The 143614-nt window shown below is 39.9% G+C and overlaps 5 protein-coding genes and 1 long non-coding RNA gene across 9 annotated transcripts; 3 read left to right on the forward strand and 3 right to left on the reverse strand.

Moving 5' to 3' along the window:
• The first annotated feature begins 28944 nt into the window (after positions 1-28944).
• Positions 28945-104030, forward strand: LOC112569799 (FMRFamide receptor-like). 3 transcript variants are annotated; one of them, XM_025247727.1, is made up of 5 exons: positions 28945-29966; positions 61380-61471; positions 91068-91272; positions 97214-97919; positions 98594-104030. In XM_025247727.1, exons 4-5 carry the CDS (start codon positions 97685-97687, stop codon positions 99583-99585), a joined length of 1227 nt encoding a protein of 408 aa, XP_025103512.1. In that variant the 5' UTR covers positions 28945-29966; positions 61380-61471; positions 91068-91272; positions 97214-97684; the 3' UTR covers positions 99586-104030. The 3 variants fall into 3 exon arrangements, with proteins under 3 accessions (XP_025103512.1, XP_025103523.1, XP_025103534.1); XM_025247738.1 differs by lacking the exon at positions 28945-29966 and adding an exon at positions 60415-60687; XM_025247749.1 differs by lacking the exons at positions 28945-29966; positions 61380-61471 and adding an exon at positions 62019-62901.
• Positions 104031-106863: 2833 nt separating this feature from the next.
• On the reverse strand, positions 106864-110155 carry LOC112560360 (CDGSH iron-sulfur domain-containing protein 2 homolog B-like). The gene is made up of 3 exons (XM_025232185.1): positions 110001-110155; positions 108532-108740; positions 106864-108391 (listed from the first exon to the last, which is right to left on the reverse strand). The coding sequence occupies exons 1-3, from the start codon at positions 110095-110097 to the stop codon at positions 108290-108292; spliced, it is 408 nt and encodes a 135-aa protein (XP_025087970.1). The 5' UTR covers positions 110098-110155; the 3' UTR covers positions 106864-108289.
• On the forward strand, positions 110113-111081 carry LOC112560371. Its single transcript, XR_003098513.1, has 2 exons — positions 110113-110249; positions 110529-111081. It is a non-coding gene; the product is annotated as an uncharacterized LOC112560371 (long non-coding RNA).
• A 401-nt stretch (positions 111082-111482) lies between these two features.
• LOC112560342 lies at positions 111483-119673 on the reverse strand. 2 transcript variants are annotated; one of them, XM_025232152.1, is made up of 11 exons: positions 119346-119673; positions 118768-118930; positions 118000-118066; positions 117548-117692; positions 116866-116989; positions 115983-116159; positions 113860-113963; positions 113285-113427; positions 112648-112700; positions 112246-112317; positions 111483-112152 (listed from the first exon to the last, which is right to left on the reverse strand). In XM_025232152.1, exons 1-11 carry the CDS (start codon positions 119453-119455, stop codon positions 111961-111963), a joined length of 1350 nt encoding a protein of 449 aa, XP_025087937.1. In that variant the 5' UTR covers positions 119456-119673; the 3' UTR covers positions 111483-111960. The 2 variants fall into 2 exon arrangements, with proteins under 2 accessions (XP_025087937.1, XP_025087945.1); XM_025232160.1 differs by lacking the exon at positions 112246-112317.
• A 137-nt stretch (positions 119674-119810) lies between these two features.
• On the forward strand, positions 119811-122926 carry LOC112560354 (enkurin domain-containing protein 1-like). The gene is made up of 6 exons (XM_025232174.1): positions 119811-119970; positions 120158-120318; positions 120662-120808; positions 121025-121185; positions 121694-121830; positions 122076-122926. The coding sequence occupies exons 2-6, from the start codon at positions 120166-120168 to the stop codon at positions 122234-122236; spliced, it is 759 nt and encodes a 252-aa protein (XP_025087959.1). The 5' UTR covers positions 119811-119970; positions 120158-120165; the 3' UTR covers positions 122237-122926.
• A 209-nt stretch (positions 122927-123135) lies between these two features.
• Positions 123136-133466, reverse strand: LOC112571588 (ATP-binding cassette sub-family G member 2-like; the record flags this gene model as incomplete). The annotated part of the gene is given in 19 exon segments (XM_025250727.1): positions 123136-123771; positions 124275-124339; positions 124567-124656; positions 124917-125071; positions 125413-125537; positions 125834-125923; positions 126051-126136; positions 127073-127138; positions 127627-127683; positions 127686-127734; positions 128042-128102; positions 129148-129180; positions 129662-129760; positions 130431-130582; positions 130967-131124; positions 131524-131676; positions 131837-131951; positions 132301-132360; positions 133231-133466. Coding segments are annotated over 19 exon segments (2001 nt in total), but the record flags the coding sequence as incomplete, so codon positions are not given.
• Positions 133467-143614: the final 10148 nt, after the last annotated feature.

Here is a 143614-nt window from a genome sequence, read left to right on the forward strand (position 1 = left end):
ACATACATGCATACACATGATTCAGCATCTTTTTTGAACATTTATCCACGACTTTCCAGGGTGTTTTTTTTTTTTTTTCTTTTTTTTTTTTGGTAAATCTTGATATTTGGTATTTTGCTGCGGGTTGTCACCGCAAGTAATGTAGCGAAATTTGACGATTTATTCTAACCCCGGACTTGGCTGGCGGCGAATTATACACGCGCTCATGTCTGCCCAGGGTGCTGATTGCTTGTTTGACTCGTGTCTGGCGCTGTATCTCCATGACCAGACGTCGCGGTGGGAGGAGGAGGAGGAGGTGAGGGTTGGGGTGGGGTAGGGGCGAGATGAGACGGGGTAGCAAGTCTGCGCCATAGTCCGGACAGACAAACTCCAGATTCTCTTCCAAGCGCACGGACGTCAGTCGAGGAGGTCAGCTCCCAAAGCCGATGTGATGTCGCTCATGTCGTCGCAACTTTTTTCCAGATCGAAGACGCGAGATCTGACGTGGCATGCTCGGGACCCTGTTACGAGGCTTGCGAGCTTTTAGCGAGGCCATCAGCAGCCGAGCGGTTATTGCGGGGTGTGTTAATAGCCACCCGATCCAGCGTGAAAGTAAAGACTGGTTATTAGCATCTTGTTTACATGTCGGGGGCGAGATGTGAAAGACATTTAGAATACTTAAGACAAAGGGGGATGGGTGAAAAAGGGGGAGAAGGGTCTGAGAAAAATGGAGAGAGTGGAAGTATTGACGAGTGTACAATTCAGTACAAGGGAGTAAAAATTGTGATTTAAAAACATGCAAAATATGGGGTAAGTGGGGTGGGAGAGAAAGACATACACAAGCAAGAAGATTCACATAAAAATTCATGCACCAAAAATACAAAATAAAATTAAAGCAAAAAAACAAACAAACAAAAAAAAAAAAAAACACAAAAACAAACAAACAAAAAAAAAAACAAGGCAAAAACACAGTTCTAGCACGCAGTGCCCGATCATAAGCAGAAGGAAACAAACTAAAGCTAAAGACACTGCTGACAGTTGCTGAAAGAGAGAAAAGACAAACTAAAATTGAATGCGCGTGGGCGTGAGGGCGAGAACGGTTTCAGCGCTGAGGGAATGAGGTAGAGAGAGAGAAAAAGGAAGGAAATAACTATTATTTTTGGGTTCTCCTAACCTTGGGAGGTCACAGGAGAAACGATGATGATTTTCTCTCAGTCTCTCAGCCAACTTTCCCGAGAGCCCGGCATTGTCAAAGTTCGCCGAGGGTCAGGCACTGTCCATTCATCGATGATCCGTTCCTCTCTCTTCTTCTTCACCCCTTGACTTCTCTCTTTTCTTCTTCCTGGCAACGTGCCCTGTGCCAAGGATGGTCTTCGCATGACCCCCGTGTGACATCTGCGAGGTTTGATATCCGAAAAAAACGAAGCATCTTCTTGGTGTGATTTCACCATCCCATCCCATGTCATATTGCTTCTGTTTTGCAGAATTTCATCCTGTGATCCTAGTGATGGTGTTCCAGTATCAGGACACACATTTTAGGTAGGTTATTATATCTGCCGAGCTGTTTTTATGATATTAGTCTTCGATCACTAAAAGAACACGAATGGATTTGAATGCCTTCATCCATAAAAAAGGTCAACGAGTGCAGTACCACTTGGTTTTCATGAGTTATGGATGTCGGTGCAGCATGTTGCAGTGCTGCAATACTTTGGGGTCAAACAAATTATTTTTTTTTTTTGCAGAGAAAGGAAGAACTGCTCATTATTCATTTTTGAGATGTTGAGATGATCATATGTTGCCGCATGCGCCAACTGGCCTGTCAGTGCGGCTGTCGCCCCTCGTGTCCTGAAAGCGTTCCTGGCTGTGAAGGTGCAATTTTCTCACCTGGTGTCGCCGTGTAACACGAGCTCTGTGGACTTTGTCACGTCATGCAAGCTGTTACTCGCGCGTGGATGGTCGTGGACACTGTCAGAGGTCAAGGCGAATTACGACAATGTTCTTCAAGGTGGGCATTGCAGACACTGGAAGACAAGCCTGATGACAGGGAATGCTCATCGGCGCTGGTATGAAGAGACAACAACGAAACAACCGACCGACCGACCGACAGATAATTGGATGCGCAAGGAGCCCACCTCACTGAGCTCAGTGAGCTTTCAATGGCTCAGGTAGAAAAGGATGAAATGCCTGACATGACTGGTCAGATGCTGAAATCAAACAAAGATTCACATTTGTTTCTCTCTCTGATTTAAGAAATGGGTGTTTGAACTGTGTTTTGTGAATTGTACTCACTGAATTAAAAAAAGCTTCACAACTGTCGGGAAGCACCCATTGCTGCATGCTCTCACCTGGACGGCGGTCTAGCGGCAGATAAACGCAAGGCCCGCTGGGACAGAGGTCACAACCTCTCATTCTGAAGCTGCATAATAAGTATTAACCACGGCATTAAAAAGTTACCGGTATACAGTCTCCTCTATTGCCCCTCCCCATTCCTCCCCATTTTCTCCTCCTCCTCCTCCTCCTCATCATCATCAGCAGCTCTTTTCATACCTTAGTTCTACTGCCGAATAATCGCTTTCCTTTTTGAATCCAAAGCTTTAAAAATAATTTGTAGAAGCCCGTATCTCCGACGCAGTAAAACGTAAGCGAGGCTTTTAAACATCCTACACTGACATGTCTGATTAGCTCCCTTTGATTAGAGCCCAATAGCAGGGTCTGTGTATCCTGTCAGAATGCGATCTTTCAGTGGATTACAGTAGACGGGTAGCCTAACCACGAGATTTCTGTATAAATATAAACGACCACTGGGTTCTGACAGACACTTTATGTACTGTTTTATTTGAACCAGATCGTCGGGTTTATCACTTGCCTCCCTTTGCGGCGTTTTATAAGGGATTCGCAAATAAACCTTGGCCCGAAAATCTACAGTGATAAAACAAGTAAAGATATACGATATACGATAACTTTGCTATTTCAGACTGTGGTGCAACTTTTTCTATTATCCTAGAATTTTCACAGTTTTTCGTTTACATTTTTTCTGATTTTTTTCCACTTTTCATAGTCTATAAGCGTCTTCTTCATCCTCAATTATTTTTCAAAACGTAAACAACTCAGCCAGGTTTTGAACTTTTGCTTAGTCAGTTATAAGTGCAACACAGTGCTATCCGTTACAACACGGTGTCTTTTATAACCCTCCAGACATTTAACAACCTCAGATGCACAAAGAAATGAAGACAGATAAGACCGGGCGGACGTGTTGAAAATCAGAAAGTTCTAAAGAAAAGATTTACAGTTTCCGTCTCTTAAAACCCAAGTACACTTTTTTTAAATGTCTGAAAAATGCAGTTCTTCTATGTTATCAAGTTCAAACACCATGGCATCCAGGTTGCAGTAAAGAAATAAAATTCTACAAGAGGACAAGTTATCACTTGAGGGATTATGCCAAAAGACCTAACGAAACCTGTCTCCCCATCCCCTATAAGCCTCTGAAGCGGAGGATTACGCCTGACATGAAATGCATGACGATAGAGTGTTGACCCTCGGGGATGTCAGGACCTGCAGCTTGTCCCTCATTCATGAACTGCACTCACTCTTACTAAAACTAAGAAGCCGAGAAGCAGCAGAAGCGAAGAACATCAAGTACAAGAACTAAAAAAAAAAAAAAAAAAAAAAAAGGAAGAAGTTGTCGTGCCTGGAATGGTGATGCTTTATGTTATCGTAGAAAGTTAAGACAGAGCAAGAGAAACACAGGTGCGCATGCGTGTGAAGGATATCCTGAGAGAACTCTCTGATATCAGCCACGATTTATGAAGGGTGTGAAAAGGTCTCAAGAAGAGCATCTAGTGCTAAATCGGTTTTAATGGCGCTTTAAGGTTGGACCTTGCTGTCTACTGCAATCTTCTGTAGGACAGTCTACTCTAGTTGAACCTAATGCTTGTAGGTGAAGCAGGAAAAACAAAAAATGAGCAAAACTGAGCAGGGTTTGAACCCCACAGGGCTGTGCTAGAGGATTACTTCTGTCAAGTCTCTGAAAGGAAACATTTCAAGTCGATGACATCCAGTGTCAGATTATACAGATAAAGACGGTTTTAGTAGGAAAATAAGAAAGAAAGTAACAAACAAACAAACAAACAAACAAACAAACAAACAAACAAACAAACAAACACAAAGAGCAAGAATAAAATACTATCACACTATCAAACACATTTTGATACCTCACACTTTCAAAAAATAAACCACCACCAACAACAAAACCATCATACGATTACATACAAAAGGGAACGATCACACTCTCCAGCATAGCATGATCATACACTCAAACATTAATGCCTATGCGATCACATTCACAAACGCATTAGAAGAAAACGTGCACAGCACAGATCCAAACATATTCACATACTTAAGCCACAGCTGTGACAAGAAAATAGAGACTTGTATTTTTGTTTAGATCATTTTATTTAAACAACTGTTGCCACTAGTAGGATCGAAGTTGGTTTTGCGATGGCTTAGAACACCTGTCACCGCGACTGTAAGACTCGGATGTCCTGGTTTCGGATTTCGGCTTCGATACTCCTCTCTCTGTGTGTGGCACCCTGATCACAGGCTGACAGTCGGTGGCTTTCTCCGAGTTCTATGGTTTTCCCCTCTCTATTTGTTTATTTGTGATTGCGTGAAAATAGTATAAGAATAATAATAACGACGACGACGACGACGAACGATGAATATAATAATAATAATAATAATAATAATAATAATAATAATAATAATAATAATAATAATAATAATAATAATAATAATAATAATAGCAGAGAATATGTTTAGTCCTATTTCCCGTCACCAGCTTTACATACAAGCACGCAGGCGCATGAAGACAGGAGGACTTCATACAACAATTTTCTAGATGTGTTTTCAAAACTTCTTTCATGTACGAAAGAAGCATGCACACGACGCACGCACACACAGGATTAAGAAAAGAAGAGAGAGAGAGAGAAGAAACAAGATACACAGAGCAAAACGATATTAAAGAGTGTTCAGTGTTCACTATTCCTTATGATTTAATAAGCAATTAATATTGAAATCCCCAGATTTAAATATTTTGGGCTTTTTTTGTTTGTACAGGCAGAAGAGCTCGTTGCAAAATATGAATTGATGTATAGAAAAAATGTTTCAAACTCATAAGGCTAATAATACAGTTTGGGATATGAAGCATGATGTATGTGAGAACAAGGTACTTCATTAAGAAAGAAGAGGTGATGGACCGTAGAATCCTTCTCGTCCATGTCTGACTTTCCATCTGTCGTGTTCTGTATGTCACGGGTCCCGAAAATCCCTTTTCAGTCTTTGTCAGTCGGACACTGTGTGTAGCCGCCCTGTAGTTAGCTCCACGGAAATTGGTCGAGCTGTACCCTCATCATCTCGTGGGACGGTTTCTGATAATGATAGCCTCCCCTGCACGTCCTCTGATGTGACGAGAGACGAGGAGCAGACAAGATGATGAGTTATCCACCTGCGTGCATGCGTGCGTGCGTGCGCGTGTGTGCGCGTGTGTTTGAGTGTGTGCACAGGTTGTATGCAGTAATGTCCTCACTTAATCCCTACTTGACACCTGTTTATAACTTTGGAAAAAAGATGTTTGCTCTGTCGTTCCCCATGTTGCCCTAGGACAACCCCTTAACCCTCGCTTCATGACTACTGCCCCTGTTTAGGGCGTCATAAAGTTGGACAGACAAAAATAAACCCCAGTCGATTCTCGCGTACTCCCACTGTTTATGTGTTTTTACGTCTGTCTTCCGGGTGTTGTCCGGGTACTCCGGTTTTCCCCCGCTTGTGTTAGTAATGTTATTGTGATTAGAAACATACTGTAGCAAGTTTAACTCTTGTTGAAATGTGTATCTATAAGCCTTCGGTAAAATGTATATCCTTATATGTTATTTCGCTTAAATTTCCATTTTGTGAAAAGCTATCGACATTAGGTGAGGCTGAGTGTAAAGCTCTGTATCTATATATATAGATGAGTGTCTATGTATGTTTTAACACGCATGATGTATTCTGCCTGTGTGTCAAGAAGTGCGTGAATGCGTGTGTATATGGTTTTTGTTTTGAAGGACGGAAGAATCTACAAGGCTTATAAGGATATTATTATCAGCCAAAGACCATATGTATACTACATATATATATATAGGAACTCGCACGAACACAAACTGCGAGCGTTCGTATACATACACAAACAGTGGGTGGAGAGGAAGGGAAGACTACGAGAGAGAAAGAGAAAGAAAAACTTTTTTCTCACAGTAACGTGCTCTAGAAAGACTCTGAGCGCAATATTTGGAACACATAAATTTCGACAGGACGACAACATCTGTGCCTTAGTCATCCTAGCAATGTCTGATCCAGAAAAATCGAATGGTGTAGTTGTCTGGGCCTATTTTTCGTGGCAAGTAATTACGAAATGGCAGAAATGCAGTAAAGTGTTCATTCCCGACAGCTGGGTCGACTGGGAGAAAATTCCCTCACAACCCGGGTATAGAACCCGCGGGTCCCTTCGGGCGTAAAATGTCGATGTCCACGAATTAAAAAAGCTTCAGAAAGAGCTTACCTGGTGATGGAGCTCTACACAGGACTGAGAACCATAGAATGTCGACCCACCTGCAGCAGGGTTACAAGGGGTCTCGAACTTGCCCCTTGATGGCTATTGTCATAACTTTTGTCAACATTTCCTGCCGCCAGGTTGATGGAGGCTGCCGCAGGTCTCCAGCCTCCCTCACAGGTCTAATTAAGATAGCCAGTAATGTACAGATTAAGAGCTGCTTAACTGGCAACTTGCAGACATTAAGTTTTGTTATTCCTGATTTTAAGCCCTTTTAGTGCCATCGTCCTCGCATTAAGCGGGTATGATGGAGGATTTTCTTAGTCAGAGAAGCAATCTGCTGCCATGGTAATGGCGGTATTACGAGGAATCCAATACCCGACTGGTGTGAAGGTGGCCTTTCATCTTGACAACAATAGTCAACACTTCATTTACTGCAAGATTAATGTTATACAGCAATCGTTAAATCTATAACCAGAAATCGAAAGACAGTTAAGATTTGATGGAGATGGATGGAGAGAGAGAGGAGACCGATAAACTTGAACTGAAAGATACAGATTTAAAAATAATTTTTAAATTTGCAGCAATAAATGAAATACTAGGAAATAAGATTGAGCTGAAATCTTTACTAAAAACTTCGCAAAAAGGAAAGAAACTGATAGAACACGCTTCTCAAAAATATGTTTTCAGAACTAATTCGTTTTACATGACATTGACCTTTGGCTGCCATGACTTTTTATTTTTGTTAGGGGGAACGCTCGGTCAAACTGGTGTAAAGGTCGTGTATAATACAACTTTTTTTCCAAAAGAAACATCTTAACAAATCTCGCCACATGAGGACGATCTAGATAAAAGGCACATGGACCTGATGTTCTTCTTCAGAGGTTCAGATGTGTGTACGAGGGTGTAGGTGTGAGCAAAAATAATAATTCTGTCTTGGATTGCTTTTTCAGTATTGTAGAACCGCTGTGGACATTATCCAGTTATAAAACAGCTTTAAATAGAAAATGTATACACATCGTATACACGGGTGTACTTAAAAGTGTAGTGCATGCCAGCATACCAACCCACGCTCAGAACCTCCATACCCACTTATATACTATCACCGTCCCTCCCATCACAAACCTAGGAAGTATCATGGACTGTAATAGAGTATAATTATATAAATAGGCAGTGATGTAGAGCGTGAGTGAGCATGCGCAACCGATGACTAGAGAATAGATGTAGACTAAATATAAAGAAACACAGAAGCAGGAACACACATGTAAAAAACGCTCATACGTACATAATATCGCGCGGAAAACCTCGTTCACGTTCACATCGATGTGTGGCGAGAAAAGAGAAAGAAAAAAGAAACCTTTCCGGTTTCTGCTTCGGCGCTGATTCCGAACCCGCTGAAATTACCCCGTAAAGAAAGTTAGCAAGTCATGGTTGACTTTGCGAGAGATAATGAGTGGTCCACCGTGGACAGAGGAGGCTTGACAAGGGCCGAGGCCAGTGTTCGAAAGGTAATCAAACGTCCAGAAAAGCGGTTTGCCCCGACGCTAATTTCAATCATTCCGCCAGAAGACCTTCCGAGGTGACGCCCCGGCTTCCCACCTCATCGACTGGCCGTCCAGTCTGCCGGACGCTGGTCTTGTTCATCTGCAACTTCCGGGTCAGTAGGTCGCCCACTGGCCTGGTCACAGAGAACGCTATAGGCTCTGTTTCTGATCTACTGAACCACAAAAATAATACCTGTCTTTTCCCCCTTCACTTCCTCTTTCTTTCTCTCTTGCGTGTTCTCTTTCTCTACATTACAACCTGATGCGGAAAAAATCTCAGTTTAACGATTGCTGTTTGTCATTCACCGTGACTGAGATGTAATAAAACTAGTATAAAATAGAATGCAGGCAATAAGGACAAATCGTTGCTTGATTGCACTTGAGAAATAATTCAGTTCAGCTCCTTGACCTGTGAGGTCATGTTGGGAGTTCTTCAGATGACGATGCCCGATACTCCATACGACTCCGACGACAATAATGATGATGATGATCTTGCGATGACAATTATAAAAGTAAGCAGCTCCAGAACCTTACCTAGGATATGCGCAAGATAAAGGCGGGAAAGTGGTTTCAAGTGGAGCAAATATTGAACATGGAGTGAAGGAAAACGTTCGGGGAAAACAGTTAAAATGCGTTAAGAAAATAATTAATTCGCCTCACACGGGGAGGGGGAAGAAAAAAAGAACATGGCATGCCCCACACAAAAAGGTAAAAAAAAGAGGGTAATGAGGGAAATAAAGTTCAGAAGCCGGAGATGATTAATGCGTCTTTTCGTGCGAGGAGTCTGTACCGCCAGCTTGAGCAGAGGAAACAAGTGGGCTAGAGAGAGGAGTGAGAGAGGGAATCAGAGGAGGGTAATTATCACTAATTTTTTTGCCTAGAAACCAGGACATGGAATTCAGAGCTCACGGAAATGAAGACATACGCAGAGGACGCAGTCAAGATACTAAATAAATGAAGATTTCTATTATTCTGTAACCACTTAGTAAAAATTTCCTGGTCAGGTGTCCGACATTTTTTCTGCGTCCAGAAAGTGTTATCAGTTTAGACTGCGGCTCATGCCCTGTTCTGAGAAGGGAAACAGTTTTGTAGAGAACAGCTTTTTACGTGTTGCGAATGTTGCTGTATTTAAAACATTGTCGTTGTATTTTATTTTCAATTAACTTTTTCTTATCACGTTGACGTCTTGATAAAGATCCCTGTACTCGAGGCCTGGAGTAGGGAATAGATATTTTAGAATGTCCCGAACGACCACCTAAGCAGCTTGCCAAGCTCCATCAACAATGAGGTCTACAGTAAACAGAAACACAATGTTAGTGATGTAAACAAAGTCCTCATACAGTCTGACACACAACTGCTAATTAGTGCAATTGGAACAGAATGCAAATGACTTATTATCTGAAATTATCGAAAATATAGAAAGAAAGGCCAGCGAAGCCCCCTACTGGAAGCAAGGAGAGATAAAGAGACGAGAGAAAGGTGTAATTACAGACAGCGGGAAATGACTGAATATTTCAGTCACGTGTGCAGCTACGTTAATGTAGCCTTGGAAATGTCGTTGACAAATGGAAACAAATGGCCTATGACAGTTCAGAATGAAAGAAAATACATGCTGATGTTTTTGTGCAGCGTATCGTGTTTCAGGAAGAGGAGCGTCCTGTGCACATTGATGAAAGGTAAACATGTTCACCTCCTGCTGCACGACGCTACGTGAAGATACGTCTAAGCTTTACGTCTGACGTACCTCACGTGACACCTTACGTCTGACGTACCTCACGTGACACCCTACGTCTGACGTACCTCACGTGACACCTTACGTCTGACGTACCTCACGTGACACACCTTACGTCCGACGTGCCTCACGTGAAACATTGAAAAATGTTTACTTACAGACAGCCACCGATTGACAATCAACTCCTCTGCACTTCATTTTCTTTATTCTCTTGTTTGTTTGCTTGTTCAAAGACTCCGTTTTTTTTTTCTTTCTCCTTTATCTCACTTCTTACTATTGTCCATTCCTTGTTCTCAAGCGCAAAAACACCCTCCCACACACGCACGAAAGACACGAACATAAAACTCGCACGCACTGGACCGTTTTAATTTTTCCGCTCCGTTTTCTGTCTGCGTTTTATCTCGATGGCTAACTGGCGGAGTATTAAAGACCAAACGATTCAGTCTTTTGCAGCGGCCCTTTAACAACAATCTGTAGGGAACACAATCCCCCCCCAACAGCCGATGGTAAGCAAGGGAGGTGAAGGGGGAGGTAGGAAGAGAACTTCATGGTGTGCTAACACTTCCCGAAGTTTTTCGAGTCATAAAACTTCTAATAAAATTTGCATTTATTTTCAGTCCTCTAAAAAAAAAAAGTACCAAAGTCCCGCAACATTGTAAAGAAGAAAGATGATAAAAATGAACACAATGCTCGCTGGAAGAGACAGGACAGGAATAAATCTGCCAGAGGCTTAATTGCGATGCCACGCTTTCAACGGAGCGGAGGCAGTCAGTGCGGCCGGCACGGCGCCCCCCAGAGGCCCGGCGATGAGGCGTGGGCCCTGTCGTTGCGATGGTAAATAGTTAATTAGAGAGCCCGGGTAGGCGAGACCCAACTGCGCAACATGGTCAGCAAGTCAACACACTGCGGTATTTTCGAGCTGATTTTCTTCTTGCCTTTCTTCGTTGTTGTTGTTGTAGTTGTTATTGTTGTGATCAATGATGATAACGACAATTGCGATGATGATGGTGATGATAAAAAAAAAAAAAAGAATAAGAACGCAAATGACAAGAAGAACAAGAAAAGCAAGAGGAACGTGTTGAAATTTAACTTTAATGTCTCATGAGAAAAAATTAATGTACGTATTTTACTGTTAGGTATTAACAAGGGAAAGTTAAAAAAAGAAAAGGATGGAAAAAAACGAAGAAATAGTCCAAGTAGTACACAATATTTCAGTGATTATATACTAATCACTAAATAACATTTAACTTTGAAAACCCCGACAAATTCGAGCAAACTTTCACTAACAACATTAGGGAAAACCCGAGAGGAACACCACTAAACAAAAACACAAAAAACAAACAAAAAACAACAAAGCAAGAATAACAAAAAAGAAAAAAAAAGAAAAGAAACCAAAGAAACATTTAAGATGAAATAAAAAAAAAACTAAAAATACTCAAAAAACAAAACCAAGAACAAGAAAACATAAGAACAAAAAGAACAAGATTAAGAAGGAAAACAAGAACAAGGAGAAAAACAACAACAAAACAGAAGATTGAGCGATGGTGTGGCTAAAGAAAGCTGCTGCCGGAAATCAGGATTTTGTTGGTAGTGTGTGGAATTAGAATTACTCCCGCCTCGCCTCGCTTCGCAAACCTTAGTGGGCAGCTCGCTCGCCTTCGATCCTCCAGGGTCGATTGGTCTGCGTGGGAGACGGGGATGCCGAGCCTCTCTCCTAATATTCCCCCACACCACCACCGCCACCGCCAGCATCACCACCACCAACACCAACACCACACCACCTCCTCTCCTCAAACCAGGGCCAAGAGGCGGTGCACACAACTCACTCACCCACCTTGCCAGCTCCGTTCATTTTATCCACCTTGTGCCGATTCAACTTTTCTTTCAAGCTTTGGATGCATCCTTCTGTCGATCCGTCATTTACAAATGGTCGGAGTCCCAGGACGCTGTGATCAGGTTGTAGGAGACAACCCCTGCCAGCACTCTTGCCCGCCATTTCCAGTGATGGCTTCTAATGTTTATCTACGTGGCGGTTAACTACAAACACACAAGAACTGGACCGGCAGGCTAAGAATTATTTCATTATTTAAACATTGCTAGTTGTGATTATGTTAGATTTGTGGTGTGTGAGAGAGAGAAAGGGAGAGTGCCCACGTGTGTGCATGCATTTTATGTATTCAAGCGCTGCAGGGGTAACTTGCCCTAATCCTGAAAACGGTGTAAAATGACGAACCACCCATCACGCCCAGGTCACGACAGAGTTATGAGTTACAGAAATAACATGAATTTCGTAAATAAACATTTAGAATATGCTTCCATTCTATAATTAACTATGTTTGTCAGTTTGGTTTGCTCTACAGAATTTTAAAATCAAAGAGACTTCAAAGTAATTAGAAGAAATAACTGACTCACAACACATATGCCACGCTGATTACCTATACACACACAGATATGATATTTGCTGCTGCTTTCATTGCCAACCTTTGATCTCTCACTTTATTTGCTTACTCAATCATGAAGTTATTGTAGCAAATTAAAGAAACACCTGTACTTCATGTCCCTCCCTTAGATAATGCTAGGCAACAGGAGAACGAAGTTTCGAGTGAAGCCACCACGTGACTACGCTCCTCCACCAACACCTTCATTCACTTCCTCTTTCACTTCTCTTTCTCTCTCATCGGTTCCCTCTACGTACCCCGCTGTTCACATGTCTTATATCGGGTAGAGGTAGGTCGCAATTTTATTAGTTTTTCCATTGAAATCCATCCGTGTCGTGACAGCAATCTTATGTTGGTACACTTACAATGATGTAGACTGTGTCACACACAATTAACCTTCTATCGAAACTAATCAACATACGACACGTTTTGATATTAATTAAACCACTTTATGGACATTTTACACCTCGTATCTAACGACTGTACACTCATTAATGACAGCAGATTGGTCACAACGGCTGCTTTTATATTCATTGCTGTCATCTATATTTCATTGTCTTTTTGTTATCTAGATTTTCCTCAGGCTTAATGTGTCGAGCTTCTGGCGTTTCCGTTACTAGATATTCCTTTTGCAGCACTCATCCACATCTAACCGAGGTCAACAGCAACAAGGTCGAGGACGATAAAAGTTTTTATTTCATTAGGTCCTTTGAAGTTTCTTGTCTCTCTTCGTCTTGTTTATTCCCAGAAAATTTGTTAGTTAAGTTGTAGATGAAGTGGCGTATGCATTATAATTTTTGTTCTGTTTCAATTTTTTCAACCTGTCCATCTTTAAATATGTTACCTTGTAATGAAAATTAGCATCCAAATATATTTTCGAGTTCATCTTGTCTTTTAGTCAATCTTGCCTGCTTGCTTTTAATACAATACCTGACTTCTTTTTGTTGTTTTTTCTCTTTCTCTGTTTGACACACAAACACACACACACTTTCAATCTCTCCCACAAACAACCGACGGTGGCTCCCTCTATGTCACGTAACCAGTTCAAGGTTGCTCTGACCTAACAGATCGACAGAAGTTTTCTCTGCAAACATGTTCGTGATCTGTTTTCCTCAAAAATTCAGCTAAGATTTTGAAAAAAATCGCTCAACTTCTTTATAGCTGACCTTCTGCTCTTTGTCATCGGAGAAGATCGAACTTGACATCACCGGACAAAGACGAGTTATGGCCCGTGCATGTCTAAAAATAACAAACAGTTTGCTAGAGCAGCAGAGAACCCCTTGCTGACCTCTTGACCTGCAGTAAAATGTTTCTGACGGCAAAATCTCAGAGTGACCTCGTCTGCACATTGACAAACGAACAGACTAAACAACTTTATTGTTATTGGAGAAATTCATGATCAAGCATGAATAAATGAAAAAAAGTTAATGTTCAAAATTCTGCACTTTGCAAGATATCATGATGATGATGATCATCATCATCATCAGCATCAGCATCAGCATCAGCATCAGCAGCAGCAGCAGCAAATGTCCAGGTGATGTCCTCCCATCCGTTGCGGTCCGACTACATGTCCAGCAGCCATGCCTATAGAGACTTTGCAGGGTCCTGCCCATCTCCAGTTTCCAGCATCAAGAAGCAGATTGTGTAGGTACACTGTCACCAGAACATGACCTGCCGTTGCCAGTTCAGTTAGGGCACGTTCAGTCAAGCCTTCTAAGTTTCTCTCGCAGAAAAGGCAGCGGAAAGGTCGCAGAGAAAGAGATGCTTGACTCCGTGCCGATCGAAATGTCGTTCAGGTTTTCTCACCATGTGATACTCTTCCACCGATGTCCAACCACCATCGATCCTCGAGTAGATGCAATGACTGATAACAGACTTTTGGCATGCGATCTCTGTAAGTCACCCAAAGCACGTGCAATATCAGCTTGATCTTGGTGCAGCGGCAGGGATGCTCGAAGTTATTTTGAGAAGCATTTTGTAAAGCCGGGCCATAAACGGTTGCAAATGAAGAAGAATACAGAGAGAAAGAGAGAGGGGAAGAAGAATCGTTAACATGGGAATGAAAAGTGAGGAAATTAAACTCGTGAACAAAAAAAAATTGGAAAACAGAAAAAAGACGCTGATGGCAAAGATAAAGACACAACGAATAAATAAAGAAATGAAGTAACGAAAGGAATTTTAAAAATTGGGGAAAAGAAAAGAAAATCAATTCATCATATTGACAACAAAATTCAGAAATTTACCATTAAGAAAACGATTCAATTCTCCAAAACAAGGCAAAACATCGCTGAATTGAAACATCGTGGATGAATTATGAAAACTGGTTCAGCATGCCAGCTATCTCAGCACTCACTCACAAGTCTCGGCGGAAGTGAACCCCAGCGGCTAACCCGTAGCCGTTGTCAGAGTGAGGCAAGTAATCTCTGTGACGTATGAGATCACAGCATCATTGCGGCAAATCACCTCCCGGGATTAACTTGCCAGGGCAAACCACGTCACGCCAGTCGCGAGACAATGCGAGAGCACGTATTTATCTCGCGATACGACACGAGAAGTCGTCCACGAGGAAGCTGTCACGCCAAATATCGTGACTCGTGATCTGCGTATTGTTTGTCTTGCGTGTAATCCTTCTCGTCCTCTTAATACGGTTGGCATGTCTGGACTCCCAGAAATTACATGTAGCCTGTAGAAATAAACCTACATGTTGTGTGTTTACTCCGAGAAGGAGTTATACCAAGCAGACCGTAGTTAAGTATTGTCTAGAATTCTAGATAATTCCAGAGTTTAGTAAATATATCTTCTTTTGGAATGATGAGTTTATAAACGACATAATATAGTGAACGCATTAATAGCAAAATTCATATTTATTTATTTTATTTAGATCGTTACATCAGTTAATAGATAAACAAAATCTCTAAAAATAGTTCATTACTGACATAACAGTTAGAACGCTTTTAAAAATTTCATATCGCACTTTCAGAAACTCGTCGACTACCTTAGACATTTCGACGAATACACAATGTTGTTATAATTCGAGCTGACGAACATACCTTCCACTCTCCTCCACACTCACAGTTCCACACGGAACCTCATCCACGTCGCCGTCACCGTGACCTTTGACCCTCATTAAGGCCGTCAAAGGGGAGGAAGACAACTAAGGTATAATAACTGATGGTGGAGACGAAAGACAAAGGAGAGACTTTGTCAGCAGCGATGGGAGATGGGAAGATAGTAAAAATGACTTGTCATACAATATTCTTTGATGTAAAGTTTCTATCTGTCATTTCTCCTTTAGAAAAAAAAATTATCTTGAATTTTGTCAGTGATCATTTCGAAGCGAATGCCTTCACGGCACAATTTAAAATTGTTTTTCATGTCTCTGTTGTTTTAAACACTTCTCGTTTTCCTTTTGTATGTGTTTTATCCCTGTGATGAAGCTCAATTTATTTATTTTGCTTCGACTGAAAATAGTTTTGTTTTATTCTGACAGTTTTGACGTATCTGGTATGCCGTAGAACCTGTTGACCTCGGCGGAAAATATTCTTACAAGTAGAGTATTTTTAACTGGCCGAAGTTCTTGCTAAGAAAGTTTTAATAGCTCTTTGTATTCAGAGATCCCAGGCCATCACATGTAAACTGACCAGAACAAATCTGCAGGCGACAAGCAATCCGTTTTTGTAGCATTAATCACTCAAAACAACATATCCAGCATCAGGATTTATTTCTCCGTTCCGCACTCCAGGACCCCTGAAATTAATTAAAGTCTGTCACGTGGCTGCCTTGCTGAAATTTCAGTTGGAGGAGGACATTTCTGTTCCGTGAGGTGAGACTGGAACTCCCACTCTGAGGTGTGTGGTTTCCTCAAGACAGGATAATGCTTCTGATTTCATCGATGAAGCTGCTGGACCAGGTTGACCTGGTGTATATGATCGCTGCGTTGACCTGCGTGAGCCCAAGGAATAATAAAAAAATTAGGAAACAAACAAAGGTATAAAAATATTTCAGCGATTAAAGAGTGGTCTGTGAGGTTTCTAATAAATAAATCATAAGAAAGTCAGCATCTCAGGTTACAGATTTACACTTCTTTACAAGCAATCTAAAGCTGTCAGACGAAGGAAAGGAGGAATGAGAATTCCGACAGCTGACAGAGGGTCAAAAGTCACGACCTAGAAGTACAGTTCGTTGTATTGAACTGCGTACACTGTTTGCAATAACATATGAAGTCTAAATGATGATGAAGAGGAGGAGGAGAACGACGACGACGATGACGACAATCAGAAAGGAAGTGCTTGGTTGAGGAATAGAAGGCAGAGTTTAGTGGATTATGAAAGATATTTGTTATAGCGTTATTACATATTATAACACTTTAAAGTTGAGACATTTTCCTCGGCCAATGATTTAATGTGGTTCGACTTTGAATAAGAGACATAACGATAAAACGCTATGGCTTGTTGGTTAAGAGAGATGGTCATCAGACGTCTATAAAATTTTCGTGTTACTACTATTAATAATAAAAGTATGATTTATAGAGCGCATAATCACGCTCAAGAAAAAGCAAGCTCTCAGCGCTTAAAACAAATATGAGACATGGGCAGAATACGAAGAACTAAACGAGAAACAACTACGCAAACAAGCTTTAAAAAAAGAGAGAAAACACAAAGAGGAAACAAGGAAAAAACAAGAAGGATGGAGAGTGCCATAAAACTGCAGAGGAAGACGAAGAGGCAGACAATTCAACTGACTGTAATCACAACCATTGACAGCTATGTTGATTGGTGTAAAGAATAATACTTTACCTATCCATCAGACTGTTCGTATGTCTGGACGAATATTTGCCTGACAGATGCTATTTTATATTTAAAAAAACGTGGATAGACTCTTTCATGTCAGGCTTAGTCCACTTTTTAGTATGGAAGCAAGCTGTTGCCATGATTCCAAAGGTAGAACTCACTAAGTGGCAGCTGCTGAAGGTGGCACCAGTGAAATTCGCGGACACAGAGAACGATTGCAAAGGTAACTGCAGTTGACAGGCGCAGAGAGATGGGATTCCGGCCTCGGTGGTCGCCTGCAGCACGCCGCGTGACGTAGTGGGAACGTAGCTATGCGTGCATCACGGGCAATCTACGTGCCTTCGCTGCTTAGACTTTTAGCCGCTTGTTCTGCTGCAAATACACGAGACCCATTGTCAACAGTTTAGTTTTTGTAACTGTAGAAGGATTTATTATGCAGACGTATGCAGATACGTGCGTATGCAAGCTTGACTTATGTGGCGGTGTTTGTGCGTCCGGGTCAGGACATAGTGCGTGTAAAAATGTCCAGGCAAAGTGCGTGTAAAAATGTCAGGACATAGTGCGTGTAAAAATGACCGGGCATAGTGCGTGTAAAAATGTCCGGGCATAGTGCGTGTAAAAATGACCGGGCAAAGTGCGTGTAAAAATGACCGGGCAAAGTGCGTGTAAAAATGTCCGGGCATAGTGCGTGTACAAATGACCGGGCATAGTGCGTGTAAAAATGACCGGGCATAGTGCGTGTAAATGACCGGGCATAGTGCGTGTAAAAATGTCCGGGCATAGTGCGTGTAAAAATGACCGGGCATAGTGCGTGTAAAAATGTCCGGGCATAGTGCGTGTAAAAATGACCGGGCATAGTGCGTGTAAGAAATGACTGGGCATAGTGCGTGTAAAAATGTCCGAGTCCGGGCATAGTGCGTGTAAAAATGACCGGGCATAGTGCGTGTAAAAATGTCCGGGCATAGTGCGTGTAAAAATGACCGGGCATAAAGCGTGTACAAATGACCGGGCATAGTGCGTGTAAGAATGTGGGCATAGTGCGTGTAAAAATGTCCGAGTCCGGGCATAGTGCGTGTAAAAATGTCCGGGCATAGTGCGTGTAAAAATGTCCGGGCATAGTGCGTGTAAAAATGTCGGGCATAGTGCGTGTAAAAATGTCCGGGCATAGTGCGTGTAAAAATGTCCGGGCATAGTGCGTGTAAAAATGTCCGGGCATAGTGCGTGTAAAAATGTCCGGGCAAAGTGCGTGTAAAAATGTCCGGGCATAGTGCGTGTAAAAATGTCCGGGCATAGTGCGTGTAAAAATGTCCGGGCATAGTGCGTGTAAAAATGTCCGGGCAAAGTGCGTGTAAAAATGTCCGGGCATAGTGCGTGTAAAAATGTCCGGGCATAGTGCGTGTAAAAATGTCCGGGCATAGTGCGTGTAAAAATGTCCGGGCATAGTGCGTGTAAAAATGTCCGGGCATAGTGCGTGTAAAAATGTCCGGGCATAGTGCGTGTAAAAATGTCCGGGCATAGTGCGTGTAAAAATGACCGGGCATAGTGCGTGTAAAAATGTCCGGGCATAGTGCGTGTAAAAATGTCCGGGCATAGTGCGTGTAAAAATGTCCGGGCATAGTGCGTGTAAAAATGTCCGGGCATAGTGCGTGTAAAAATGTCCGGGCATAGTGCGTGTAAAAATGTCCGGGCATAGTGCGTGTAAAAATGTCCGGGCATAGTGCGTGTAAAAATGTCCGGGCATAGTGCGTGTAAAAATGTCCGGGCATAGTGCGTGTAAAAATGTCCGGGCATAGTGCGTGTAAAAAATGTCCGGGCATAGTGCGTGTAAAAATGTCCGGGCATAGTGCGTGTAAAAATGTCCGGGCATAGTGCGTGTAAAAATGTCCGGGCATAGTGCGTGTAAAAATGTCCGGGCATAGTGCGTGTAAAAATGTCCGGGCATAGTGCGTGTAAAAATGTCCGGGCAAAGTGCGTGTAAAAATGTCCGGGCATAGTGCGTGTAAAAATGTCCGGGCATAGTGCGTGTAAAAATGTCCGGGCATAGTGCGTGTAAAAATGTCCGGGCATAGTGCGTGTAAAAATGTCCGGCATAGTGCGTGTAAAAATGTCCGGGCATAGTGCGTGTAAAAATGTCCGGGCATAGTGCGTGTAAAAATGTCCGGGCATAGTGCGTGTAAAAATGTCCGGGCATAGTGCGTGTAAAAATGTCCGGGCATAGTGCGTGTAAAAATGTCCGGGCATAGTGCGTGTAAAAATGTCCGGGCATAGTGCGTGTAAAAATGTCCGGGCATAGTGCGTGTAAAAATGTCCGGGCATAGTGCGTGTAAAAATGTCCGGGCATAGTGCGTGTAAAAATGTCCGGGCATAGTGCGTGTAAAAATGTCCGGGCATAGTGCGTGTAAAAATGTCCGGGCATAGTGCGTGTAAAAATGTCCGGGCATAGTGCGTGTAAAAATGTCCGGGCATAGTGCGTGTAAAAATGACCGGGCAAAGTGCGTGTAAAAATGTCCGGGCATAGTGCGTGTAAAAATGTCCGGGCATAGTGCGTGTAAAAATGTCCGGGCATAGTGCGTGTAAAAATGTCCGGGCATAGTGCGTGTAAAAATGTCCGGGCAAAGTGCGTGTAAAAATGTCCGGGCATAGTGCGTGTAAAAATGTCCGGGCATAGTGCGTGTAAAAATGTCCGGGCATAGTGCGTGTAAAAATGACCGGGCATAGTGCGTGTAAAAATGTCCGGGCATAGTGCGTGTAAAAATGTCCGGGCATAGTGCGTGTAAAAATGTCCGGGCATAGTGCGTGTAAAAATGTCCGGGCATAGTGCGTGTAAAAATGACCGGGCATAGTGCGTGTAAAAATGTCCGGGCATAGTGCGTGTAAAAATGTCCGGGCATAGTGCGTGTAAAAATGTCCGGGCATAGTGCGTGTAAAAATGTCCGGGCATAGTGCGTGTAAAAATGTCCGGGCATAGTGCGTGTAAAAATGTCCGGGCATAGTGCGTGTAAAAATGTCCGGGCATAGTGCGTGTAAAAATGTCCGGGCAAAGTGCGTGTAAAAATGTCCGGGCATAGTGCGTGTAAAAATGTCCGGGCATAGTGCGTGTAAAATGTCCGGGCAAAGTGCGTGTAAAAATGTCCGGGCATAGTGCGTGTAAAAATGACCGGGCATAGTGCGTGTAAAAATGTCCGGGCATAGTGCGTGTAAAAATGTCCGGGCATAGTGCGTGTAAAAATGTCCGGGCATAGTGCGTGTAAAAATGTCCGGGCATAGTGCGTGTAAAAATGGGGCATAGTGCGTGTAAAAATGTCCGGGCATAGTGCGTGTAAAAATGTCCGGGCATAGTGCGTGTAAAAATGACCGGTCATAGTGCGTGTAAAAATGTCCGGGCAAAGTGTGTGCTTTGACGGAACATATTGACAGACACAATAGGTCCCCACCATTTTGCAGATCTTTGATTTGGAGTTATTTGCTCTTAAAAATTTGTTTGTGTTCGTGCTGCATTTCTCTTAATGTTCTAAACTTAACACAAATAGAAGAAACACCTTTTGACAACCGTAGAATTATTTAAAAGTCAAAGTCTCACTTTGCTGTCATTTCTTGTCGTTTGTCTGCCAGTAGAGACAGAAAGAAAACTGATACAGTTGATCTATTTCACACACTCATAAATTATTCAGCTTACGTTTGTGGGGGAGACTAAAGATTATCTTTGTATTTTTTTCATGGTTTCGTTATCGACAAACTTCATGGACCGGCGACCTTTGATAAGCTGTTGTCGTTTTCCAACGAGCGATCAGATTTAAAGACTAACGACAGCGTTCTTCTGCTTGAATCCTTGTAAAGACTTATATTGCCCACCTCATGCTGCGCCTGTACCAGTATTTTAGCTCAGAGAGGATGACGGGAAGGAATAATGGCAAAGTTAAACGTTATTTTTTACGTCATCTCCGTTCTTACGGCGTTTTATTTAGGCGCAGTTGTGTGTACGCTGGGTGCGACTGGTGCATGTGTGAGTAGTGGGAGGAAGGGCGCATTTATGAAGCAACTAGGAATTAAGGCAGAACCCACTGTATCCAAACTCCACATTTATTGCTCCGGAGACAAGAACCTAGCCCTTGAATTACCCGGGATTTACAAACGATTTACCTTCTATTTTTGAATATATATCGTATCTAGAAGAGACTGGGGATTTAGGCAATGTGATCAGTAGGGTGTCACTTTCGGGATGATTTAGTTCCCCGCTGCCGGAGAGAGATTATCTCTCCTTCCAACCTTATCTCTCTCCACCCCCACAAGGCTAGTTTGGCTTCTTTATGTCACAGTCAGTTTCCATTTATTTTTTTTTTACCTCCCTTCTTCTACCCTTGCGGGTATTGTCGTGTATTCTTCAGCTCGACTGCCCGAACCAGAACAATCCTATCCCATCCACACATTACTAGGTATGAGTTTGATAGACGTTCACAAATGCTTCCATACGTAGGCAGACAGGCAGGCACACTAATTAATCAGCTTGATAACAATCGTTTGGTTAGATCACACACGACTACTTACAGTTCCGGATATTAAACTGTTGAATAGTTAATCAAGACCTGACAGCCCACAACGACGTGAGAGCCATCAGTCCAAAGATAAACACATCCGTACTTTGAGCCAATCATCTCCAGCAGTCCACAGATAAACACATCCGTTCTTACAGCAAAACATCTTGCACGCCTGGTACAGATCAGTCGCATTACAATGTTGATATAAGTTATACGCAGTGTATTTTAATGTTGACGTAAGCTCCAATGATTTATTCCCCCGACACCCCGGTCCCTTCATCCGTCGACGCGGCGTAGTAAGATGCAGCGCGTAAAACAATTTTCGTGTTCAATAGCTGCCGACCGCCTCATCCTGTTCGTGTAATTAAATTTCTCGCTAAAAGGGGAACTACTGTTGTTATTATTGTTATTACTATTATTGGTAGTCGTACTGTTTATATAAGGTGGTAGTTGTAGTGCGGCCACGGCATTGTTGTTGTCGCTGCTTTTGCCGATGTTATTGTAGTGTTTAATATCGTCCTATATATTTATACAGGGAACTGGTTCTCCACTATCTCCTGGTTCATCAACCGTGTAGGTTGAACTAGGCTGGAGGATATCAGCTGAATATGGGACAACTAGGGTTTGGTGCTCGCGTACTTACGGGTGTAAAAGGGGTGTGTGTGTGGTTTAACAGTTACAGAGACTTATATGTCCCCATCATTTTGAAAATATTCTTAAATTGAAATTTACTTGCTCTAAAAATTTAAAGCTACAACCTGATTGATGTTCCAGAAGAAAACCTAACCCAGACGCAACACCTTTTGAAAACCGAGGAATAGATTAAAAGTAAACGCCGCTTTTGCTGAAATTTCTTCTAGTCTGCTAGTCGAGACAGAGCAAGAAAACTAATTTTCATTTTATTTATTCCACACACTCGTCTGCGCTCATAACGTATAATTTGGTTTATATTTGTGGGAAGACTAAAGGTTTCTTAGTATATTTCATTGTTTGATTATCGAAAAAATTCATCAACCGCTGAACCTTTGACAAGGACGGAGGAAGGAGATATTATCGATGCAACTGTACTTCGGTACCCGTAACAAAACGAGCAAATAAAAGAATGCAGTGGTCTGCGTGGTTAAAGACACTTTCACGTTACTCTACCCCACTGATTTATATATTTTTCCCAGGGGTAAAGCAATATCCGAGGAGTCTATACGCCACTTTGTAACTACGGAACCAAAACGCTTGTCTTTAATTCACCCGGGACGACGACTAACCTCGTCTTCATAATGATACGGTTCCTAGCAGAAACTGGGGAGTAAAGAAATGCGATCAACAAGGTGTGACTTACGTGAAGATTTAGCTGTCCTCTGTGGCAGCAAGCTTATCTTCTCCTTTCAATCCTGCCGCAAGCTGGGCTTCGATCTGCCACAGTCAGCTTCCATTCTTTTATCCCTCCTCCTACCCTTGGGGCAACTCCACCGTCGCGTATTCCTGAACTCGTCTGCCCCAACCAAAACAATTCGATCCGGTCGTATCGTGTATGGATGGATATAAGTTTGGTTACCATTTATAGAATGTGCCGTAAACATTCAGGCATAAAATAAATCAGCTTGTGAGATGACTAACAACAAGAATCGCTTGCCACATCATTAACATTTATCTATCATCAACGTTGCGTATGCGTTCTCTGCGCCACTTACAGTCGCAGTACTTTGTTGATGAAAGTTGTTTGCAACGTGTTTCCATTTTTAAGCAATCTAGATTATTTTTTCCTATCACTGCTGTCCGCTACCCTTTTGCGATAGGTTATGAGACTTTGCTTGTAATAGTCAACCGAACGCGGAAACCTGAAATCCATTAATTTAATATCGCGAAAAAAGGATATTTCTGTATTTGTTTTAATTATTAATATTTATCCGAGTGATATTGTTATTTTGCTGGTGGTGGTACTGTGGAAACGGTGGGGAAGGCGATGTCGTGTTATTGTCGCTGTTTCTGTGGTGTTTATCGTCGTCCTGATGTGTGTGTGTGTGTGTGCGTGTGTTTGTTTTTTTTTTCATTTTTCATCTGCTACCTGCTGGTTCATCAACCGGGCGTACAGGCCTCACGAGAATGCAGATGCAGCTTTGCACGTTCACCTGTTTATGGGACGAGGCAGTGTAAGTGCACGCACACCTACAGAGGTTAATGTGTGTGCGTGTGTGCGTGTGTGTGTATGTGTGTGTGTGCGGGCGAGCGCTCAAGCGTGTCTCGTATCGCTTGAATGCGTCAGCAGTCGCGCCAAGCGCAGTTTGTCGACTTTCCTGTCTACAAGTTCATCTTTGTGCATCGTAGCGGCAAGCTCAAGGCTTCTTATTTAGGGGAAAAAAAAGAACTGGGATAGTCCCATCATTGCAAAAAAAGAAACAAAATTTCTCTTTCTCTCTCTCTCTATCGCCTTTAAAAGGAAAAGAAAAAAAAAAGAGAAATATCAAATCTTACGTACACTGGCATTTTAAGCGTCTAGTACGGGCCAGGTCCCATTAATGTTTACCATGTATCATACATAAAACTTCTTGTCTCACCCTTTTTTTTTTTTTGAACTCTAAACTTCATGTGCGCTTTTATTAAAGAACACATAAAACGACCGAATATACAATCTATCCCTGGGTGCCACATCGACCCCGACACGCATCGTTTTGTTTGAAAACAACGCACTGCCCCGTTTCCCCATTCCAGGCAATAAACATCAGGTAAATACAAGTTGAGATCTGAAACATATCATGGCACTACTTACTGTTGTCTTACTTAAAGAACTAGTGAGTAAAAACTGTTTTTGTAATAGTTGTGCAAAGGTTAGTGCAAGATACTATTCCTTCTCATATTCGGTTCTCGAGATCCAAATGAAAAAATCTTCACACACAAGCACACACACACAACACACACACACAAACAAAGAGCAAGCAATCTCGTGATGCCTTGTTCACATATATTCCCCACTGTCCCCCAGGCTAACGGCTTCGCGACGTAACGGTAACCATACACCTTCCTGGTTTGTGTTGTTGACCTCTGTCTGTGCGTGATGATAATGATGATGATGTTTGTAGGCAGTTATTTAAAAAATGGAATCCAGAGATTTGGGAAAACATTATATTGCGTTGAAACGGATCCAATGAACATTTTGCACTCTAGTCGTTTAATGTAAGCGGAGTAAAATGATAAGAGACGGAAATCTCTGCTGGGGACTGGCGTGAGTAACCGCAGGCGACACTCAGGTGATTGTAAAAAGCAATAATGCATAACTGCGAACGTGAATATTATCTAACTGTCTGTAAGGATATTTATTCCGCAAACACCGCTTTCTCTATGGTGTTCACACTTACTTGTGTATCTCTCTGCAAAAGCGCTTTAGTCCACCTGTAACCACGAACACAAATGTACAGAAAATCTCTTAGTAGAGAAAGAATACTAACATTCATAAGTATATATCCATTCATATACATGTACATTCTGGTTATACACAAATACTTATATAGAGATAACGGGACGCGTGGGTATATACATACATACGTCACACACGTGTGTAGATATGTACACGCTTTACATGTATATACATAAATGTATCTAACAAACAATGCATAAATAACATGAATACACGTAGATGCAAAAAGGCAATAGTGGACATTTATACTTATACACAGGTACTTTCACTTGTGCATGGTGGTAAAAATGAAAAAGGAAGGGGGACATCAGAGAGAGAGAGACAGGGAGAGAGGCTCACGCGACCTCTTATCATCTGGCTGCAGGCAGACATTATTTTTATCTATTCACCCCTTGAGGGTTATGGAGAAATTAAAATACGCACAATTATCCGTTCACCCTTACAATTTCCTCATATAAAACTTGATTCAATGTACACAGAGCTTAAACAAAAGTATTTTGTCAGCGCTGCTTTGTTCACATCAGTATTAGAATCGTGCAGTATGGTTTTAGGCCTACATAAAAAAATGAAGTGAACACATTGTCAGCAGCGACAGCGACTTTCATAATCAGCTTCAGCTACAGCTGTTTCCTTTTCTCCCAGCGAAACGTGTTCACACTTCGGACTCTTGACTTCTAGTTCTCAGCACTCACTCAAACTCACTCACTTACTCAAACTCACTCACTCACTCACTCACTCACTCACTCACTCACTCACTCACTCACTCACTCACTCACTCACTCACTCACTCACTCACTCACTCACTCAAACCAGTGCGAAACATGACAGAAACGAAGTTTGCCTTGTTGTAAGGTGAAAAAAAGACAAAACAAACCCTGGCCAAAACATTAAACTTCATAATGCCTTTCCTATCGACCACTTGGAGAATATTATGTTAATATATTTTAGTAACACGATATCTTCATGGTTCACCTGATTTTTTCCTTATATCCCGCATCAAGACCAAAGTACGATATCTCCAGCGTTACCTACGTCACAGCGCCATGAGGAACGCAGAGGTCGTGTCACTGCGCGTGCGTACACGAATTAATGTGTGTGTGTTCGAGTTTGTGAGCTTACATTTGTATGGAACAACGATACCTGTGAGTTTTGTGTTGCTGAGAGAGACAGGGATAGAGAGAAAGAAAGAAAAAAAAAGAGCGCAGCATAATCGCACAGCAAAAGACAAGGACAGGTGTGCAAGAGGACTTGGCCTCCGTGCTTACAAACATATTTGTCTTGAAAAGACCGGTAATCGTATGTCGACTGGTTTCTCTACACCTTTAACATTTTCCCCCTTAACCTGATTTAGTGAGGAACAAGCACTACTCACGCACTTACGGAGAGCTTCCTAGTACGTGCATGTATACTCGCGCGTGCGTGCGTCCTTGCGTGTGTGTTTGTTTACGTGCGTATGTGCACGTGCGTCCAATGTTAGAAATGTGCTTTAGACCATCACTAGCTGACTCGTTATAAAATGGATCTTGTTTATGCATGAAAGATCAATGCTAGCGTCGAGTAGAGAGAGAGAGAGAAAAGAAAACAGACAGCGGGAGAGAGAGAGAAAGATCGATAAGACAGTAAAGCCTGAAAGGCTTAAAATCGCAAAGACTAATATGAAGGTATACAGACAGTGGCAGACACAATCTGTTTTAGCAAATGCATCATCGGGGCTATATCATTGCTTTCCTGCAAACTACGCTTTTGAAGGTCGGAGAACTCAATCATCACGATGCACTAAAAGAAGATACAATCGTGACGTCATGTATGTACACAACTGCGCCTGATTAACATAAAAATATGATCTCAATTCTCCCACTGACCGAGGCCGTTACAAGGTAAAAGTATCTTTTTTTATTTCTGACTTTTATGATGTTGAACTTTTTCTATACAACGGTAAATGTGATAGCGTGTATGTGGAGAAAAGAAGAAAGGTGTCAAGCGGCACAAAAGAGCGTCATGGCATGTGGAACAAACATAAAAGTATTGTACTCGAGGCGATAACCACTACATTACTAAGACCTTCCTTTGTGGCGACTCCTTCAGACACGACGCAATACATTTTGACAGAAATATTTCGCTGTGTGAACATCACCTCTGTACGACTGACTCCCCAAAGTGACTTATGACCTACAGTCTGTGCTTTATTGCGATTTTTTTCTAAAATTAGAAGTCGCACGTTGAGCGAAAAATACGTGCGTGTTAAAATGCTTCTGGACAACCATCTGCCCTATATTACGACTTTGTGCAAAAAATAACAAAATATTACGTACATCTTGAAAGAATCTGCTTGTTCATTTGGGTCACTTCAAATATTACCAACATTCGGCCAAAATTTATTAAACAAAAATGGCCGCTTAGCAATACACATTCAGAGAACAAGTCTGACAGTTGTGCTGTTGTGCATATCTGTTATTTTCTCTGAAATCATTTAAAAAGCCTCTGTCCTCATTTATTCCTCAGTTTTGAGGTTAGTAATAAATCTGTATACAGATGTTCAGCTAAAATCAAACAGGTGTCGCTGCTCGGGGCTTGGGCCTGGACCTCGGTCGATTCGATGTTCGGAATTGGGACAATCGTCTTACGTAGGACAATAGGGCCCTGAAAAGGTCAGTCTGACACAGATGGGAGATGAATATGCTTGGGCTGATCTTGCATCTCGAAATGTCCAGACTTCGTTTAATGTCGTGAAACTCATAAAAGAACCATGCTTGGCTTTAAAAGATTTTTTTAAACATTGAAATAACCTTTACATTTAAATTTATAGTTCCGGGAACTTAAGTAGACTTGTCAACTTATCTGTTATGATCCTCTTATTTAAGATCTGATTTCAAATGGATTTAGGTAAGTCTTAATACGGAGGTTTTACTTTAGAAAACAGTGTCTTATGACCTCGACAAGAACTAGAAGAGTGTAATGAAACAAAATTCTCGATAAAACTTTGTTTTCGTCTTCCACACATCTCCGTTTACCTTTGTAATATGACGAACGTACACTTTTGCATACGCACGACGTATTTACACACAACACAACTCTTGACGAGCCCCCTTCAGAGATGACGATGAGGATGAAGAGATTTGTAGATGAACAGAATCGAAGAGGCACAAATTCTGAGGAATGTCCCTGAGAGAGTCAAAACGAAGATGGCGGAGTAAGACCTTGTGTTTTTCCTACTCACTTGGCCATTTTGAGAACAACTGCTTTTCCCTTACATATGACGTCTTTTTCTGCTTCAAGTGACGTGGAACGAATGACGTGGAACAAATGACGCACACAAGACGTCAGACACGAGACACCATTCGTGCACGAGACAATACGAGACCTACCACAACTCACCACACTCTTCAAAGGAAATATTTACCTACGAAAAGTGGCAGGCGTACAAACGGTTGGAGGAAGAAAGAGGAACAAAGGAATATACATACAAACATAAACAGGCAATAACACATCCACACACAGCGACAACGCAATTAACGCTAATGTGCGCGCTGACAGGAAGGGGCGGGGCAGACTGTGAGAGAAGGGCATTTGTTGAAGAGATGGAATAACCTCCCCAAACAGTGTGACAGAGGGATGAGAATACTGTAAAAAGTCGTGGACAGCCGGAAATTACAAGCATTTAGCTTTCATCGGTCACCGATGACATATCTTTTCTATCTTCGATCGCTCTCTTAGTTTTTTTTTAATTAATTAAAAAGAAAAAAGACGAAAGGTTTTGTGGCCGGTCTGGATATTGAGGAGGTGAGTTGAAGTGACAATAACATTTGGAGAAAATCCCACAGCGTGCGACTCACTGCAATCACTCGCCTACACAATACAGGAACAACTGGGAGATGGAGTTGACTGGTATACGTGAGGCGGTCGTCACGAGCGACCAGGATGTTGAAGTACGGGGAAGGTGGTGGGAGAGGAGGAGGTGGGCGACACAGGAAGCTGTCTAGGGGACGGGATGAGGGTCAGGTTTGGGGGGATCGGGAGGATATAGAGTCACGGTCGCCTCAGGTCTCTCGCTCTCTTGACTGCCTTGCTGACAACGACCGCACGGCAAAAACGTTGTATGAATGTGCACGCGCACGCACGTGAGTGTAGCGGGAGTGCCTGCCTGCGTGTGTGTGTGTGTGCCTCACCGCGAGTGACTGATGGCAGGCTGGCTGTCTGACAGGACGGCTACACGTCACACCCTCCCTCATTTCTTATCGTCTAGTTATCATCAGGGTCCCCCTCTTCCACATCCAAACACCCCTCCCTCTGTGTTCTGGACCAAGTCATTGAGCCCTCCTCACACGGAGAACAAAACTCAACGGTCGCGTGCATCGCTGGCATTTCGGGAGTGAGGCTGAGTCGGGAGTTGCCGCCCCCTTGCGCAGGCCACTGCAAGTTGCTGCAGACGCAAATGTTTGGGAGCTTTACACATCGTCCTGTTGGCGGAAACGTCAGCATGTGGTCTGAAGACAAGCGTTGATGAACTCAGGATACTGCCACCAAGTGTTAATAAAGACAGACGTAGCGAAAGGTAGAGAGGAGACAGGTCACGTAGGTCACAGGTCACAGAAAGCACAGGTCTCTCAGATGAGAACCCAGAAAAAAGTAGCGTACCTTATTCGAAAGTGAACGCCAGCAAAAAAGTGACGAAGTGATGATGGACAACGCCTAGGCGAACAGTGACAGATGATCGTTCTTGTTGCTGGTAAACATCTGAGCGAAAAGTGACAGCCACAATCAAGAACTAATATCTCGAAGAAGCTTCACTTTGATCGTAACTGTAAAGAGTCGGCATGAAATAAAAACTCATGTTGAGATCCGGAGCTGACCATGTTTCATCTTTGACTTTATACTTCATGACTAGTTTGTATTGTGAGTAACGTCTGTGGCGCGATTTCATCATGTGATATAAATTTCGACTGCACCTTCTACTAGGTAAGACACTTTTTGTTTTTTGAAAAATATTAATCAAAGGTTAAAAATTTTGTGGACGATTCCTAATTGTGTTTGAAGTTTTGTTTTTGTTTCGGACTTTCATTTTACAGCCTGTTGATTGTTGTTAGGATTCGTTAATAAGAGCAAACGAAATTGTTTGTTCAAAACAAGACAGAAAGCGCAAAAGTGTTTTCCTTTGTTTGAGTTCTATCAACAACCAAATCAGTTTCGTCAGTATTTACATCTTTTCGTGACAAAATTGTCTCCCCTCCCCTAAAATAAAATAAAAAAAAACAACGAAGGAAAACCCTTAGAAAGTGCTCTGAAGACCTTAAAAATTCGCTCTGATTTTATAACCAACTAGCTTTTCATTATTTACCTTTCTACATCTCTGTTTTAACCCTTTCATTGTGCATGGATATCAAATTTTCAATAAACTAAACAGATTGGTTAAAGAAGATTTCTGTCTGTCTGTCTTTCATCAATCGATGAACATTTTAATCATTATGCCAGGGAAACCATATTTAATGTGCATTTAGTGTCAAGGACTGTCATACTGCTTGTTTACGAGTGTTTACGAATGTCTGCCTGAACTTGACGGTAAGTGATGCGATGAAGACAGCAACTCAGCTTCCCGAAAGGTTGCATTGTGCTCAGGTAGCTTTGTGATATAAAGAACACGTGACTTGACTTTTCATACCAAATCGTCTTCCCTTCTCGTTCTCTTTATCACACGAATAACAAAGAAGACGGTGATAATGATGTCAACGACGACGACGATAATGACGAAAAAGAAAAAAGACGACGTCCATGGTGGTGACGAAAACTATGTAAACTGCACGCGGCAACTATGATAACGATGATGCCGCCGACAACGTCTATGACGCAGTGACAAAGGCTCACAATGATGAAGATATGTTGGGGAGAGTGGATGCTAACTGACGCTAGAGCCCGCGATGCTGTTCCTGCTTGCTGGCGACTCGTTAGAAGTGGAGACAGTTGTTGTCCGCAGTTTGCTTGACATGAACCTAAGACTCAGTAGTCTGCCTTCAACAGCTGCCTGTCTGCATCCCGATGACACGGGCCCTTGTATACACTTTCCCTTTGATTTTTACAGTTTTTCTGGTCGCCGAACGAGGCCTAGTGAATTTGTGTGTGGAGCTGAATGAGTACCGTGGTTGTAACTACAGGCATTCGATGTTCCATTGGATGATCTTGCGTTTCATTGCCCACTAGAACAGACCGACTGGTAAACAAAATGCGAGCAAACTTTCTCACCAGATGAACATTGGAGGTGGAGTGCGTCCCGCCCGTGGCAAACCTTCCCATCCTCAGGGAAGACTCGCCAACTCGTCTGTCTAAAAACCTCAGAAGGCCCCGCTATCCGTCAACATTAAAACGATTCAACAACAAAATTGCAGCTCCATTTCCCAGTGTACTGTGTGTAATGGGTGTACTTTGCAGGGACACATTGCCTGCAACCCTCGTCCTGTGTATGGGGGAGGGAAATTAAGGGGCTAAAATAACAGAATGTTAGCAGTACTGATGCTAGTCGCTGGGTGGACGTCTGTGCCTGTGAGTGGGTTGTTTTTGCGCCTGCACGAAATTTTTGCTATTGAAAAAGACAGATTGAGGAAGATTTTGGGAAATATGTGCAAACGTCTTCTCATGTTAATTGTAAGTTTGTATATTATTACTTATTTATATGTATCTATGACATCATCGCAAAACCTTATTGGTATCAGCCCCCATCAGGGATTCCTCCCTCTCCATCAAAAAAAAAAAAAAATTTGGAATGGGAGGTGAAGGGGACTCTAACATTTTCGGATTAAAAAGAAAGCTCGTGAGCGGGATGAAAAGACTGAGAGAAGAAGTGATGTGCACACCGGCTGTGCGCTCTACGTCAGATGAAGCGGGGCAGACCACGTCAAGTCCCCGTGGCTCGCACGTGACAGATTGAACCCAGGCCGTAGCCTGACACGCTGATAATCAAAACCCAATTCACTTCAGTTTTTAGCCTGATAACCAGCCGCGGTGGGTACGTCGCTTCCGTTTCAGGAGGCGTCGAGCCTTTGATGGAAGAGAATAGCCCTGCATCTGTCGAGAGTGGGATATTTATTTTCATTTTTTTTTTATTTTACTCCGTTCGAGAACGATGAAGATCATCTGAAAGACTCGGCCCACCCTACGCGCCGTGCTTCCCCATGGTAACGGTTTCTCTACCTCGGCTGACACTTTGTTTTTTCCCCCAAACTCCTGCAACTTTCCAGCCATCGGCTACAGTCCCGAGGCCGCGAGACATCTCACTGGCAACAGGTCTATCAGGAATTAGTAAAACCCAATCGGAGTAATTGTAGTCATGTGATGAAATTATTGAAAGCTGGATCCTAGAAAGCTGCAGCAATTAATTTCGCAAATCACAGTTCTGTTTTCCTCAAGGACCGATGGTACGACTGTAACTGTCTGCCTTGCGTTCTGCTCAGCAGCACATTTCTGTCACAGGGTTTATCTTTCTTTTCTTTATTCTTAGAAGACTCTTATGACTCTTGTCAAAAGAAAGACCCTTGTCGGGTGACCTCAAGGTCATTTGACTCTCAGGTGTCACTTGTAACAGAAGACAGTTACCTATTGACAGCCACTCCGCCATATTTAATGCTGAAAATGATATCTCATGGTAGGGATCTTTGAGTTTCTGTCATACACCTGTCTGGTTGTTTCTTCGCTTGTCAAGAAAGGATAACTGTGTGAGAAGACATTTTGAAGGGACGACTGGTACAATAATTAAGGTATGTACTGCTGTCTGCGCTCCTGTCCCCCAGCCTTTAAAAACACAAGTTTTATTCCCCAGGTCTTATTTACCCCCTCTGAATTCATCTCTCATTTCCTAAGGAAGCGATTAATTGCTGGTTGCTTTGTCGAAGATATAAATATTATCGTTTACTTTCACTTTCTGAACAAAGGATTATGTTTATCACAGAAGACAAAGATATCGATGCAAATATATCTTATAAAGTGGAAAATTGTGATATTTGAACTAAAGTATGGAAGTCGACGTTAATCTAATTAGCTTGTACTGAGCTTTCAGACTGATAAGTATAAATGTACAGTTATCATAAAAATAAAATAGTAGATGTGAATTTGAACAATAGTTATATTGAAACTAGAGAAAGTTGCTTACTTGCTGTCTCCATTTCTTTCCGTCCTTCTAGCTTCTGTCTATTCTATATCATTCTGTCTACTTCTGTATCTTTGATTCTTTCAGTATGAGTCTGTCTATTTGTCTCTATGTTATTCCATTCCGGTTGTCACTCTTATATTGTGTTGGAATTTATAACCAGCGTCTCGCTATACTGTATATCAACCTGTGAGAGGTTGGTGTGAAAATACACATCTGCTGTGCTTGTAACACTGAACACGCATCTCTCCCCTTTCCCTCTCTCATATCTGTAACCCTTCTTGCATCTGTGTGCTTATGTGTCTATATGTTTGTGTTTATTATCTGTGAGTGTGTTTACATGATTGTGGCATAAGAATAAGTGCAGTGTGTGTGTGTGTGGTGCGCATGCGCGTATGTAGTGTGCGTGTCTTCCTTAATAAATATTTTAAAGCGTTTAGAGGAAAGGCAGTATTTTTCTATAAGTCTTAGAAACACTAATAGTTCCATTTTCCAAAGCTAGCAACATTTCTTTCACTAAGCACGTGCCGGTAAAGCATTTGCTCATTAATCTAAATAGTAAAGCTTTAATTGAAAATCAATACAGAATGTAATCATTTTAACATTCAGAAACAACCATCTAAAGTCAACAATTATCAACACAAATAACACGACCCGACGCTATAAATGTCTTCAAATTCATGTTCTTGTCATCATTCTCTTATCTACCCTAAGGTAGGTGTCACCAGCATGTTTATATCCGTGTATATATATATTTACTGCTTTGTCACCCTCAACTAAAGGGTCTGGGGCTACATTGTGTCAGCTGCACCCACACCTACTCCACTTTTCCTTAAAAATAAATTACAGTCATTCTGCATCCATAAAATTGTAATACTGTCCAGATATTTATGGCACGTGTATGTGCCAGGTTGTTAGTGGGGCGTGAGCTGCCATCATCATGCACTTACATGATATAAAGCTGTCCCTCTGTGACAATGGGAAGCTGTAAGTTAAATGTCGAGTCTGACTTTGACCAAGATAGCAACTGTTAGTTTTATTTCATACGCTTCGTGATTCCTCCACGTGGGTGTTTGTGATGAGAGGAAGCAATGAACGTTTCCGTCTCCACACAGGTTTCGTGTGTGGAAAAACAGTGTTGTTTATATTTCTGGAAAAATTCTGAAGGATAAAAACAACTCGAGAAGAATTCTCATAAATACGTAAAGGGTTAAGTGTCTGTAAGCGGTGCGCTGCTTTTAAAAAAAAAAAAAAAGAAGCCAATGCGATTTGTAGATAATAAGAGATTGTTTTGGCAATAATCCAGAAATGGGTGACAGGTGTGCAAAATTACCGCTCTTTTCTATTAACTGCTTATGGGTCTGTGATACAAATGAACTTTCACCCATCAAACACCCCACCCTCACAAAAAAATGTTTAAAAAAAAAAACCCACACACACACAGTTGTTGTTTCTTGTCTCACCTGATGGCAACAGGATGCACTACAAAAATAGAAATAGACTCTATATTTAGGGCCTTGTTTTAAACTAGCATTTTCAAAATATCAGTCACAAGCAGGCGAGTCTTGCTGAAATGTTCAGATGGTTGTTCATGTTCGGTAAGAAATATCCTTTAATGTGCTGAGATCAAAGGCAGTTACAATGACGATCACAAGTTGAGCTGAGGACATCAACCCATGAGTATGTGCTGCGTTTGGGTGGATACAGTGCATTCTTGACCAGTTTTCTAGGGCAAAGGTCATCGCTCTTTCTTTGACGAGGATCCTAATGGTCGTGTTTTGCAGGCTACAGGTCAGCGCCTCCAAACAGTTGTTTGTTTGTCTTCATGTTTACCTTACTTGAGGCGCAGAGTCTATAAGCCGGTAAATAACTTAATAGTTTATTCACGCTGAAACTGCGTATACATTTGCTTACACCAAAACAGAAAAATGTTCCGAGTCTGTACTTAAATACCTGTAAGTATTGCGGGCAAAAAGAAGAGCGATAAATTCGTTTCTGCAGGTGATTTCTTCGCGATATGTCCTAGATTCAGCACAAAAGTAGAACTAAAACATTAGCGATCAACATGCCGACTTTTTAAAAGTGCGATTTGTAAAAATACGAAAAAAAGAGATAAAGTATATGAACAGGGAAAATAAAAAAAAAAGAAGGAAGAGAGGAGGATAAGGAAGAAGAGGCAGTAGAAAAAGAAAGTAGGGCAGAAATGTAAGGCAACATGTAACCTTGACAACCATTACAACAGCTGACAACAGCTGACAACAGTCTATTTTTCACAATAACCAGGCGGTCGCTCCTTCTTCTTCGTCATGACATCGGCTATCTCCTCTGACCAGTGGGCGCCCAGGTAGGAGCTCCAGGTGATCTGTTGCACACAAGTGCAGGTCTGTCTACCTGTCTGTCTGTCTACCTGTGTGGGCTGCAGGACTCCAATGTAAATGAGAAACAAGCGGAAGGTCAACGTCTGAGTGATGACAGGTGCTAGGAATTGCGAGAACATATGTCGGTTGAAGGGTAGATAAGCTTTTTTTCAAGAATGACTTTTTTTTACTTGGTTACATTCTTCAGCGAATTTTTTGCATTATATATTTTTATATGCTGTCTAGAGTTAGAATTTTTTTGTCAGTGTTTTTAAAGATACTCAGTCGCTCCTCACCGAAACACCCACACACACCCCCTGCGTGAGAAATCATCTACTGAGGGGCCATCTTTCATCCATTTCCTAGCTTTGGCGGGATATAACACTCTTGCGGATATTCATCAGTCCTCGATTATTTATGTCAAAATAATCTCCATCGTCGGAGGGTGTTGTCGGATATTCTGAAAGCTGGAAACAGGTGCGTCTCTCGTCGTGCATTATCTTTCAGCAGACTCCCTCCTCCATCACACTTACACACACTTTTTCTTCTCCACCTCTCAGTAGAAGTGAGGAGTTGGAATGGTACCCTAACGTAACTGTTAATCTTTGACTTGCCACAAGCGAGGCCTGCAGGAGGAGGTACAGGGTCTGTCGGCATGGCGCCGAGAACGTGAACCTACGAGACACGCGCGGCTGTTGCTCGATGCTTTGGAACAGAAGGTCCCCGGACTCAATCCCGCTAACGGGAAAGTATAGCTTACCAGATGGACATGGTTTGTGATTAACCATGAGAGGAAGGGACGACAGCAAGAGAGGGCGGGTCTGGACTTCCACAGGCAGTCTACTCAACACAGTGAGACACTCACATTCACTGCCTTTAGGATACTATTTTTGTTTTCGGCTCGGATTTGTTGTGCTTTTAGTGTTGGCGATAGACTTTACATTAGCGCCAGTCACCTGCTTCAATATTCTACTGCAATTTCTACATTGTGATCATGCTCTAAGATACCAAGATATAAAAGCTTACATATTATTATTATTATTATTATTATTATTATTATTATTATTATTATTATTATTATTATTGAACTTCAATCATTTTTATGGAAGAAATTTTGCTGTGGCCTAATAAGAATGTGTGTTACAAACCACTGCTTCTTTTTCTTCCTCCTCCTCCTCCTCCTCCATCGTCGTCATCATCATCAAAAGAAAGATTTGTGACAACTCTACAGTCATGACTGACTTTCTGCAAGGGAAACGACTAAGCACCTGCGTCCCTGTATGAAAAGCAGACTGGCATTCGATCGTGTGATTAAAAAAAAAAGAATGATGATAAACTAGACTTCAAGAAGACTAGCAATATGTGCAGATCTCGACGGCTCATCGCTTCCATCTTTGCCTCAAACCCTTCTGGCTCTCTTCCCCTCCCCCCACCTTCTCTTCCGACTTGTAAAACACGCGTACAGGTCGTTGCCCTTGCCGTATTGTTGTTGCTCTCATTTTTTAAAAGAAATTTCGTAATACCTCCACCCTACCGCCTGCGTGTGTTTTGTGAATGTAACTCTTGTTTTCCATTTGGGATAGGCTTTCTCGCCGAATGTGAAATCCTGCGGGATCTTGAGAACCGGACAGAACTCCTGCTAGGAGATAGGTTATCTTCCCCCGCTAGGAGGCACTCTCGCCTTCCTCTGCGGTCATTTGTTTTCCGTCCACTGGGTCAGGGTCACTGATGCTGCTGCGCACACGATGTAACCGTATTTCTTTTCTTTGTTTTGTTTTTTTTTTTGTTTTGTTTTGTTTTTTTCGCTCTCTCAAAAATTGAATTGGACGAAGTAGAATATAATTATTGAATGGCGTCTTTATGTAGTGTGGTGTGTGGGAAGCTGGTCATGTGCGCATGTCATAAATAACATGGAGGTAGATTATTTAATATGAATATATACTACTCCTTGCCCTCATCCCCACTCAAAAACCGCCACAATCACCTCCCAACGCTCACACAACTTGCTGATTCGGCAGCATTTCAATGTTTCCTGCTCGGAGACTCGTTGCTGCTGGCAGTACATTAACCCAGTTGTTAAACACGCGCGACATGAGAGGGTCTTTTATTTTTCCAGCACGTGCGGTGTCCCGTAACGCATGTCAACGAACACGATGTGGTGTGTAATGCATGCCAGCCTGAACTGTAGTGAGGTGGTTACAAACGCATGCCAGCGTGAAGTGTAACGCGTGGAGGACGATAAAGCATGCCAGCCCCGCACATAATGAGATGCTCTGCGCAGTAAAACTAGTTACCTCTATGAAGTTTGGAAGTAAATATCAGATGTCGTGGACATTTAGGTGGTCCGTTTGTAAAGCTGTAAGCTTTTAATGGTCTGTGACATACTGAATAGCAAACTCTGTATGGCACGAAGGCTGCATTTTGAACATTCTCTAGTATTATAATAATATTTATAGTGGACATTCCATATTCCACTTTCTTAATTTTTTTTCCTGCTTTTAAAGAAAGCTCTTGGCCTAATCCCAATTCCCACTGTCTTGACCCCCTGTGTCCAAGGTTTTGAGAAGCCAGCTTGTGGAGGAATTCTCTTATGATATAACCACCTGAACTTGTCCGGCCACATCCCCCTTTCTTCGTCCCCTCCTCTCTCCCTGTACTTGTTTGAATCTTTGCCTTTATGTGCACGGACGTGTAGAGGTGGATAGCTTTGTCTGCCGAGACCAACGCTCAACCTCTTGCGAAGTTCTCCTCTGTTAATCTCGGTGAGCCTAAAAATAAATATTATTAAACCGGAAGCTTTGTACACACCTGCCTCGTTTTAGTAGTTAACTGGAAAGAAAAAAATCATCTACCGGCAGTCCAGTAATACAAGTTTGTGGTGTGTGTGTTCGTCCTTATAACTATGTTTTGGTTCTGCCTTCTCGTTAACCGGCGGACACTAGAAGCTGCCTTGACCCCTCTTGGCCAGTACACACGCCGGTAGTTAACCCTGACCTTTATGCCCTCGGTCTGTTCCCTTTGTCAGTCCCGCTACAAGTGAGTAGACTTCACGGGCAATCAGAGGCCGCCATTAGAGCAAACCTCGGACAGGCGGGCTCCACGTTTCTCTCCAGCCATCGATATCTGGCAAATTACGGACTTCGCAGGCGTCGTTAAACTTTAGTGTAGCATTAAGTCTAGAGTTCCGACTAGCAGCACGAAGTGTCAAATGTCTTTGAGTTTTTTGCCTATAGACTGGAGACCCACTTGGGCCTGCGTCAAGTCTGCCACTCGTTACCCCGGCTCTGCCACAAGCTGTCGGCGCTAGCAAACTTCTTATCGTCCAACTGCCAGAGAAACGGCTATTTTGGTGGGTAAGAAGGGGAGATAATCTGCCAACACGTGCAGCAAGTGAGCTAACCTGTCTAGCACCAAAGGGAAGTAAGTAGGAGATATGGACGCCGGTGATCTAATAGAGGGCGCGTTTGTCCACAAATCTACTGCGTGCGTCGTTAGCTCACCGGTTCCAGACTTAAACTTTGCCCACCTCTGCCAACCAAAGTTTGCATGAGGACTATAATCGCAGGCCGGATCCAGTATGTTAATGGCTGCCTCCAAAGAAATTTCAAGGTAGAGCCTCTCTTGAAACGCATTTTGCAAGAAATTTACGATGCTGTTTTAAAATGTAACGGGTTACAAGTCCGTTCTGGCATTTTGACACCAGTAGTTAATTTTTCTTTTAATTTTTTTTTTACTCTGACCGATTCTTGATTGAAAGTTAATTGAAAAGAGGGTGGTGGGGGAATGAGAATCACATCGAGATTAAAAAAAGGGAGTGAATGACCTCAGTTGGAAAGGGAAAAAAAGTGTGGAAGATGGTAGACGATGTTAACCTCATTGCTGTCTATCACACTTTGCGTGCACACCAATGACAGGACGCCGCTGGCTCTGGACACGCGCCAGGCGCAACTTTTGGAAGAAGAACCAGTGCACGAGCATTTCGTGCTCAGTGCCACAGCCGTCAGGTCAAGAAAACAAAACCACGTGACAGACTTTAGCCTAGGAATTAAGAAAAGAGACGAAGAATGGTTATTCTTTTGTCCCCTTGATTTCCATCTCTGTATCTCTTCTTCTTTCTAATCTTCTGGAGCCTTAGTTACTAAGGAAGAGGGCGGGAAGAAGGAAATTAAGAGCAAGCGCTTGTCTGTACAGATGCAACATGGTTGCCAGACCCCATGGACTTTGATTTAAGTTACTTTATCCCAGGGCATCTTTGCCATTAATCTATGAATACGGCCTAACGGGTAAAGCAACACACAGATTGTTTGGACACAGATTTCTACACCTTGCCGAGAGAAACGACAACCATCCTTCACGAGTTCCCTGGGCTCTTGTGTGGTTTTCTTTGTCAACAGCACCAAGCTGTACAAAGATAGTGACGAAACGGATTAAGAAAATTTGCAAACTGACTAAATGGATGCAAAAAATTATTCTAAGCTAGTGACAAAATGAATGCAGAAAACTGTAAAAATGGAGAAAAAATGATATAACAAACTGTCTTTAAATGCGAAAATAATGGATATAACAAACTGTACGAACAGTGACGAAATAGATGAATTCTTGATGGCACCTAGACACAGAAATCCGTTTCTGTTTGTTTGTGGCTGTTTTGGACATATTATTGCTTATGTGCCGATAGAAGAATCTTGGACGACACTCTGATGGCCTCCTACCTCTTTCTCCTACTGGTCTTTCGGTCATACTTTGATGCCTTTCACCTCATTCACCGTTACTATATACTTCTTATTTTAAATGTTTATTCATTTACGTGGTCAGTTCTATCTTGCTGAGATCAGTTAGACATCTTCCAGGTACAATAACTTTGTGTGGATGTGTGGGCAACTAGGGACCAGTTTTCTTATTGTATTTTTGCGGTACAAGATAATAAACCCTATACCACACTGTACCACACGTCTGCAAAGTTTAAGAAGGGTCGTGTTGCCCGAGTGTTTGTGTCTCATTTTCTATCCGCCAAAGTGCTCGATTATCCCCTGAAATTACAGACACTCTGATAAATTAAAAGGAGACAGGGAAACGCCCATGCAACCCAGACAGCGGCTATCTCCAGACACCATCTTGAACTTGCAGCCTGCGCCAACATCCGCACGTCGGCCGTGATTGCGGGTCAGTGGGCAGCATCACTGATGGTCCGAGTGGGTGAGAGGGATGGAGAGAAGGGGAGTACTGTACAGCATCTCACTCCATCGTGAGGTCGCCATCTTTATGTGTCAAGCGCTGATATCGTTTTCGTTCGCATCTCTAGAAGGTCAATAACAAAGAACATAAGCATTTCTGTTATTAACAGAAGCAAGTAAAATATTTGCTAAAATGTTACACAGACAGGCAAAAGTTCTAAGCGGAGAGTGAGAGTTTGTTTAAAGGCATAGATGCGTATTATTTAGACTATTTCAGATTGAGAGAAAGAGAGAAAGAAAATAACAATTTTTTTTATTAAGAGAGGGTTGAAATTGTGTTAAACAACAAGATAATGAACGCACAGCAGGTGATACGATAAACAGAATTATACATTTTCCAGGTAATTACGAATTTGCTTTGTGACTCAAAGAAAAAAAACAACCTTTTAATGATGCTCGTCATTGTATACCGTCGTCAATAGGAACAACAACAATGAAAAAGCAGACAAGTACGCATTGATGCAGTAGACGCTATTAGAAAACAACTAGGTGTGAATATACTCACACCTGCGTGCGACACACTTGTACACAATACCCGCGTGCGCGTAAACAAACCGATATAAACACTCTAAAGAGAGACAATACCGATAAAATGAGACAATCCAAATAAAAAATACAATGATATATTGCTTGTTTCGTTTTACCTTTTTTAACGAATATTGCTGGGAAGACAACACCTGTTTATTAACAGCAGCGTGCTTTTGCATCCCCGCGCGAAAATCTGACATCCCTGTTGGATTTTTTTTTTGTTTGTTTTTCTGCACGTGAAAATAGGATCTTGAAAAAATTAGACGAAAACGTTGTACATGGTAATGAAGTCTCGAGCAGGTGAAAATTGCGACACGTCAAAACTGCTGTCACCCTGTCGCTTCTCTCGAAAATAAGGACGACGAACATTAATGACGAGGACCCGGGACGTCGTTTCAAGTTTGCAGATGAAAAGCTATTATTCAACCGAGTCGTTTTTATCCCCTATCATCTATGAAAGCATGCTCTTGACCATCCTTTCATGCGACGCCCACCTGAGCGCCAGCAGGCCCGCGGTCCCCTCGCGAACAGGTGCAAACTGCTCCGTCAAACTGCCAGCCGCGTCTCGAACCCATAATATTAAAAATATATTAATGAAAGTGTTTTTGACAGTGGATGGTGTTCTCTCCCACACATTTCTTTTTCATTTGTCAGTGTCACGTTCGATTTGCTCTTTCATCGCATATTTCACACCCACCAACCTACGTACAAACACGTGCGCGCGCACAAACTCGCAGTTACCCACGTACGCACTCTCACGAGCAAACAGACGCTAGTGCTCAAGAAAAAAGACATACACACACATATGCACACACATATACACAAACAAACACACGCACCTCAAGAAAAACAAGTCCACGCATATAAATTTGCACACACACACATACAAACGCATGGAGACACGTGCACGCGCGCACACACACAAACCAACAGGCTTGAGTATTGTCTGGACGGAAAAATGCCAGAAAACTCGATATTCAGCGATCTGCTGTAGATGACCTATAAATTATTTCTCCACCTACAGTGCTGCCCAGTCTCACTGCGATACACCAAAATGATTAAACAGGAAACGAGCCAGGGATTCCATTTGCTAGCCGAGACCATGGCTCTTTCTCTCTCCCTCTCTCCCGAACGCCCGCTTTCTTTCCTCTCTCTCTCGTTCAGACCTTCTAATGAAAAATGAAAAACAACATCTGTTGCCACTAACAATTTATTCTCTTCCCAACCCGAGAGGAAGAGATTAACTCTCCACACGCCAGCATGCACGTGAGATTAACTCTTCACACCCTCGCGTGCATCTAAGCTTCCCATTTGGTGCCGTGACCTTTCGGGTGTGTCTGCGGGTACCCGGGCCACGGTTTGCTTCTGCCAGTCGAGGCAGCCATGCGGGCAAGTGTTTCTAATATCGCGCTTCTCCGGAACACACGAGATGGGGGAGGCCTCTGATCGAATTGTTACCACACGGAGGCGTCGTTAATCGATGGCTGGCTATGATCAGGTGTCTTGAAACCTTTCGAGCACTTACATCTGTGTGTGTGTGTGAGTGAGAGTGAGAGAGTGTCTGTAATTACCTATTGCCCTTTCTGTAGCTTCAATTAAATTTCTTATGCAGCCTCTTCAAAATTTATAGACCAGACCATCAGCTCTTCTTACGAAAATTTTTTTCTAAATTCAATCCAATGACAATAATTTATCTCCACACTTTTTGTATACCTCAGAGTTCCATTCTCACTTCCCCTTGTAGTCCCATCCCTTACACTTTCTTTCCATTCAGTCCTTTTATTATTTTAACTCTCATTTTCTGCCTCCCTTTTTTTCTTTGTTTATTTACTTACTTGACTGTGTGTGTGCTCAGAAAGAGTAAAGAAAGAGAGAGAGAGAGAGACAGACACAAAATGAACAGATATTGGTTCCAGGAGGACAACAGACAGAAACACAGAAGAAAGAATGGGTAACGGGAAAAAAGTGCCCCGTACTCACAAAGACCTGTAATATTTTTTATTCTGTTCTGCTGGGCAGTAATTGCACAAAGAGTAAGAATGAATTTTTCATGACCGGAGGACGGTGTTTACAAATTATTGATGTCAAGGAAATGTATCACACAGTCCTCGAGATGCCAACTCACACAATCTGGCAAATGGAGAGGTGGTCAGACAGAAAAGAAAGCAAAACAAAACAAAAAGGCAACCCCGCCAAAAAAAAAAAAATAAATAAAATAAATAAATAAAACCGGAGTTGGTTGTTAAATACCAAAGCAGGGTGGAGCCCAAGCTGTTTATAAACAAATCTTTGATATGATTGGCGTGTAACAGCCGACAACTACACACAACGGTGAGTTTTATAATTTGTGTCAGCGCACTTGCAAACACGTTATATGGATGGGTAGGTAGTTGTGTGTACATATAGTTATATACCTGTATGTACGCATCTATTTGTATATATATATATAGGCACACGTATGTGATCGTGAATTTAGATGTCATTGGGTATATATACATAAATATTCAGTGTATGTTTGTGTGTCTATATTTATCTATGCATATGCATGCTTTATGTACTGCTTATGCAAGTGTGTGTACACATGCCTGTGTATGTCTGAATGTGTCTAATTCCATCTCCATCTCTATTTTCCTCTAGCGGTAGAGTACATATACATCATCTCCTTGACAGCAGCTTTTGTCTTCAGGACTAGATCGCAGACATTCAGCTTTTGTCCGTACATGTAGGTGACTAGTGTTCATTCCTTCACTCTACCTCTAACCTACAGGTATTTGGCCACTTCAGGTAGGTGCCTTGTTGGAGGTCCTTACCTCAAGTGTTCGGTGTGCAATCCCCGCTCCCCGTGGCCCAGGTATGCTGCTGTGCAACATTCATCAAACGAGGGAAAGGGGAATTTCTCGAGGGGATAGTCTGTGCGTCAGGGCATTCTTGCACTCCTTCGTGTCTTGTGATGATTCTTGTTCACTCTTCTCCACGGTTCTTCTGCTGCAATTTTCCAAGTTAAATAATTTGCAGGTGATCACGAAAAGCCATCGGTATGTAGTCTTGTATGGCTGTCATTCCTTATCGTCTATATTGTCGGGAATTCCGTTGGCCTCTCCTGCTCTCGTCAAATAATAAGCTCATGTCAAGGGCGATCCTTGACATAGTTACACCTTGCCCGAAAGTTTCGGAAAGTTTCAGCACTTCATCTTGATAAGAGTCCGCTTGCCTTTTGCGTCTAAGTAAGCATTCAGCAAAACAAATTCTTTTTTGTTGTTGTTTGTTTTTGTTTTGTTTAGTGTCAGTTAACGGTTGCCGGTACACGGAAATCGAACCATTCAAGTAGAAATTCCTTTGTAATACACTTTCCTATCTCACGACTCTTATCGCGAACGACTATATGTCCATAAGTAATATTAATCATGACTTCAAGAGTATATATTTAAGCATACAGCTCTGATTTTTAATATTAATATTTCAAATGGACCTAATGCTAATACTAGCTTAACCTCTACCGTACTTTAGTGGTTTTTTAAAATTTGGATTTAATACAAATTTTTTTCTTAGGCGACCTGAGTTTACTTACATCATTTACTCTTCTGTCACATGCATTATTAAGCTCGGTGTAACGATCACAAATTTCTGAGCTGTCAGAACAAACTATTTTCGCCCGACACGTTTATTGAGCAATAACTCCAATATTTTGCCACATTTATCGTTGCAGAACATCGTAAAGAAAACATCTTGAGGATTTATAGCAATGGTTATTTAAGCCACCCCGTGACAGCGTTCTGCTGCTGTCAACATTACTGTGACCCTTCTGCTTCGCTTGTTATCGATGGACGACCATTCACGCATGCGCAGTTCCACTCTCACATGCGGTGAAAATGGCGAAAACGTGTCGGGAGTAGAACGACACGTGATGATACATCAGCGATTGCATTTGTCTCCCACTGCGAGCAGCAGTCCTCGTCATTGTCCTGAGGTCAGACAGTGCATCGTCCTGTGATCGAACCTCGACTGGGGAGGACGTCGTCACGCTCGTTTTATCCAAGCAAGACTAGTTACAAGTGTAGGTAATGGAGGAAGACATTGACAGAAGCAATTACCTTTCCTTCAGGCAGAGAAGTGAGAAGAGATTTCGGAAGAAACGATATTTATTGGTGTTTATAAGCCAGACGACTAGTTTATATATTGGCTTTATTCCTAAACTGAGGTCAACATTTCCCGAATAGTCGGCTCGGTTATTTTCAGAGGTTAGGTATCCTCTTTCCTGATGGATCTTTTCGTGTCGATGAGTTCATTTTGAAGCTGAGGGACAAGCTTCCATGCGTGTCTCCTTCATTAACAATTTGAGGAGGAGAAGGAGGAGAGGGTGGAGGTATTGGCAATACAAGTGAGAAAGTCGAGCAGATTTTTTTCACTGGAAAGGAATGGCTCTCGAGTGCTCACTTGTCTGCTTCTTGTGTTTCACGGAAACTCAACAAGTGAAACGCTTTTTGTCTGAGATTGCATGTTGGTGTAACCTCTATTTGTAGCTGATCTGACCCTCTCTCTACGCTCCACGTACTACGTTCTCGCACACCCGCACCTGTGTGTTTCTTAATGACGCGCATGCGCAATCGTGTGTAGGTAAGAAGACTGAAATTTTCTACCTGGAGCCCGTGTTTTCTATGCACCAGGAGTTATTATCCCTCACCGAGCACTAAGTAGTCTACAAGCCAGATAGAGCATTAATTTTCATTTCCACGCTAATGTTCGAGGAACGCTGGCTTTATTCTTTCTATCAATAATTTGTAAAGAGAGTCATATTAGCCATTATATTGTAATACCTTTCTATATTTGTATGTTCTCTTGGGTATGTCCCCTTCTTCCCTTTGCTCTCGTGATCCTCATTCGATCTCCTTTTGCTTCTCTTGCTGCTTCTCTTTCTCAATTTTTTCTATTTCATCCTCACAATCTTATCTTTGTTATGTATATTATCACACAGTATATTACATCATGGGGATAATCAGATAAAGCAAATTTTGGTGTAATAGAAAGTAAACCGCTGTGTTCGTTCCTTCTACCTGAAATAAATAGTGAAGAAGTATTTTACTACGAAACGAGTGAGTCTCGCAGCTCCGCGTGTTTCTGGCTGGTTGTTGACTCTTGCTCTGTGGACCAAACACCAAAGAGCAGTCAATGGAGGGAGGCATCCACTCTAGTAGCCGACACCTGCGGCAAAACGGGGTGGCGACCCTTTTCCCTCACAAACTTTATAACCCTTTCCATCCTCATCCTTTTTCATCCCTTTTCCCCAAACTCCCCAATACCCCATCCCCCAAACCCAACGGTGGAAGCACACATCCCACCCAACCTAAACAACAACAACAAACAACAACAATAACAACAACTTGCTCAACGCAGTTATTCTGATTGTTTGAAAGAATCTGTAAGAGGACAGACCACAGACAGCTTCTCAGCAACTTTAATCCAGAACAAAAGCTAATAATCGGGGCTGCTCGTTTCGTACCCAGCCCCAGGGCAAAGTTCAAAGGACGTATTCCTCAATAGGTCACGACGTAAACTGGGCTAATCACGACCAGTGACTAGCCAATCGCTCTTGATTTGATTACAGGACTCGGTGGAGCAATCACGTGACTGATCTGCGCGTGCTGCAGGGACGTCTGATGAATGGAACTCGTTGTGACTAGATTCAGGGTGCACCCTGGCCGGAAGTGAAAGAGCGTACCGTGATTTCGCTTTGAGTATTTATTTCTCTTAACGATGAGCCGTGGGTCCGCTTGGTAAGCGATGTCCACCTCGTTCTTTCAGTGCAGCCAACGATCAAAAAGTAAAAGAAAACAAAACAAGGGCTTTAATGAAAGGGGATGGGATGTGTGGCTACAGACAAAAAAGGATGAAAGATGGGCGAGAGGAATAATCACACAGGAGTCAGGAGTGGGTTTGTCAACATTTGCTTTACAAAAAAATGACCAAACTCGATGGCTGGAAGCCTATATACTAGATATAGAGAACTCATTTTGTTACTTTTTGCTATAACATTTGATGACAGAGAGACAGAGAATATTTCCCCTACGGTATTTGCTTCGTAGAACCCTTAAAAAACGAAAATAGCAAGATGACATGATGTTTATTGTGTTGAGAGAGAGAGAGAAAGAAAGCAAAAGACAGACAAACTCTCAAATGCAAAAGGGCTTGAGAGGAAAAAGAAACTGAAACTGAATGATGGCAAAGTCGAAAGGTCCTGAAGTATTTTTTTAACCTATAAACTAAGTTTTCTTGACAACACAATTCGCTTTTTTTTATAGTTTTGAAGACCTCTCTGAGACATGAAACCAGTTAGCGGAGGAGTTTCCCTTACGTCTGAGAGGGATTTTCGTGTATTGGAGCACATCACATTTCCAAGGATAAATCTGCTTCCGGAGAGAAGAAAAAGTGGGTGGTTGCCCATCAACAACGTGGTGTTGGATTAAGGATCTCATCAATCTGCTTCCGACATTCACGTGGGACGGAAACGATCGAGCGTGTTGGAGACGAGCGCCTGAGAGTCAGGTGACACCAATCAACTCTTCCTATTGGATGTCTTCACAAGTGTAGAGGTGGATGTTACCGAGAAAAGCAGGTCAGAGAAAAGAACTCCAAGACGATGATGACGATATGAAGTCGAAGAAGACAACCATGTCAATGACTGTTGTCAAAGAAGTAAAGAGGATGCAAGCCTGCGTGGTTCAGTTCATGGTATAACTGTAAAATAAGGACATTTCCAGGAAAACAAGATAGGGCTAAAAATTAATATACTGTGATCTCACAAGCACCCCAAGAGAAAATTTCTATTTGTCGGGAAGTCTCTGCGCTGAACTCGGTGTCCGAACGATCCTACCCCATCGCCAATCACCCTCAGGAGTGGCTGGGAGGGTCAGTCGGCTGCTCATAGCCACAATTTACTTTCCACACAGTGTCTCCTCCGGGAGCTTTGACATCTCCTTAATTAAATAGGGACCTATCTGCGATCTCTAAGTCTGGAAGGCGAGTTTGCCTTCTAAATAAGTGTGACCGATTGCCAGCGATTTAGTGTAATATCAAGCTGTAACTGCGCAAGTGGTCTTGGCCTCTTTGCAACGTTGTTTGGCTGGCCTGTGCGCATGCGCGGAGCATCCCTACACTATTGTTTGCTATTCTTCAGCACAACGCGTGAACATATGCTGTCTGTCTGTCTGTGTTCTCGTGAGCGGGTGCGCTTAGGTTTAATAATCAACAAACAGGGTATGTACAGAAAAATAAATAAACATATTCATAAACCTTTGATATAGAACATACTCAAAATTAAATCCAGGTTACAGTTATCTTTATTTTCTTTCTCTCGCAGTTTTCTCGTCTAGTCCTCCTACACAGTTTCTCCATCCCTGCTGTTGGTAATGTTTATTACATTTATTTATACACAAAACCCTTTGTCACAAACCAGCGTCACTAACACACTCGCTCGGGACAAATGACAATTTTTTCAACAATAACAAAATAATTGCTTTTTTGGTTGCCCTGAATTAAACGAGGTTACAGTAGGCGTGATTCCGAGGCCGTTAATACAGAGATTTTTTTTCCGTTTTTGAGGTTAGTGAATAGATTGGTCCTTCACACCGCGAAAATGTCAAGTGGAGGGAAAAGTGTTCCATTTTTTAAAATGTTGAATTAGCTTTTAGTCTTTCTCTGTCTCTTCTTCTGTCCTCGCTCACCCGTATGATCGCTTCTTTCTGCTTTCGCTGAACAGTTAAGTATCAAATTTCGAAAGATTTACATTGACCCTAATTTTTCTTCCCTTTAACACCATTTTTTAACATTTGTGGGCATACGAACTTTTTTCTTTCTTTCTTCACCCTTGTTGACATTTCCCGGCCTCTTTGTTTGCATTTGTTGCTAATGAAAGTTCGACCCAGATCTTTTGGCCTTCTCCTGTTTATGTCTCCTTTTACATGCATCCGTCGATCCATCGATCAATTTAAACATTCATCCATACATGGATACCTACAAACATACCTTTATGCATGCTTCCATGCTTGTATCTAGACGCACATATATACATGTACATATTTACATCTAACCTTAACCCATTCATACATCCATTTATCAACCCCTCCACACAATCATACAAGATGTATATCTGTGCAATGATTTGTCCACACATTGCGGCAAAAGCAAGCAGTCCCATTATATACACTTGCAGGTACATAATTTACAGAAGAATTATAAACATGAAAGAATAGTTTAAAACGAGCAGGGCAGAGGTCAGGAATAAAGAGAAAAGACAGATAAATAGATAGAAAGAAAATTGAGGTCAGTAAAGAAGGAGGGAGAGCCAACAAGTGCGTGATTCTTGAAACGATCGAATCCATTCTCTTCATCTCCGGCATCGTGTGTGCAGACAAATGTGTACTCGTCTGTGTGTTTTGGTCAGAAGAGTGTGTATACCCTGATTGAAATGAAAAGGCAACAACTCTTTATTCAGATGCTTTGAGTAAATAGTTGTTATCAGACACTGACAGCGCTGAGTCCCCTGTCCTCACTTTCTCCTTCGCCAATCACGTACACAACCCCATCCCCACCCCGAGTGCGAGAGGGTACTATACCCGGTATTGTGTGGAATATCACGTGAGTGCAGGCAATCTCTGTCCACATCTTGTTGGAGACTATACCATCATGGCACTTCATCCAGCTCCCCCATCCACCGGCAAGACAAGATCTCGATGATCCATTGTTCTTTTCGAATTTAAACTATTGAGCGCAGAACTCATGGCAGACCTGTTCAGATGGTACCCGGGGAAGCAGGATAAAGGACCAACACGACAGTCAGGGTATTCTCCCTGCTGTTCAGTAAAGCCGATGATGTTTGAATGCATAGAAACACAGTTGAATCACTGCAAACAAAACAAGGATGAATTTCAACAGCCCCAGAGTAGCTGAGCCTGTTTGTTTGCTTTCAAGGACTTGACAAGGGGCAACAGCCGCTCAGCAAAGTTCATTCTGAGGTGTGTTTTCCGGTCCACGTGTTTTTGATACAAAGCACTATTTTGTTTTATGTTTTCAGGATATATTTAGCTGTTATTTTAATAATATTTGTCTAACACAGATGTGCTGCCGTACCGCCATCCGTTCTGATTGAGGGAATGGACGGTGGTGGTGTCGATCTTGACGTCATCAGAGAGGTAGGGGTTTGAACCGGTCATCCATATTCCCAAATAAACAATCGAGTTCTTTTTATTTATGCGGGATGTTTTCGCCAGCTTATATATATAAAAGAAGAGAGAGAGAGAGAGGGGTGTAAGCTTGTGGGACGCCTTATTATTTCTTCCTGTGCTGCGTGGAACCTGACGGTCTCTTGACACCAGTCACAGTATGGATTCATGGTAAGTCTAGCTTATATCCTGGAGTTTGCTTCCCCATCTACCCTCACCACCCCTAAATCTCTACCCATCCAACTCCGGTCACTCTCATACACGTGACCATAGCTACAGCGTTCTTGTGGGAGGCTGTGGCCGTAGAGAAGCCATTTCGTCCTCTCCACTTGTTCTCCAAACTTTACTTTTGTCTTCCTGCCCCAAAGGACTTTTAGGGAGTCAGGACATTTCTGAATGCAACGCATCTTCTGTGCAGTTTTGTGCTTCCTGTGCTGTAGCATACAAGATCTGAAGCGGATCTGTCATCATTATCATATCATCATCTTTTTCGACGAGGGAAAAACATATCTGATCTGACCAGACACATTCAAAAAAAATTTTCATTAGAGAAAGAGAGAACTTAACTTTTTTATTTGAGGGTTCAACGAACCTTTTTAAGTAGGGTGAAATATAGTTTCATTTCCTTCAATCGATACATAAAATTCATTGATATTATCATCACCATTCAGCTTATGTTCTCTTTCTCTCTTTTTCTCTCTCCCACACAGTGTCTATTCAAAGACCACTGCCCGACGGAAGATAAATAAACAACAGCAATAATTAAGCAAAGGTGAAAGTATTAATGCAAAGATAGAGGAATTATAGGAAACACGTATTACATGTCACACATACAAATATACATGTGAGCTAATACCTAGATACAGCAGTTCCTAAATTGTTAAAAAAAAAGATCGGAAAGAAGCAGTGCCAAATCAGACCCACGAGAGACAGAAATTAGGACAAACAGAGAGAGAGAGAGGGCAAGAACGAGAGAGAAGTGGTGTCGAGACATATATCCGTAAACGTCTCTCCAAGACGGAGAGTTATTACAGAACTTGACAGCAGGGTTACTGTTCCTTTTCTAATCATCCATGATGTGTGACATCTGTCACCCACTCAAACTACGCACAGCCTTCGGCAAAAACTAAAAGAAATAAACAAAACCCCCCAAAAAAGGGAAAAAAACTCACCTGTTGTTAATTCTTTGTTGACTTGCCCAGAACGCAGCAGTCAGCACCCGGAAATGACGAAACACACCCAAGTCTGCTAAAGTGGTCGCCAAAATAGGTGCATCACCGTCGATGTTATTCACTACGTTTACCCTGGATGTAAGAACTGGGGTAACGATTACAAGGTTGTTCCATTTTTCTCTTAGCTGGTCCTTATTGTACATTACTTGAGCAGAACGTTCGATGTATGCTATTTGAATGGTCAAGTAAACAAACACACATGCACACACATATAGGATCTTTCAAGTTGAGTATTTCAACCCTCCGGGTTCAGATGATGCAATTTTTCATTGCCATTCGAATGGCTTTTTGACCTTAGCTGCTGAACAATCAGTGCACTCTTACTAACGATGTTAGCGATGAGATTTGAGCCCAGGTGTTGGGATGCTGAACGAAGTCGCGATGAGGTTTCATAACAAATGGAGGAGTCGTCAGTCAGAGTGCATGGAAGTGTGAGGTTAATCGTTTCCTTTGGCATGCTTCCACAGCCTCCTGGACGTCATGGCATCGTGACGGTCTGTGAAGGTAAAACTTAGGAACCGATAATCTGTAAATTTTACAAAAAGGTTTGTAAGCCTCGAGCTGGGCTTCCAGAAGAGAATAAAGAAACTTTACACTTTATACAATATGTTCTTCGATCTCTTGCCCTCAGCACATCAAATGTCAATTGTTTTTGTGTCAGGCTTTTTTCATTTGAGAGCGTTTTGACATGCTTTTTCCATTAGTTTTCGAGGGCACGAGGTCAGCGGGTGAATCGGTTCATTCTACGAAAACAAGGACGATGGAGAGGACGCAATCACTTTGCCTGCAAGCACCAGGTCAGCGAGTAAGACTTGCAGGAGCAAGAAAAGTTCACGTTTCCAAGTTTCTGTGGACTCCCTCATGTGCCAACTTCCGGTGACCTGCACGAGCGTCCAGAAAGCGAAGGAGAGTAAATGGTCGTGATTGAATCTGGACTCTTGTATCCTAACAAACTTTTATTTACCCTTCAGGGATGCGCAAACGGGTCTTGTGCTGCGTCTGAATGACACAACAGTTCAAAGAGTCAAGATCAAACATAGGACAAAGGATTGTCGAGATAGATGATCAACAAGCTTTAAAACAAATTTCCAAATGTTGTCCTCGGGGCTTTCCGTTCGCGTTAAGAAATGGTTTAATAACGCCGTCACGGTAGATACATGATCAGTATCCTGATTGTTATTTTTTATAAGGACGACAGAAGAATCATTTTCAGCTTCTACTACATGTAGACCTATTTTATAATTATGTAAACATGAATTTTTATTTACGACAATGTGGATGCTTAACGCATTCATAATGCAGCCGTGAGAGCTTTCGCTCCATCCTAAACAATTCTACACCCTGCAAAGAGTGGACAAAAATTTGTTTGTTTAAACATTAAAAATTATTTAGAAAGCTTTAGTGCCTCACCTTTTCAAAGATTTTTTGTGTAGCTTCTTTAAGGTGTGTAGGGTATCACAAAGGTAAATGTAGTATTTTAGGGAAACAGAAGGGAAGAAGCCATAAATTCTACAGCAAGAGCAATGGCGCCACATTGTTGTAGCAGATAGCAATCTCTGACAGACACACATTTCGGTGAAAGCCTCTCGAGGAATGGAACTATTCGTCGATCATCAGTTACCTCTCCCCCACTCCACAACCTCTTCATCCCTCCACGTCTCTCGTCCCTCTCCCACTCTCTCTCTTTGATCTTTAACACCTATCCTAATTGGCTCTCGATGTACACTGATTGTGATTTGATTACGTGTGCAATAACCATCAGACATCATCGTCAAGCCTCTCGCGGCCACGATGCCTTCGTCCGAAACTCAATCTCGGTGCTGATGTGATTATCATCGCAGCTTTTGTTGTTCTCTTTCTCTTCGTCGTGTAGAGACTCTCAAATCAAGTTTCATCATCATCATCTCTCTCTCTTCCTCTCAAGTGCTGTGTATTGAGTTGAAAAAAAGAATCAAGTATTTCGAAATTACATTGTCCAGGGGTTGGATGCGGAGGTTCTAGGTTCTAAGGGAATAGCTTACTAGGTTCTAAGGGAATAGCTTACTAGGTTCTAAGGGAATAGCTTACTAGGGTCTAAGGGAATAGCTTACTAGGTTCTAAGGGAATAGCTAAAACCTATCACTAAGACAAACTGATTTTATAAATTTCATTTTTAGAAGTTGGGCACATCGAGCAATCGGCCCCAAGTCGTCCAAAAACCTTCACATGATGATGATGCTTGGCCTCTTGGCTCTAGAAGTGGCATGCTGCATATGACTCGCGTGCTGCTATTGCTAATTAAGGGGCACAATAAATAGGATTTCCTCTGTACTAAGCAGGCCAGCTTACGACTCCCCGATGCTCGATTCAGAATTAATGACCTCGGAGGAACAGCGCTAGCCTGAGAACGAGTAAATAATTTGCGGTGTTGGAATGTTGATGAGGGTGTGGGAGTGGAATAACCAGTAGATCGTCGGAGGAATTTTCTCAGATGTGCTCACTCTTTGTGTAAGATTTTCTCGAGTTTCTTCCCTTCCACTGAGGAGGTGAAAAAAGGGTTCGAGATGGCATGTGAAAGATTCGTTATCCTGCGAATAAGATGATAGACATCGAGGATCGTTATTTGTTTTTCACTACATCGGATTGTGCTAACCATCCACTTTTGATTGATTTCTTCAAAGTGCAGCATTAGAATCTTTATCGTTTCCGTCATCATTATTGTCATTCCCATCCTCCTCCTCATCATCATCACCTTGTTTCGTTTTGTTTTGGGTTTTTTGGTACAAAATCTTATGTACTATTAAGCAGAATGATGCGTGAATCACCAGCAGTAACAAGACATCAAGACGAACACATACAACAAAACAGCATAAACTTGACGAGCAACTCTTTTTTTAATGTCTCGGCGTAATTGTCGCCCCTTCGCCATCTCTTGGGAGACGAGGAAGACCCTCTAAGATGTTGTCTATTAATCTGTACAACGATGTTTCATACTCCACTCCTCCTCCTCTTGTATCTACTGCCACTTTCATCGATCTTTCTCCTTGACACAGTGCGCCATTGTAAACGAGATGCAGCAGAAAAGCGAGACGAAATCATCCCCCCAAAAAGCCAAGGTGAACAACCTCCCTGATGTAATCTCATACGACATTAGCCGTCTGCAGTTTTTTTTTTTTCAAACCATGATAGTCTCGGCGACATGATCACTGTCGGCATAGACTTAATTTGTGGACGAGGATGAGGAGCGAAAATATCAAAACTTGTCCCGACACATTTTCAATGACCTACTCGATCAAGGGAGAGCATGGATCCGCCATTGCTTCAAGCCGTCCTCGTAGCTTATTACCTGCTCCTACTTACAGCCAACGACCACGAAGTGCAAACACTGTCTACTCCGGGCCATGATGGCGCATATTTGAACGGCAATTACTTTACAAAAAACACAGGATATTGCGCACGAGGACTCGGTGATTGCCTATTTCAACTCTGAGACTAGTCCCTCCCTTCCGGTCTTGAACTCCAGGCCCAACACAAGGGGCTGTCACACACAAGTGCGCCGCTTTGTCAAGCTAAACTTCATATTCTAAATTCGATTTCGGTCGTTAGCCCTGAGTTTGCAATCCATTCAGCCTAACAGACAGAGTTTAAGAACTGACAAAAGGTTAAGAGTTAGGGTAAGACATATTAACAAAGTCAATACAATGGATAATGTGCTTCACTGTGTTGAATTCATATTGCTCATCACTTTGGCGGCGTATGTGTGTGTGTACATTTAATTGTCTATCTTTTCAGGATGAGGATGGGTTTATTTTTATTCCAAACTCGAGATTTGAGACAGGATTTTTTTTAAACCCTTCTTCAACCTCTGTAACAAAATGATGAAAAAAAAAAGATTCTCGTAATCCCTTAAAAAGAGACTTATCTTCGCTTACAGTAACAACATAAAAATAACCGAAATTTGTGTTAGCTTTTGTCTTGATAAAAACCTGATGGCTTCAGTGCAATATACAGTTTCTTTATACTCATCAGGAAGCAGAAAGACTTTTTTCGAGGTGAGTGTCTGTACCCGACAGTAGACTCCTTTACTTTTACCTTAAACCCACATCTCCGTGACCGCGTTGCCATGACACCCAGCCATGTCATAAACCAGTTATTACTACGGTATTTATGGACAGGATTTCGAACATGTCGCAATAAGTTTTGCAAAGCAAATCACAAACTAATTTTTAAAAATCTCTGAAACAAGTTCTTTGTGACCCGACGCTTGTGCAAAATTTAACGGCAGGGAACTGTTCTCCTCCTCTCTGTCTTTCTCTTCTATGACTGTAAGTACATGGTTCATCAATATATGCCCTGTCCAATGTATGGTTCCTAGCCGGTTTTTCGTCAAAAACACAACAGTAAATAATTATTAAACTAAAAGTCATTGACTTTTGTAGAAACTTAAAGGGAAATCCGAGTCAAATGGAAGTTGGGCTTAAATGATAAATACTGACTGAATTCTGTCCGGTCAAACTAACAGGTTTCTTCTATTTGACTTGTTGCTTTACAAAAGTTTCGAGTTACCCATAATATTAGCAGTGCTAATGGCCTTGAGTGCTGAATGTGTTTTGTAACTGTTGTTTATATTGTTTAGTGGGAGAAAATCCTGCTTATGATACTTCACTACACCCATCTCTCCTGTCAAAACACATCAACAACGTGTGGCCAAGGGAGGTTGAAGGGAGTCAGTGTGATTGACAGAGTGCATGTGGCGGTGAGGTCTGCACGCAGCGTGCTGTACGGGAGCCGCTGCTGCACGTCATGTGACGTCCGTGCAGCACCTGGATATGACTGCATCAGATTATCTGTCAGCATCTTCTCATGCTTCACCGCACTTTGAACAGGACATGCTAGCGCCCAACTGACGATGATTGCTAACCTTTTATGACTGTGGTAAAGAACTTTGCCCTGCACACATTTCCACATACAAATGCGCATACACACAGATGCAAACGAAACAATAACAAACACTAAAACTTTAATTGGATTAAAGCTGACAACAGAATACAAAATTTATAAAAAATAAAACCTAAATAGAAAAATGCATCCTGTTCGAAATCCATATAAATATTGTATGTCCATATGGACTTAATACAATAATAACTTCTGGAGTTTCCTACCTTACGTTGAATGCATAATAAATACAGGCAAACAAATATAAACAGACCAGAGAAACACTCGCTGTAACAACTTATAAAAATCTGTTAAAGTAAACATCTCTCACGGATACGCTAACTTTCTTTATTGCTCCAGGAAGGTGAAAAGGGTTATTGGGGAGGAACGAGGGAAGATTCTACCGGAGGGCATGTGGGCTGCGCTGTTGACATATTTATCGATTAATCAAAATTCGTTGTTTATAGTTCTGGCTTCTGGATGGGGCTCCATAAACAGCGACCCACGTCATCTCCAAGGTAGAGTCGGGGGCTACTTTGTTTTCCTTCTTAACTGTCTTCCTGAGCAACGGCTAACTTATTGCGCCATAACATTACGCCTTTCGGAAATGTCGGCCTTCTTCGTCCTGTTTTTCTTTCTCCTATTCTAGAGTTGTCTCTTATTTGATGTAGTTATTCGCGTGAGAACACCTTTTTTTTTTCTTCTCCCTGTTTCGTGTCATATTGCTCAACAAAGAGGAGTCTGTTACAGACACGTTTTTGTTGCTTAAAAATGAAAATTAAATCAACTGTCACGAAATGTAGTTTATTTATTATCATATTAATCTGCACAACAAATAAAAATGTTATTAGGATGAGGAGTTTTTCTGTTAACATGGATCAACTTAACACGAGTTTCACTTTATTTTATTTTGTGAGAAAATGCCATGATGCTTCTAGTCATACTGATGTGTGTACACGCAAGCAGAGGATTGCACAATTCTGTAGGCATACTCTTTCTCGTCCTGTTCTTTCTCTCTGTCCTCCACTCTCCTTGTAAGAGAGAAATATGAGGATGTGGACGTAAAGTTAGCTTGCGTGCGTGTGCGCGTGCGTGAAAGAGTGTCTGCACTTCTCTGTCAAATTCAAACCTTTGTCGAAGTCTTTCACTTGTCATTACTGGCGTCATCAGGTGTTTACAGACTCCGAGCCCTTAAATATATATTGTTTAAAAAAACTAACGAAACCAAAAAAAAAACCAGTAAATGAGGAGAAAGAAGCCTTAGTCTGGCCAGAGGACAAAGAAATGCTGGTCGAGCAAATAGGGTTAGGCCAATATTTCATCGAAGGGATCTCAGATGTTGACTGTTAAGGACATTGTTGAAAACTGCACACGTGACTAACACGTGTATAGAGAGCTCAAGGGGAAACAAATCTCGTGGCTACGTCTTGAACACACTTGCATTCATAATACAGATTTGTGTGATTTTGAAGGTAAACATTCAAGAATGTTAGTCATTATTCTTTCTCGGGTGTTTGAGGGCTAACTACCTAATGCACTGTTTGTGTCCTCACCTCCGTCTTCATCTTCTTCTTCATCTTTGTCTTCAATTGTTTGCTCCTCCTCTTCTTCCTTTTCTCTTGTCTGCCCCTGGAGTTTTTCTTCCTAGCTCATCCTTCGGATGCTACTCCTGTCAAAGACGCTTTCCTTGATTCACGGACGCTAACTCTGTTGCCAGGGTCTTTTGTCCATTTATATTTTCTTGCTTTCCCATTTCCTATTTTGATTGTCCGTTGTCTTCCTACCTTAGATTCCTCTGCTTTTTTCACACTTTTTTCTCTTGGTTCTATTTCTTCCTTCTTTTGAGTTTAACTAACCCTTCCAACACTTCCTCTTATAATCAGATTTCAGTACTTTTATTCGTGTAAACTCTTTTTACAAAATATTTTACTGTCTCCTTAGTGGAATGCAGATGAACAATCTGTTTTCTATTTGGTGGGAGAGGTGGGTAAATATCATTTGAATCAATCTCAAGTGGCAATCTTTTTCAATTACTCGTTCCTTGAACTTTGACTTTTCTCAGCAGGCGCCACTCCTGGAGCACTTATACCCGAGGTACCTCTCGAGATGAGAAGCTGACATCAAAGCGTGTCATGCACAACTAGGTCTGACAGACACACAGTAATCAATAAACTAATAAATTTTAAAAATCAGTAAAAATAATCAAGAAATGAATGGGTAGAGAGGTGGCAATATTCACTCTCCTGAGCTATTTTAGTCATTTTTCTTGCATTGAAAGATGGATGAATGAATATAAAAGGAAAAAAAAGGGAAAAAAAAAATAATAGAGTGTGGGAGTACTGAATCCCCTCATCGCTGAGAAACCCTCAGTATCAACCTCAACTGTCGGAAGACATCATTCGTTCACTTGTTTGCCAGCTTGGTGCTAGAGAAGTGGCACAGGGTCTGCCCCCACTTTCCCTGAGACTGTAGGGGCCTGTGATTCCGACTCATCACAGTAACCCTTGTATATCTACAGACCTACTCATTGCAAGGAAAGCAAAAAGCTTGATAACCCGCTCGAAAACAGAGCAAATAGGTCCAGAAACACACGCACACTCACACAAAATATGATAATAATTTCGTTTTCCAAATAAATAATATCAACAGGGTATAAAAAAGCAACTATATTATCTAAAACCAGTTTGTTGCTCACCTGCTTGTTTCCTTTTTTTCCGCAGTGGAATGATGTCACCTAAGTGTTGGTCTCAAGAACATTGTAGAATAGTGTTCAACAAATTAACAGACACGTTTAACAATTTATCACCTAAACATTTCCAAGAATATTTTCGTGTCCCGTCTTTTACATTGTTTACAAGTTTTCGATTTTCTACCTTTAATTTGTGTAAGCGAATAACTTTGGCAGAAGTGGAGTTTGTCGTCTTTTTGCAAATTGAGTTGACCCGAGGTATGCGAAGACGAATATTTGTTTGAAAATAGGAAGAGGAGCTTTATTTGTGCTCTCTCTGGGTTTCAGGGTTAAGTTTTGTAATTCTAGCTTATGGGTTTTATAATTAATCAAGATTTTTGCTCCACTATTTTTGTCTAGAGATTGATTAAAGCTAGCCTGTCAACTATTATTCCACTGTTTATTTTTAAGTTCATATTACAGCCGTCTGTTTATCCTTCTTTTCAACGTGAAAAAAAATTACTACATTGATTAAAATCTACGAAACAGTGAATTTCCACAGAACCTGTCATCATAAAGTTTCATGCAACTCCCTAATCAGCACCAGCACACAACCAAGCTTTTTGTCCCGATGTCTACCTCGATTATTGTAAAATTCCGTGGAATTCTTGATGTTAATTGAATCGTCTAATTTAGTCTGTGCAGCTGACATTCCATTAGATATAAAACTACATATTTCTGTACTGGTGGGAAGTAGAACAATATTAACTAAAGGTATTCATTGGCAGACTACGGCAGAAGGGTGAGGGAAGGGAAGGGTACTGTAATTTATGGGAGAAGGGTGTTTGGAAAGGGCCAACCGATAAGATAACAGGATGAACCAAACAATAGTTATAAGTACGCTGCTAGATACTGACTCCAACGTTAGTACTTATTATCTACAACAGAACAGTCATTAATAGCAAAGTCTGAGTTGTTTATGTGTCCATCGATCTGCATATCTATTGATTGTAAGATCGTTAACCACTCCCACAGGTATCGATAGAGTGGAATACCGAGGTCCTTTCCTACATAGCTTCCTTCTGTGAGTCCACTTCTTGTATGCAATTCGTGACTTCTGTGGGTGTGTTGATGGCTGCCATCAAGGGACGAACACCCGACAACAGCGGCTTCACTGCACGTGCAGCACGTGGCACGAGGACTGTACACGTAGACGCTACCTGCTCCCCACATCATGTTGTCTGTTTTCCTGAGGATTTGCTGTACATGTAGCCGCTTATTACATACCTGTCCGGGGATGCAAGTCTACAAATCATCTTCTTGACATCGCCTGTGTGTACCTCGGGGAATTTGATCGCGCTGATGTGAAGAAGTCGGCATTCCCTGTTTCCTGGCGTGGTAACTAAATCATAGCAACTATTGAAGTCTAGTGTCGAATTACTTCTGAATACCAGATCTTCATATGTTTGCTGTCTAAGTTGTAGTTTCCTTTCTCGCTTCTCTAAAGTGTTTTTGAGAAATTCGTGTCTAGACACCGCAGTTATATAACTTTACTTTCGGGTGCCCCGATAGCTCAACGGTGAAGGGTTTGTGTCAACACGATCGGGAGTTGTGGGTTCATATCTCACTCCGGCGCACAGAAATTTATCTCTGTACGTGACACCTGGCTCCAGAGCTGAACTGACACCGTAGACCGGCTTCAGTAAACACCAGGAATCTAGTCCATCCCATCACCAGCAGTTGTTTGTGGTGTTGGTAGATATCACAGGATCACAACAACATTCGTTCCAACATAATTAACTCGGTTTTCTGCAAATGTATTATAATATAGTAAATAGCTTGTACTAATGAATAAGTATTATGTTTGAACATGCATTATAAGTGTTAATCTGTATTATGTGTCTTGAGACATTTTGTTCTTTGTTTACTTCCCCTTTTGTCTTTATGAATCGTACTCATTTTATTTTCACCTTGTTCATGAACTCGATGCACTAATGCTCGCCAGATGGTACCCTCACCATCTTGTCATCATCTGTCATTATCTGTGTTCTTTCCTGAATTATTTATACGCTTGTGATTGTTTTTAACAGATTGCATCTAAGATACTGCCTACGAGGTGAAAATGATCGCCTGGGTAGATATCCTTGAAGTGACGCTTTGATCACCAAAAGATCATTTTAATGTGAGTATGTACATCTACTACAAACCAAAAGTAAACACACGTACGCCCACGCGCGCGCGCGCACACACACACACACAAGATTTATTATTTTAATGATCACGTTTAAACATTCAAAACACTTCTATATTTTATCATTTTTAAAAAAACTTTTATGACTTATAAGGCCTGCATGACATATACGACCTCATTGGAAATCTGATCGACGACCTGTGTATGTCGTTTGCATCATCGCAGGGTCCGTTTTATGTGTTTCCTCCCTCAATGTTTAACTCCTACAGATGTGGTATCCCCAGCCTACCTCCCTCCCTAGAAACCCTCCCGCATCACGTGGTGTTGTCAGCCCCGTCAACGTCACGCCATTTTCATGGAAAATTAAACGTCTGTCAACTTGGGGAGATCTCTTCCTCCCACGTCAACGGAGGAATTGCTGTTTACCAATGCCCACGGCCATGTTAGCAAGGTCGTCGTCAGCGAGCCGTGGCGTTACGTGACGTCACTCGAGTGCAAGCGACAAAAAAGTGACACGTGCGCAGTTGCTGACTCAATTAGAGAGACGTTGGTGATGAGGACGGGTGGTGGGATGGTGACAACAAAAGGACAAGAGAAGATGTATTAGTCTTTGATCATCGTCAAACGGCCGGAAAAGACGCGTTCATACTTCTCACTTTTTTGTGGGCTTGAACACATCCGGTGTAATCAAGCGTGCAGCAATCGTCCTTGTCGCTGACAAACCTGGGCTTTCAGAGAGTCTGTTTCCTCGGAAAACACTGTCAGACCGGGACTGTCAACAGATGACACCGCCATGTTAAAACGCCTGACTGCGAGGTCGATGATTATAGTTATAACGGTTCGTTTTGATCACGAACCGTGCACTGAAGTTCGATTTCATCTTCAAGGTGCACAACAACGCCATGTTGGAACCCTGTTTATGCGTTCTTTGGGAGCTCTGAGCTATATATCGCTTAGCATGATCATAATTTTTTTTCTCCCATACGCGTGGCGCAAAATAAACAATAATGATTTAAAGATCCCCAGTAGTGCGGAGAAGGAATTTGGTTTGTTTCAAAAAATAAAAATTCTCCTACAAGGCTGAGAGCACCTGCTGGCGTGGGAGGCAGATGAAAGATGCAAACAGACAACAACTTGTCAACGGAATCATCACGCATAGCAGGGCTTTCCACTTAACAACCTCCAACGATTTCTCGTCCCATTGAAGTCCGCTTTTAGCCAATGACTTAAAAGGAGGAAGTCGAGGTGCTCCCACTGCTGTCATGTGACGTAGGCATTGGACACACGCAAAAACCGTTGGTCGTTGAGGTAGCACAGCTTCCAAAGGAGCGCGTGGATGTGGACGTGAAAGGACAAGCCATCTGTCAGATGTCCGAGGACCAGCCTCAGAAGCTCTGTCGGGTGCGTTGCAGATATCTCGGGTAAGCATACCAATATTTTTGGATGCTTGGTATTAACAATATACAGGAAATACAAGAAAGAGATTTCTCGTCTTATTTATTCGTAGAATGCACTAACTTTTCTGAAGTAGTGATAACTCTGATCACGTGATCCCACAAATTCCAGTGCTGATGCGAGAGACCAACAGAGTCTGTTATTGTTTGTGCATGCGTTGTGACAGATCGGTAGAATTCCAGTTGTAAGTACGGACATTTTCTTTCAGCTTCCACCGTTTATCTTGACATTTTTGTTAAAAACAAACATATATTTTACACTAAAATTCTTTACATTTTATGAAGATTTGTTATTGCGCACTGCACAAGAGAGTTGTTTGTGGCCTCGCGTAAAGTAATGGAGTTCTTGAGGCCTCTGATTGCAAACACAGAGAGTAGGGAGAGTACAAGGATACCCTCTGAGCTTTTGGGGTTACCGTTATCAAGGAACCATAAAAAACTTGTATCTTGATTTACAACTTAAAATCTGTAACTAGCTCAGCAACAGAGGGATTTAGTGTACAGTCCCCTCGGTCTGTGAAAGCCGAGCCTACACTGATTACGCAAGCATTGTATCAGAAGTTCCAGAGAAGACTTATTAGCAGTAGGTCTGACTTCAAATAACGGTCGCAAGGGATGTCCGCCTACTGCAAATTCTTTTTAACTTACTTTGTAAATGTCAAGTGGTCTGATTCTTGCTACATGACTGGCTGTAGTCAGCACCGATTTTAACGACTTAGGACGATTCTTGTCTAGGTGTGTGTTTGCCTTTACCTACTAGGTCAAAAACTCATTCAGGAAATGTTAGTGAATTGAAAATTTAGAATGTAATTTCTGAATATACTTCACAGTTGCTATTGATAGTTCGGAATACAGAACAAGCTGTTATCCAAAATAGAAACATAAGACTGAATAAATCGAGCTTTTGGTTAGAAATTCTTCTTCGCGTCTTACTTCTTCCATTTCATACGACCATTTTTCTTCAAGATTCAGGATTTTTTATTTATCTGTCCCCCTCTAAAGGGTATTGACGTTCTTCAATACATCTTTGAAATCCTTATTGCTTTTGGATTAACTCTAAAGTCTTCTGTAGAACTTGGCGCTTTTAAACGGAACAAACCATGGGAAGTGGAAGGATGTCTCTGTTTTCTCCCCAGAATGCCACCCTGTTCGAAAGCGTTCGCGTAGTTACAAAAATACACGCGTGTACACCCTAGTGATCTTAACTCAAATGTTTTTCTTCACGATCGACGTAAGAGCAAACTATCCCATGCGTGGACAGACTGAACATTCAGTACTCGCTTCTCGAGGAGTTCCAGAAATGAATCCTGGATCAAGATCAACCACTCTTCCTTCTTTTTCACCTCCCTCCAATTCCCGCCATTTCTTAAGGCGGTTTTCCTACAAAGCAACTCTGATTCCTTAATAGTATGTGGGAAAGTTTGCTGCTTCTTCAAAACGCTTTCCTTTAACGCCGTCGTTATCTTTACAGCATCCTCCTGCCCGCGGCGCCCTCCCGTCAAAACCGCGATGCGGAAAACCGTTTTCCTCCAGGCCTCGGGGCTGCAGCGTGAAGTTGCCTCCACTTGGCAACGACGCAGTGAGGGCGTGTCGGTCGGTTTGTCGGTCGGTTTGTCGGTTTGTCGACTTGTCGGTTTGACGGGTTGACGGTCCAACAATTCGTTGAGCATCGCTGGCGGGTCTGTGTGGAGTGATTGCAAAATCTGTTTTGACCGAAGTAAGATTGCTCTCAGGGGTCGAGCGACGACGATCTTGTTCTAAAGCAATCGTGAAAATATTTTTTTAGTTTGCATTTTTATTATAGCATGCACTTGGCTTTTCCTTTCTTGAAGCGGTAAAATATATAAAAAGTTAAGTGGTTTTTTTTTTTTTTTTTTTTTTGATTGGCCCATATTTAAAGTTAGAAAACTTCCGTCATTAAAAGAAAAACAAAACAAAAATAAAACGGATGTCCCAAGAAAAAAAAGACATGGCTTACTTGCCAAAGGCACTGTTTTATTTTTAGTAACACCCTCCATTTTCTCGACAAATTTGATCTGTCATCCTAGGGAGCAAGACGAGTGGTGGGAACGGAGGTGGGAGCTGGGAGGTCTAGGTCAATAGGTCAGAGCAGGTCGCGGAGCTGAAACGAAGCAGTTAGTTGACTGGTTGTGACATTTCTCATGGTGACGTGCCGGGAAATGCAAAACGTTACCCGCGGCGCTTGTCCATTGTTTTGTTTATTTTTTTAAACGGAAGAAAGGCAAGAAGTGGATTGATTTAAGAGCACAGACTTGAGAAAAAGGAAGCAAGAAGTGCTACACAATCGGATACAATTCTCCTGAAATCTCGTGGTCGTACTGTCACATCACGGATTACCGGGTTGTGACGTAGACACTGTGTGTGCGTGTTTCTCCGTCTGTGTGCGTTCATGCGCACCTTCTCTCACGAAGTTTAACACCATCGCCAAGAAAACATTAGATGTATGAAACATTTATAATGCCAATATTTAATCACATTATTTATGTTTTATCCTCAATTATTGATTGTTAAACATTCGCAGCCAATTATACTACATGGGAAAAAGACATGATTCTCTGATTCGTTTGTTTCAAAAGCATCCTTTTATGGAAATGTACAAGAAGAGCATTTAACAATTCTATCACATTTGCAAATACGTGAGTGGTGGTGGTTATTTGTCTAGGTTGGTGTTCAGTGACAAATGCATTATGTTGGTCATTGTCAGATACCCGGTGTCGAGAGACATTTAAAGACATAAACAGCTTGTTCTTTTTCTTGTTCCTAATCACCCCCAGTGGAGCAGAGGGCCGCTGATTGACTGCTCTGAGTTTCCATTTCTGATCCTTTCGTTCTCATAATTCCGATCACCCCTGGTACCTCATAACAAAATTTTGCGATGGAATAATGAAGCCTTGTCTAGTACGTAGTCGTCCTAATATCTACTTCTTACTCCTGACACACTTTCTTTGCCCACAAATTATGGAATCATTTTTTGTATCCTTTAAGAAAGGCTGACTCCAGGCACCATAGAAGCTGCTGTATGTGTTATTAGTTTCCTAGTGTCCAAGAAGTGATCAGGTCCTTTACAACAGTGTTTAGAGTTTAAGCCATTGTGTCCCAGTTTTTCACTACCACACGTGCCTCGTGAGAGCGATTCTCCGTTGCCCCTCGTGCCCACTGAGGATTATTCTCTTTTGCCACACGTGCCCCATGAGGACTATTCTCCTTGATCACATGTGCCCCGTGAGCATCATTCTCCGTTTCCGGGTCCAATACCATTTTACCGCATAAAGTACTCGATTGAATGTTGCCCAGACCTGTAATTTAGGCATCTTCCCCAAGACTGCCGTCCTAGGAACCGACGCTCATACAGGTAGTCTTTGCATGTTTCCACTTGGCATTCAATGGTTTCAAATAAGAATATCCCTGAAGTCGTTTCGAAGACGGTTTGGTTGGGTCTGATTTTCCGGCCTCCATTTGAAGAGCCTGGTTGAATGGACTGTCGACAAATTTGTCGCCCCATAGAAAGCGAACCCCAAAGAAGCGAAGCAGCCTAAGAACCCTTAACTTCTTGTTCGGCTCGCTTACCTTAGCCCTTCATTGCATCCACACACGGATTCGTTTAGCCGGTTTTTTTATAATGACCCTTTTGGAAGATTCACATACGGAAACCTTGTTACAACTTCACTTCCTCTAAACAATCAACTTGGAGAGTCTACTCCACCAGCGGCGCCATCCCCTGGAGAGCGTGCCGAGACCAATCCCGTCCTCCCTGAAATGTTCCATCGATTGTTGCGAAGGGTAATGTTTACACTGGGCAGGGACACAATGACACAAAGTTATGAATCAGGCTTACCAGCAATTTCTTGTGGTCATTGAGAATTTCAAGCCCTAATCAATATCACAGATTGAAGTTTTAAAGCTCATTTTAAAGCTTTTTCAATGAAAAAATTCATGTTTAATCTTTCAAAGGCTGCTCGCAACACTTGCCTTCCAAGAAAAAGCTCACTTCACTGAAGTCTCATAGCGTTCCCTATTTATTTTTTTTCTTCTTTGGTCACTGTCTCCCTCTGCTGGAAATGAAAAATTTGCCTCTGGTGCCTTGCTTGGACATGGTAAAAATTTGTTATATTTCCTCTTCGGAATCTAACTCTGACTCCAAGCTAATAGTAGTCAACATTGTCAGCTTTTTACGTACTTGCTAACTAGACATTTCAAACATTGTTGCCGAAAGCCATGAAAGTAACAAGGAATTAATTTTGTCCTTTTGCTTCCGTAAAATATTAATTTCACAGTTTGAAAATTCCAAGCACATGTCGATATTGTATTCACGAGATAAGAATGAAAACGAGGCCTATTTGTTTTTATTTACTAGTCGAAACGCATTCGTCGGTGAAAAAACATTGTCATATCATTCGTTCGGTCAGTCATGCAATGGCGAAGAGCAGGGTTAGGAAAGAAAAGAACAGGACAGCAGGCAAAAAGTAGCCAGACAAGTGGAGAAGTAACGGAATGATTACAGAACAAGCATGGGAAGAACGCACGAAATGCCTTGAAAACAGACGGCAACGAATTGCTTTGACACTGGCATCACAAACGGCGCTAGCACTGTCACTAACAGTCTTGTTAGTACGCGGGTATCTGTGTCATACTCCATTACCTCAAACACAGAAAACAAAACGAAACGAAGTCATAAACCGTCTCGATGGGACAGAAACAGCCCCACATCCCTACACCGGGAGAGCATGGGGCTACCTGGATCTTCACATCGAGAGTGAGACCCGGAGAGAAAACAATAAAACATTTCTTATTTGGAAAAGCTGCTGGAAAGCAGCCTGCGCTCTTTTATATGCTCATCTGATGCTCTTTAAACGTGGGACCAACCGTCTGTCTGTGCGATAGTTCAAACGAAGATCTCCTACCCAGCCGGTATTTAACGAACCGACAAACTCTTTAAACCTCAACTTCGTGCTAAAGTACCCGACCTGGAATAATCAAACCGACTAGTTGTGCCCATTATGCAAAACCGCCAGACAGAGCTTCTCTGGTTGTGTTTTTCGACTTAATTAAGATCAAGCGACACCCGCACGCATGATGAGATGTTCTTAAAACTGTATACCTTTAGGTTTAGGTAAGAGAAGTAGGGAACAGCAACCAAGACCTGAGTCTGTTAGCTTTGGAGATCATCTTCCTGTAAACACGGAAAGACGATACTGGACCCAAACAAAAGTGAGGAAGGGGAGAGTGGAATCGGTGTTTAACACCGTCAGCAGCTAAGACTGTATTACTATGCCATGGCATAGCAGCTGGTCCTTTGTGGCATCAAAACACAGAAAAAAAGAACAGCGTTGCCGAGACGAGATTTGAACTAAGGACAGCCAGTCGGCGCATAACGGTTGTACCACCGGACCGCTGGAAACGACAGAGAGGAAAAAACGAGAAGTGAAAAGCGTTCAGAAGAGGAAGAAGATGATGAGGAGAATGATGAGGATGATGAGGAGGATGAGAAGTAGAAAGGGAAACAACTCGACCTAAAAAAACCTGAGCATCCTAAAGCAGTACTCTCCAGTCTAATAAGGTCGAGGAAAGTTAAATATAATACCAAGATATATTTCAGTCCAATTCTACAAAAAGAAAAGAAGAGGGAAGGTTGGAAGCTAGTCTGAGGATGAATTTAACTCGCTTCAACGTGGCCTGGGAGGCTAGATCAATCATCTCGTCTAGCTCATTTTGCCCCTCTGTGCCAGACCATTCACCTGCTGTGTCCGGCTTGGTACCCAAACCTGCCGAGCAGGTCTCGTCACACCATTGGACCTGAATACCTCAGCCCCTTGCTTCATCTTAAAGCGAGACCTGTGTCTCCATATTTGTTTAGCGTTTCAGCCGACCTGGGCAGACAGTTGAGAGAAGCATAACCGGACGAACAAAATGGAGAAAGAATGCGGCAAAGTGCTGGAGGGGGAAAAATATCTTCACACTGCTTTTGGATCGCACCACTATTCAACCAAGCTTAGTCAGGATTGGTCGATAGTGAGGTCCCCAGGGGACGTAACTCTACAGTCAGATAGGAATACACCTGGGGCAAACATGGCGGCAATCAAGGTACAAATGCGTCATCTGAGCGGCGCGAGACTTTATTTTATTCGCGAAGTTTTGCCGTTAATCAAAAGTTCGGATTTAAGGGGGGACCACAACAGACGTGCTTTTGAGACTTCGGTTCTATTTCGGGAAAATGTGTCGGTTCATGGCAACATTTGCTGCGCCATCAATTATTCACAAGTTAGTTTTTAATCTGCTGAGTCCAATCTGCTGATGCTTGAATGATTTTGCAGATTGAGCTAGCAATCGCTGCGGTTCACGACCCAAAAGATTTTTTTGTTATTTATTGGGAAAAAACAGGTAAAATCTTTATTGGCACAATAAACCGGCACAGGGTTCTTAACTTTCATCATAGACGGTAAAAATATAAATATTTTGAAAACATATGGGGGAAAGAAAGGGGAAAATTTTCGTAGCTTTATTGTTTTAGAGTTTTAAGGTCGTTCTTAACTGAGCAGATTGCCAAAGCATCAAACATATCAAGTTCCCTGAAGTCTCATTGTAATGTCAAACAAGTATGAACTCAGCTCATCATGCTGACCAATGTCCCAGAGTCCAAAGCGTCTAGCTTCAAACCGTTGGTTTTCTGTGGTCTTCACACTCAACCTTTCCAAACTTGGTCACACATTTACCATACTTGCTTTGTTAAGAAGGGCTTTTATTTTCTTTATCTTCCTTTACCTCTCTCTCTCTCATCCTTTTACCTTCTTATTTCTTCTTTCTCATGTCCCTCGTTTTCCGTCATCGTTTAAAACCTTCTTTCTCTCTCTTTTTCGGTCTACTACCGTTCTCAATCTCTCCCTTATCTTTCCTCGTAATCTGACAGAAAAACATTTGCCACATGTCACGTGATCTCGCTTACGTGTTAATAGCGCCACAAATCGTCTAGTACGTTCCCCTTTTGTCCAGTATGGAATGGGGTTTTCTGGTCATGACTGTCGAGGGTGAGTGGCTGGAAACATTTATCGACGACTGTGATAATGACATTGAGTCTTGCACGCAACCTCACCTCCCAACTTGAATGTTTGGCTCTTTCTAGTTTCCCTAACTTCATCTTTTACTCCTAATAATACTGATTTCTTTTTATACCATCATAACAGATGCCATCATCTTCTTCACTTCTGACTTTTCTATTATTTTCTTTTCATTCCGATGCGTTTCATGTCCTTTATCTCATCTTCTATTGCCCTCGTGATGGCCAACCCTCTCGTTACTGTACCGTGCGGTACAGACGTCTGGCCCACCGTGGAGTATATTTTAGCCCAGGCCATAAATCAAGCCAGCAGCCATGTATTTCAACCTGTTTCCAGCCCACTGAGGCGTGATAAAGAGTCTCGATGAGGGCGATGTCTAAAAGGACGATAGCATGGTGAACTGAAGCTGGTGGGCACGCAATGAATATTTAATCACCTTCATTGTTTCTCTGACATTGCACAACCTGACCTGGCAAAGTTATCGATTGTGATGTCAGCCTTATGTTCCCTTATTTTTACTGAAATTGAGTTTTTTCCTTTTTTTTTTTTTTCTTTCTTTCGCTTGGAAAATTTTTACCTTGTCCATTTTTCCTAAAAATTTTTCTATGAATACTTTTTGTTCCAGACAGTGTCTTGTCTGAGATACCTATAAGGTCAAGTTTTTCCTAATAAAAGGCTGAGCTAACCACAAGGAACTATTTCCAATCATCTGAGTAAATAGCCGCGTTTGTAATAGATATGTAAGCCTACAGACTCCAGCAGGCACCAGAAAGGCCCAGACTTTGATGTAATGAGTGTCTATGTCCAATCTCATGGCGTCGCAGTAATCATCTTCCAAGTTTAAAAGCTAGCATCCCTCTAGAGTTTTTCTTTTCTCACCATATTTCTTTTCCACGTGGATTACTACGAGGCAGGGCTCATGCGCATTTTGCCTGCACACAGCTTAGACCAGAGGTCGTCAGCATCTGCTGAACTACTTATGTTTCGTCTGACGGGGTGTTGATGTACTTTTGTAAATCCATCTCCATTACCATCTTCTTTTTTCTTTGAAGATAGACGAAAAACAAATAAAAGAGCTAACCGTTATTTGGGTTGTATAATGAATAGGTTAAAAAAATAGTAATTTTGTTTGTTATGAAGGTGTCGAGTTAGATAAACTTGTTTTTCTTGTTTTATTCTATCGAAGAAGAAAAGTAAGAAGACGAGAAGGAAAACAGTTACAGCTTTGAAGGCGTCCGTTTAGATAATAAGGATGGCAGAGATGAAGATCCTTGATTGATGATTGTTGATTGGCAATTTGATTGTTGATTGTTCCTTACACATGGTCAATCATATTCTATCTACTAACACAGATTCGAGGTAGTACAATATCATCCTTTTCCTTTCTTTTTCTGTGTTGGAAGCACCTTTCCCTGAGACATTTATTACCTAACTCCTACCTTGTATGTCCACCTTTGTTTCTTTATGGGAAGTAAATTTTCTTAGGTTCTTTCTGACCTTTCAGTAAATTTTTTAGAGCCAGTTAGGTGGGCGAAACTGCAACACATTTTACTAGGGTTCTTTCTGATCTTTCATTTTATTCTTCAGATCCTTCTAAGCGTGCATTCACATTCAGCTTGGGTTATTTGCAGACGATCTTGTAAAAACATGTTTGAATGATACTGTAGCCTTAAAAAATTTCTGAGAACTATTTTTTCTAAATTGTCGAGTTTTATAATAAAATTAAAAAAAAAACCATGAGCAATATATTTGTAATTTAACTATTTATTTTTTGAGTTGCTGCCTCAGCAGTTCTTGCAGAAAGACAAAAAGGATTTCCAGTAACCTGGATTCTAAGGTGTTCATCTATTTTAAAAGTCGTACTCTTACCCTTTAGTTTTCTTTTTTTTTTTTTTTTTTTTTTTTAATGGAGAAGGGCATTATCAGGCAGACGTGGGTAGCAGTTTTATAAAGAAAATAAGAAAATAAAACAGGAAATTAACTGATAAACAATGCTTCTTCTTCCGACTTTATCCTTCGAAGACATGCCTGCATCTGTAACTATTACAGTGACAAAGCTTCTTGTTCGAAACTTTCCAGAGTTCCGTTCGTGTCTTTTTTTTCGAAAAGAATTCAATTAGTGCCAGTTCCCCAACACATGCCAGAGTTCGGGCTGTTGTGTTCGATTAACCTGCGTGGTCTCCCTTGAGTGTACAGTCGCAGTGCAGCGCTCATGACGACCGTGCTGTGACTTTTGTGTTTGTTATATGAACACGACCAGATGCTTTTTCCCTCATTTGTTTGGGGTAGGGTGAGGGCTTTCATTTCTTTCTTTCAGAGCTGTTTTCCCCAGGTTTTCACAACCAAGGTGTTAGTGAAGTCAGAGACCAACTGCCAAAAGATTAATGGAATGTTTGTGAGCGATTTCACATCTTCGTCTTCTGCGTGTTTACCAAGTGGCTCTGAGTCTGTCTTTTAAACTCTTAGCAACTTCTAAAAAAGATGCTGGTTGGCTGCCGAAGCCCCTAGTGTAATTTTGTGATTGCTGTATTACCTCCCCTGTTAATGGACAAAGGGCAGGCGACTCAGGGTGCACGTCACACAGCGTGGTGGGAATTATGTCCCCTTGTGATTGGCGGTTCAGAGAACGATGGCACAGTTCGAGCCAAGCTGCTGTCGCTGTCGTGATATTAATGCGATAATAAATAATGTTAGCGGGAAAACACGCTACCCTATTGTTAGAGGCTGTGCATCAATCAGTGTGCACGCCATCATCTGGTGAAAGAAACACGTGTTCAATTTTTCGGAGACCTCCCCCACGTGGACAAGTTTAAAATGTTTAGCTTTTGCATCGGACCATAGTAGTTTGGTTCACGTGTTTTGTCGTGAGTTAGCTACTTTGAATTATTTTAAAACAGAAAAACGCACTGGGGAGAAAATCGTGCTCTGGAAGAAACATTATGCCTAGTCTCAGGTAGAATCCAAGATCGTAAAACGCAGATAGTTCGTAACGGATTTCTACAGCCTAGCGCAGCGCCCCAAGCGGAAAACCGGGCTGTGCAAGGGAGATAACCACTACCCTGTAAACAACGTGCGATGCGGGTAACAGTTGTCAGTATTTCGCATTTGTTTTTGAATATTTTACCTTTTGTGTGAATATGTGTAAGTGTGTAATATTAAGACGTATTGACTACAATTTTTACGAAGATTTCCTTGAAATATATTAATCATACTTAGTGTGAGACTTTTTTTCTTTTCCTTCCATCCTTTCTTGCGGTTTATGTACCTGTTATTACTGCTGTGGGTGTGTGTGAACAAAGAAGAACAACTCACGCTCCATCTCTCATCTGCTATTTACATTTTGATGACGGGGGAAAAAAAATAAGCCTGAAAGTTAGTTTAAAGTTCTCTGAAGTTTTTCCCAAACAATCATCTGTGGAACTGGTGTATGAAATCGCATTGCCGCGCTTGCTGCTTCGAGATCTCTTATTCGTCCTCACAGTTTTTGCACTCGACGACACGGTCATTGGGACGAAACATTCCAGAAGTGATCGCCATAGTTTGTTTATGTTTTTTATTATCTTTGATAGACATAGCTCTACCCTCCTCCACTTCACCACAGCGGATACACACACCTTCAGCCAACTGTCAATTCCGGCTGCTTTGTGAGTAGATTGTGTGGAATAGTTTTTAGGCAACTTTCATCTGTTTTCTTGGCTTTGACAGGAGAGCAGATTAAGCTTTCGTTTATTCCCTCTTTCTTCCTCTCTCTCTCCTTGGATCATTCCCTTCCCCTCCATAGTCATTAACCTTTTTTCGCGACTGTGGGCATTTAGTTTCATTCTTCCTTGTGGGTTTTCGCAGCCATTAAAATCGAAATCGATTATGTTTTTCCCTCCTTTAACTCTTCATGTAGAGGACTGGTCTGGATTCAAACATGGACGAAATATTCATGATAAGAACCTACGCTTCACGTAAGACCACTGTCAAACCTAGTGTAGGTGATCGCTTCACAAACAAGTGCAGTTTTTTCCCATGATGGTCAGATTAAATTCGATTAATCTGCGAGTTGCGATTAGCAGGTAGTCTCTTACCTAATGTATAAGACGCTTGGAAGAGAAACGAGGTTAGGTTCGAGTTCGAGGTTCGGGCACAATTAAGTCGGGCGAGAATATCCTTCCGCGTTCAGACGGACAGAAAAACAGATCATCATGAAGGTCTGGATTGACAGCCTCAAGACTTTTTTCGGTTGTAGACTGAGAAAACAGAAGCAGAGTTGGAAAGGGATACTTGCTGCAGGAGGTGGGTACAGCGGTACTTTGCATCCAAACTGCTCCGTGCTCGAACATTTCGGGCCTCGACCAATATTTTCGAGAGAATTCTGTTTCTTCGCTCGGCGCTCGATCATCGTGATAATCTATTTACCTATGCATTCCTAGATAATACTATGAATAATAACAGGTAGGTATGTTGGTGTGTGTCGGAACTAATCAAATAAATTTATATTATTTTTATGGAGAAAAAGTACTCGGCACTCTCGACCAGCTTTTCAAAACAGATTGTGTTCGAGTGCCGAGGTACCATTGTATTTTCTGAATGATAAACACAACGAGGCATAACCACTGAAGAGTTTCTTTACTCTAGAGACATCGGGCTAGTGTCCATGTGTGTGTGTGTACAGGGCTATGAGAGCTTCGTTGCTCGTCATTTTTTTCTTTCGCATTTTTGTGCGACGCTTATACCTCTACTCATTATTCTTTTCCTTCTGCAGTAATCAATCACATGTTTTAGTTGACATTTTAAGTTAACTGCTTTAGTGGTAAAGCTATGAAAAAATGCATAGTTTTGTACAAATGCTTCTTCATTACAGACATTAGGAATGTGAGTGCGTGGGTGTGTGGGGATGGGTGTGCGAGCTGTGGAGAGTGATGGCGAGGGATTCGCTTCATCACCAGACTGAGCAGAAAGACTGCGACTGTTCATGTAATGTCCTCTCTGCAAGATGCTCTTTTCCTAAAGTGCTGACATTTTTATCTGAAACGAAAACAAGGCAATCTGAAAGTGTACACCGCACTGCGTTTTATTACTTTCTCGGGGTTATTTTCTGATGGCTTTGCCTCGAGTCTGAAGAAGTAGTCCCCCAGCATAGTTATCAAGTATCTCCCCAGAAGCTAATCTTGCAAAAACAAACTTGCAGCTGCGCGCCTGTGACGATTCATTATAGGCTTTCCTTTGAGAATTTTCAGATATCATAGGACCCTAGACGAGATTTGATGATGCACAGAAATGGAAAATGAGAGAAGAACAGAGAAAGAATGAAAGAAAGAGAAACATCATTCTGGGCAATCAGGACATTACATCAGTCTGTAGTAATACAATATGTCAGACACCAGGCCTCTTATTCGTGCCCTTCCTGTTATCCTACCCGAGTTTGGTAGATTGGCTAACCAGAAATAGCGGCCAAAACCTTGTATTCATGGACATGGGGTAGTTTTACCCAAATCTTTTTACCGGTATTAGATCGGAGGTGTCCCCTTCCAACACCTGTCTCCCACCTAGGATAAACAAAGGCTGAGCGTGGATGTTCAAGCGAAGTGAGCACTGATTTTTTACACCTAACAAATAATCCAGACATATATATATTGTTACAGAGCTCGTCGGTAGAGTGTTTTTAAAAAAAATTGAATTCATAACATGAGAGTAAAAGATGCATTAAAAATAAAAGTAAACTTTGCAATAGAAATTGTGCCTTGACTTGTCCTCTGCTCGTCTTCCTCTGCAGATTTATAACACTTTATCCCTGATCCCTCTTTTTGTCTTTTTTGTTTATCTTTTATTACTTGTCAGCCTGGTTGTTTCTTGCTGAGAGCATGCTCCTTCGTGAGCGTGATGATAAATATATAAATCACACGCTACTTTTCTCTCTTTTCTTCTTTTTCTTCTTCTTCCATGCCTGTTTCGACTACTCGATATCCTTGCCCTCCGTGTATTATAGCCGACTGCCACTCTCTACACTCGACGTAAGTGTCAAAGTGATTCCCCGCTAAAATTTTTGGCTTTTCTTGTATCGCACAAAAATAACGGTAAGATCGTTGGCCAACACTGAGTGGCTAGTCGTGTTCAACATGAATGCTGCTGTTTAACGTGAGACTTGGATTTATGATTGTTGACATCGTGTTTATTTTAGTCTCCAGAGCACTTGAACAACCCCGTATACTGTTTACTGTAATCAGACATTGCGAATGGCGAGCCCTGTAGTAGACTCTTTTAAAGACCAATCGTTTTTCCTATTCTTCCTCTTTCGGACAGACTTCCTCTTTTTCCTCCTCAAGTTCTTTAAAAAACGTGTAGGCTCACGAGAAAAATCCGTTAAAAATGTATGCTTCATTTGTAAGGGTTTGGGGAAATTGGGCCCTAAGTGGCAGCATCACATGAGTGACTGAGCGCTGAACATTTTAAAGCATCTCTTGTCACGACAGGTGATTAGCAAGAAAAAATTGCAACCAAAAAAAAAAGAAAGTTCTAGTGTCGCTTGTAAATTATGTAAAATCACACTGGGTTCATTCTTATATTCTATAGGTTTTTGTTATTTTTTAAAGTTTCCGACAGACCTCTGTGATAGACGTGAATACTGTCTCTTTAACGGATTATATTGTTTGGACTCAAAGCAACCAGTTTAGGTTACAAGGTTCCTTACAGTACAGATGAAAGCATCGTCAACATCGTCAAAAGCATCAATAGGTTAACGAAACGATTTCGGAACGATGTGTAATATATTCAGGGATTTGTTGAATGGCTCAAGTAAACTGGAACAAGAATTTTAAAAGAAATGAAACTAGTTGGAAAGAGTATCGCTCTTCTCAATAACAGTAATCCAATATTAATAAATTAAGCTTCCCTTTCCCTTGCCAAGCTCCGGTGGCCATGAGTTCACCTGTACTGAGACTCTGGGACTGCACTGGAGCGTTGCTGTCTTGGTTGTGGATGTCGCACTGCCTGGCCATGAACTATTCATGGAGGGAGGCAAACGTGTGCGTGAATTTGTGGGATTTAGGGACCTGTAACCCTTTTCTTCTGGCTTTTCCGTTCAGTTTGACCTGTTTTATTTACTTGGAGTGGTATTTTCCCTTGCACTTTCTTTCCACTGCCTGAGTGGTTTTGGTTATTGATCCTCAAACATTTGCTTGAAGTGTGTCGGCAAAAACACTTTTATTCTCGCTGTTGTTGAATTTACTCTAGCTGTTGTTGAATTTTTTATGTTTGTGCCTCGTAATTCGCCTTTGTCGGTTACGCTTGATTGCATGGTAGACAAGTTGAGCGAATAAGAGATAGGAGAGCCAAAAAGAAGAAAAATGGGAAAAAAGGCCCAGAAAAAGGACAAAGTATGAAGACAAAACACTGTTGCTATGTACTCTTTTAAGTTTGATGTGGGATAATAGTAATTGAACCTAGATTTCAACTTCAAGTTGCTTAACTGTATACTACATGAGCCTAGAAGACTTCGGCTAGGTTTTTGATAATTCTATCAAATCCCATCGAAGAAAGAACCTTAATTACAGTGCCATGGGAATTACAGTTGCTATCGCTCCGACACAGTGCTCCGGAAAGAAGAAGAACTTTTACAGATGACAAGGAAGTTGCAGCTCCGAATGCTAACATCCGCTGAGTCTGGTAAAGTTGCAGATTTTTACTAATTTGTTTCGATAAAACTTCTGTGGCTGCAAGGTCCCAGATGCTGATTTGATGCATGGAAAAAAAAGAGAATGGAGGATGTCAGCAACACAAGAAAATTGGAGCTAAAAACGAATCCAACTTTGCATGTCTTTTGAAGTCAACAGGAAAGTTTCAATGTAGAAATTCCAATTCCAGACACAAAAGCCTTCGTAAAGTTGCGGATTTTCTAAAACAACAATATTCTAGCAAGAGGTATTCAAAATTCACTTCTAACCACACTGAAACAACTAGAAACATTTATATAAAAATATAAAAAAACACAACTCTAGCGATCTTGTGTTCACCTCTGTTAAATCATTCACCTGGTAGTGAAAACACTTAAAGTGGATTTAAGTATTTGGATTGTAGTAATTAATAATTTATGTTATGGGAGTCTCGGATATAGTGCTGCTGATTTGGAGAATAGATCAAGCCAGATAAGGTTCATCATGACCATGGAACTATAAACGAGGTAGGCTAGGCGTCTGGACCTCGGAAAGGGAGGACCAAGGGAAAAAAAAGTATGAGCGAGACCTTGGACTGTTTTAGAGTTGAAAACTGGATATTCTTGTACCAGTAAACGACTTAGACAGTTATGCCGACCTTTATGGAGAAAAGAAGTTACAAAATGGTAGGGAAACGCGTTCATGCACAATAAGATGTTATACTTTACCCTCTTAAAATGTACTCACAGGGTCAAGATTAGTGCAAGGTTTAAAGTTTAAGATTATCAAAAAAAGGTCTCAGCTCTAGCCCCTCGTCAAATCGAGGAATGGCATTAATTCGAAGTTTATTTTGAGATTGTCCAAGATATCTGTCTGCATAAAGTGTTGCTAAGAAAGCATCTTTTCTATGAGATGCATAGCAAGGGAAAAAACTAAAAGAGATATGGAAACAGAAGGTGGTGCACCTCACGGGAGCATCCGGCCTGTGTCAGAGTTGTTCACCCCATCTCAGGGCAGGGAAGTTAAATGTGATAACATCAGGCTGTTGGCAACTTCCTAAAGGCCTTCGTAAGTTTCTGCCACAGTAATAAAAAGGCATAAGAACAAGGGATATTATCCAGAAATCTTACAATCTCCTGCTGAAATTCAATTACGAATTTCTACAGGCCGACTCATGGCATCATCATCCTTAATGACAGTCATTTCGTTCCTGACACATACGTCTTGCGCCACTTGCTCATGGAGAGCTTCTCACGCAGCTCAGGTCAGTTCTGAGATTGCTTCAAGCTTCCCATTCTGCCCAGATGGTTGTCGGACACGACATTGAATTCTGATTACAATAGAAATTCGTTTCGCTCTAAAAACTAACAATGGCAGTTGTTGCTTGATGTAAACCCAGGCTGACTGTATTTCTGGTACATATCTATAGCATTTGGAAAAGATTAGAAAAAAGCAAAATCGTTAACTCCACAATATGAACCCAATTATTTCGTTTTATTTTTAATTCCCCTCGTTTCATTATATGAATTCCTTTAAAGGCTATGCACTTTCCCATTTACTGTATTGATAAAACATTTAAAGCCCAGAGTTAATGTAATTTTATTTTCTTTTGCATTTTGTTTGTTTATCTGTTTTTACTCGTTTGGTTTCGTTTTATTATGGGAAGAAAAATTAAAAGACTTCGGGGGTAAATTCCTGGTTTTATTAACATATTATAATGCTGAATTAGAAACATTGCATATCCAATTTTTATTGGGTTTTATGAAGATTAAAAACGTCGAATTCTTTAGTACGCATATAATTATTTCTGTCATTAGCGTTTCACTGCTTAGCACTACCACAACAATACCACGAACAGCACAATCAACACCAGAAGCAACAGCAACAAAATGTCGCCAACAGCAAAGCATTAAAAGAAGAAATCTTTGAAGTTATGCAGACCGCTGCTGGAATTCGCTGTATTAAGGGTGTGTACATAAACTAGACAAATACTTTTCTTTTTGAAACCAGAATAGATGTTACCCAATAGGTTTTATTCATTCTGATTATAAATGTTGACAGGTGGACGATAAGATGTACCGTGAAGTCGGGGTCACGTTGTGCGAGCGCAGTTCCCCGGAAGTTTATGGAGCGGTTTGCACTCTTGCCCTGCTGATTGCGGCCCTTTAGGAAAAGAGTTAATGCCCTTTCTTGATCTTATAATATGGTCGCTGTCTATTCTTTTTACTCACTCTGTCCGTTGTAGAGAAGGGGGTGGAGTTTGTCCTGATGTAGGATCCGCTGGTTGCTGGATACTGGCGACTACCGCTGCCAGAAGCGGTTATGTGAAGTGAATAGAAATGTGCCTTAATTAGAATCCCTTACTTTTGTCCGTTCTGGGGTTCATAATTATCTATAATTATCTGCTGTATCCTCCGGTTTGGTTCAAATCTACGACCATGAGTGTGAGATCACAAAATGTATTTAATTGACAAAAAACGCATTAGCTTAGTGTTTAAAGATAGCTTCAAATATAAATATTGTTACATCATTTTACCTCAAGTGCTGAAACCTAGTTTGTTGAACTGAAGGTGAAGTTGCCATTAATACAATACATAAAATACAAATAAGTACATAGAAAACTTAGTTATGCAGATAATGAGAGGCTGGGAATAATTTTCACGATCTTTTTATGTGTTCATATCCAGCCGTGATTCCTGGGTATTTTGTACACAAACCAAACAACTGTAACTTTGACATCCAGACTATAGTCAATAACTAAACAAACGAAAGAGATGAAAATCATTTTTATTCAGCGACAATAACTATTCAGCGGCAGTTATCCCCTAATCCTAGGATAACAATAACATTCATGGTTTCGTTGATAACAGACTTGCTAAAACTGTTTCTGGAACAAAAGCTATTTATAGCCGCACTGATGACAGATGTCGGTGCTACTGTGTTTATTCTACTCGTTCGCTATTTTGCTCTTTCCCGATGGCGCTGGTGTGATATAAGTGCACTGATCCTCCAAAAGCAAAATAGGACAAAAAGGTCTGTTCCAAACAACATTTCATTTATTGTAGCCTGTTATTTTTTTCCTGAGATGGCTTAGTCCTCAGGGCTTCCAACTTTGCGTGGATTTTATTAAGCATTTATATCCAAGCTGTACCTATCTCACAATAGAGGTTTATTCGGTGTTTTAATAAAGGTGTACTTATTTGATGTTAAAATAATAACTTTAACAAATAATATTGTTTGTGTTTATTTTTGGGCTTATATATATATAGGGGGGTTTGTGGTAGATGGAAAGGTGTCTATGCGCGATTAGGTCTGCATCTTTTGACTTGAATATTTCTCTTTGTCTCATAATCTCTTATCTGTAAGAATGTTTTTCTTTCTCTTTAGTTTGTGTTCATTTGCGTGTATTTTTCATCAGACAACTTACTCAGTTTACTACTGTCTAGCCAAGTAACTTGTACAAAGTTTACAAGCTTTTCTTCTTGTAAAAACTTAACTTTGTCATAATGTACCCTAAAAAACTAAGTGCTGGGCTATGTGTAATTCGTAGAGACCAAATGTTCTGAATATTTGTTGTTTTTACTTCGAAAATAGAAAAGTTCGGAAGTTTGAAGTTTTGAATTTTTACTATGTAGAAGTTCACTTGAGTCCAAACAAAATCCAAATCATGATGGAAGAATCTCTTGGTTCATTTTTGTTTTTAGTTCAAGTTTCATGTGTTGCATTTGAGTTTTGTCTTTTTATGGACTTTGTTTAGAGCAGCGGTAAAAGTTTGATTTTTTTCCCAAGTACAATATTTGATCTCACCTAGAAGTACTCATGCTTTCATGAATATTGGTTAAAATAAGTAATTTTAAATGTATACGAATGTACGTATGATACTATTGACGAAGTAAACAAAGAAAGGGAGACAACTGAAAAGTTCTGTATATCACGTTATTCTGGTCGATTATTTGCTAACTCTACATTGTTTTCTATTTTCCCGTCAGCATGGTTTATCAATAACAGTGAGCTTTAATCGCAAGATGTGACCTCTTGCCATCAGCTAGTTTGATAGTTTTGCACCAGTTTCACGACCAGAATATTCGATCACGTGAAAGAAATGGCAAACCTACATTCAGACTACGAAGAGCTACATTAATTGCTCTACTTTCCTTTTTTTCTTTTCGGCTCATTAATCTTCCGTTGTCTTCTGTTTGAGTGACTAGAGCTATTATCTCGGGAAACCGTTGGACCAGACTGCTGGTGAGCAGCAGATGGAGGACTCATCACGCTTCAGTGGTTTTCCACCTTTTATACTCAGGAAGCAGCACTTTGCACTCCGACATCCCGGTGAGACAACAGCTTTCGCTCAGTCGTGAAAATCTGGTGTCATGTCAGCATCCTGCTTTGATGTCACAGTCGATTAATTTTTAAAAAAATGGTCCTACACAACAGAAAAAGGGTGGATTATCCAGTGGATTTGTTGTCATGACATCGCTACACTGTAATGGATCTCTGCCATCACACATTTTATGGAGAATAAAAAGATTATGGGTAGTGTATCTAGGCCAGTTAAAAGCAAAATGATTCTTATTAGGACACAAATCGTCAAAAGATGACTATGTTTCTAAGATTTGTTTAATGGTGGTTAAATAAAAACATTTTTCAATCATAGTCAAAAAATTCCACAAGATTTAGTCACTACTAAGATGGTTCTTAAAGAAAAAAAAATATGACATTCCACAGTCGTACAGTCTGGGTAGCTAATCTTGCAAACTGCGAAAACAGAAAGTTTGTGACTGGACCTGCGAGTACGTGGGAGAGCATTTTTATCGCCACGTGACCTGTGGCTGCACTCGGATGTCGAGGTGATGGATTTCTTTTCGCCGATTTCTTTCTGTTCGGTGTTCACCTCGACTGCTGTCCCACTGTTGATTGGCGCTTTTGAAATGGATGGATGGTGGCGATGAGAAAACCGACTTCGGTGTCGAGGCTGATAATATGTAGGACACGTTCAGCCCAGCGGCGCTGCTAATGTAACAAGATGATGTCCGCCTGTCCCGCCCTGCGCCATGCATACCTGATGCCGCTGACGTCCCGGGGGAGCAATTAAACAGGGGAAGACGTGGTGCTGGCGTACTAGGGGCAGTCCCTAGGGTCCTGCTGATGTTTTCCTTTCTGTGTGTGTGAAATCTCTCTTTCTCGCCTCATTTCTTTCTCACACTCTCAAGTTTCTTTACTTTCGCGAATATAACGGAAATAATAAAGAGACACAAACGTTCACTAGGAAAAAACAAAACAAAACACACAAGCGGAGGTATGTCCACAATACCACCTTGTCAAGTATGCAGAATTCAACTCCACAAGCAGTTCGCTGGGTGACGAACTCGTAGAAGCTAGATAAAAGTCTTTAGTCTGGTCATTTGAAAAGACGATGGCAGGTCGTTCGTAACCCAGTCTTCTCACCGTGAATCAAATCTGGAGAGGCTGAATAATTGTTAAAGTAGTGAACAGCTCGTGAAAGCAGCAACTGCGTTTGAAGAAGATCAGGATGGTCGACACATACACCGTTTTGAGTTCCACGTGTGGTTACAAATTAGAAGGGAAGTTAATGCTCAGTATAATTACTAGATTTCGTAATTCAAAATATCGCTTCCATATTAAATCCACATCACATCATAAGTGCGATCTATCCCTTTCGGCCTGTCGTTATTTTCCCCAGGATTCAGGAATCGGTCACTTATTCCCCACGACTAAGTGTGTCTGCATGAACAGAAAAGGTTTTAAAATGTTTAATCTTCGGATAAAACACCGCGCCTAGTCTTCCACTCTCTCTGGTATCGAAACAAAACCCAAACAGTGAAATAAAAGAGAGCTATTCTTCATTTTCACCTTCCGATTGGTAATATTTTTTCCCACACCATCTGTGTATTTTGCATACTTCAGTCACTGGGATTTCTTGTCAATAATTAGTCCCTGGCACCTGGTCCACGCCTTCTCAACTGAGCGATCCCGTGGTATACCGGGTGCAGAATCAGACAAAAATAGATTCTAGGTTCCTGGGGTGCTTCTGTCTTGACGGGCCACGGGTGCAAGTGTGTGTGTCTCTGTGTGTGTGCGCGCGCGTGTGTGTGTGTGTTCGTGTGTGCCTATTGTGTGGATGTCTCCCTCCACCCTGCAGGGGTTCTGCAGACAGAAATCCCCTAAAGAGTTGCTAGGGTTTGCTTTTGTTGTGACTGTGCCCGCAGTCCCACAGATGATCGAAGAATGGACCAGTTGCTAGATGAGAAATCTCGCGCGAGCACGCGTGCGGCGTGACTTGCTGCGAGATTTGGTTCTGATGGATTCGGCTCGCCAGAAACAGTGGCTGACATACACACCTCGGGTACCTCTGGCATTTGATTAGCAGCTGCGTTTTGAGATTACAGCGAGTAATACATAATGTTGATAAATGATTTTCTTGTTGCTTTATTAAGATTGGACGCTTGTGAAAACAAAGTTTAATTCTCATAAACAACATAAACAAACAAAAACCCCTACAAAACAGAAAGCCATTATTTTTCAGAAGTCACATTTAGGGTTTTTTTTTTATCATCATTGGGGAATAGGTTTAGTGAGTGATTAGGGTTGAAAGTTAATCAATTAAAACTAATGCTCAATGTTTTCTTATCATTCTATTTAATGTATGTTTAGCGTAACATCATATTTCATCAAACTACTTTGCCTAGGATAGCCTCCTCCCAAGAAAACTAAAAAAAAGTATTTTTAAGAAGATTGAAATTCGTTTCTGTTAATCATCTCTACCAAAAGGGTTACTTTAATTCCGTTTCTTGAAAAAAAAAAACTTTTTTAAATTTAGAGCAGCATACCACAGATTCCACCACCACAGAAATGTTCCAGTGTCGTGTTTCATCCATGAAGTAAAGAGGGATTAAAGTACGAAAAAGCCAATTTATTTTCGTGGTCGTCAGAAAATTCCAATGCTCACTAACCGGCTTCAGGACAAGATAATGCACATAAAATATAAAATACACTTGCTTTCTCTGCTTTCATACTTCCGATGTCAGTACTTCTTGATTCTCCTTCTTCATGGAGCCCTGCACTCATTAAACACTTAACATCACTCAAGGACTCTTCCCTCCATTAAGTGTCGGTCTTTCTTGTACCAATTGTTTTCTTTTCGACTGATGTCTGGATGAATTTCGACTTTGGCTTTCATTCAGCAAGGCCCTATGAATAATTTAAGCCGACATTGGTCTAGAAATGAGCTTTTCCAATTGTTTTCAAAATTCTAGAAAGAGGATAAAGAGTACTTCTCAATTTCCCTCGATTTAAAGCTTTTAACAGCCTCCTCCAGTAAAAACCAGTCATTCTTTTGGTTCTCTAAGACAGGTGTCAGAGCGATGTTAAATCTTTCCCATACTTCTCTAAACTAGTAAGAACAGCACTTAAACTCCAGAACAAAGAAACAGTATATTTCTGTGTTCTCTCATTACAATTGTTGTTACTCACACTCTTTCCTTACACAAGCTGATTTTTTTTGTCTGCCAACTGGAAACAATTCTTTATCTATGTCGTCTCACTTACACTGCAAACATATTTAAAATTGAAATAACACAGAACGACTGTCTAGAAAGAAGAAAAAGAAAACATAAAATGGGAGGAAAAACAGGAAGAGACATATAAAAACTACAAAGTGAAAGCATGTTCCTTCGTAATTAAAATTCCGTTGATAGATTTTGAAACACTATCCTTGATGCAATCAAACGCCTCTCTTGATTCAAGAACTTCGTTTTCTGTCGGACGAAAACTGATTCTGTCTTTACCGAGAATGCATACAACAACAAAAAAAGAAAGTAAAAAAAGAGCATTTTTATTTGTTTTCAATTTAATTTACCTGTAAAAGATATGCCTTCCACTCTCAGAAGATTATTATGGTTATTACCTAGTGCATTTGATTCCTTCCTTTTCCCTTCCCAATCATTCTGTGCCTCCCTCTACAATCAGATTCATACACACGAGTTTGATATTTCTCTTTTTTTTTTTTCTTTGGTGGATGGAGTATATCAAAGGTGAAGTAGAAAACATGGCACAAACACCATGTCTGCATATTACAAATATTCTTTATCATCGATTGCTTAGATGTGCTGCTGTCAAAGAGACAGAAAATGGTAATTCACTTTTGATATTTTTACCTCGCCTAAGGCGTTGCTTTTTGATCTTTTGCTCTTTGCCGCCAGCTCCGTCGCCGGGGTTACCGGCCATTTGACTGCCGGAAAAGATGGTGAATACACTGCACGCGCCAAATTAATGGCAAAACATAAAGTTCATTCGCACTTAAACTGCATCTCTGACATCAGTCTCAGATGATGGTTTCTTTAAAGAGCCTCTATCCTTTCAAGGCATTTCGGAAACCTTTTTTGAATTGTTTTTTACAGTATTTATTTTCATAACGGCTTCTAACATAGATACGCGTTGCTACTAATCACATTTGAAGGACACTGGCTGATAGCTTCAGAAAAACAAAAATAATAACCCAAGAGTTTCTTCCACCGATACCACTTAGTGTAACTAGAGTAGTGTCTTCTGAAAATGTCAGAAGTTTCTTGCGCCAGTAGTATATACATATACCTAGAGTAGGATCAAATCGTCAAAGTCAGCGTTGGAAACTGAATTTCTTGGCTAGAGAGAAGCAATGGTGATGTTTTCTCTGCCACGAAAAGTGGACAGTAGACAAGGGATGTGAACCTGGCTTTACTTTAAATTTTCGATTTCGTTTTGGCAGCAGACTTGATAACAGAATTTAAAGCTGAAGAGTTCATCAGAACACAATAACATCTCAAACACTGAAGAGTTCGCTGATAGAAGACAACAGCAGATCTGAAGCTTTCTTACAGGAAACTAAAGCTCAGAAACTCGCAGTGGAAGTTTTATGGACTAAAACATGAACTGTACATCATATCAGAACCATTACATATGTCATACTGGCATACATGTAGCAATGTGCCAGGCATATCGAACTCGCGTATTTGTAAGAGTTACAAACAATTTGTAATTCATCTCCTCACCACTGCTAGCAAAACAACTTTTTCCCTTTCCTTTCTTCCAATACATCATCGATGAGACAGATGTGTTAATCTTCTTGCAGGACTTTTTGCTTAGCACACGTTTGAGCCGATATTTTAAGAGAGCGACATAATCCCCTTCAGTGCAGATGGGTCAAGCACGTAATCCTACACAGCGCATGCGCATTAACCTCCAATTGTGCGCGCGTATGAACTTTTTGTCCCTTGACTTGCGGAAGTCGCGGTCCCCACATCGTGGAGGACATAAGGTTGTCTCACCTACACGGAGTAGCCTGCCGCTCCTATGCTCTAACAAAAAAAAAAAAAAAAAGAAAAAGGGGGGAGTGGATTTTAGGCTTGGTTCAAGTAACTAGTCAGCTCAGTATCAGGAACTCAGATACTTTTTTTTCAGAATCTAAGACATTCTCGAATTAGAAGCTACAAAGGCTCGTATGCAGAGAAATAGAAAAAAAGCTGTGACGTATACGCTCGTGCGCTCAGTTAACACTCGATCCTGGCTTTCTGTTGGCTGTGGCTGCGGCAAAGAAAGCATATCGCTTTACCCTAATGGGCAACAGTTTCTTGAGGGAGAACATAAGGCTATCAACGCAGGTGCAAGCATAGAGCAGTATCAATAGATGTTGACAACAGGATTAAAATAATACGAACAGTAAGATGGTACTGTTTACACAGAGAGAAAGAGAATACGACATATTGTCCTGGGAACCTCTGGACGAAGATCTGTTCGGAGACTTCACTGTAACATCTGGTCTCATTCTAATACAGAGGACAGACGGATGAGAAGGAAGTGAAAAGTATCATTTCGAAAACATGCCTTTAATCAGAGTTAAGTGAGGGAGTGTCACTGCAACTACAAAAAAATGATGGTTTCCAATAATGAAAGGCAAGCAAGATATTATCTTACATCTACAGCCGCATTATACAAGTGAGAGCAGAGCCCACGTGATGTTATTGAAAAAACAAAATAGAGTTCTCAATCAGATTGTCACGTCCTCCAGCTCATGGCGCGCTTTGTAAAATTTGTTGGCGGGCCTTGGTATAAAAAATAAAATACCACGAATAAAGCAACCTATCTTTCACTTTCGACAGTTGATCTACCTGCAATGCAGCTTCTACTCTTGGATGAGGTGAGAGAGCTGGTTGACGTATGAGACGTCTTTAGACCTACATCTGTTGCCTGGAAAGGAAAGATGGGTTGACAAGACAGCTGAGGATTTTTCGTTACGAAAAAAGACAAAAAAACAAAAAACGACAAAAAGAGTCAAAACAAAGGAATCAGTCAATCATCTCATCAACTAGCTGATTTCAATTCCTTCTAAAGCTCATGTCACGCACAGCTACCTACCCGGCTTGTTGACACATCTTTTTGCAGCTTTCTTCTTCCCGCATCTTTGTCTGCATCTGTCTGTCTCAATATCTCTGCCTGCTTCTGATCTTTTTTCTGCTTCTGCTCTGTGTCTACCTCTTTTTTTTTTTTTTTTTTTTGTTACTTTCTAGTCATTTTTTAATTTTCTTTTAACTCCATTTTTTGGACGTTACACAGCCAGAGTGTTGATGCTATAGCGCAAGGCTGCACCTGTTACCGACTATTTCCATCCACTCATCGCTTACAGACACTCACCATAAAGCAACGCAACACCAGATAAAACTCCATCGTAAATATCAAACCCACCGTTTCTTTATAGGTCAGAAGTCGAGTAAATACTCCAACACCTGAAGAAACGTGGGCAGATTAAAACGATGAGACATATCTTCTACTTGTTTTTTTAGCATCCTTACGTTTCCACGTACTATTTTCAGTGACAAAAATAGAACAGGAGACATCCCTCTCGTGACAACCACGTGCTGCGTGGGGTCAAACACGTGAATGCGCCGCGCCTTGTTGCGCAACGGCCTTGTGGACATCGATCTGGACGCGCTTTTACCAACAGAAAACACTTACGATGTTGTTTGCTGTGTCAGAGCGACACCTTCGTGAAGTGTTATGCTAACCATGCCAGCGCCTCACCTGTGGACCAATCGCTCATTGCACAATTCACTGTTGAGGGAGGGAGCACGTGCCTCTGCACAACCTTTGTCCGGAACAGGTGCTTGACTTCAGACGTGGCACTTTGGACAAGATCTTATTGAGATAAAGCAAAAAAAAAAAAAAACAAAAACAAAAACAAAAAATAAGCTGAATTTCTCTCATGAACAGAATCAAGCAGCTTCATTGACATTAGAATAAATTTCTGAGCTGGAGATATTGTATAGCGTGTAGTTTAAATTGAACGGGACAAACTCTCTTAAATCTAGCTTAAAATAAACACAGAGAAACATAAGTAAACTCTGTAAAATGCTTTTCAATTTATGATATTACTGCTATAGTGGTATTCATATTGTTCATACTATGATGTTCCTTGTACAGTTCGGGCGTCTGGGTTCTAACTCTTTTTTTGTGAATGATGATGTTTGTAGGCATGTGTATCGGAAGAGGGTATTCAGATTTAAGGAAAAAGTAAAATCATCAGAAAAATATTTGACCAACTGAGAGAATGACGGAGGCAGGCAAAACGTGTGCATATATATATGAACACATTGAAACCCCTTGATAAGTATAAGGTCCTCAGTATCCTGTGGTCCGATGGTTGCCTAGAGTTTCTGCTCTGCAATTGAGCAGGTTAACAAAATCCAGTTTTTAGTAATGACTGCGTTTGAATCCACGCACGTTCCATGAGGGATATAACTAAGAATGAATAAGTTACATTTCTTGCAATTTGCTATGTACCCCTCTATTGGTTAATGACCCTAGTACCTTGTGGAGAATTTTGGGAAAGATAAAGGCTACAGGAGTTAACCTGTTCACACATCACTGGGAGAAAGTGCTGATAAAAGTACTAGCCAGGGCTTCAGACCTAGTTGTTCACAACCAAGGTGGATTGAGGAGCTCGGCTGTGATCTCTCTTTGACAGAGATGGGCGCCAGGTGTTAGCACATATCCATTGAAGAACCATGGAACGGAATATCATGCTGCATCAGTAAAAACCCGGATTAATAACGGTCGCGTGACATGGAGACGATAGCAGAAAATTTTATTCATGAGACATAACCACAAATAGGTACGAGAGGAAGAAAACGAAGACAGCAAATGAGAACTGAATTAAGACCAATGCCAGGAGATAGAGTATGGTATGGCATGAAGTGACAGTAGCAGCTGCTAGACACCATGATAGGTCAATGTAAGACTTTAGTCATTGAAGACAACAACAATCACCTCACTCACACAAAGCACTGCTTTAGTAAGCCAGTTGGCTAAATATTTCAAAGATATTCACATCGTTTGGCTGAGGACATAATATTTATATTATTATAACATCCTTTAAAGCAATTAGTGAGTCTTGCTAGAAGAAGTTAGGAGAGTGGTTCACAGTCGAAAAGGAGAGATGTCACCTGCTGTTGACAAAGTCTAAGCTAAGTTGCCCAAGCAATGATGGAAGGTAACAACAAATGCCCTTTCTGGTTTGTGCTAACAAAAACTGACAATGTCCCGAAATTTGAACGCAATCCCTAGTACAAAAAACAACAAAAAGTGTCAGAAGTACGAAACCATAAGTGTACTCATCCACCAAAGCAAAGGAATGCCGAAAATAGTCCAGAATCCCATCAACATTACAGCTGAAAAACTAATTTCATAAGATCAAGCTGACTTAAGACCAGCCAGCAACACATTTGAACAGATCTTCTGTCGCATCGTGACAGAAGAACATTTGAGAGAGTCTAACATGAAGGACCATGTCACGTGATGTGGAAATTCAGCACAGATGAGAACCTCGTTCAAAGTATCGACGCGCTAGAGAAAAGTTCAGTGACCATCTAAGAGACTTCTTTAAAACAACCAGAGATATCCGCTAACGCTGTCTCCTATCGCCTGTGTTATTCAACATCTTATTAGAAAACATCATGCGAGAAACCCTTCGTGAACACTACACCTCCATTTCCATCGGGAGGCTCCTGTCCAACTGTGCATCTGCAGACGGCATTGATCTGTAGGCGGGAAACAGGAGCGAACAGCAAGACCTTACCACCGATGTGATAACTCGGTGTGGCTGTACTGTTGAACAGTATTAATAGATAACTTTCTTATGGTGAACAGTTAACATGGAAGAGGAAGAAACAATACAAAAGATTCTTTCGTAAATTTGCAGGATACACTTAGGTAGGTTTTGCGGGAAGTGGGTGGAGATCCTCCTCTCTGCAACGTGTCTTTTCAATCCGCTTTTCATGGCTTTATTTAGCTTGTCTGGATTGATAATAAAGGCCAATCCTGCAGACCGTAATTCGAGTTCTGATCTTCTTCTGTGCTTCTTCTCCTCCAGAATATCGCTTCCTGCAAGGCGTAGTGGACGCTGCTTACTAACCGCATTTTACGATTGTCGCACGCCCGCATCCTGCGAGTGACTGCTCACCCACACACTGCTCTGCAAGGTGCACATGGACACTCCTCCCTGTCGTACAGCTTCTCAGCGGCGATATTGGCGGGTGTGAAGGACTGAGTCTGCTGTTTAAACGAGTACCTACCGCGTAAGTATTTTGATGCTGTTGTCTAGAGATTTATTCACTGCTGTTGCTTGCTTGAAGAAGTTTACAAATGCTTATGTCTGCCATCGCATTGTCTCGGTTGTTGGCTTTTCCCTGTTGCCTTGCCTGATGAGATCCACATGGACCAGAACGGCGTTGTTCATATCGTTGTCCGTAGGTCGAAGACCTTGCAAGTCACACTGCTTCTCCGTGAGCTGATGTAGATGACAGGTCATAAGAAAATTACAATGTTTTACCGTTGACTTCACTCCTTGCCCTTCCCTATCTGTCTAGGGGCTAGTTGCTCTACATATTTCTAAGCTTTAATATGTTCTAAAGCAAGTATTTTTTTAAAGATCGACCATATGCCATATAGTTGGTTGCACAAGTGTATGCAAAACTTGTGCTGATGGGAAGGAAAAGTCTTGCTTTAATAGTTTTATCTTGTTTAAAATAATTTTAGTTTAACAAAATTTCTAAAATCGTATTATGCACTGCGTTTCTATAAAATTAATTATCTTAATAGATTTAAGGCTTCTAACAGTGTTTAAAATTAGAAATATGCAAAGTTAGCAACTGGACCATGGACTGTTACCACGCTTTGTGCGCTAATCTTTTTGCTCGAAGTCCAAAAATTTTTAAGACCCGGGATAAAAAAAACTGTTAATTTAACTTCAGAAAATGTATCGAGAAGTGCATTTCTTTGTTTTCCTTTGTAGAAGAGTCATCTCCAGATATTTTAGAGGCCTGTCACCAGAGAAATGCAGGACTTCTTTGTAGTATGATGTATAATCGTACATTTTTAATGTCAGAGAAAGAAAAGTCGTCTCACTGCATTCCATTAAAAAATGATAGCAATAACTGTCTTTAGACAAGAAGAACATAGACATCTTTCTTCTTTTTTGCCTAAATAAAATCCTAGTCGCTGGCTATTAAAAGGCATTTGATCCGAAAAAAATAAACTAACAGGGAATAAAAGTGTGAGTATATTTCTTTCGGTATATCAGGTTCCGCGACGGAACTGTCAGTGCTAAGACATGAAGCAGCAGTTACTGGAGAAAGACTAGAAGAAAGAACAGAGAGAACACAAAAATATGAAAATCTGTCACAGGTAGCGTGTGTGTACATATATACACACACATTCACTCACAAGCAATCAAAACAACAAACATTCAAGCATTAAAATACACACACTAGCAATCAAATACACACAAACACAAAAAATCCTATGCAACCACACACTCATTAAGAAGTTAAATACACAAACACAGATAAGCATTAAAATACATACAAACACACAATCAAACCGCAAAAAATCAAGTACACACAAATACGCAAACACAAGCAATAAAATGCACCCATCTCACACTCACGCACAAAAGCAAGAAGGGAAACAGACAAAAGAAACTGATTTACAGAATAGATCGATAGACACAAAGGTAGTCAGACAAACATTAAGAAAGAAAGTGGAGAAAGGGAATAGATATTAAACTTTTGTTTTTCTGAAGCCAGTATTACAGCCAGTGCAATTTCACGTTACACAACTCCTGCGTAGACAGCAAAAGTTCCTTGCCCTTCCTTCTTCCACCCCGGCAACCACCCCTTCATCTGCTCCTTCCACTCGCCCCTTGTTTCCTAGATATTCTCTCGCCCATCATCTACATCGACTTCTAACTCGTGTTCAACCTCCACAGTTCTACAGCCTTTATTTTGTCTTCATCGTCCATCACCTGTGTACCAATTCCTTCCATTGCATCGTGTGAGCAGCGTCTGGCACAGTAGACGAATTAATATGTGCGTGTGTGTGGAGTTGTGTGTATGTGTGGGGATGTGTGTGTGGGGGTGTAGGAAATATAATTTTAGAATATCCACTTTATGTGGCGTATACCAAAAAAACAAACCAAAAAAAACGAAATTTTATCTCACTTTTGTGTGGGTTGGCGTGGTTTTTTTTTTCTTCTTCCTCATGTAAAAAGAAATTAAAATACTGTATGTACTTGCCTACGTAAAATGCCCATTGCTGCCTGGCTGCTTGCTTTGCCCATTCAAACATTAGTGCATTTATGCAGCCACCGACAGCTGTTGTATTGAATCCACGAGTAAACAGGATCGCATTCCGTCCGCTCCTCGTGCTTACCTGAGCTGACGTCAGAACCGGTTTAGTTTTTCAGAACATATCACCTTATTCTGAACAGTTCATCGAGATCCTTCTATAAGAAGTAGGCAGCTTTACATTCTTAGTCTGCTCTTTCTTCCTTGCTGGTTTTTTTTCTCCTTTAAAATTCTGCGTCTCGCCTGAATTTTGCACATTTTTTCACTCTTGACCAGAAGGTTTTTAGTGCCTCAAAGTATGGAAGTTCTGTAGCCTGGTGGATAGAGTTGAGTGGCTGTCTGGCTGGTTGAAATCTTTCATCGTTATCGTCAATGTAGTCATCAAAGTCGACGTCTTCGCCATAATTGTAGCTACTGTGCTTGGCGTAGGAAAAAATGAGACCTGGATTCGAGGGTTACTTTGAACTCTGACCTGAGAATTCCATGCCCACAGTCTTGGTTCAGTGTCATTGACATGGTTCACTGCTTTTACGGGTGTTCATCACTGGGAACGTCCCCATTCATTTATGTTTGCTGTCAGGACAATTACAAATCACACGTTTTGAAAGAAGATAAAAATAAGAAGGATTTTACATTTTGTTCAGTTTTTTTGTTTGGTTGTCTGTTTAGTGTTTAGTGAATTTCTTTCTGGGTTTTTTGTTGTTATTTTTTATTGTTTAAACTTATTTTGTTCCTGACGTCAGGTGTTCTCTTTAGACTTTTCTACTAAAACTATTGCAACAAGTTTCCCAGAGCAACTAAAGAATGTCATAGATATGTTGAAGAAATGAAAACATGCATAACTGACTAAGCATTTGAGTGAATTACATTTTTATTTATCTTCCGCTTGTCCAAAATCTGCAGTGCACCTGGAGAAGGAGAATCAGGTCACAGAACAATCTTAAACCTTGTATGTTCCGCCATCTGTTTTCTCTTCATAACAAACGACGAATCAGCAGTTGGACATTTTTTCTTGTCGAAATACAAATTTTAGTTGGAGGGCAGCAGAAACAAAGCAAAACAATGAAAGCGAGGCATGTCTCAGATTGTTTAGCTCGTGAAATAGTTCTCCATGGTCTGTCAGTGTCTGGCTCTTCCAACTCTGGCTGTGCGTTGGCGGAGAGAACATTTGTCATCTGCTGCTATCATCAACACCTTTCTTCCTCACTGAGGAGAAACTGGAACGGAAGGAAGAGGGGATCATTTTAAAAGAATAAATTCTTTCAGTCACTTGATCCGTAGATGAACTTTAACTTTTGCATAAATATCATTCATTTAATGATTTCGGGACTTTTAAAAAAATTAAATAACTAGCTTCAAACAAGAATTAGCGACCTACTTCTGTTTGTTTACGCAATATATTTTATGTATTTGAGTGATATATACAGACAAATTATTTTTACTGCTACAAAAATTATGTTTTCCCTCTTTCACGCGCTCGAAACACTTCTTTGTTTCTGCAAGGATTCGTTTTTATACTAAAAATTTTTATTGTGTAACAGCTTCCTGGGTATCTATTAACGTATATCTCTCGACAGGGTTAATTTTCACACTTCTAAGATCTCTCTGCCAGCTGTTATTTCAGAATTGATACCTGATGCCACAACAGGCATCTTTTACCCTACTTTTCTGCAAACCTGGCAAAGTAATTAGAATTCACATTACAAGCGGAATTTTTTTTTCTCTTCGTGGACATGCTTGTAAATTTTCACTGACTTTCATACCCACGATGCAATATTAAAATTTAGCCGATTAAACACAGGTCGTTTATTTGAAAATCCTGATGCTAATGTCAATCACATGTTTTTGCTGTCAACACGAAGTTCTCTTTTTATTTTGCTTACAAACCCAATTTCGACTTTCGAGTTTTTAGAAATTTACCGTCTACAAAGTAGATAATTTTGAAATTTTACCCTGCCTTTTTTATATAAAAAAAAAAAACAAACAAAAAAAAACCAAAAAAAAAACAGTAATTGTTTTCACCCATCTTCTTGACATTCGTATGTCTCAGTAAAGGCAATTCATGAGTTACTAACATTGAATCCCCGCTTCCGTGACATCGAGTACTCACATTTTCTGAATAATTAACAAAATAACATAAAGCAGTTAATGGCCGTTTTGCTGTTTGTGGATGTTAGTTTCAAAAAAATAAACCAAGCTCAGTCCAAGAGTGAGGTTTCAGCATGGGAGAGTTCTAGTGCCTCTGCTTTAGCAACTCTTGTTTGGCCGTTAGGACCAGAAGAGTTTAAAAGACGATTCTCTTGACACTGGTCCTGTATCCTCTCCCTGTGAAGACAGGAACATGAGAAGAAAAAAGTGAGCTGCAACTGGGGATAAATAGATGGGGAGACGGAGGGCTGACAGACGGAGAAAGAGATAAATAGTAGAAGAAACTGAAAGGCTGAACAGCACGATAATGATTGGTGGAATAAAAGAATAAAATCAAATAAAATAATGTCTTCCGAGAAAGTCCAAGACAGAAATTCTTTTTCTCACAAGCCCAGCTACATATACAAACATAATATGAACATATATATATATATAAATAAAACATTATGGGCTGACATACATACCCATACAAGACGCAAGCACACCTACATCGGAACTTCCTAAGGAGGATGCCAGGTAGTATGGCTACCCTACGAGTCCTTGTGCCTTTGATTTACGATGATGATGGCTGCTGGCACGAAGGACCTCTGGTAGGCAGGTTTTCTCATACGTGGTACTTTGTAGCACCTGCCCGAGGGCGACAGCTGAAATTTTGGATGGAGAGGGTGTGATTTGTCTGAGGTTTTATGCCATTTTTCTGACTGCATGAAGGTGCAAGTGAGAAAGTTGCATCTCTGGTGTACCAGCAATTTTATTTGCCTGGTGGATGACTGGCGAGCCTTTCCTTGTCTTTGACGAGGAGGTGACCATACCAGGCGGCGATGTTAAATGTCAGGATGCTCTCAACAAGAAACTTGTAAACAATTTCAGCATCCCAGACCTGACGTTGAAAAGATTTTTATACGTTGTTTATCTGTGTGTGCACCAGTGAATAATGTTTCTGTTTCTGGGAGAGAGAGATTTAGAGAAAGACATTCTGTCAGTATATCTTTCAACTCACGCACCTTCTCACCTGTTCGCTCTGTCTTTGCCCCCTGATCTTCTTTCACTTTGCAACAATCAAGGTATTGGATTTCGTCCACTCTTCAAGCCACAATTTTTCTGTTAGACATTACAACAACAGCAAAATGTTGTTATGTAAAATTAGTTTCAATTATAGCTCTGTCAAAACATTCCTTGAAAAAAGCCGTAAAAGTACACTTGGACCAGTTATCTTTTAGCAAACTTGTGGAATACGTGTGTACGTGGCATGTAATCCAAGATGTCATGTCATATAAGTAATCTGAGTCGCCACTGAGTTTACTATTGTAAATGCATTCATGTTCCCTAAGTTGCCAGCCTGCTCCCGAACACTACTTATTTTCCACCTGTCTTTTAGATTAAAACAACAGATATCGATGTTGTTTTCAATCATTTCTGACAGAGCAATCATATCTATAGTTGACATTGTTAATAACACCTTTCAGAACTTTTTACCGATATCCTTCGCAAACCTCTTATACACCTTTTGTGGTAATCTATCGTGTTGTGACCATTGAGGAATAAATTACTAAACGATGATCGATTGAGTAGCTGGTGAATTATTCCAAGCAAAAAAACCTTTTAGCAGGTATTTAATGACAATTTTTTCTCGTTTATTTGCGACATTAGTCCGTGCATGTGCGCTTACCAGAATGAGAGACTGAGAAAGGCGAGAGGTGAGAATGTTGAGTCATCAGTGAACATTTGATTTGTTGTGTTTCAGGACCGGCGTGTCGTTCAATGAAATACTAGTCAGACAAATCAGGACATAAACAAGGGCAACACTGCTGTAACATCCCACCTGGAGGATCATCCTTAGCCCCGCAAGAGGCGGTACTCGTGAAAACACCGGTCGTGAAGGTGTTCCTCGTCTCCATCTTCACAGCTTCCTAGAGTGCTCCGTCTCGTCCACAAGACTTCCAGCATGGCTGTCTCCGGAAGTAGACGTTTTATTGACAATTTAACGGTCTAATGGGGCTAGCTGTCCTTCACTGCCTTCATTCGACACAGCAGGACTTCAGTTAAGCTTGATAATAAAATAACACAATTAAGAAGTAACGACGCACATCTCGAAAGTGCAATGACGAGCTTAACCGATCTAACAGCATTCGCCGGTCTGAACGGATTATTTCACTAAAAAGAGAACAACCAGTGAAGTGCTTTTTCTACATCGTCAGCTGTACTCTTACAAACGATGGCGGAAATCAACTTGAAGATCAACTTGTCCTACGGTGGAAGCGACTTCCTGGAGTCGACCGCTGTAGGCCGTGATTCCTATCTGGTGCAGTTCCTCTGCTGGGGCATTTTTCTGCCGATTGTTGCCCTGGTGGGGGTGGTGGGCAACGCCCTTACCATCGTAGTCCTGTGGCGCCGAGAGATGCAATCTACGACAATCTTGTACCTGAGGGGTCTGGTGATCACCGACACTGGTAAGAACCCCAATTTTTTTGAATCGGAGTTTAGATATCCCTTAGGCATAAATGTTAACAATTTGCTACTACAGTCGGACCTCGATAAGTCGAACTCAAAGGGACCCGAAAAAAAAATCGACTTACGGAGTTTTCGAGTTAGGGAAAATTGGGTAATAGGCGCAGGTATTTGGCTGGGAACTAACAATTAATTTGATATAGGGAGGTTTTCGACTTAGGGAAGGTCGACCTATCGAGGTCCGACTGTATATCAATAATATAGGGTTTACTAAAATAATGAAGAAACAAAATTGTTTTCTATTTAATCGTATATGACACGATGATAACTATTTTAATATAGATTAAGCTGTAATTTAGTGAAATATTTGTTTTCTCTTGGGTCTGCAGAAATGATGTATTATGTATTTAACTTTTAAGTCTAAAACCGGTTGCTCGAGGTTTATAGTGAAGTACCAGATACACTCTGCTCAATATTTGACTATTCTTTTATACCTGTCAAATAAACTGCCACATATCTGATATTTGACAATGTACATCTAGTTTCACAAGCTCTTAAAGATAGTTGTTAACGGGAGAAATACAGATCAACGTTCCGAAGTTTTTTAATAAAAGCCAGAGCTACTGAATTTGTTTTTAACTTTGGGACCCTGACGCTTTCCTTCCATCTTGAACAGGTATCTTGTTGTCCGCCGTCATCGTCCTAACTCCCTTCAGCTGCGCCAACTACCTGCACAACGGTGCTCTCAAGTACTTCAGCGAAAACATCTACCCGGTCATGTATACCCCCATGAACTACGTTGTCATGACCCTGCAGTCGTGCAACGTCTGGATCACGGTGTCCGTGTCGGTGGAACGCTATATCGCCATCTGCCACCCGTTCCGCGCCGCACGCCTGTGCACCCGCCGTAAGACCCTGCTGGTCATTGCCGTCATCACGGTGGTGTCGATTCTGTACAACGTACCCCGACTGTTTGCCGCCTACGCCCGCAAGTGCTCCGAGAATGAGGCTACAGCTGGTGCAGACTGCTACTATCTGGAAGACACCGCCCTCGGCCTCACGTACGCCTACAAGACGGTGTACACCACTGTCCTCTACACCATCCTCATCTTCGTCGTGCCCTTGTCCTCTCTCTTCATCCTCAACATCTTTATCATCCAGGAGCTGATGCGGATGCAGAAGCGACGCTGCGGGACCAACATCCACGATGAGAACGAGGCCAACCTCAGCCTTGTCCTGGTTCTCATCGTAGTGGTCTTCATCTTTTGCCAGTCGCCGGGGCTGGTGTCGCAGTTCGACATCTTCGACCTCTCCACTTTCATGAAGTGGCTTGCTGTCAGCAACCTGCTATTCGTCGTCAACTCCGCCGTCAATTTTCTCATCTACACGGCGTTCGGCAGCAAGTTCCGCAAGGTACTGCTGCGTGTCTTCCGCCATCTGTACAGCCACTCGCGCTCCATCAGCCTGCGGGGGTCCGTCGTCACCACCAACGGCTACGAGCTGACGGCCATTAACGACACTCAGACGACAATGACGCTCGAAAGTTTGGACAGAGACAAAGCCACAACAGCTACCCGAAACGGTACGACCAAGAGATTGGAACACCAACCATTTGCTGCCACGTGCGCTTCTGTCAGCTCCAACGGCTCCATGCCAACCAACGTGTGATTGGGAGTCGACCTCTCAAAACGTCGGATTGCTTTGTTAAAACAAATAAAAATGAGTAAACTATTTCCAAGAACTATTTCATGCTATATAGTGTGATAAAGTAGGGTAACTTAACAAACTACTCTCGCGTGATACATGTTTGCCACTTGAATAAGTTCGTTGATTGCGTCACTTTTGTGTTCAGAATACAAATGTACATAAGGAAAACACGGTTCTTCATTTCAAAAATCCCAGTGAAATATAATTAATCTGCTATAATTTTTTTAACGAGACTCTATTCAGACAAAAATAAAATCGAGACTTAAGATTTGCAAACCGTAAAGAGCGAGAGATGTCTGGTTAACTGTTTCTCTTGGGAAGGAATCGGGACCTTTATCGTCTTTGAATAGCTAAATCTTCCGGGCACAGTCCAGGTTTCTTCGATATCCATAATTTTGTGGACATATTTGAAATCGAGAAATAATTTATTCTGGTCATTTTTCAAGACTAGTTACATATATATATATAAACCCTAAATATTTATATGAAATTCAAAATCCCTTATTTCAAATTTCTGGAAGTCTTTATCTTACCTTGAGGTCCAAGTTAGGTAAGAAGTACAAAGTAAATTATAACACTTAAATCGATCCGTTTCCTATTGATTTTTAGGCATTTCTTAATAGGGCAAATGTCGTCAAACGCTTGGCAAGTCAGGCAAAGCTCTGCAAGAAGGTCACAGGAAAATCTTTTGGGGCGAACGTTCGAAACATTGGTCAACATGCGAAGTCCAAACTTGTTTGCCAATATATTTGCCCATACAATGGAACTTCAGAGGTTTCACTCTCAGCAATTTTAAGTTAAGAAGGACATTTAGCATGAGTCTGCCAGACAAAAGTCCAGCTTCTCTTGTCTCTAGATTGTAAACCATGTTTGCATATGTTTGCTGATAAATGAGTTATATAATAAGCAGCAGACGCTTTCCGATCTCACTGTTTGAAAGGGAGAAAGGTCAGAGGGTGACTGTTTGCGCGAACATATTTTTGAAGGATATTCATCCATGATTAATACTAAAGATTGTTGCTTTCGATGAATCTGAGTGCTGTTGACATCTTCATCGTCTGACTCCAGTGCTCAACGTCCGCTTAAAAATTCAACGTGTTAGATGACATCGTTGTTGCATTTTTCAGCACTTAAGTTCCAGAGGATTCTTCAACCACAAAAGTGATGTTAAAGTGACAGTTGGTGACTGTATATACAGCGAAACTGTATTTTGTTTCCACAGCAACATTCATTCATTCGTTTCGCACAATGTGTAGATACTTTTTAAAAGCGCTGACAGACTAATTGTCCTTTTGATGTTCTTCGTTGACCTCGGTTCTTATTATATCATGCTTCGTGTAGCACTTATTTAACTGTATGTTCTCTATGTGTTTTTTATAAATAAATACATCCTTGTTCATATGCGACGAATCTGTTGTCAAAGAAGTTTTTATCATACGTTAACAAATAACAGTTTGTTTCTTAATCTGCTCACAAATGAAGTAAATGTTAAATGCGTTTTTCTACATCTTAGGATTTGATTATGTTATGTCGTGTTGTATTTATGTGTGTATGTATATATCATACCCACGAATCTCTCTGTGAATACGCTACTTCATGCGCAGACAAGCAAAGAGAGAGAATTAATATTCTTTCTCATAATTCGTTAATGTCAATACCAAGAATCCTTGAATGCATGTCATAAGATGAACCCCATTGCTGCTAATCTTGATAGACATCTCTGTCTTAATTCTTAAGATTAATATATTAAATTAATATATGTTAATTAATATAAATTAATATATTAAAACGTTACAGCTAGAAGAACGTTTAGAAGAGCTTTCGATGCGAATAAAACCTTATCAAAAAAGAATCCTTTCTCTATGTACTGTAGTCTTTCAAACTATTTATCTTGCCCCTTTCCTTTTTTTCTGTGTCTATTTTCAGAAACTTTAATTTTTATGGATATAATTCTACTGATTATTAGTGCATTTTTGTTGCGTAAGATAAATTTTAAAACAAGCTACCCATGTCAACATTTTAGATTGTTAACTTTCTTTCTTTTTCATTATTTTAATGTCATTTTCGAGGCTGTTTAGTACAGAGAGAAAGCTTTGTTTTTCTTTCAACTCCATCTATATTAATGTCTGTGAAAAAGAAGGCTGCACGGCTACTAGTTGTTTTATGCAAATGTAGCGACTTTAAGGAGCATCTCCACCTGTTCAAGCTTGCTTTCACCTAATGAAGTAACATTTCATAATAAGACTTTTTTTGTTTTGTTTGTTGTTTCTTTACTCGACTACCAAAGACAGGATTAGACCTACCTGGTACTAGTTATCTGTTTCTAAATAGCATCGTTGAGCCATTAAGTAGACTATGTTTCACATTATAATAATGTTGGAAGTTAAAATGTCTTTGCGTGGGTGTTGGGATACACTGCAACACGGGGCTGTTACCAATCAGAAAAGAAAGCTCACAACGTTTTTAATAACTTCTCGGATTTCAGGAAAATTTCAGTTTCTTGTGGCTATCGTGTGAGCTGTCTAGAGTATACTTAAAACTCATGTCAGCCGTCTTCTTGTCTGTCTGTCTGTCCAGCTAGCATCTTCGCACCTTTGTAGTGATAATCATAAGAAGAAGTTATACTAATTTTCATTACATAATGATCACATGTTAAATCATTTTAAACATGACGATTTCTATGTGTTTAGATGACAAGCTGACAAGCCTATTAATTTTCTTCTCAAAACTATTAAGGTGTTTGTGGTATCGAAGGTTTTTGTATGTCCAGAAAAAAAACCGCTCAAAAATAACTGAACTCATTAATGTCATCACAGAAAAAAGTAGGGGCAATTAAATAAATCAGAATTATTTTTGCGCAATCATAGACCAAAAGATCTCATGTTCTTTTTTGTCTTAAAGGACAGGACGACTTTTTCTTTATCTCGGGATTAGATGTTACATAAGAGATTTCTGTTCAGTGTATACAATTGTCGATTTTTGATATAAGAAATAAGAGCATTGAAGGGGTAATAAAACCAAGGCAACAAGGGACAGGAGTGGTTACTAGGTGCAGTTTCTGACACCTGACTTCGTAACTACCGAAAGGCCACATGGGACTACCTTTCTTTAAAAACTGCTACGGAAATAATCCACACATTTAGAACCAAAAAATGGATACGTCTCCTGAGGTTAAAAAAAAAAATCAGAGCTTACCCGAATACCACCAAACAAACCAAGAAAGCCAAAAAAGCAACAACATACATTTTTCCTTAGGTATACGTTATGATTTCTTTTAACTTACCTGCTCCTTTTATTTTGATATCTGACACTTTCCAGCAAACACTGAGCACTAGATTTGACAAAATGATGTAATAGTTTTACTAACAAATATACATCGTAAACATTGATGTCTGGTACCTTTCAACCAACACTGATTTAACATCACAGTCAATAAAATACATGTAATGATCTTACTTAAAATACTTAACATAAAAATGAGACTTGAGTGTTAATGTGGGTGATTATCTTAAAAGCAGTACATTCTTTTCGCCAATGTCGTTTGGAGATCATTTACCTCAATGTAAGTAAAATTTGTGTAAAGTTATTGTTGCAGATACACTGTAATCCTGAATCTGTGTGCGTATACTGTCAGTTTAGCTCAAAAATCTTATTAATGTTATCAATGGCTAATATCTAACAAATCGTAATTTCACAGAAAGAAAAGAGCCTGACATAGAAGAATGTAATATATAATTAGGAAAGAAATGAGCTCAGCACAAAATCGAGCTGACGACAAGGCGAGGTCAGTAGGCCAGCTCCTGCAAAATCTGACTAGTTAATCGAGGCTAATCTGTTTTTGTAGTTTAAGGTGTTATATCAACTATATGCTACACGAGCTATCGATATGAGAATTCTATGAGGTCGTAAGGGATATTAATCTAGCATTTTGTTGCTTTTCATATTCTGGAATTTATTTATATCGCTTATTTCTTTCAATAGTTATGTCCAACACACAATTGCGTCGGTGTTGATTCATGTCTTATTAATTTTATTTGTACAGAAATATATAATTACTGGTGGTTGCCTCAGTCCTTGTCTATCACCCCGACTACGCATGCGCAAAACCAACGTCTGCGTTTCTTCAAAATGCTGTAGCTGTACTTCATAGCTAACAACATTATGAGCTTTCAAACGAAGCAGGATAATTAATTAAGTCACTAATGAACGAGAGTTGCACTAGAGCATGATGTATGATACTCTAGACTGGTTACTCCTGGAACGTAGCAATGAATTAACCAAGTGGACGGTTGCACCAACGGTAAAGTGTGGAAAACAACAGTAAGCGTTTTGTTGATGAAAGTTGCTAAGTGGGTACCAGACCCCACAAACATTGCTTTATGTTACTTTATCCTAAGGTCCTTTTATCACTGGGGCTTCTGCTACTACTTTGGGGTCCCAGAACCCTTCTTCAGATTTTTAAGGGTCCCTGTTCTTCGCCCAAATTTGAAGGGGACCCCATTGACGAAAATTGAAGGGGTCCTCTAAACTTTTAATGCGTACTGTACGCAATTTTTTGCGTAAGCAGAAGCCCTGATTCCCTCAAAGGTAAACATACTTCTGCGGTGTCCGGACACCGTGACTATGGCCCCAGGGTGGACATTTCGCTTGCTCAGGGTTAACCTCTTGCGTTAAAGGGACACTAACCCTAAATACAAACTTTGGGGATTCGTTAGAGTGTTCAGAAAAGATTATAAAGATGTCGATCTTTCCATACACATCGGGATAATTTAATCAAGAGTGTATGATCACAGGCTAATGATTTCACTGCAAGGCACAGGCAAGCATTCTCTTTACAGTAAAAGTACAACAAAAGGATATTTATTTCTAGTATAGAATTTCTAAATATAAACTCCATAAATATTTTGGTCTTGTTTTCTTCTGCATCTTTTTTTTCTGTTATCTCACTCTATCTCTTCTCTTTTAATGCAAAGGAGTAACTAATCTTGTAATCAAGCACAGATGAAATGGATGGTATATATCAAAACCAGCAGCTGCTCATTCCTTATGCTTCCGTCCATTGGGTCTGCTGCTTTTTAATCATTTAATATCTCAGATGACTCGTAAAACTTACAGCAGCTTATTAAACCAAGCACGCATGCAGAGAAGAGCTTGCAGAAAATCTGCTTGGGCCTCAGGTCTGTGCAGTTTATTACATAAGCACTTCTTTGGCTTATTGCACATCAGAACCAAAGGCCGCACGCTAAGCAGTTCCCGCATCGACTCTATCAGAGTTTTCAGGATGGATTAGTGAAAGAAGATTTTCCTGCTTCTAAACTTTTATGCCTTCGCCTGTTTTCTTTTGAAGTCATTACTGAAGCTTAGCAATGACGACCGAGCTGGCCTGTCACATCAAATGTACCTCCTCATCATCCTTCCTGTCCTAATATCATTGTCATGCGTGACTCCTTACAGGTAGACATAAAAAATAAAATAACAGATACATGTACAGATGTTCAGTCACACTGTGCTTTAGTAAAGTAAAAGAAAGATCACAGATAAACGGGATGACAAAAAAAAAAAAAAAAAAGAAAAAGCATGCATGCGCTCACGCTGACGATCTCGAAAGAAGAAAAAACCGCAAGAAATCTGTCTTTTCACTCCACTTCTTTATGCCCTTGAATCTCTTCATCAGAAACAGATCGCAGTGACCGTCAAGTTTTCTGCATAATGTCCTACGAGAGGAAGCCTACGTAGGAATGGTTTATTCTCAGTGATTGGTCTGAATCAGTCCCTCAATTGTGAGGAAATTTGCTGTGATGGTTATGTGAGAAGATCGAAGCTCCAAGAGGTTTGCGGCCTTCTGAAGTTTATGGACTATACAAGAGACATAAAGAAGACATTCAGAACCTCACATTCCCCCCACCCACAACATATTCGATTGGTGCAGTAACCCTCATGTCTAATTTTCTGTGTGTTTATCTCAGATATTTCCCCCTAATAAGTGATTGATATATCTTACCATTGTAGACTTTTAGAACTATTTTTCAAAGTGTTTGCTTGTGGAAGTAAATTGTTCATACATGTTGCACAGTAGTGTGTGTAACAAATGATGCACACATACTGACTCATCGTTTCACACACAAATATTGTATTATTATGCATTAACCTATTTCTCATATCTTTTTCAATCCTTCTACCTGCGGTTTCTGCGTTTCTTGGATGGTCTGTCTTTTGGTTGAAGTTGCATTTATCATGCATGACTGTGAAAAAAAACTGTGATAGCTTTTGTGCCAGTCTTAGGTCTACAGTTCTCTATGTTCATTAGCTGTCGTTACAGCGAAAATAAAATACACATGGATACAAATCAAATAATTGTCGATATAAAAGATGGCTTGTGTGGACGTCTGCTTTCGAACGTATGCTAGCACCCATCTTACATATTTTTACTTTTATAAAAATAATTACTTAAACCCAATTACTTAGATCATTTTCACACACACATACAATGCACGTTTCTAAAATAAAATGTATCCATCTGTACTGTCTTAATATTTGTATTATCTATAGGGTAAAGAACAAGTTATAGATCCATAAGGCAGAGTTACGTCTGTAGTTATTCTCCAAACCTATATCCCTGGTGTTTCTTTACCCATAAACCAATATTTCATGACCCCTTTCTCAGTCTCAAAGTACGAAGTTTTTTTCTAAAGACTTTTTATCATTTTAGACGACACATTTCTGAGCACATCCGTCACCTATAACATGCGTTTCTGCTTCATCAATACATTATCACTTTTGAAGATGAGAAGCTAGCAATAACACCAGACCTTCACAATGCTCTTATGTTTAATTTAGAAAAAAAAAAGAAGTTTTTTGTCACACATATCGGAACCCATCAGTAGTAAGAATTTTTCTGTTTTGTCCTCAAAACTCTAAACTGTATCAGTCCCTAATGAGGAAATTTCGACGCAAATGCCCTTTTCAATACTGAACACAATAGTATGTTAAGGAGACAGCAAATGATTAAGTGGCCAAGCAACCATGTGTATTGTCATGCTGATACAACCTGTCACTTGGGTACTCCTTAAAATTTGTTTCGATTTACTTTATGTCTTACATTTCAGTGTGGAGCAGCCATGAGGTAATGACAAGATGTCTGATATGATACTAGCTTATATTATATATTTATAATAATTAATAATAGTATATTATTCATATAATAATGTAGTGATTTAAAGAAAAACAATGAAGGTTTCATGAACAAATTATATATTTTTATTTCTCTGCTTCTGCATAAATGTACTTATTTGTATTATACATGGCAACAAAACTCTCCAGATGCACTTTATGGCAAAAATATGCACACCAAAGAAAAGAATATGTAGCAGCATGATCATTTATACTAATCCTATGTAAATATAACAAGTAAACCAATCTATATTCTGTATAGCAGAAAATCATCATTTGATGAAGTGAAATTGCATGATTATTTAAAGTAGTCCTGTTTTATCATTCCTTGTCTTGTTAACTTTCTCAAAATTGGCCATTTGAGGAAAATTATACATTTGCATTCAACTAATTTACACTGCAGCTAAATTTGTATGCAGTAAAGTTTATCAGGTGGCGGCCATGGGGCGGTGGCAAATGTCTCAGGAGAGATAAGCAATGGTTTGAGCAAGCGGTCTGTTAGTCTCCCCTGATAATACCCTGCTTAATTTCAAAGTGCTCTCTTTCAAAGACCTGAAGTAAAGCCATACATATTAAAAAAAAAAAAAATGTAGTCTTCGAATGTACAGTCACACATTATTACTATCTATCAATGGTTATAGCATAATATATAGCACAGAAAGTTGTACACACTCCTTTGTATCTCGTTTACTTCGTCACAATATAATTAACACAATATCACAAGAATTGATCTTGTTCTACAAAGTATTATTTATTGCTACCTGAGATATCTTCAGATATAAAGGTCTAAACATTTACAGGCCACATGTATTCAATTAAAAAAATTGATTTCAACATTTTTTTTTTTAACTTTGGTTATGTTGTGCAAGGCTTAACACAGGCTGTTTAACAGTCATTACTCACAAATCTTTGTAAACACACTAAATAACAATGGAAATTATATTCTCTGATTTTTCCAATGAAAATCATCCACTTCATTCGCAAAAATGAAATGCCAGAAAGGGAAAACGAAACAAAAAAAATATACTGACTTCCCTTAGGAAGATTTATTTTAATTGAGTTACCTCACATGCTTAATCACAACATACAAAAAACAGATTTTGATGTTACTGATAATCTCTGATACAAAATATTCATATTCAACTATCAATAGGTATCTGAGAAAGGCATTTATAAACTAGGTGGGAATGAGAAACAACATGATGACATACAGATGCCAGAAATTCACAAGATTTTTACAGCTATTCAACAGTGAAAAATTCTCTTTTAGTGGCATGTCTGCACCAGCAAAAGATTCTTGTCACAAAATTCAAGTAATGTGGTGTTTCTAAAGTGTGTCCTACTCTATTAAAAAGAAAACATTAAAATACATGCCATTTAAGGAAACATGTCTAAACAGAAGCGGCAGTGACACAAAGCAATTCTTACAGAAAGTTATTATCACTGCATAAATAGGGAGTAAAATCCCTTAAAAACTTTAAGAATGCAGTAGATGTTACTTTGCTGTGGCATCCACTTTACGACGGAGTACCAAAGGTCCAACATTGTCACCTGTTTCCTCATTGTGCTTACCATGAGCTCCATCACAGAGAGGAAACTGAAAAAAAAAAAAGACAGCTGCAAAACAATCGTTAAAAGAACTTCTGTATCTAGAAAGTAGCTGGAATAAATAATATATACAATCCTTCAAAAATGAGAAAACCATTTTGCATGATGCCATGCTCTAATCTGAAATACCTTTTTGGACCTCCAGCAACGACAGTAGCTTATCTTTTCTCCCAGATCTTCTATGTCCACCACATTCACCACCTTTGGACTTTCCTTCTGGATTTTCATGTTGATTGCAATATCCTCTGGCTTTCGTTGTGGAAGGAAAGCCTTTGTTGTAACATACACCAGAATAGATACTGTTCCCACAAATGGAACTAAAGCCAACCAGTCATTACCTGAAGAATAAGACATATGGCAGAATATAGGCATGGCTTTGTTCTGTCATTTCCCACAAAAAAAGCACAATGTTACCAAAGGTAAATATTACATTCATAACCATGAAAAAAATAGTATAATTATGGCTGAGCAATCTTAGCTTCTCAAACCTCAATCGCATTTATACTAAAGACTGCACATTTTTTTCAAATTTAAAAATCTTTAACAATATTAGGAAAAGTCTTTTAACAATAAGAATAGCTTTGTTTTGTAATGAAATTCCATGAACTTTTTATCCACAATTTTACTCATAAATTACAGCCTGACACTCTTGCACTTATTGTAAAAAGATGAAAACTGACTGAAAATCATTTGCCTATGATGTCAGTTGCAAGTAGTAAGCAAAATGAAATGGCTAAAGAAAAATATTGTGGCAATGACCACACATGTTACCAGCTACCACAAACTTAACCTGTGCAGGTTATAGTAGCACGGGCTAGGAACTATAAGTTACACTCATAAGCTATCACATTATCTGAAGATAAAACATGCAACAGACAAGACTCCTATATCTGCACAATTATCTTTGACAATAGAGCGCATGCTGAATAATTATCTCAAAGAGTACTTGTGCACTTCTTCAGCACTCAATGACTCCTCTAAGCTCTACAGGAATCACTTATTACTATCATGGATTTTACAGATTGTGTATTAACTCAGAATGTATAAATGCACGCTCAAACACCACTCTGTTGAGCTGTTCAGAATTATCACGAAATTCTTACACAAACAAAAATTCAAAAAGTAGTGTCATAAAGCATACACCTCTTCACAGCTATTCAAAAATAAGTCAAAAGCTAATCTACTGTCTGAACAACACTGGTCATAAATTAGTATTGTATATATATAGATATAAGCCGGGATTTTTTTGTTGTGCATGGTAGGCAGTCGCCATAACGTAAGCGATGACTTTTGTTGTACCGTTGTACAACTGTTATTTCTTGCAATACGTGTCTGCAAACGTGCTCTTAAAACGTCGATGCTATAATTGAAATGCAGTCCATACATGGACGAGAAAAGACAAAGTATACCGTGTAAAAAAGTGAAGATTGCGTCAAGAACTAACACCAAATACTTGTTAATAGTTTCCGCATGACCTACATTACCTATTCATACATAACGACAACACCTACAATCACTCAATGTATAGGTACACTTAATACTGCATAAAAGACAGAAAAGTATGCAGTAGACAAACTTTAACATACACGTATACTAACCACTTAAGCTGGCAAATCCTCCCAAAGACCTGGGAATGGGCAGACTTTGTAAATAGTTTGGCAGCGTGACCCTCACCAGGTTGGATATAGTCTCCATTCTTTCGTGCAGGAAGCGGTGAAGGTGTGGTTATCTCCCTTGGAGGTAACTATGCGCGAGAGGGCAGTCAAAAGCACGTGGTCAAACACGACCTTTGACCGCAGACTACCAGGATCTCCAGACAGAAGATTTCCTCGCAAGTCTTGTTACGTGTAAGTATGCATTTTGATGTCTTTTACATTATTTTGTAAGTGAAAATGTAACCACTTGTCGAAACATACTCGTCCATCGATCAGTGTGAAGCAATTCAGCACACATGCAAGCTACAATTGAAGGTTTTTCAAGGAGAAAAAATATTTATTTAAAATAAGGTAAAACAAAAAATGTTCGATGTGATGTATGGTATAGTGTCGACGTATATGATAAAAGACATTTCAGGTAAATGATAAAGTTTACAGCACTAAAGGTATTGTGTATGTTGAAATTTTCAGGTCACATTCAGATCTACCACGGAGGGCATTGTGGCTAAGAGTTTTAAACAGATTGGTCTTGGGTAATCATGGCACATTGAAATTGCGGGGTCAGCAGTGCCATTGAATCGAGACCCAACGACCAAGCGAGAATCAACGACTCCTTGCAACATTTAAAGGTGTCATTGGTTTATTTCTTAGTTCATGGTTTATCTGCAGAGATATAAACGCAGTTGTTCCTGTTATGTATTTCTTCCTTTGATGATGCTAGGGTATTAATGTCAGCCTTGTTGAAGAAAGAATGAGACAAATTTACAAAGACAATATTAAATACCAGCTAGGGCTGTTATTTATTGGATTTATTGTTGAGGGAATAGGGTGTCAGTTAAAAAAAGGAGTTTCTTTGTGAACAAAACACTCATAATGTACAATCAATTTTCCTAGTGGTGTGAATGAAATAGAGAACAAAGCTAAAGATGATTGATGAATAAGCTAAGGTTTGAAAGCAGTGTTTTGGAAGTACTTGTTAGGACCAATGTAATGAACATGCCATTAAAATATTATTTAAAATTTACCCCATTTGTCTGACTGATAATTCATGTGCATATGGAATATCAGGAAAGTCAACATGGGTATAAGCTTTAATAATGTATGAGAGAATTATAAAACATTTGTAACAACTGTGCTTGCATTTCCCTATAATGTTTACATTTTTGGAGCAGTTTGTTTGCGTGGTACATCAGATGCCATTAATCTATACAGTAATGCCTCTAAAGACAAAGAGGGGATATAATGTAGGAGTTATGAGTAACGAATAGTTAGGAGTAAATTTGAGGGAAATGTATTTTGCCAGTGTTGTAAGAGGTAGCATTGGTGAGATAATGGGTGGCAAGATGATGAGCAGACTGAATATATTATATATACACAAACACGCACACACAGATATATATATATTTCAGTTAAAAAGTAATGATATGAATTCTGAAACAATTTTATTTGAGCCCCAAACTCTTTCTCTTTTAATGAATGAAGCTGTCACCAGTATGGCAATAAAAACTAGATAATATTACGAGAAGCTTGAATGTAAATGAGAGCTAACTATGTAGTAAATGTTTTTCAACAGGTTGTTGCATAATGAACATAAGAAGAAAAATGTTTATATAACTGATCGAGAGGTGTTCTTTTTCAACATTTCCAGATAATGCTCTGCTTTTAAAGTACGTGCTCTGGTTGAGAAAAAGCATTTAATCTAGTTAAACCTATGAATGCCATGTTGCATGGCTCCAACACATAGCTGAGAAATCATTGAATTGTGAGACTTCTTTCAATTAGTCAGATCACACCATGGCCTTTCCATGAAGAGCAGGAGCGTAAAACAATTTATAAGCAAAAGAATTTATTACTAAAGTATGATTTAAATTATATCACAGACAGTCCATGTTCCTGTTCATTGTTAGGAAACTTGAGACTTGTTTGGAGGGAGAGAGGTAATAGGGGGCAATGGAGGAGGGCTGTTAAACTCGCGAAGGATGGGAGTGGTGCGATGCAAAAGATCCGATACGCTGACACTTGACCTTCTGATAAGGAGAGAAATAGGTTGCAGATCCTTTTGATGGTGCTCCAACAAATCTGCCTTCCGTACTTGCTGTAGACATTAAAAATAGAATTTCATGAAAAAAATGCTATTTTCCAGAGAGCAGGTGCTGACCTCTAAAAAACAGTGCACAATGTTACTTACCCTTTCCTGTCCCTTCTTTGAATGGCCATTCTCAGTTACCTGTACTCCAGGAGATATTTCTATAACTTCAAACTATGGTGGGGGGAAAAAGAAATGGAAAACAACACTTAAGAGTATTAACGAAAAAGCTCTTCTTCAGGCATACATATATCAAATTTTACATAACCTCAAGATATGAAAAAATACTTCACTCGTTTTAAAATGTCATGTGTAACTTAATCAAAGCTATGTATTTGAGTAATTAATTTGCAAAGTTTTCACTTCAAAACTGAAAACTGTTTTTCTATATCATATACCCAGAAACAACATTTTTAAACATGCATAGCTTCCTGCATCATCTATAAATTGAAACTATATACAACAAAAACTTCAAAAACTTCCCACAGTTTAGGGGGAACTCACCAGAGATGGTGGAAGTTGAGTATTTGATCTCTCTGTTTTGGCTTGAATTTTGCCTTTGAAAAATTGTAAAAATTATTAATGACAGTGGTGAACATAACTGTTTTTACTTTGTGTATGAGCATACATTTCTGTTGTAGAAGCGAGCATGCCTGTTATATATGAATATGGGTGAATGGTTGTTGGTGATTCAGTTTAATTCTATATATCATTTCAGTAAAATAAAAGTGCTCATTATCATTAATGATATTAACATATAACTAACTAATAATACTACATTAAAATAAGTTATATAAATTATATTGGACAACAGGAAGTGGAGTATATATAACAGGAAGTGGAGTTGAGAAATTCAGGGTTTGGAGAGTTATGATGATGTTACAGATGATGACATGACAGTTTTAGATTAAATGTAATTTTTTCTACTTTAATAAATGAAGATTTTTGTGCATAAAAAAATAAGGCATCCCCTAAAAATAAGCCCTAGTATGTCTTGGAGCAAAAATTAATATGAGACCCAGTCTTAATACTGATCACTGTTGCTGCAAGCTTTTGTGCCATTATTTCCCTAACTATTGTGAAACATTCAAGCAAAGATCCTTTAATTTACTCAAGGAGCTCGAAATAGTTTTTCATGTACCTGTGAAGGCAGGCAGATCAGCTATTGTGATCTTCTTGCTTTTTCTATCTAACTGGGTTGCACGATGTCCTTTTCGCATGGCATCAAGATGCGCTTGTGCTGCCTCCACTTTGGGGTCTATCAATTTGTATTTGAGGGAAACCCTGGGAGAAAAACAAATTGCTATAACCTCCAAATTCTTTTATACAAAGATTCTCAAATAAAAATTACATTGTCAAATTATCTGCCCTCATGGTCTTAAATGGGATTGACATTTATATGAACATTCCAGTCTTTAATGCTGATGAGAAAAATTACTTCAACCTTTCATTAATGAACATGAAGGAGATAACATAATTCCTAGACAAATTAGTTTTAATTTTGTTTATTCCTTGTTACTCCTCAAAGAGCAAAGGGCAGGTAAACAACACCTCGCCAGCATACCTGGTTTTGGGCAGCCCCCCCCCCCCTCAGTTTGGCCCATGTGGTTTCTATGTCCTTTGCCTCATTCTCTACTGTTCTTTTCCAAGTCTGCTTTGGTCTCCCAAATCTTGACAAATAGTTTTTAACAAAACAAAAGAAAGGAAGTAGTATACCTGTGGCTAGGTAACTTTTCTGGGTTTAGTTTCATGACAGCTATCACATTTCCCATGGCATCATATGTTACATCTTTTTCACCTGGAGGTCGCCCCGCTTGTACCTAAGCAAAAGAAAGGTCTTACTGTAAAGTACAGCCAGTTTTTTAAATGCAGGAGATTTTTTGTTTGTTTTTCTTTACTAACCACACATAAGTGCAAAGAAGGATTTTATAACTACACATAAGGACAAAGAGAGACAAACACATTAAGAACAAAAGATGTGCATTATCTTCCTAAAATTTTTGCTATATAATCTGACATTATTGGACAAAAAATATTTCTTATCTTTTCCTGTTAGTGCATTATTGTATTTCATATTATAATCTTCATCCTGCCCCCATAGAGTGGTTTTAGAAAGAAAAAGCACTATGGACCAATTCACAGCCTTACAGCAGGAAATAATAAATGCCCACACTAAAAAGAAGAGTGAACCTGTGTGGAGTCTTCCTGGACATAGAAAAACCATACAATATGCTCTGGAATGAGGGCCTGCTCCAGAAACTCTACAACACAGGCATCCCAAATAAAATAGTCCAACTTATTAAATCCTTCCTATCAAACTGAAAAATATCGGTAACAGTTGAGGACCAAACTGCCGCAAGGTACTACTATATTATGGAGTCCCACAAGGGAGTGTCCTCAGTCTCTTGTTGTTCAACATAATGATTGCAGACCTCCCCAAAAGGGTCAAACATGTCAAAGTCAAACAATCTGCAGATGACACATCCCTCCTATGAAAGTAGAAATACATAAAACATGGGCTAACAGGCCCAAAATCATAGGGATAGATAACATGCAGGAGGATCTGCATGAAATATCAAAATGGCTTCAAACTGTCAGCCACCAAAACCCAGGCAATAATATTCCAAAAACCAAACCAGAAAACAAAATATCCTAAATTAACATTTAACCAAGCAACCCTTAATTATAGCTCAAAAATACATTTTTAGGAGTCATCTTTTCGGAAAAAACAAACTGGAACCCTTATGTAGACAAAATAACTAAAACGCGAAAAAAGGAATAAATCTAATGAGAGTAGTTACTGGAAATAGCTGGGTAACAAATCCAAAGGCCCTTCTTAACCTCTATCAGGCCCATCTGATGTCTAAACTATTATATGCAGCCCCACTGCTGGTCCACCTTAGATCAAGCCAGATAGCTAAACTCCAGTCAGTACAGGCCATAGCATTAAAAGTAGTAATAGGAGTACCCTCATAAACACCAAACCTGTCAGTACCAGCAGAAACACATAGAACTGATAAAGAAAGGACAGCCAAGTACTACTATAAGGTAAAGTGTCTACCACCAGACCACCCAGTCCAAAAGATCCACTTACAACCCACAGACACAGAACAGGCTGCCCTACTCCACAACCCACGATACAACAACACATCCAAGACATAGAAAATACAAAGGGTGCAGAAACAAACATAACAGCCCCTTACCCATCCCACAACATGCTAACACCACCCTGGACACTTCCACAACCACATATTTTGATTTCACAACCTATAGCCAAGAAAATCACCTAAACCAAATCACTGCTGAAACAAAGTTTAAGCTAAGCACCACATACAAAGACCATGCACAGATGTATACTGATGGATCCCATGATCCAGAAGCACATGCAACGTGACTAGGAGTTGACTATCCCGACAACATTATCATCTCCAACAGACTTCCAAATTATACCTCAATATTCACTGCTGAACTAAGTGCCATACTGACAGCACTTCAGGTAGTTCACCTTAAAATGAAGGACACCATGACTATCTGCATTCCAGGAGCTAAAAAAAAAACAAATCCTCAAACTGAATAGACATAGTATATGAGATACCACCACCCTAAACATATCTGTATCACCAGCACAGAGGAGGATGGCCATAAAACCAGCAATAAAACTAAGGTGGCAAGAGAAATATAAAAAGGAAGGTAAAGGTACTAAGAGACAGACCTAGTGATACTATGAACTTCCTTAAGCCAGGTCATTAACTGGTTTCATATGTTTTCTACAACTGTTCCACGAAGCACTAAGTATTTAAAATACACATCTCTGCAGAAAGTGTTTAAGACAAAAGTACCTTCAGTAAAGAATGGCAAGAAGTTGGCATGGTGAAGATGTTGGATAACACTGTTGATGACTGTGATGCTTGGACTTCTGCTTCTCTTAATTTCATTTCTGTCCTTGCCAAAGGCTCTATTATCTTCGACTCTTCTCTCTTCAACACCCCCCTGTATGGCCTGAACTTCTTTACCTTCTATTTCACACCAAAGAGAAGACAAAGACAAACATAGTCAGAAAATATATATATATCACATTTATAAATTCTTTCATTTGTTCACTTGATGACCAACATGCTGGTCTGCTAGTAATGGCCATTGGAGAGAACAACATGATAAATGCTGCAGCAAACAAAGCTTGCCATTTAGGCATGTCTTCGGTGGCATGAACAGATCCTGCATGGAACAAAAACAGATCATCCTCTGTTAATCTTGACACTGACTACCTTTATTGATACCGGAAAACACAGTTCACATCTCACATCAGTACAGCTATGAAAAACTTGTACACTTTGTACTTGGTAAAAAAAACTGTCTGACCATTGCTGTTGTGATCCTGATGTGGATGTCTGCCATGCTGTTGCCATCTTTGAAAGAATGGCTCTTCAGTACATAAAGCTGTTCACTTCATTTATCTACATCTCTGCTTTCCCAATGCACATAAATAACGAGTCCAAATTCCTATAATGACATGAATTCAACTGCATTATTTTCCTGGTCTCATGACTAATATTTTTGTGTTTCCACCTTTCAAGTCTAATATTTTGCTGTGAGTATGGATCTTCTTATCTCTGGGAGTAAAAAATCATAGGTAAACTAACAGATGAAATTTTTTTTTTTAACATCAGCAACTTTCATTGTATCTAAATTTGTACCCAGGTCAGTTTAACCTTTACAACATACCTCTTCTGAGTCTGACTTAGAAACCTTTACACATGAGAACTCCTCCTGTGTTGTGTCAGTTATTGAAACTTTGTCCTCTAGCTCAGGCAGTTCAGGCCCCTCAAGTTCATTATCCTCCTCCACTCTTAAGAAAAACACATCAATCTTCATTTCAGAAAATTAATGCCAGCAACATAGGAAAGATAATGATGCGTTGATGACTATATTTTGTTACTGTGGTGGTGACCATGATCAAATTTAAGTAGTAGAAACAGCAATTGACAGAAAGCATAGCTGTTTCTGCTAACTCATGATTTATCACATTTATGACATCAATAAGAAGCAGATGATAATGAAGCCAAATAGGGAATCATAATGTGAATCATATAAGTGATGACCTGGCATTCCTATTAACTTTACAGAGCCACAGGAATTTTGTCTGTCTTGTGTTTATAATGTATGGAGAGCCTGTCTTTGGCCAGTATACTGTGCCATAAGAGCTCACACCATTATTATTATCATTATGTATGGGACAGAAAGTCATGAACACTTAAGGCAATGGTGATAAAGGTGTTGCAGAATCTGAGGCATTTCATTACATAGTAATCAAAGAAAAGGAAGGCAAAAGAATGCTAGCACTTTCTTGATAAACTGCATGTGATTATTAATTATTATAACAAGACAATTCTGAATGCAGCCATACTTCTCTTCTTCAATAATCACTTCTTCTTTTGCAACAAATATTTCTTTTTCTTCTGGTTCCTCCACTAATGGGGTTGGTATCCCAAATATATGTATTTTAGGCACTGAACCCTGTGCCCAGCAATCTGTTGTCAATGCCTCTGGTTCTGGACAATATTTTAAACAATAAATCAGAATGACTTGTGACTTTTTGTGCTTTGTGTGGCAGAAGTATAAACAGCTTATACTTTATTATCCTATTTCTAAAGTAATACATAAGACTTTGTTAAATACAAAAAGATACATAAGTTGGATATATGAGAGATAATTCATTAATGAATACTTTAAAAGAAAATGATCACTTTGTTCTAACTTATTTTGTAAAGTTTTAAGTTTTATAAAAACCATCATAATATAATACAAATCCATATTACACACATATATATATATAAACCATTAAGACATATTACAAACCTTTATCTTGTATCCAGCCAAGGTCTGAAAGATTTGATTCACCTTCATCACGAGCCAAAAATTCCCACTAAAATAATAACAGCATAAATTGGTTATCAGCATTATTGTCAAGGATACAAAAAAGTGGACAATTTTTTTTTTTGCCTTGTTACTATAAGAATTCAAAATGAAAAGGCTCAAAAACTTTCAAATCAGAAAAATCAATATATTTCACATAATACTGCAGAGTTGATCATGGATGCTGCATCCTATCATTACTGTTTAGCTGATTGGCTGAGTAGGCTGCACAGGACCAATCTACAGATAACAGTCTCTATTACAGAGAACAAATCTGTGTATATTGTAAATTGAGCTGGTGGAATTCCTGCACTTTGTTCTGTATACCTATTTGCCTGCTGTGGTAGAGCTTCTCAATAACATGAAAACCACAAACAAATATCCCTGGACTGCTGGCAGGTGATTCCAGTTAACTGCTAAAACAAGGCATGAGACAAGAAAGCTTCCAGTTTATTTACATTTCAGATTAACTACTAAAACGAGGCATGATACAAGAAAGCTACCGGTTTATTCACATTCTTTGTTACTGCTTGCTGAGACTAACAGCGGATCACTTCGCAAGAGGGTAAGCGTTGGTCTTGGCAGACAGACAGCAATCCATCTATACACGTCCTTGATGAAAACATATGCCATGAGTATATTAATTAAAGAGCCAAATAAGAGATAATGTTGACTATCATATGGATTAGACAGACTATGAATATTTCCAACCTCTATAATCTGCAAAATTGCATCCTTTGCTTGTGCTATTGTGAAAGGCAGCAACTGTCTGTCAATATATTTTTTGTAGATCTCATCCATTGTGTACAAAACAATCTCATCCATGATTTCCTGAACAAACTCCTCTGATGAATCACGATCGAGCATAGCATTCCTGAAAGAAAACAGCCCACATTTCATAATCTTATTATTATATACATAAATTCCAGAACAATTAAAGTTTTATTCTTGCTTACAGCAATGTTTGATTTATAAAATAATTCTCTCTCATCTGCTCTCTGTGAATATGTATGTGTGTATTTTGGGAGAAATGTAGATATACATGAATCTATAATGTATTTTGACTTAAGGTTCATTGGTATTTGGGTTCAGGGAACAGTAGCAGTTATAGTTGGGTTTAACAGATCTGTAAGAGAATCAGAGAGAGATGCATAGAGGTGTGAGAGGCGCACACCAACAGACCTCCGCACACAGATGACACCAGAGATAATATATCCACGTCTCCTGTATACTATAATTAAAAAGTTCTTACCTCCTTGTTAATCTATAATCAGTTTCATTTCACCTACCAGTCATTTTCGTTGAATTTTCCTGGAACAATCTCATGGGCAATCACGGGAGTCTGCGCTGCAGGAGGTTTGGTTTTATCCTTGTTCCCTTTAGCTGGCGCACGCGACATTTTGTTTTCGAGTCACAAGCTAGTCAGCTTTTCGAAAGGTCAACTTTCAGATGATATTTAGACTATTTTTGACATTCTGTAACAAATACCAGTAACATTTACAATTTGTCTGTCACAATCTTTGCAGAGTGTGTTTCAGATCTCTGTTTTTGTGAATAGGGTACATTGTTTCGGATGTTGTCGTTGTCATGGACAAGAGTGAAAACTCTAGTTACGGACTAAATAGCTTGAAATGTTTTTTTAAGTTTATGAGTATAAAACAACAGCGTTGTACGCCATAGTCTTACAAACTTCTGACTCTGCTAGTGTTATAAAAATTAATTCTGTAGTTTCATGTATTTACTGTGGGGAAGATAGCACATTAGTCACGTGACTAGATTGTTTGAATAATGGCGTCTCACTGGAGACGATTGTAGCATTCGTATGCAGCTAACTTTGCATTATTATCTGATGAACAGTACTTAAGTTCATAGCTCATACAACTTGAAAAGCTATATTACATGTCGTGTGTGAAGGTAAGTGACGCATACCATAGTCTACGACATTCTGTTAGACGCATATAATTGGATAAAGGATTGTCGATCTCAGTCTCATTTTCTTCTTCTTCTCAATTTTGTTCAGGTGTCAGTCGGATCTTAATGGCGTATTTTGTAGACATGTTTTACACCATATGATGACAAGCGTAATTTATTTCTCATACAGAATTCAACATGAAGAACCATTTATCAGAAAATGTTCGCCGGATGCGTCAGATACAAAAACAGTGCAAACAGAAAGAGAGAGAGACTCAACAACCTGTAAAAGTTTTATGGAAATCAGACAAATACAGTGGAGTGCAATCACGTATCAAAGAAGAACTTGAGGTGACAATGTTAAAATTTTAGAGCCATCTCTTTAAATTTGTTGTGTAACTTTATAGTGCTTTTCGGATTCTGTCAGAGATCATGTCAGTTTGTGTTAGTGAAGTCATTAGGTACCAGCATATGACCTGTAAATGAGCTACATCTAGATTAAAATCATGTCCATTGTATTCTTGTATCAAACCAAAGTTATATATTAACATGCTAGGACTGATCATTGACTATAGTGGACAGTGATATTAGTTCATTGCATTTTCTGGTTATAGCAGCCTCTATTAGGCAGTAAACATTTGAGTTAAGTGCAATAAGCTTTAAATGGTACACTTTTTCCCAAAATTTGTTACAGAAACCACCACTGCCACCTCGACCACACTCTGCTACATTCCTGCGAGCCCACTCGCGCTCTGGGCCAATAGTGAAACTTGAATCAAGGCCATGCACGCCAGATTTCACTGATAAATTGTCTGTGCCGCCAGCATCATCAGCAAATGATGTATGTGATTTCTCAGCCAATTTCTGAAGTGATGACTGATTATGTGCCATTTCAGGAGAGATCTAGTATTCGCTTTTAATTATAAAACCGTTTGCCATGATTGAACTAAAGATTTTGCTTTTGCTTTTTGCTTTATCCCCTGAAAGATCCAGGAGCTAAGTGTTTGATCTTCTGAAACTTAATTTGCTCTTAAAATAATTTTTTTTTTTATTACAGGTGAAGCTGATTCGTCATAACTTTGACTTCATTAAGGTAAATGGATGCAGTGCCAAGCACAGCAAAATACAAAGACCACCAAGCTTGACTGCTTTAGATGAGCTACGCAAGAAAGATGATGACAGAATGGCTGATTACGAATTTGGGGAAGTGCCTAAATAGTGAGTGCTTTAAGACTGATGTTTGATTTTTGTCATTTGTTTTCTCTTGCACAGTCATCATGGAAGGGAAATCATCAAAGGCTATTTGTCTTTATCATGACTAGGTATTAGTTATATGTCCATCATTGTTGCTGATTTGGAATATGGTTCGAATATTTTCTAAAGTGTTAGTTTACCTACATTACAAAAATCATTGAATCTTGCAAGATTAATTATACTTTTGATGTAGGCTATTTTTAGTATCTTTTCAGTCCAGCCATAGTTTAGATTGGGTTGTGATGATATATTTAGATCTGCTGCTACAGTCGCCCCCTTGTTAAACTATTTAAACATAAGCATTTATTATATTTACGTCAATTTTTAAATTAGTTAACTGTCAGAGTTAACCTTTGTCAATTATTGTCAACAGGAATCTTAGAAGTAGATCAAGTGTAGACAGGGATTAATTTAAAACCTCAGTATCTAATCATTAAAGTGACACAAATAAAACATTAAATTTTATTTTAAGTTTAAAGCATCGCAAAGAGCAATGGAAGAGAAATGAAGAAGAAAGAATCGCAAACACACCAGACCCTTCAATGCCTCCTGGTCATCGAGCTTTGCCAGAAAATGAACGTAGAGAAACATTAGATCTTCTGAAAAAGAGTGAGTGATGCCGTTTGTTAATCTACTCTTATAGTGTTCACAGTGAAAACAGCCTTGTCTACTGAAATAGAATTGTAGTACGTTGTGGGCATTAAAACAGCCTGTATAAATAAGTATGTTTTCATCTGCACCATTCTGGTGTTAGCTTAACTGATTGTCTCTAAGAAAATAGGTGAACTCTTTTTTGAAATTGTAAATTATTTTTTAATTTAAGGCTCATATGCATCATTTCCTTTTTATTTCAGGAGAACAAGAGCTGTTAAAAGAGCTGGCATCTCTACCAATAGGTGTAGACACTGCCAGGGTGCGCAACAAACGCAAGGAAATAGAGGGAAAACTGGCAGAACTTGAAGAAGCCGTCAAAATATTTGCACGTCCCAAAGTGTTTGTCAGAGTAGATCCTTAGTAAATCACTTGATAGATTTCAGTTTGGAATATATAAAGAGTTTATGCTTAGTTTAGTCCTTGTTACTCCTCAAGGAGCGTAGGGCCGCATAACCAGTTTATGTAGAGTTGATGAAAACATATCTGGTAGTCTGGGACAGACAACAGGTGAGCCAAAAATGTTTGATAGAGTTGTTCAAAGTTGTTTCATACAACAACTTTTTGTTTCTCATGTCAACATTTGCTACAGAGGATGCCATAAAGACCAATCTCATAGCAGTAAACTGACAATGCAGCATGCCTCGGGGAATCAGCTGCTCTTTTCTCAGCTGATCTCTATTTTCAGAATGGCATACATACATACAAAACTTTAACAAGCTAATGTTTGAACCATTTGTGAATGTTGATAGAAAGCATGAGATGTAAAGTTTTTCTTTGTTGGACCAGAGCTGAAGTTCTGAATAATCTGGGAATTTTAATTTGAGCTTTGCTTTTAACATTATTCAAGATAATGATATCCTTGGTTTACAATGTTTTTTTCCTAAGTGATTCTCTGTCCATGGTTTTGATCAAAAGTTTTGAATCAGTGCTGACATATCATTGCATATCTTAATCTAAATGAATTTGGCTTAATGTTTTACACTGTTCATAGAATGGTGTTTAGTATTATCATGTATAAAATAAATCCGTTTTATTGTAAGCATATCAAATAGTCTTTCACATATCTTATTTTTTCACTCTTTTGGATGACGAATGATGCTTGTTTGAAGGCTACACACAAAAGACATAAAAAGTAAAACTTTAACTGTATTTATAAAAATAGCAATGTATATACATTTTGTATGAATTTTAAATATTGTTAGTGTTCGTTTTGTTGTGAGAAGATGCCTGATTACAAAAAATAAATGCTAGAGATGTAGATAAAAATAAATTATTCCAGAAAGTTTATTCTCGTAGTACAAACATGAACAATCAAATGATAAAACTGATCTGTACATGTAAATCACAGTATAGCACATTTGTCCAGTTTACCATTGTGATTTTATCGTGCTGAAATCAAACAGCGTAACACAGCTTTTTTAAACAAATTTCAATTGCTTAATAAACTATTGAGAAGTAAGTTATTTACAACTTATGCTAAACACTGATTTTCACTGTGGAGCAGGGCTTACTTGTATTCGTCTTCATCAGTTTTCTCATTTCACAGTCCACATAAAGCTTTTCTCTTTCTTGTTCAGATATTTACAGACATAAAGTTTCATTAGATTCATAAATTATTTAAATATTTGTTTCCCATATTCTGTTCTCAATGTCTCTATAAACTGTAGTTGTGTACACGCTCACAGATATGAAAGATACATGACAGTCTACTGCTGTATGGAAGTGTAAGCTATGCCTATACATGATTATCTGAGCTTCTTCAGTCGCCGGAGCTGGATGTAGCCGATGAAAAACAAGCCAATGCTTATGATTCCCAAGGCCAGTTCATTGACCCAGAGATCCCATGGTGTACCAAAGGGGATGTTTTGTGTGATGAGGTATGAATTCCCATCAATACTGAAACACATTAATTTAATGCTGGAAAACAAACATCTGGTTGTGTTTAATTAAAAAGATTAATCCTACACATGGAATATCATAGAGAGCTCATGTGGAAGTCTGCATGTATGTCCAACATACACATATGCTCTTGCATAAGATTTCTAATAATTACAGGATTCAGGGAATCATGAAATTTAAAGAAACGAAGAAGACAAAACTGAGCATCATGCTAGCAAGAAATATTTCAGGATTTTTGCAACTTTACATGGCAGGCAGTTTAGGAACTTCAAATAAAAATTGTAAGAGCTAATCATGGAATTGTAATACAAGTCTATGAGCTAATGATTTGAATTGGAAAGGCTGAATTACAAGAAGTAAAAGCCGGGGTCTGGCTGCAGAGCATATACCGCAAGTACATTGTACATCCTCAGCATGTACTAGTTTCCAACTTTTGCTTGGCACTTGGCCTCACAGAAAAAAGATGAAGTACATTTTTTACATCAAAAATGGTTACTAACCAGTCAACCACTGTCCCATTTCTGTTGCAGTAGATCTGGTCCTTCAGTTCATTTATATACAGGGCCTGTCAAGAACATATGTTAATGACTAGTGGAAAAAAAATCTACTTCCTGGGAAGTAATTATACGTTAAGCAATGGTTTACATTTATTTTTTTTTAAATCTTTCCTGAGCATCAGAACAGTGACACAAGCTTCAAAGAGAAAATGGTTACCTTAATTACATTGACCCCCATGGGTTTTCTAGGATATGTAAGACATCACATAACCAAACATTGCAGCATAAGACTCACATTTAGGCTGTACCGGAATATACTGAGATAGCGGATCCAGCTCAACCAGTCACCAATAGAAGAGAAATTCACCAGAAGCCCAGAGAAGAGCTGTTGACATAGTTTGTTTTTATGTAGCATAAATGATATTTTCCTAAAGAAAAAATTTTCAAACAGACCGTTGTAATACAATGAGGAAAAATCATTAGCTGCAAAAGAGGGCAAGTAAGAGAGACAAAAAAAAATTGGGGCTAACAAGACCCACAGTAATTACACATTTCAAGGTGATTTGTAAATGTCAAAAAATGTTACGCATAAAAAGAAAATTAATAATCATTAAAACCATTTTCTAATCTAAAACATTAACATACCATCATGAAAACATAGCAGAGTGCTATGAGGAGATTTGCTACTGCAAAAATCTTCACAGAGGCACTGACGAAGAACGCAAATGAAGAAGCTGCTAATGTTGTCAAGAAAAGATTTAGCAGGAAAAAAAAGAAATGTGTAGCTCCTTCTTGTAGTCCTGAAACAATGATTATGCAGAATTAAGCTTCACCCAGACACAATTTATTAATTTATGTGATTTTCAGCTGCAAATATTTACTTTTATAAAAATTCTGTCTTTAAGACAAACTTTAAGCTAAATAAAGCTTTTAAATATTGTTAAGATGCTTGATAATGATAGCATAAATGTTATATTGCATGTACAAGTATCTAGTAAAGTGTCCGGCAACAAATTATTCTGAAGGCCTGATTCCACCTCAATTTACACAATTACACTTTTTTTTTTTTTGGGGCAGCATCTACTTATGATTTGGTCACAGATTTAATTTCACACAGACATTTTAATAAATTACCACTCACCTATCATGAAGTAGGCAATGACACAAAAAATAGTCACTGGAATTAACCTCATTGGGAGAACATCACAAATAATCTTGGCTGTAAAGTATGCTGATACTCTGTAGAAGCCGCTCACATTTTCATGGCTGTTTTAAATAAATAATATATTTACACTTACAAGCAATAAAAATTTTGTCTTTTGGGGTTAAAATTAAACTTCATTGGAGTAGCATAAAGTGGTAGGAGTTCACACTTCAAATATACTCTAATGGCTGAAAATGAAAAATATTATGTTTTATGGTAGCCTATAAAATAACAAGCAGTCACATTCATTTTGAAATAAACATGTTTTCTTGAAATATACCAATGTGCCAAGAATCGACAACGACGAAAATATATCCCAACATTTCCTAAATAAAAAGATTACTCCTATATAACTTACATAAAAATGGCTCGTTCTTTGATGAACAGTTCCACTGCTGACAAGTTTCCAAATACTTGATTCATTACAATGAAGAAAAATGCACCAACTCTGAAAGAAAAATATTTATTTTTACAAGTTTTAAGTTCACAGATATCCTATACAAAACGTATTCTGAAAAGTAGCACATTCAATGCTTCAAAATTTGTCATAAAAATTGTCTACTGCTGCATGGTACCTGTTCTGAATCCCCGTGTCTTTGCTTGTGTTAATTTGAAAATACACTGCACCAACAATGACAGCAAATATTCCCATGATAATAAACTGCAAAAAGCATAAAAAATGTTTGGAATTATTAGAATGATAAGAAGAAATAGATTTTCATCCCAATTAACAAGACAATGTTATCTAAAGAAACAACAAAAATCTAACAACATAATTTCTATTTACTGAATACAATTATGGTCATTATGACCCTCTCCCCAAAATATATGAGATCATTCTGATACTTTTAAAGAGTGGCTAATACTCTCAAAGATAACACACACCACAGAACACATACAATGAAAAATAAATAGCATACGCTGTGGAACCACACATTAAATTACTGCATGTCTTAAGTGCATTTTTTTTCTTACACATTATAGCATCAGTTTAATACGATGTAACCTATCCAAAAAGGGTATAATAAATAATATTAGAGATGTTTGTATATCACAGAATTTCATCAGGACGCACTTATGAAGGATGGTAAGGGAGAGGATTTGATAGAACAGGAAAGAAAAAGCGGAGCTTCCATTTTGTTGTCACTTAATTTCAGTTTGTTACTGGTCATCCATCTATGACACATCAGTACACCCTTTCAATAGTATTGTCAGATCAAATCTGGCTTCAAAACTCTTCTCTTTAACAAATATCTTGCATAATCAAGAGTACTACTCCATCCTTTTATTTTCTTTTGTTATGGTGTCATTTGTTTGTTAATACATGTGTTTCTTGTATGGGTGACTGTTGATTTGTTTGTAATCTTTTGAGTGCAGTGCACTTAGCTCACATACATGTGGAGAAATGTGCTTTACAAATTTCATTATCATTATCATTACTATTACACATATGTATAGCTGTGTGTCATCAGTAAATGACTTGAAACTGTTAACACAGTTGTAATTCTTGCCATCATACAAATCTTGAAAAGTGGAAGTAAATTGTTAGTCACTGATCAGAAACTGTAAAATGTATAAAGTGATCACATTAGCTCACCTGCATGATCGAGGCTTGTGGACTCCTGGCAAGATTTTTGATTATCCTAAGGCTGACCTGTGACAGCTAGAGAAAACAAGTGTAATACATGCATTATGAAAGAAGAATATAGATAATTTAATCAATCAAACAGGTTAACAGTCACAATAAAACTCAACAAAACTATGGCTTTGACAGCAGAAGCATGCAGAAATAAGAACACAAGCATTTTGGAAGGCCTCAAATTAATGTAGCAGACAAACAAACGTATTCAAAATGCAAACTTTATTTGCAAACTTTCAACTGTCCAAATTTTCAAATGTCCAGAGTTAGCAAGATCTATTTTTTTAAGGATATAATTACAAAAAAAATCACATAGCTATCAGTTAACTTGCCTAATACTTCTCCCAAAGCGTAACGTATGATGAATTGATGTGTTCAGGTAATTATTCACATCTTATGTTTTAATTCCGTTCATTAATGACTATCCAGGAAACCAAGTATCCATTACTTACTAATTATTACAACTTGCTGGCACTCAAGAAGTTGTCTATATACTTTACATCAAAATATACCTGTCTTCCAAAAGAAGTAGCATATTCCACTTTCTTCATCCTGACTACTAATCCACTTTTCACTTGTTGATCATTTTTTCTTTAATTGGATTGAGCTCTGACATTAAACTGCAGATAACAAGCAGATTGTCTTACATCTTACAAATATTTTTAATGATGCTTCTTATAATAATGATGATAATAAAAATGAATTTTTCATTGCATTCATTTTCAATATACAAGAGGGTTCATGGTTCATGCAAAAATTGCTTGACCTGAATTAAGACAGAAGAAAAACTTTAAAAAGAAGTGGTTTATTGTTTATAATATTGATCTTGCCATCAATGAAATCAAGTAAAGCTAACAGCACACCAAAAAATCAATAAAAGCCTATAGATTAACTGGTCTAGATAAACTTTAAATAAAGCTCACTTACCTTTTGTACCATCTTGATTCTTTGTAATGCTGGGCAAGTTTGTGGCCAAGAGTTGAAGTGTCTGTTTAACAGAAGCATTTAAAATTTGCTGCACATATGTAAACATGCCTGCTTGAATGTCTTTTAAGATCATCTGATTTTATTGCCTCATGTTCTGGAACAAGGGTTAGATAATTGTTGGGTTTACAAAATTTAAATTTGGAAAGAACAATACCCAGAAATAATGAAACCAAGCAAAAGACAATAAACTCAAAAGAAAACTGCCATCAAAGGATCAAGAGCTTAAAAGAAAACAGATCATACTGAAATACTGAAGTCAATTGAAAAATTTCATGGTCTGTTTCCTAAAAAAAAGTGATCGGACAAGGTGCTGTACGTGTCTTGTCCAGCAGATGCATGAGTATTTAGTAAGAACATGAAATTTATATATTCAAGACTAAAATCTACAATTTACAGATCGTACTGCCTCTAATACAAGAAATGAAAATATACAGTCTCTTTAAATAATAAATATTACTGCAATGTGAATATTAGAAAAAGCTTTGTGGAGGGACATTCTATTCCTATGAGAATCTGATGCAGCTGATAATTTTAATTATGCTCTTGCCCCCAGACCCCAACAGCTTGCAGTCAGTAAAGGTCGCTGTAAATACACAAAGGCAGAGGAAAAAAGGAAGCTTAACCAAGAATTGGCTGAAAACACCCAAGTACACAGGTCAAAGAAAGTGTATGATCCATACATTTATTTGAGTACAAGCTTCAAAACAAACTAGGATACAATTATATATAATGACAAGGTAGAAATAAATCAAGAAAATAAGCATATATATATATAGCTCTATTAATTGATATATGTGTGTACACAAACTAGAATCTGAACCAATTTGTCATGCTATTTCTCATTGCAAGTAATTATAGTAAACTTATAGCATACTTACATGCAGTCTCTCCCTCACACACACACACATGCACATGCATGCACACACATGTACACACAGCTTCAAAGATGTTGAAGGTAAGGATCATTGGCTGTAGAACAAATTCTATTTTGCTGCTATTTCTTTTTCTTCAGCAGGGATAATTAATGTCCACACATTAATACTTACTTTCTTCAATTTCTACTGCCACATGAGGACTCTCTGGAAGAAGTTTAAACAAAGCACTATCAATTTATTTATGTGCCTATATATATTTCTTCATCCATTAAGAGTAAAGTTAAGTAAGCTGAAAAAAGTGAAAAATAGCCACTATTTTCACTTGCTTGTGTACCTTTATTTCTAATAGCTAAAATATTCAGTAGCTGCAGATGAGATGAAGGCTAAATACTCGAACTACTGTTGTGTTCAGTCTATAAATATTTATTAGCAGCTATATGTTATAAATGGTACAACAACAATTCTTATCATTTAATGTCTATTTCTAAACTGTGAGCAAGGGATATAAAGACATCAATATGCAACTTTCAATATGCAGATTGATGGCATGCAAGCTGAATAATTTTTATATGGAAAAATTGTTGATAATTTTTATTTCATGTATTTAAATTTTAGACCAAAGAAATTTCATCTTATGCTAGTGTTAATCAAACTTGCTTTATGGCACAAATTAAGCTGTACTTGCCTGGCTCATGGGTTTCTGTAGCAGCTATGGCTGTGGAATCACCATTGATAACATCCAAGAAAAAGTCAGGAGGGTTATTGTGGGCTTCACAGGAGTAGCCTGCAACCATCACATCAAAGACATTTTACATTTCAATGTACTTTTTTCTGCATTTGAATGGATTTTAAAACCTCATAGGTCAAGCTGCATTTATATGAGATTTCTCCTAATCTAAAACATACCCTAACTTCATAATTATTGATTTTCCAAAAGAATTTCTTTGCAATTTCTGATGTTGCGTCTTTCCAAAATTCAGTGCATATCATTTATAAGAAGAATATTACATTCAAGACATACAAGTCTTAAATTGGAGGAACGTTAACAAAAATAACATTTTACACTCATAAATATTGATGTTGACACCAATTTCAATGTTATACCATTAACTGTACGTGCTTTCAATATAGAGATCAGTATATCCATTTTAGTTTGGATTTTTTTGTAACAGAAATTAAAAGAAAACAGTTTCCATCAAAAGATAATATGTATATATGCATATTTACTGCAAGAATTTGCTTGTGGGGAAATCAACCATAGCAAATGTGTAAATAAAACAATACATGTCCAAGAATGGCATCTCACACTAAAGCGAAACTTGCTGGAGTGCATTGATTCAGTAGTCTATAAAAATTGAACACTGACATGCATACACAATGCACAGGTAATATAAATAAAACAAATAAATATATTAAATATCTGACATGGGGGTTTTATAGTAATTACTGCTTACCAATGGTTTCAAAGTATTCCAATGCGTCACTGCTTGGACCAAAGTAAATTGTTTCTCCTCCAGACAGCAGTGTAATAGAGTCAAACGTTCGGTAGATAGTGTAGCGAGGTTGATGTATAGAAAATATGATTGTACGCCCCTTGTGTGCTAATCTGTTAAAATTATGACAAGCTTTATGGCTTAAAAACTTAGTCCTGTTTCTTTTTTTATTGATCATTTACATTTTTATAATTAAAAAGAATTAAAATTTAATTAAATTAAAATAAAGAATATTAACACAAAAATGGCAAAAGAAGAAGAAAAAGCAAAGCAAGAAATGGAAAACACAAAGTAGGCAAAAAGGATAGCATGACCATTAACTGAAAAGGTATTGATAAGAATATTTATATAATCCAACATATACGAAAGTAATGGTTTACAGATCAAGTCTCTGATTGAAAACTAGAAATATAATTTCAAACAAGCACAGCATACTGAATTGTCAAATAATATTCATGCACAGGCACACACACACATACATGCCAACCACCTCTTACTTTTGTAGCAGCAGCATTACTGCATTAGCTGTGCTGGCATCCAGGCCTGTAGTAGGTTCATCAAGGAAAAGGACTGGTGGCTGGATGATCAGCTCCATGCCAATGTTACATCGTTTTCGCTCCCCTCCTGACACTCCCCTGATAAATTCATTTCCTACCTAATGAAACAAGATGACATGCAACATAGTAATGAGGTGATAATGGTCATGGGGAAATAAAGTAAAGCAAGTCTAAATAAACAACCATAATATTGTTTTACTCACTGAACCCTCTATATAACTATATAGTCATTATGTGACCTTTCATCACTCAACGTTAATGCACTAGTAGTCAGAATAATGCAGTAAAACATAATAGCGTCAAGCAAGTTAAACAGAACATCTTTAGACAAAACAAATCATGGACAAAATCTATTGGACACATCATCTCCTTTCACCTCTATGCCCTCCTCTTCACCTGCCTATCCACCATTATCATCAACATGCTCTATTTTCAAGCTGTGAATACCTTCAACATATCAGATCAGCTATCTTACAATCAAGAACTGTTCATATTACCTTTGTGTCTGCACAGTTTCCAAGACCAAGTTCAAATATGACCTGATCTACCCTGGCATCACGCTCTGCTTTGGTAACTTCACTTGGAAGCCGAAGTGCTGCTGAGAAGTGAAAATTTTCTCGAACTGTTAGAGTGCCCATCACTACATCATCCTGCAAAAGACATGAAGTTTGCTCTAAGCAAAATTTAAACAAAGACCATCATATGAACTCTGCAAAAATAAAGAAAAAATGTGCTTCAGTCTCTTTAAAACATGACGATACTTGCAACGAACATTAAAATAAAAAAGTAATTCAGTGAATATACCCTAACCTGGACCACATATCCAACCATGCACTTAAAATTATCAGGCAATGGACCTCCATCAATTAGCAAGTCTCCTTTCAATCCTGATGGATCTTTACGTCCTGCTAAAACATCCAGTAGCCTGCAAAAATTCAAGCTTCGAAAATAATAAATGTAACCAAGACATTGTCATTTTATATGTTTCTAGTCCTGATAATGATGATGATGCACAGGCTTGCCATTTCAAAGCCAGTTACTGATTATTGTCAACTAAGACACAGACTATATCCGATCACTAGTACTTGTTTTTAAAATCATCTTGCCATGAATCAGAAACTTGTACCACTTTACCACTATCTGAATGAAAATTTTTTTTTTTTACATCCCATTTTCACCAGTATAAACCTTTATGCCACCAGCCATCATTTACATTTATAGTACATAAAAAAAATGCAAAATTAGTGAGAAAACTAAATAGGAATCATACTTACGATGACTTTCCACTCCCTGTGGGCCCAAGGATGGCATTCATACCAGGCTTAAAAATCCCACTTTCAAAGAAGAACATAAGAAAATAAAATGGGACTGTTTAGACAAGTTCATGTGAATGCATATAATATCCATATATTATTCCTAATATTACTTTTGTATGTGTGAGCGTGGCACATGCAGATATATATATTTATATACACGTGAGGATTGTTATAGACATATAAGAAACTGAAAAATTACAAAAAACGTATATTCTCTATGCAGAAATATACATTTTTATTTCTTTTCTAATTTTATTGCTAAAATAATACTTTTTTGTAAACAACACATACTGGACACTTGGACAAAATATTTCTGAAGTCTGTTATATGTGAAATAGTAACTTTAACTCCCCACTAACCAGCACTGTTCACAATTAAATGCCTACTTTATTTAGTTTAGGCCTTTCCTTAGGAAGTGATAAGCTTTAGATATTTATAATACAACACGTGCACAGTTTAAAAAAAAATATCCCCCTACACTGTTCAAGCTTTAAGATTAATTTATGTCTTCTCTAGGGCACAAGCATGCCTCTATCTGTAGATTTTACTGTTGAATAGACATGAAAAGGAGGACAACATACATCCGTTCTCCTATGTGTTGTAAAACTTTATGTTTATGTTATCAAATACAAACCATAATAAATTTATTTAAGCTGATATTTAAATGGAGGTATATACTTTGAAATGACATTGACGTCCCTGAGATATCTGACAGGTACTGGTACTGACATTTATAAAATAAAGTGCCTATAAAGCTTTAATAACATTAAATGATGCCAATAAACTATACTATATATTCTGTATATACAGAATAAGTAAAATGACAAAACCCAAGATCTGTGTAAAAGAAGTATCCTTAAGAAACTCTTGAGAAATATATATACTCACTCAATATCTTTCAAGATTTGTTTGGGTTCCAAATTTCCACAGCATGCTTTAGTCTTCACCTTCACTTCATATGAAATCTTATGGCAGGACAGCACTGAGCCCACTTTGTTGATCGAACCGTCATCACTGTCTATCTTTGTGCCCACTGTTGTACGGTTTGAGCGGGAGATGAAGTAGACCCGTATTTTGCTGTCTGGTTGTGTTCGGCATCGGCTACAAGAGCTTTCTGTGATACGACATAAACTGGGTTATCAACTGTTCCAACTTTATGAGACATGTTGTACATGTTCTTATTATTCATTTAGTAGGTTTCCTGCTACTATCCTCTGCAATACTTTTCCAGCATGTGGGTCTGTCGTTTAGGTACACGCGCACTATCATTACCAACAAAAGTGTGTGCTGGACTAGACCATTATCAAGGGGTGAACGGTGTCATGTTCATCGTTATGTAACAGTGTAATACTATCAAAAGAATGCAGCTTCACTAAAAACTGGACCCGGGGTTATTTTACAGGGTGATTCTGACTGCTGCTGTGTTAGTGCTGCAGTTGCATGCCGACCAGTTGCGATCTGGCCAAGTGTGGTTAATAGTAAATCCTAACCCTAACCACCATATCGGATCGAATGGTCAGCAGATGGAACATTGCAAAACGCTAACAACTTATATAAAGATTGATAGATAGAAAGAAGGAAATGAAGCCACATATAAATGAACAAACGTTTCCTGGTCCTGTTACAAATTGTGCAATCCTTTATTAAGAGTATACTGGTGGCGTATAGTTGATCTAAATAAACTGATCGAATTTGAGAAAAGTGCTCCTTAATTATTTATTAATCACCAAGGACTGACTGTTATGCGTTTTATGTTCCTGTCGCGATCAGAACACTAACACAAGCGGGCATTCGCACCCACACACACTATCAGTGGCTTTATTATTCAGCATACCACTGTTACTGTGTTACAACAATTCACCCCAACTACCCATTTATAGGTCGGGTACAATCTCGTGGTCGCTAGCCGTGACCCACATTCATGATCACAGCACGTGTCGGTAAAAGGACACTTGCCATCATTTCTTTTCCAGCCGTTCGAGCCTGCCTTACAAGCGCATGCGCACGAAGCCCGATACAAGGTAGCTATGTAACGCCTGCCCGACTTTACGGGGACTCGATCCTGGCAGTGTAGTGGTTAAGACACTCGATCGCTTGTCACCATTGCAGTGAGCGGCACAGATCTCCTCTCGGGACACTCTCTGTGACACGCACCTGTCCACCTGTCGGGGGTTTCCCCCAGGTACTCCAGTTTCTCCCCCTCCCTCTCCCCCATAGTGCGAAATCACCTCAAGGTTGAAGCACGCATTTCCTGCTAAATAAACCACCCAACCAACCAGCCGACGGAGTTTGCTATTGGACCGACGACACGCATGACTGGCAGCAAAGATGAACTGCCAGCTCAGCTGGTAGAGCTCATAGGACAGAACAAACTGTTCCAAGCTGCTTTGTAATATTGCCTAAAACATTAGCGTTTACTGGCTGATCTACAAACCAGAGGCTTTAAGATAATTTTCTACACTTGCAAATGTAATGACTGTTTCCATTATGGAATGTGCCACTGAACCAAGTTCGACCACAGTGCAAAGAGACGCCAAATAGTTTAGGCAACAGGTTACTCTTTACATTTTGTCATCTCGAAAGAGTGGCCCCTCGATCGTCTCTTCGAATTCTTACAAGCTTCTTCGATTTGGTCATCCTTTGGAATTCCAGGAAAGGATAATGTTGGACATTTTTAGGCTTTAACCGTGCATATGGTACACTGCGAATTCGATAATAATTTTTATTTGTAAGAGGCGACATATTATAGTCGAAGAATGCTAAATGTACCAACAGCAAACATCAAAACCAGAAATGGATTGATATACGAGGTAGTGAAGGTAGTATGCATGCATAATTCTCCGAAATCGAGGATACCTGGCAAAAACAGTTATGTCCGCACGGCTGAAAGTGTCGAAAATTTAATGATGTATGTTGTTTGAGGACAAGAGATCAACAAACGCATATCATTGCAAAAGGGAGAGTTGAGCTGTGTGCCTTTACAGGTGTATGTGCGTTCAAAAATGACAGGAAATATTAAATCAAATACACTCTTAACAACAACTGTCTGCGTTTTTGTTAATATGAAAGAAGACAGTTACAGCAAGAGGACAGAAAGATGATATTGAAATTGACATTCCTACTTCTGTATTTGCAAAGATGGAAATTATGTATGTGAGATTGTGTTGTTGATGCTTATTTACAAACTAATTTATAGAATCAGAGAATGCAAATTAACCACCTAAAGAGGAGGTTTTTCTTCATATTGTGCGGAGGGTTTCAAATAGATCTTCTTTCAGCTATCTATAATGCGAAAAAATATAATCACTCATGAAAACCAAAGACTACTTAAATTATAGTGTGCCCTCCCGAGAAAAATCGACAGTTTAAAAGTTGCAACTTACGCGGTCTGCGTCCCCCATGTTGAGAGGCTATCTGGCGTGGACAATCGGTGGTTCGGTGTTATGGTCAGAAAAAGAAGAGCCCAGCCGCAGCTTTCTAAGTCAAGCAATTTTTTCTGTCGACCTTGTATATGCCGCTACGTTCAGCAGACAGTTACTCAAGCAGTCTGTGGATAATAATAGCTCAACATATCAGAATAGCAAAGAAGTTATAAATTTTTTATTGACAAGAGAAGGCGACAGTCTATTCCGCTTTTAGTTACCAAATTTAAGATTGAGATATTCACGAATAAAGTGGAAATCCTACGAACTGGATTGCAGTCATGATCAACTTGCGACGAGCAGTTTACATCACTCGTTATTTATGTCACTACAACGCGAAGCCATCTCACTAGAGAATAGTTATGATGAAATTTACAAGTCGATTTCGCCAGAAAGATAAATGCCGGTGTGCTTAATAAGGGTTACACTCAATCTCAAAGAAGATAAACATACTTGATCAGAGTCCGCGTGTAAGTGATAACATGAGAAATAGTGATATTATCTCTCTCTCTCCCTTTCTTTCACACACGCGCACACACATCCAACCAAATAAACACACATTCGACAACCAACCAAAGACGGATTGTCCCGGTATGTCTGCAGAAGCTACCTTTTCTTTTGTAGAAGTAGTGCATGTATTTTCGCATAACCCTGAAAAACCGACAGTATTAAGTAGAAATGCCTCTGATAACCAAATGACTGGCTTTCCATTGTACCTTTATCGCTTGATAACCCATTCACTCACACCCACGCGAATATTCACACACGAACAATGGTCTTTAATGTCGACTCCCCCTGATTCAAGGAAACTCATCAGTAACAGTCCCTTTGATCCGCTGATCTGCTGCACTTTCACCAGTCCGGTCGCTTTCTGAGGCGGCTTCATCGAGCTTTTATCCCTGTGAAAGTAGTGTCATGTCTAAAATGGTTATTGCTGTAAAGATGTTAACATGCTTGCTTCTTAAAATGGTAGAAATCAGTTGAAGAAAAACGAATTATGCCAAGTCATGGACCCTGAATTTTGCTAGCTTCTCTAGGCAGAGTGAGAGATTTACCACCCTTTCAAAACACTGAGGAAATCAAAGTCAATAAAATAGCTAGTTTTTATTCTATATGTGTTCTATGACTGGGTTTTGTTACTTGGATTTCGCCCAAGATCAAAACTAGTTTGTTTTTACAGCTAGATCATAAATTATCAAGTACATGCTCTGTTAATGGGTGCCTTTTAGTCGCACTGTTTGCTTTTGTATCGAGAAGCAAAATGAAGAGCTAGCTTACTAGGCGTTATATAACATATAGTAGCATATACACAGAGAGAGAGGGAGGGGAGACAACACACAATCCAAAATATTGAACTCGAATCTCACGATTTAGAAAAAAAATCGCATTTACATACATAGGTAGATGAAAAACTTACGAAGTTGCATCAAAAGACACCCAAAGGACAATGTTTCGTTGATAAGTTGATAAATGAATTACAATCTCCTCTAACCTAGGAAAGAAATCAATTAGAGTGCTCTCCCTTTCATCGTTGCTTCTCGAACAGTTTACTTACAAACATGTACTTCATAGACAGTCCACTGGCAAGACCCGAAACCTCCAGTCTAATGATGCGTCGTGATGATACCTCGCACTGTGTGTGTTGATGTTCATGTATCTGCATCGAGTCGATCGTCTCTCTCACCCTGCCCACGCAGTGACATTTCATTGAGTGATGCGCTGAGAAGGCGCAGACTATTTTTAGTCTTCCAGTGGAGAAAGCTCGGTGCTTTTGAATATTTAGTTAGCCAGCGACATGCTCGATCTGCCCTAGTTTCCATACGCGAGAAACGCGACTTCATTTTCCAAGAGCTTTATACTGCGAGTCAGTCTGTCCTAGTTATGTTTTCTTTTCTCAACAGTTGCAAAGGTTACTCGAGAGAGTGTCAATAGACTTCGTTGTGACGCACATGCGCAGTCCAGTCGCCCGGAGAAGTCACAGAAAAATCGACCCCAAAAATAAACAGCCTCAAGTGATAAGTCGCGCTGCTGTTTATCAATTTAACAATAAAGGTTCATGGACAGTGTGCACTATTGTTAGTAGAAAGACGCAGAACGAAGTTCTACAGTTATATCCGAACAAAAGCTGCCTCTCAGAGTGTACGTTAAATTATTATTCCTTAAAATAACGCTAAAAAAAAGACCCAACCAATATTTATTATGATTTTTCGAGTACCGCATGCGGATGCCTCGGCGGGCTGGACGTTCCCCACCCCTGATATAGCAACACGAACTTGTATAGTTGTATTACACACCCATGACAGCAGGAAGTCTGAGTTTGTGGTGGTTAAGGTTCTACGAATCTGCGTGCGCATGATCGCCCACAGGTAATAGCGGCGATAAAATAAGCGCTTCTGTATATAAATTCCGATGGTCTTTTATTGTTCCCTCCGGATAAAACAAAGTGCTCATAACCCATATACTCTTCTTTTAACAACTCAGTCAAGGGTGCGTTCAAAGCGATTGGATGATGGGCATTTGGAGCAAATTGGATGGCGTTCCTCTTATCAGCAAAATTTGTTCTCTGACTTAACCCTCTGTGAACCAAGCTCTTCTTCCAGCACACTGCTGTTAATAGACTGCAGAGACTGGTGACAGATAGCCACGAGCAGATCACTTCTCTTGTTGCAACGACAAGGGAAAACATGCGACATCTGGTTGCCTCAACAAGCACCTAAACAGTTCCTGACACACATCTGAGTAGTTTTCTTTCACAAACGGGTTAACGGCAGGTGTCGCCCATGAAGCATTCAAGTGATTTCCACTCAGTCCAGTCGACAGTGTAGACGGATGGGGTTAATTTGGCGACAGCGACTTACAGTCATGCTAGTCGATCGTGAAACTTATGTCAACAGTAGGATGTATATAATGAGGTTGGGACCGGTGCAATAAACATACACGCAAACCTCTACCCACGGCTCTATAATGTAACTCCGTGCCTCTACCTATATATTACTCTGACCTTTACGTACAACCTCCTTCCGAAATGTGTGCAACTGTCGTGATGGACATCTGGATTGTTATTTTTAAGCGCCTACACATTGGTGCAGATACTGCATGCAAGCTGTCAAGTCTGGAGCCTGTGTGACCTGGTTGTGGACATACTTAAAATCCTGCGCTGTGTCACTCTGCCATGGACATGTGATCGAATAGACAGTTTTGATAATCCTTCAGTAACGAAAACAGTGTTTGTCAAAACATTACCTAGGAGAGACGATGCATAAGACGCATACAATATGATGCAACTTTATTCATCCACCAGGTAGAATTACAGTAGCTCGCGTGCTAGCAGTATACAGATGAATACATTCGAAAAGAAGAAAATAAAGTTAGTACATTGCTCGTATACTGCATTAAGTCATCGTTGAATGACATGGTTTTCACAGCCAATGGAATTGATCAAGTGTATGTAGTGACATTTTAATTTTAGTCTTCAAACGCACTGCAGACGACCCTTTAGCCGAAGACACTCACGTAGTCATTCAAGATTATAAACCGTTTTTGAAAAGGAGAAGTTATATTTTAATATAAATAGGATAGAACCTCTCAGGCACATACTGCAGGATATTAACGTGTGTCAAGACTAGTTACCAAATCTACAGACATCATTCAGGAATTAGTATATGTTAGTACTTGGAAAGTGTGCGCAAATAGTTTAGCCAGTTTCAAGGAAGCAAAAAGCTTTTGACAGTTTTCACGACGCAGCTGAACTGATTGGAAACTGTGGTTTCTGTCTCCTGGGATTCAATAATTTTATTGACAAATTGTTCATTGTTGCGGCCCTATGCTCTTCGAGGAGTAACAAGGAATAAACAATAAACAATTGTTTATTGTCTCGGTTGGCGATGCTGTCTCTTTGCTGTTAGAAAAAATGATTATATCAAAGCAGCAAAATTGCTGAATGATAAGCAGTCATCTGGGAAATTTGTTGCACAAGCTCTGAGGTCATTGAGCATAACAGTACTGCTTGCTTAAAGTTTGTTTTTTTCTTTTTATCCTCGAGTACACATATTATTTTAAAATGCACACCCTCTTAAAAATAAGCGATTGGGGGAAGTATTAGATAACACTTTAAGTTTAGTTTTAAATCAAAAACACAAAAATACATTTTTCTTGTTTCTTTATTCAAGTATACTATGGCGTAAGCAAGGAAAAACATCCGAAATCAGCTGAAATCTGTCTAGATATGCTATTGGTTTGTATGGGACTTAGAGATCTTGGTCTTTTGCTCAAATGAGTAAAGGGTCGCGATCTTGTTGGTTTTTAAAAAAAAAATTCTGAATACCCCAAAATGAACGCTCAAATTAGGACCAGGTAACAAATTTTCTGTTCATGAAGAAAAGCATATTGAGGGACCTCGGCTTGATAAGAGCATTCTGATTGACAAACCTTTTTGTACCACGCTTGCTCTTGTCTCCTTGATTTATACATTCCGCAGAAATCAATCATGGTGCACAACTACAAAGATCACTTTAAATTAACCACATGGACCGCCAGTATTGCATCCCACTGAAAAAGATTAGTCAACCCATCACTTGTTTGTGTTATTTCAGTAGCTGTGTTCGATTAAACACGATGATCACGAAAAGGAAACCATTGCTTCTGGTGTCATTTTCTTAGTTTTTTGCCTTGAATTATGAGCGAAGGCTGTCGCCCATTAGTTGGCCTATCTTTCGTCTGTGCGAAAACAGTCGCCCCGTGTCATGAGAAATTGTATTAGAGAAAGGGAAGCAAGTCATAGCAGAACACTGCGGTAATTTGAGTTCTCTCCCTTAGACTAGCAGAATGGTTCTAAAAGCGCGCGTCGAAAAGTACTTCTAAGAAATAAGCAGAAAAAAGGTGTTTATCACAAATTGGATTCATTATTGACAGCCTGGCGCACGGAAATTTCACCTAGGAAATTTCTTTTAGCTGAGTTTTTTAAAACCCGTTATTCAAATGCAGCTGACAAAAACAGTCGCCGCTACCAATAGCTGTCAGCTGTTGTGTTGGGGTTTTTTTAATGTGCACTTCAAATAGTAAACAAAAATAGTGATCAAGTTTACAACACCAGCGACATGTTGCCGTGATAACCTAAAAAAAACCCGGAAAACCAAAGTGAATATAGAATCTTATTTATACAAGCTATATCCTCTAAAGTTTGAGAAAGTCATCCTCTGGAAAATTAAATACAAGTTTTAACTATCTTACATTTAAAGTTTGAATGTTCCTAGTAGCAATCAAATCAAAGATACCACGCAATATTAGGAAAAATACAAACAGCAACAAATACTCCTTTAATTATGGCACTTAACTGCTCTGAGAAATACTTTCTTTGTTGCCTCCACTCATTTTGTCCATTCTACAAACGTCCGGTGGGCCCAAAAATTGCAGACCCAAGGGACATAAACGTGCAACAGAAATTATATCAATTTATAGAATATTTCTTCATAAAACAGGATAACCTTATTTAGATGGCGTTCGTGCAAACAGTGGCATATGTTACAATATTCTGTTAGCTTGAAAAGGGACAAAACGCTGAATAATGCCACAATAACAAAAGTTACATTCTGCAATTTGTAATGTCTGACATTATTGGTCATTGACTAAGCATGTGTTTTTTGTTTGTTTGTTGTTGTTTTTTGTTTGTTTTTTTTTTACAAGCGTTTGAAGCTTTGAAGGGAGTAACACTCCCGTAGAATTCCAGTGATGAGAACCTGTTGTATGGGTTATCCCGGTTATTGGATTAAGTCCCCTGCCAGCGAGGGTCCTTTACGACTGCGCGCCGCTGGGGGTCGCTCTTAAAGCAAGCTCCCGTCAATCATACGTTAACGTCATAATATGTACTCAGCGAGCATGCGCCTTCAAGAACTTCCCGTCCTGGGAGGTCTGCAGGTTTGGAGTCTGATATTTCCATTCGAATAAACTTCCCCTTTAAAGGTCTGACATTTGACTAAGAGCGGATACGCCATATCATTTCGTGTTAACGCAGTATTGATTTGGAACGGGCCACAGGAGCTGCATGGTGTTTGTGTTTACCAAGCTGAAGGGGTGGCGGTAAAAGTTAATTCATCATCTTCAACTCTGGTCGGTGGAGTCTGGTACCGCGTTAGGGCGAAGTACTTCACAGAATCGGGCTTCTGGTTGCCAAGTCACATAAACTTTGAGTGCAGAGGCCTCGACTGAGCAGGCGGTCTTGCTGGTCAAGATACGATCTTGCTGAACGTGACTGCCAAGCAGGTCACCACGTACAGGGTATCCTGCCAGCGCCATTAGGCTATACATATCCAGGCGCCATATGGCTCAGCCGTCCGTACCCGATCACGCACCAGAAAATAAGAGATTTAAAAAAAGCAATGACAGCGTCCCTGTTTCAAGGCAATTATATTATTAGCTGACTGGCTCAATGGGCTAGGGGGCATTAAATAACAACAGAGAAGCAGAAAGCTCATGGAGGATGGTGGGGGTGGGAGATGGTTGAAGGCATGGAAATTTGTGTGTGCTTTTGCTGATTTGTTGCGTATCACTGCAAGTCTTTATGATATCCATGACACAAGAAATGGTTGTGTTTGTCTTTGGTTACAAGTTTGACCCAACTTACCCCTTCTTCAAGTATGAATGCTTCTGCCTCTGCTCTTGATCCTCGTTTTCCCCATTCTCATGTCATATAAAAACTGCCCTGTCTCTTGTATTCAGATTTTTAATGTTTACCTGTTTTTTTCCTATCACCATTGTTCAATAACTAGTTTTTTTCTTTCTTTCTTCTCTCTCTCTCTCTCTCTGTTTGTGTGTATGTATGTGCGTGCCTTTACTACTGCATTTATGCTTATGTCTGCCTTTTATACATTTCATATAAACACGTGTGCCTGTGTGTGTGGCTTCGCATACAAAGTTGTGGCTGCGGGATGAACTAGTTACCTTTCCTCTCCCTTTTCACACCCACAAAAACAACCGTCACTTCCTTTCTACGCTGGCATCTTCCCTCTGAATTGTTTCAGCTGAGAAACAACAAAGATCCCGATGTCTGAGCCTAGTTCTTCAGACTAGAGAAGGTCAAGGAGAAAACTACCTTCTTTCAATCGAAGTCAAGTTCTACCGGTCACACGGAAATGATCGATCATAAAACTGAGTTAGCCAGCATACTTAGCCAGCAGATAAGTCCATGGCCGGCTCCATCGTTCGATAAGTTGATCAGATCTTCCAGGAAGAATCGCCAATCGTTGGCCGTTGGGCTGCGGTTTCGATTGCTTTCACCGTATATGGCAAGGCCTCGCGTCCTGCGGGTAACGTACACTGAGGCTGGTAAGGCTTGCCTTCTGTGGGCGAAAGCGGGCTTTTTGTCTGTTATTTTGGATAAGAAAATAATTTCTGCATGTTTTATTGACGAGTACGTAATAGTGCCTGGTTTTGTTTGTTTTGTTGTTTTTGCTTGTTAGGCAATAATAATACGTTCTGCTTGGTTCATATGTATTTAGGAACTTGCTAATGACAGTACAGCGCTGGGGATGTCCCTCACTAGCAAATGCTCCTGTGGTATGGAGACTCAAACCCCAGAACACATCTTGCAAACATGCCCAAGTTTTGAGGACCAAAGATATGTTACCTGGCCGAAGGTAGTGGAGCTCTGGGGACCACAGACTTGCTGAAGATGACCGCAGTCTTCACTGCAGCCTCTGGGCTGACAGTGTAATACAGACCAAGAATGAAACAAAGAAAACAAAAGAATCCGGGGGCTGCTCGATAGCACCGGAAATGCTCGTCAGCTATTCAGGAAGATCAAATCCAGATCTTACCTTTGTGAAATAGGAGTAGCTCTAAATGTAACGCCTGTT

This window comes from Pomacea canaliculata, linkage group LG1 (assembly GCF_003073045.1).
Source record: "Pomacea canaliculata isolate SZHN2017 linkage group LG1, ASM307304v1, whole genome shotgun sequence".
Lineage (NCBI taxonomy): Eukaryota > Metazoa > Mollusca > Gastropoda > Architaenioglossa > Ampullariidae > Pomacea > Pomacea canaliculata.

What these genes read in the sequence shown, in the direction of transcription:
- LOC112569799 (XM_025247727.1), top strand. Translation starts at nt 97,685, where the DNA reads ATGGCGGAAATCAACTTGAAGATCAACTTGTCCTACGGTGGAAGCGAC. An exon ending in TCTGGTGATCACCGACACTG is followed by an intron (nt 97,920 to 98,593) that starts GTAAGAACCCCA and finishes CATCTTGAACAG; the next exon opens with GTATCTTGTTGTCCGCCGTC.
- LOC112560360 (XM_025232185.1), bottom strand. Translation starts at nt 110,097, where the DNA reads ATGGAGACTATATCCAACCTGGTGAGGGTCACGCTGCCAAACTATTTA. An exon ending in AGGATTTGCCAGCTTAAGTG is followed by an intron (nt 108,741 to 110,000) that starts GTTAGTATACGT and finishes CTTATTCTTCAG; the next exon opens with GTAATGACTGGTTGGCTTTA. An exon ending in GTTGCTGGAGGTCCAAAAAG is followed by an intron (nt 108,392 to 108,531) that starts GTATTTCAGATT and finishes TTTTTTTTTCAG; the next exon opens with TTTCCTCTCTGTGATGGAGC.
- LOC112560342 (XM_025232152.1), bottom strand. Translation starts at nt 119,455, where the DNA reads ATGTCGCGTGCGCCAGCTAAAGGGAACAAGGATAAAACCAAACCTCCT. An exon ending in GTGATTATTGAAGAAGAGAA is followed by an intron (nt 116,990 to 117,547) that starts GTATGGCTGCAT and finishes GTTTTTCTTAAG; the next exon opens with AGTGGAGGAGGATAATGAAC. An exon ending in CTTGCCATTCTTTACTGAAG is followed by an intron (nt 113,964 to 115,982) that starts GTACTTTTGTCT and finishes TCTTTTGCTTAG; the next exon opens with GTACAAGCGGGGCGACCTCC.
- LOC112560354 (XM_025232174.1), top strand. Translation starts at nt 120,166, where the DNA reads ATGAAGAACCATTTATCAGAAAATGTTCGCCGGATGCGTCAGATACAA. An exon ending in GTATCAAAGAAGAACTTGAG is followed by an intron (nt 120,319 to 120,661) that starts GTGACAATGTTA and finishes AATTTGTTACAG; the next exon opens with AAACCACCACTGCCACCTCG. An exon ending in CAGCATCATCAGCAAATGAT is followed by an intron (nt 120,809 to 121,024) that starts GTATGTGATTTC and finishes TTTTTATTACAG; the next exon opens with GTGAAGCTGATTCGTCATAA.